The 120,211-nt window shown below is 49.8% G+C and overlaps 33 protein-coding genes across 33 annotated transcripts; 17 read left to right on the forward strand and 16 right to left on the reverse strand.

Annotated features, from left to right (window-relative positions):
* Window positions 1-617: 617 nt before the first annotated feature.
* On the forward strand, window positions 618-3,883 carry PFICI_05665 (uncharacterized protein; the record flags this gene model as incomplete). The annotated part of the gene is made up of 3 exons (XM_007834246.1): window positions 618-725; window positions 794-3,479; window positions 3,543-3,883. The coding sequence occupies 3 exons, from the start codon at window positions 618-620 to the stop codon at window positions 3,881-3,883; spliced, it is 3,135 nt and encodes a 1,044-aa protein (XP_007832437.1).
* An 840-nt stretch (window positions 3,884-4,723) lies between these two features.
* On the forward strand, window positions 4,724-5,511 carry PFICI_05666 (uncharacterized protein; the record flags this gene model as incomplete). The annotated part of the gene is made up of 3 exons (XM_007834247.1): window positions 4,724-4,918; window positions 5,084-5,370; window positions 5,505-5,511. The coding sequence occupies 3 exons, from the start codon at window positions 4,724-4,726 to the stop codon at window positions 5,509-5,511; spliced, it is 489 nt and encodes a 162-aa protein (XP_007832438.1).
* Window positions 5,512-6,016: 505 nt separating this feature from the next.
* PFICI_05667 (uncharacterized protein) lies at window positions 6,017-7,075 on the forward strand (the record flags this gene model as incomplete). Its single annotated transcript, XM_007834248.1, has 1 exon — window positions 6,017-7,075. The coding sequence occupies one exon, from the start codon at window positions 6,017-6,019 to the stop codon at window positions 7,073-7,075; it is 1,059 nt and encodes a 352-aa protein (XP_007832439.1).
* A 677-nt stretch (window positions 7,076-7,752) lies between these two features.
* PFICI_05668 (uncharacterized protein) lies at window positions 7,753-8,775 on the reverse strand (the record flags this gene model as incomplete). The annotated part of the gene is made up of 2 exons (XM_007834249.1): window positions 7,753-8,516; window positions 8,583-8,775. 2 exons carry the CDS (start codon window positions 8,773-8,775, stop codon window positions 7,753-7,755), a joined length of 957 nt encoding a protein of 318 aa, XP_007832440.1.
* Window positions 8,776-11,508: 2,733 nt separating this feature from the next.
* On the forward strand, window positions 11,509-12,570 carry PFICI_05669 (uncharacterized protein; the record flags this gene model as incomplete). Its single annotated transcript, XM_007834250.1, has 1 exon — window positions 11,509-12,570. The coding sequence occupies one exon, from the start codon at window positions 11,509-11,511 to the stop codon at window positions 12,568-12,570; it is 1,062 nt and encodes a 353-aa protein (XP_007832441.1).
* A 644-nt stretch (window positions 12,571-13,214) lies between these two features.
* Window positions 13,215-15,281, reverse strand: PFICI_05670 (uncharacterized protein; the record flags this gene model as incomplete). The annotated part of the gene is made up of 1 exon (XM_007834251.1): window positions 13,215-15,281. One exon carries the CDS (start codon window positions 15,279-15,281, stop codon window positions 13,215-13,217), a length of 2,067 nt encoding a protein of 688 aa, XP_007832442.1.
* A 1,453-nt stretch (window positions 15,282-16,734) lies between these two features.
* Window positions 16,735-18,199, forward strand: PFICI_05671 (uncharacterized protein; the record flags this gene model as incomplete). The annotated part of the gene is made up of 3 exons (XM_007834252.1): window positions 16,735-16,806; window positions 16,881-17,499; window positions 17,562-18,199. The coding sequence occupies 3 exons, from the start codon at window positions 16,735-16,737 to the stop codon at window positions 18,197-18,199; spliced, it is 1,329 nt and encodes a 442-aa protein (XP_007832443.1).
* A 4,055-nt stretch (window positions 18,200-22,254) lies between these two features.
* PFICI_05672 (uncharacterized protein) lies at window positions 22,255-23,951 on the forward strand (the record flags this gene model as incomplete). The annotated part of the gene is made up of 3 exons (XM_007834253.1): window positions 22,255-22,511; window positions 22,564-23,096; window positions 23,158-23,951. 3 exons carry the CDS (start codon window positions 22,255-22,257, stop codon window positions 23,949-23,951), a joined length of 1,584 nt encoding a protein of 527 aa, XP_007832444.1.
* A 1,049-nt stretch (window positions 23,952-25,000) lies between these two features.
* On the reverse strand, window positions 25,001-25,597 carry PFICI_05673 (uncharacterized protein; the record flags this gene model as incomplete). Its single annotated transcript, XM_007834254.1, has 3 exons — window positions 25,001-25,173; window positions 25,291-25,418; window positions 25,551-25,597. The coding sequence occupies 3 exons, from the start codon at window positions 25,595-25,597 to the stop codon at window positions 25,001-25,003; spliced, it is 348 nt and encodes a 115-aa protein (XP_007832445.1).
* Window positions 25,598-29,548: 3,951 nt separating this feature from the next.
* On the forward strand, window positions 29,549-31,234 carry PFICI_05674 (uncharacterized protein; the record flags this gene model as incomplete). The annotated part of the gene is made up of 1 exon (XM_007834255.1): window positions 29,549-31,234. The coding sequence occupies one exon, from the start codon at window positions 29,549-29,551 to the stop codon at window positions 31,232-31,234; it is 1,686 nt and encodes a 561-aa protein (XP_007832446.1).
* A 971-nt stretch (window positions 31,235-32,205) lies between these two features.
* Window positions 32,206-33,361, reverse strand: PFICI_05675 (Serine/threonine-protein phosphatase PP2A catalytic subunit; the record flags this gene model as incomplete). Its single annotated transcript, XM_007834256.1, has 4 exons — window positions 32,206-32,306; window positions 32,344-32,983; window positions 33,058-33,099; window positions 33,203-33,361. 4 exons carry the CDS (start codon window positions 33,359-33,361, stop codon window positions 32,206-32,208), a joined length of 942 nt encoding a protein of 313 aa, XP_007832447.1.
* A 1,754-nt stretch (window positions 33,362-35,115) lies between these two features.
* PFICI_05676 (uncharacterized protein) lies at window positions 35,116-37,094 on the forward strand (the record flags this gene model as incomplete). Its single annotated transcript, XM_007834257.1, has 2 exons — window positions 35,116-35,810; window positions 35,873-37,094. The coding sequence occupies 2 exons, from the start codon at window positions 35,116-35,118 to the stop codon at window positions 37,092-37,094; spliced, it is 1,917 nt and encodes a 638-aa protein (XP_007832448.1).
* A 1,560-nt stretch (window positions 37,095-38,654) lies between these two features.
* On the forward strand, window positions 38,655-39,817 carry PFICI_05677 (uncharacterized protein; the record flags this gene model as incomplete). Its single annotated transcript, XM_007834258.1, has 2 exons — window positions 38,655-39,470; window positions 39,527-39,817. The coding sequence occupies 2 exons, from the start codon at window positions 38,655-38,657 to the stop codon at window positions 39,815-39,817; spliced, it is 1,107 nt and encodes a 368-aa protein (XP_007832449.1).
* A 567-nt stretch (window positions 39,818-40,384) lies between these two features.
* PFICI_05678 (uncharacterized protein) lies at window positions 40,385-42,776 on the forward strand (the record flags this gene model as incomplete). The annotated part of the gene is made up of 2 exons (XM_007834259.1): window positions 40,385-40,436; window positions 40,498-42,776. The coding sequence occupies 2 exons, from the start codon at window positions 40,385-40,387 to the stop codon at window positions 42,774-42,776; spliced, it is 2,331 nt and encodes a 776-aa protein (XP_007832450.1).
* A 510-nt stretch (window positions 42,777-43,286) lies between these two features.
* Window positions 43,287-44,065, reverse strand: PFICI_05679 (Mitochondrial import receptor subunit tom-20; the record flags this gene model as incomplete). The annotated part of the gene is made up of 3 exons (XM_007834260.1): window positions 43,287-43,379; window positions 43,531-43,877; window positions 44,005-44,065. The coding sequence occupies 3 exons, from the start codon at window positions 44,063-44,065 to the stop codon at window positions 43,287-43,289; spliced, it is 501 nt and encodes a 166-aa protein (XP_007832451.1).
* A 753-nt stretch (window positions 44,066-44,818) lies between these two features.
* On the forward strand, window positions 44,819-46,945 carry PFICI_05680 (Exocyst complex component EXO84; the record flags this gene model as incomplete). Its single annotated transcript, XM_007834261.1, has 2 exons — window positions 44,819-46,530; window positions 46,582-46,945. 2 exons carry the CDS (start codon window positions 44,819-44,821, stop codon window positions 46,943-46,945), a joined length of 2,076 nt encoding a protein of 691 aa, XP_007832452.1.
* Window positions 46,946-48,041: 1,096 nt separating this feature from the next.
* Window positions 48,042-48,751, reverse strand: PFICI_05681 (uncharacterized protein; the record flags this gene model as incomplete). Its single annotated transcript, XM_007834262.1, has 2 exons — window positions 48,042-48,465; window positions 48,552-48,751. The coding sequence occupies 2 exons, from the start codon at window positions 48,749-48,751 to the stop codon at window positions 48,042-48,044; spliced, it is 624 nt and encodes a 207-aa protein (XP_007832453.1).
* A 4,166-nt stretch (window positions 48,752-52,917) lies between these two features.
* PFICI_05682 (uncharacterized protein) lies at window positions 52,918-54,320 on the reverse strand (the record flags this gene model as incomplete). Its single annotated transcript, XM_007834263.1, has 2 exons — window positions 52,918-54,187; window positions 54,250-54,320. The coding sequence occupies 2 exons, from the start codon at window positions 54,318-54,320 to the stop codon at window positions 52,918-52,920; spliced, it is 1,341 nt and encodes a 446-aa protein (XP_007832454.1).
* Window positions 54,321-54,782: 462 nt separating this feature from the next.
* Window positions 54,783-55,788, forward strand: PFICI_05683 (uncharacterized protein; the record flags this gene model as incomplete). Its single annotated transcript, XM_007834264.1, has 3 exons — window positions 54,783-54,969; window positions 55,095-55,507; window positions 55,684-55,788. The coding sequence occupies 3 exons, from the start codon at window positions 54,783-54,785 to the stop codon at window positions 55,786-55,788; spliced, it is 705 nt and encodes a 234-aa protein (XP_007832455.1).
* A 3,676-nt stretch (window positions 55,789-59,464) lies between these two features.
* PFICI_05684 (uncharacterized protein) lies at window positions 59,465-61,993 on the forward strand (the record flags this gene model as incomplete). Its single annotated transcript, XM_007834265.1, has 1 exon — window positions 59,465-61,993. The coding sequence occupies one exon, from the start codon at window positions 59,465-59,467 to the stop codon at window positions 61,991-61,993; it is 2,529 nt and encodes an 842-aa protein (XP_007832456.1).
* A 3,343-nt stretch (window positions 61,994-65,336) lies between these two features.
* PFICI_05685 (uncharacterized protein) lies at window positions 65,337-65,996 on the reverse strand (the record flags this gene model as incomplete). Its single annotated transcript, XM_007834266.1, has 1 exon — window positions 65,337-65,996. The coding sequence occupies one exon, from the start codon at window positions 65,994-65,996 to the stop codon at window positions 65,337-65,339; it is 660 nt and encodes a 219-aa protein (XP_007832457.1).
* Window positions 65,997-67,634: 1,638 nt separating this feature from the next.
* On the reverse strand, window positions 67,635-70,460 carry PFICI_05686 (DNA replication licensing factor mcm3; the record flags this gene model as incomplete). Its single annotated transcript, XM_007834267.1, has 3 exons — window positions 67,635-67,668; window positions 67,732-70,300; window positions 70,388-70,460. 3 exons carry the CDS (start codon window positions 70,458-70,460, stop codon window positions 67,635-67,637), a joined length of 2,676 nt encoding a protein of 891 aa, XP_007832458.1.
* A 763-nt stretch (window positions 70,461-71,223) lies between these two features.
* Window positions 71,224-76,431, reverse strand: PFICI_05687 (uncharacterized protein; the record flags this gene model as incomplete). The annotated part of the gene is made up of 8 exons (XM_007834268.1): window positions 71,224-71,475; window positions 71,532-71,914; window positions 71,976-72,082; window positions 72,157-72,551; window positions 72,612-72,954; window positions 73,005-73,294; window positions 73,356-75,877; window positions 75,954-76,431. The coding sequence occupies 8 exons, from the start codon at window positions 76,429-76,431 to the stop codon at window positions 71,224-71,226; spliced, it is 4,770 nt and encodes a 1,589-aa protein (XP_007832459.1).
* A 1,257-nt stretch (window positions 76,432-77,688) lies between these two features.
* Window positions 77,689-79,403, reverse strand: PFICI_05688 (Mannan polymerase II complex ANP1 subunit; the record flags this gene model as incomplete). The annotated part of the gene is made up of 5 exons (XM_007834269.1): window positions 77,689-77,943; window positions 77,999-78,094; window positions 78,147-78,466; window positions 78,523-79,205; window positions 79,291-79,403. The coding sequence occupies 5 exons, from the start codon at window positions 79,401-79,403 to the stop codon at window positions 77,689-77,691; spliced, it is 1,467 nt and encodes a 488-aa protein (XP_007832460.1).
* Window positions 79,404-80,856: 1,453 nt separating this feature from the next.
* On the reverse strand, window positions 80,857-82,811 carry PFICI_05689 (uncharacterized protein; the record flags this gene model as incomplete). The annotated part of the gene is made up of 6 exons (XM_007834270.1): window positions 80,857-81,224; window positions 81,303-82,006; window positions 82,058-82,097; window positions 82,159-82,287; window positions 82,335-82,630; window positions 82,687-82,811. The coding sequence occupies 6 exons, from the start codon at window positions 82,809-82,811 to the stop codon at window positions 80,857-80,859; spliced, it is 1,662 nt and encodes a 553-aa protein (XP_007832461.1).
* Window positions 82,812-88,901: 6,090 nt separating this feature from the next.
* Window positions 88,902-89,424, forward strand: PFICI_05690 (uncharacterized protein; the record flags this gene model as incomplete). The annotated part of the gene is made up of 2 exons (XM_007834271.1): window positions 88,902-88,960; window positions 89,019-89,424. 2 exons carry the CDS (start codon window positions 88,902-88,904, stop codon window positions 89,422-89,424), a joined length of 465 nt encoding a protein of 154 aa, XP_007832462.1.
* A 544-nt stretch (window positions 89,425-89,968) lies between these two features.
* PFICI_05691 (uncharacterized protein) lies at window positions 89,969-90,725 on the reverse strand (the record flags this gene model as incomplete). Its single annotated transcript, XM_007834272.1, has 2 exons — window positions 89,969-90,051; window positions 90,140-90,725. The coding sequence occupies 2 exons, from the start codon at window positions 90,723-90,725 to the stop codon at window positions 89,969-89,971; spliced, it is 669 nt and encodes a 222-aa protein (XP_007832463.1).
* A 347-nt stretch (window positions 90,726-91,072) lies between these two features.
* On the reverse strand, window positions 91,073-92,697 carry PFICI_05692 (uncharacterized protein; the record flags this gene model as incomplete). Its single annotated transcript, XM_007834273.1, has 4 exons — window positions 91,073-91,111; window positions 91,168-91,500; window positions 91,572-92,423; window positions 92,647-92,697. The coding sequence occupies 4 exons, from the start codon at window positions 92,695-92,697 to the stop codon at window positions 91,073-91,075; spliced, it is 1,275 nt and encodes a 424-aa protein (XP_007832464.1).
* A 4,603-nt stretch (window positions 92,698-97,300) lies between these two features.
* On the reverse strand, window positions 97,301-99,697 carry PFICI_05693 (uncharacterized protein; the record flags this gene model as incomplete). The annotated part of the gene is made up of 3 exons (XM_007834274.1): window positions 97,301-99,410; window positions 99,470-99,593; window positions 99,649-99,697. The coding sequence occupies 3 exons, from the start codon at window positions 99,695-99,697 to the stop codon at window positions 97,301-97,303; spliced, it is 2,283 nt and encodes a 760-aa protein (XP_007832465.1).
* Window positions 99,698-106,525: 6,828 nt separating this feature from the next.
* Window positions 106,526-108,351, reverse strand: PFICI_05694 (uncharacterized protein; the record flags this gene model as incomplete). Its single annotated transcript, XM_007834275.1, has 5 exons — window positions 106,526-106,875; window positions 106,932-107,238; window positions 107,294-107,866; window positions 107,919-108,088; window positions 108,159-108,351. 5 exons carry the CDS (start codon window positions 108,349-108,351, stop codon window positions 106,526-106,528), a joined length of 1,593 nt encoding a protein of 530 aa, XP_007832466.1.
* An 881-nt stretch (window positions 108,352-109,232) lies between these two features.
* PFICI_05695 (uncharacterized protein) lies at window positions 109,233-110,298 on the forward strand (the record flags this gene model as incomplete). Its single annotated transcript, XM_007834276.1, has 4 exons — window positions 109,233-109,309; window positions 109,392-109,625; window positions 109,685-109,806; window positions 109,853-110,298. 4 exons carry the CDS (start codon window positions 109,233-109,235, stop codon window positions 110,296-110,298), a joined length of 879 nt encoding a protein of 292 aa, XP_007832467.1.
* Window positions 110,299-111,126: 828 nt separating this feature from the next.
* Window positions 111,127-112,704, forward strand: PFICI_05696 (uncharacterized protein; the record flags this gene model as incomplete). The annotated part of the gene is made up of 1 exon (XM_007834277.1): window positions 111,127-112,704. One exon carries the CDS (start codon window positions 111,127-111,129, stop codon window positions 112,702-112,704), a length of 1,578 nt encoding a protein of 525 aa, XP_007832468.1.
* A 4,887-nt stretch (window positions 112,705-117,591) lies between these two features.
* Window positions 117,592-119,760, forward strand: PFICI_05697 (uncharacterized protein; the record flags this gene model as incomplete). Its single annotated transcript, XM_007834278.1, has 2 exons — window positions 117,592-117,607; window positions 117,689-119,760. The coding sequence occupies 2 exons, from the start codon at window positions 117,592-117,594 to the stop codon at window positions 119,758-119,760; spliced, it is 2,088 nt and encodes a 695-aa protein (XP_007832469.1).
* Window positions 119,761-120,211: the final 451 nt, after the last annotated feature.

Below are 120,211 nucleotides of genomic sequence, written 5' to 3' on the forward strand. Positions count from 1 at the left end.
ATGATTTGCCACAAAACAACGCTGTTCGACCTCAACGTCGAAGCTGTCAACAATGCCGCAAAGACGAGGCGCTTTCTGGGCGAAGATTATAAGTTAGAACCAGGTGCACCAAAACGCTATCGGGATCGGCATTTATGCACCAATCTTTTAGCGAATGAACAACATCAATACAAAGCACTTCGAATACCTACACACCTTAATGTACTCACCCACTTAGACTGCGAATATGTACATTTGAGATGCAGACACCTGATGAGTATTACTATGTACAGGCAGTGCATGCTTGTAGTATCAGTCAACTCGGCCTCAAGCCACGCTACGAATTCCATATCTTCAATCGCATCAGTTGTTCACTAAGCGAAAAGCTGGTGGTATTTTACCCATGTCGAATATCCACTGCTTTCAGAGGAAAACAGGTAGGCGGGAAATTGGTTACATGAGTTGGTCACAGTAACAGAGCTTGGTCACATTTAGGAGGGGCACGGGCGGCGATAAGATAAGCCCCGTTACCCGAAAACTTTCGGTAACTTTTTTTTCGACAAGCTCGCGACAGCACCGGATCAGAACAGGACGAACACACCGAAATCGTGCCTCTTTATTCAAGCCGCCTCCCGAGTATGCCGCACTCCGAGCAAGACGGCCCTCTGGCCAAGCGCCAGAAGCTCGCTGTGTCTCAGAAGCCCTCGGCTCAGAAGCAACAGTCGAGGATATTCGCCCCGTACCGGGTATGTTCAATCTCGCAGAGCATGCGCCAGGAAGAGTGTTGAAGCCCATGCTGATTTCTTGTGCTTAGACGATAGGACTTGTCTCGCCAACGAATGTTCCCTTCACAACTGTTCCTTTGGGAAAGACAACCTTTCAATTGACAACGTCGGTCGGCCGCTCTCTGCAGACCTACGACTTGCGACGCGGTCTCAACCTGGTCTTTATCACCAGGCCACAAACGCCATTTGACATTACCGCCACACACGCTTGGAGGCAGAAGGTCTTTGCTGCTTTCGGAGATGCGCGCAATGGAGAAACACAGGGCCTTTGGGTTCTGCAGAGAGGTAAAAAAATTGCTGAATTAGAGCTTCCGCTGGATCTCGAAGAGCCCGTCAAGCAGATCTTGGTGTCCGGCTCTTGGATCATTGCGGCTTGTCTGACCAGAATCGAGGTGTGGAAGACGGAAACACTTGAGCACTACACAACGCTGTTCACCATGGCCGCAAAAAAGGGCGACAATGAGATCAGCGGTGGCATCTGCACCATGCCAACCTATCTCAACAAAATCTTTGTCGGTCGACGGGACGGATGGGTGGAAATCTGGAACGTTTCGACAGGCAAGCTCATTTACACCATTGTCCCGCCATCTGCAGATTGCGGCGCTGTCACTTGCTTACAACCTTCGCCGGTTCTTTCCCTCATGGGTATCGCATACTCAAGTGGCCCACTCATCGTCCATAACATCTTGACAGACAAGACAGTCCTTCGAGTCAACGCAGGCACAGAAGACGCGCCCGTGACAGCCATCACTTTCCGAACCGATGGTCAGGGTGCAGGACAGGATGGACGAAAGGATGGAGTTATGGCTACCGCAACGTCAGCAAGCGGCGATGTCACTTTCTGGGATCTCAACAAGGGAGGTCGAGTTATGGGTGTCCTTCGAAGTGCGCACAACCCGCCTTCTCGAGATGGACCCGCCGTGCGTGGGGGAGTGAGCAAGATCGAGTTCCTTGCAGGACAGCCCGTCATTGTCACCAGCGGCCGAGACAACTCCCTCAAGACCTGGATCTTTGACGAGACTCCCTTTTCACCGATCCCGCGCATTCTTCACTCCAGAAGTGGGCATGCCGCCCCAGTAACTTCTTTGCAATTCCTGCCGTCCGACTTTGATGGCGCGGATGCTGGGAATAAATGGCTGCTCAGCGCTGGTCAAGACAGGAGTTTGTGGGGCTGGAGTCTTCGCAGAGACGGGCAGAGCACAGAGCTCAGCCAGGGCGCTATTCGCAAGAAGGCCAAGAAGTTTGGTCTCCTGGCTGGAGACGTTCTCAAGAATGGACCTACAACAACGCTTGATGATCTCAAGGCACCAGAGATTACCTGCATTGCCTGCTCCCTCAACCGAGACGGTGGCATGGGTGCCATGCCTGGAAAGCAAGCCATGTGGCAAAAGTCGCAAGATCGCAAGAGCAAGCCCTCGGATGCGGAGCTTAGTGGCATGACTGGATGGGAAAGCGTCGTGACGGCTCACAAGAATGACTCTTATGCTCGCACTTGGTTCTGGGGCCGGAAAAGAGCAGGTCGGTGGGCTTTCCCGACTGGTGATCGGACAGACGTGTCGACTGTAGCCATTAGTCCGTGCGGCACTTTTGCCGTCATTGGATCCATTGGCGGTACCATCGACATGTACAATCTGCAGTCAGGAGTGCATCGCCAGAGATATCCTTCGACCTTGACACCGGCTCAAGCGAGACAGGCCAAGATGCAGCAGCTCAGACAAGCTGATAGTATTATGCAGCTCGATGCAAGGTCGACGACTGGCTTTGCTGCCGGTGTTGGCAAACATACGAAAGCAGTTACTGGCATCATCGTTGATTCCATGAACAACTATATTATTAGCTGTTCTCTTGACGGGAAGATCAAGTTTTGGGAGTTCTTGACTGGAAGGTTGAAGCATGAAATTAGCTGGGCACCCATGACAGCAATCACTGGATGCCGATACCACGCAGCAAATGATCTGATTGCATTCTCGTGCGACGACCAGTCGATAAGAGTGGTAGACATTGAAACGAAGCAGACGATTCGAGAGTTCTGGGGTTGCCAAGGCAAGATCAACGACTTCACATTCTCTAATGATGGACGCTGGATTGTGGCGGCTTCGCAAGATTCCATTATCCGTGTATGGGACCTGCCGACGAGCCATCTGATTGATGCTATCCGTTTGGAACAGCCATGCACTGCTCTGGCCTTCTCTCTGACTGGTGAATATCTGGCTGCTGCGGCTGAAGGCCAACTCGGGGTCAATGTGTGGACTAACAAGACATTGTTCACGCACGTCCCCACTAGACAGATTTCCGAAAAGGAGATTGGTCAGGTTGATGGACCGACAACGTCTGGAGAAGGCGGCCAAGGATTGATTGATGCCGCATTCGAAGAAGCGGCGCCGGCAGACGAAGACACTGTTGCTGCACCATCTCTCGATCAGCTGAGCGCCGAAATGATGACTCTCAGTCTTGTACCACGAAGCAGATGGCAGACGCTCTTGCATCTCGATCTCATCAAGAAGAGAAACAAGCCTCAGGAAGCACCTAAGCAACCCGAGAAGGCACCATTCTTCCTGCCTTCCACCACCAACTCATCTGTGCCCCAGGCCGGTGCTATTGCAGAGGCCGGTGATGCTGCCACAAGTCAATCAAGGATAACAAAGTTTGACCGATCCTCTCGCAGTGAAGAAGCTTTCACAAGTAAGCTGAGGAATGGTGCAGAGAGCGGAAATTGTAAGTCAAGAATCATAGATAAATTCGACGCCGTGGCTGGAACCTTACTGACCCGACCTCTAGACGATGATTTCATTGAGCATCTCAAGTCCCTTTCGCCTTCCAGTGCTGATCTCGAGCTTCGATCTCTATCCGCGAGTGAAGTTGACGAAGACTCAAACGAGCTGCTTCAGTTCATTCGAGCCTTGACCAGCCGGCTCCAGTCCCGCAAAGACTACGAGCTGACGCAAGCGTGGATGACGGTGTTCTTGCGATTGCATTTTGACATGATTATGGAGAGCGATACCCTGATGGCGGCTTTGCAAGACTGGAAGAGGCACCAGGCCGAAGAGTGCGAGAGGCTCAACAACCTCGTGGGTTACTGTAGTGGTGTTGTCAGCTTTTTGAGAAGCCCGCGCACTTGATCAATACACCTTTGATTTGCGGTTTATACATGAAGTGCATCTTGTGAAATGAGAAGAGGGCGACTTGCTGGGTGAATTTACAGCCTCTTATGCTTTTTCCCAAATACCAATTCAATAAAGTACAAGATGCAGTTCCTTTTCGTGCCACTGGCTGAAATCCCCATACTTGGAATCATTGCACATTGCTTATCAGAGAGTGATTAAGCAAAATGTAAGTGTAACCTAATTTGCGGAGTACGGATTGGAGAGTATTTGGTTGGTAAAGCTCTCAGCAAACTCGACATGCCGGATGCTAAATCGTACTACAGAATTCCCGGTTATACTCATAGACTTTGCCTAGACACTTGGAGATGGATCATTGGCTAGGTATGCCTCTCCCATTTGATATGCTGAATCTGACCATGTTGTTTCTTTCTTTCTCTTTAAATTTTCCGTCTCTTCTTCCATTTCTCTTGGGCGACATCCGGTCTGCTAGTCGGCTCGACTATCCGAAAATAGGTGATTCCGCATCCGGGATGGAGAAGGATTGCGCAAGCCACTTCCCCCGTGGCGGTCCCACTCTCACTACCATACGGTATCTATTTTCTTTCCCCCGATGATCGGGTTTCGGTTAATCCTACCTACATTCAGGGTAAGTTTGCTGGGCTCTTCCGAGTGGACGATAGGTAATCAACCGCCCATTCAACTTTTCTCACACTCTTGAATCTATCTTGACCTTTTTTTCAATGAAACAATTGTAGCTTCAGTCCATCGCCTCTGTCGGGAACTCATTTTTTTTTCCCCAGCACTGACTGAGCAGGGGTGCATCTTTTGGGAAAGAACGGCGTTAAAAAAAAAAAGATGGCGGACGTGAAGGGTCAGGAGCAGGCCGCGCCAGCGGAGCACACAACACGACTCTCCGGTTCGGCAGCATCTCCGACAGGCGGCGGCGGCATCGAGGTGCGCGAGGACGTTGAGCAGCAGGGCAGTCCGCTGCAGCGTATCAAGACATCCTTTGGTGAGCGCCCGGCATGTTTCAAGAATACATTCCAAGAGGTACGTGTGTATAATTTCATGAAGAAGGGAAAAGAAGCAAGTTCCATACTCGCCCTTTTGTGTTTCCCTTTGCGGATATGAACCTGTCTCCCCACAACGCATAATACACTTTATGGGTCAAGCACAACAAGAGAAAAAACTGACTCGACGGCGCCACTTCTCAAGGTATCCTTTGTCTTCCAGGCCACCGTGGCCACGGCCACGACGTCGTTCCTCACGGGCGTGGGCATGATCGTGACGGCCAGCATCGGGCGCGACCTGGGCATGACCCAGGGGGAGATTTCTTGGATCACGGCCTCGACGTCGCTCGTCGCCGGCGCCTTTCAGCTCGCCCTGGGCCAGCTCGCCGATCTCCTCGGCCGCAAGGCCATGTTTGTCATTGGCATGGGCTCGTTTAGCGCGTTTGTTTTGTTGTTGGCCTTTGCCCAGAATCCTTTTTGGATGGTCATATTGTAAGATGCTAAAGAGAAAAACCGTGACACGGACCTGTATACCGCAGGGCAATCCCAATATTCTTCCATACTACGATGGAAATCAGAGATGAAGAAGCTAACATGGTCTTTATTGATTAGGTGCGGCGTTCTAGTGAGTAAACTCAGACGGCTGATTTCATTTCAATAAGTACCTGTACTTTTACTTTGGGCCGAACTCTCCACTTGAATATAAGCGCCTCTCACGGAACCTTTCTATTTCTGTCGTTTTGCATAAGGATATAGAAATTCTAACATGTCGACTTTTACTTAGGGGCTTCCATCAGCCATGGTTGTACCTCCAGCCATTGGAATTCTTGGAGCGGCTTATGGTAAGATCATTATATTTTCCCCCTTCACTTCATGGATATTTTCCATGATCCAGTACTAATTTGACGTACAGTAAGTGACTTTAAATGACCCGGGACCTGCTTGCTTTCGGCATCGTGTACCGGAATCGAGTCTCCTCAATCAGCCCTGTTTGAGAGAATATATGAAACCGAGATTTCTGCACAAGAGAACAAGGTACTGATTTCATCGTCATGGTTCACAGGCAGCACCATCGAAAAGAAAAAATCTCGCCTTCTCAGCCTTTAGCGCCGGCAACCCGCTTGGTTTCGTCTTTGGCATGATTGTGTGCGGCATTGCGTCGTCCGTCTCGACCTGGCGAGCCGCCTACATCTTTCTATGCATACTCTGGGCCCTCTTCACCGCCCATGCCGTCTGGGCCGTCCCCAATGTAGAAAACTTTGACCGCGCGCCGCTCAGGGAGCGTCTCGGGGCCCTGCGGCGCTTCGACTATGTCGGCACCGTCCTCACCATCTTTGGTACCGGCATGTTCACGGCCGGGCTCACCCTGGGGCCCGACGACGGCTGGTCTCGGGCGCACGTGGTGGCGCTGCTCGTCGTCGGCGTCGTCCTCCTCGTCGTCTTTGTCTTTTGGGAGCGGGCCTACCCGACGCCGCTGATGCCGCCCGAGATTTGGCGGGACCGCAACTTTAGCCTCGTCATTGTGACCATTTTGTTGGGCATGATGGCTTTTACGGCGTCTGGCTTCTGGGTAGCCTACTACATGCAGAGCGTCCAGCAGCTGCCGACCATTATTGTCGCCGTGCACCTGCTGCCCATGGCCGTCGCGGGTCTCATCTGGAATGTCATCGCCGGGCATATTCTACACAAGGTCAACAACACCTTGATCATGATTGGCGGCTCGCTCTGCTTCTTGGCCGCAAGCTTGCTGCTGTCGTTTATGCGTCAGGACAGCAACTATTTTGCCTTTATCTTCCCTGCGCTCATTCTCAATGTTGCGGGTGCCGATTTCAACTTTAATGTGGCAAACATGTACGTCATGAGCAGTCTTCCACCTCACCAGCAATCCCTCGCCGGCGGTATCTTCAACGTTGTCATCAGACTGTCCAGCACGGCCGTCATGGGCATCACAACTGCCGTGTTCAGTTCCGTCGAACTCACCCCTGCGGGCATGGCCGACCCGATGCTCAAATACACCAGAACCTTTCAGGCATGTGTGGCTCTCGCAGGGGCGAGCGTCCTGTTTGCCCCGTTTATCAGACTGGGAACTCAAGGCAATGCTCCAAAGGGAGTGGTGGCAGGCTCGGAAAAATCCGAACTCGTGGCTGCTGACGACGTCCAAGGTGGGCCTCAGGAAAAGGAGAAGGCATTGAGATAAAATCATCTGACCATGAATCGACCTCGGCAAAGATGATTGGCAAGCCGGGGTTCACGGTGCCACTTGATTCAACCTGGGTTGGCAGAAAATCTTGAATATCTTTTTGTTAACAAAACGTCTCAATCAATGATCTGCACAATGCTGACACGGCACAAGTACCAAGTCTAATGAAAGGATTCAATATTCTAACTAGAATACCCCCCAAATCCTTGCAGATCTCGCGAGAGGATGAGATTTATGCATCGCCAAAAATGAAAACATGGCCCGTCAACGACAGCAAGCGACATGCGATATGAATGCCAATGATCTCAAAATATGCTATAACCTTGATGCAAACGCCTGTAGGTGAGGTATGCCAAAAACGCCCTTGTCGTGCCACCAAAGAGAAAGAAAAATAGCACAAACGAAACTGAAATTAAAGAAAAACAACCTTATCGTCATGAACGCCGTAATTGCCTGTCCTCGCTGTGCCTGATCTTGCGCATTTTGGCAAATGTATCAAGAATGGGTACCTTCCCATTCCAGCAGGAAGACGTCCTTTAAGATGAATACGCTCATGATGTAAAATTTCGAGGGGTCGAAGGGATGCCTGCTCCAGGCTCGTTCGCCTTTTGACCAGTGGGCCTGCTACCACTTGGCTGGTATGGAACCGATAATGTCTGTAGTCGAATACGGTATTAGCAGCATTTGCTACTGTTCTTTCTCTGGACTTGTTGTACGCTCTGCTCGGTTCCATTGTGTGCTGGGTTCTCGACAGTAATAGCGGGCGAAAACCCCGGGGAGAAGAGCCAGCTTCTCCTGTCGCGGCCGACTCTAAAGCTTCCCCTCGGGTTGACGCCGTCAAAGTAGCCCGTGTCAAGGCTGCGGTCGAAAGGTGTGCCGGGTGATGCCACGGCAGCCAGCAATGCCTGCTCCATCTTGCGGTTCTGTTCAACCAGCTTCCTCGTAACGACCCGGAAGACCTCCTCGACACCTTCTCCGCTCTCGGCACTAATCTCGTGGCATGCGTCCCAGCCCACCTCTTGGCCCCAGAACCCGGAGCTCCGTTTACTACTCGGGCTGCGCGGCTCGCCTAGGATGCCACCCACACTGTTCATAAAGCCACCGCTGCCCATCTCGCTCTGCAAAGCGGGTGTCATCATGCCACCTGGAGTCGCGGTCGGGGGCGGGGTATTGCCCTGGCCCGGAGCCAGATTCTCGGCTACGTATGCTATGCAGCGCTCGAAGGGGACCTCGCGGCGGGTCGGATCGCGGGCGACGATGTCAGCCTTTGTGCCTACAACGTGCAAGATGATGTCGGATGGCAGGTTGCGCCTTAGCTCGGTGAGCCATACGCCCATCTCTGCGAATGACTGCGCATCCGTGATGCTATAGCAGAGGATGCATGCATTGGCGCCGCGATAGTAGAGTCGCGATATGGAGCGGAACCGTTCCTGGCCAGCTATAAATAAAGTTTGAGTTAGAATCAAGAAGAGAAATGCTTGGATTAGAAACAAGGTTCACGCACCAGTATCCCATATCTGCAGTCGCACAACGGTATCTGTATCACTATCCACCACGCGCTTTGTCATGAAACTGGCGCCGACTGTCGACGTTGTTTGCGAGGGGTTGAAAGCGCCTTTGCAATAGCGCATGAGCAATGAGGTTTTACCGACGCCCTGCGAACCAAGGACGACGATCTTGGCTTCGAGGGAAGACATGATCTCGAGATGTGGACCGAGGATGTGGCTGTCGAGCGGAGTCGGAGGCCCGTGTAGATGACCAAGTGGAAATGACGTTGTGGACCACAGAGATAGATAGATAGCACGAACCGAGAACGAGGCAGCGAAAGAAGGCGAAGAAGAAGGCGGCGGCGGTGGCGGCGGCGGCGACAAACGCGCAGAGCAAAGAACAACTCAACTAGAAAGGAGAGGCGCCAGGGAAGTTGGCAAAGGGAAGAAAAATAATATTCGGCAAAGGAAGCAGAAGTTCAATGAGCGGCAACCGTCATGGCGGTCGGATCCTCTGGACTTTATTTTTTTAATTGTATTTTATTTGATTATTATTTCCCTGGTCGGAAGTAAGAAAAAAAAAAAGACGGCTGGCTGTGATGATGCTCTTGCTACTACGTACTAGGCGCGGCTGGCGGGTGGGCGAGCGTACTGGTAGTGTCAATGGTAGTGTAGGAATCGGCGTGGGGCCAATAGAGCAATCGCGATCTGAGATCTGTCAGATGCGCATGGGATATGCAGGCTCAAGCTGGCAACAGGAAAGGGAAGACGGGCAAGTATTTCGCCAGTCCATGGGTCAGTTATCAGGGATTCACCAACTAGTCACAAGACCCAACAACCGGCTGGCTGCTGGGCGACTTTATAACGGCTGACATGACTTTTCTACATGGATGACGGCGGCAACTCATGTGGTGCAAATCGCTTAATGGTTACCACACAGAAAAAGAGCAGAAAGAGAACCATTTGTCGACTGTGGATATAATGGTAGGACTTGTCGATACCTACCTACCTCCTTACCTCGACACCTTTTACAGCATGTAGGTTGTGTAAGCACATGGGATTATGCTGGTGGGCAGGTGGGCAGTGTTTGAGTGAGATCATTCCATCTTTCATTTCTCTTTTGGTTACCCCATATTCGTCGATGGGTCCCCCAGTCTAGCCTCCATGTACTGTGTAGTGGTGTACTTGCCTGGCTTCCTCCATGTACTATTCTGTCACGTCGAAGCGGCTTCCCAGCAAAAATGTTGATTTCTCGATACTAACCTGATAAGAATGACACATTCAGAGCGGCCACAAACACGCAGTGCATGGATCTCCTTTGGGCATTGCCAATCCCCATCATTTAGCCATTTATTTTCCGATCATCCAGAGGCTGAAACCATTGGCAGTAGTCACTAGTCTGTTAGTATAACACGATAGTACATTGCTGATGCCTCACCATTTTGGGGCGGACAAGGCAATGGTCAAGTTACTGAATGGCTCGATACATGAGTAGTAGATGATAGATCATGTAACACCCATCACTTGGAGGTATTTGCCAGACTGCCGTGGAACTTACATTCATGGCCAACGAGGCTATCCCAAAAAATCAGCTCGCAAGTCTTCTTTTCTGACATGCTTCACTTATTACTTGGGCGCGCATCACTATCAATGTGCTGATGGGTCCAAGTACTTACACATTAACGGAACAGCCCCATGTGCCAACCTTGGAAGCTAAGTATGTAACCCACATATTTGGTTCCAGTTGCGAAGCGTGAGCTCAAGGCTCGTCACGCAACTACATGAGAATATGACAGGCTAGTTCGCCAAAGGATTCAACACACTTTTAATACTCATAACTCTGAATATCGCACCGAGAAGTAATTGATAAGATGAGCATACATATGACTCCAGAGCACTTTTACATATTACTCAGACAATAAATTTGAATTGCATATAGGAAAGTGCTCGCCCAAGGCCTCCGACGGAATATGATCACAACCACGAAAAATAAACCCGCTGCACGTACCTCTTATTTAGTGGGCGGTCCAAAGTCTCCGGGGTAACATTTGAGCCTAGCGAACGCTTAGATCCTTGCTTTTGATCATCACCCTTTCCTCTTTCCGAGCGGGACAAACAAAAAAACAGGCACCGGGCAGCAGACAGACAGCCTAGCCTAGCCTAGCGACTGGACCTTGGTTAGGTTAGACGACGTACATGGGCCAACCACCGACATGTGGGACCATCAGTAACAATTAAAAGTGGATTGCCCTGCCCACTCCAATGGTGGTGTCGTTTGTCCATCCAGCGTCAGCACAGACAGAGCTTTTGGTTCCCGCGCGTGCACGACCGGCTGGTAGGTTGGTTGGCAAGTTGGTTGCTCGCTGGCTGAATTTCTGTGACGCAAGCGATTGAGAACCTTAAATTTTTCCTTTGCTCGACCTACAAATCATCAGATTAGATTGTGCGTACTAATGGCCGGAGCACACTCAGCCCCGACTTCAAGGTGAGCTGCTCTGCTCTGCTCAGCGTTGCTCAGCTCAACACCCTCCAGCCACCTAGAACCCCGACTGGTGAGCTCCAGAGGCCCAGAGTCCACTTCTTGACTGCGGCGAGCTTGGCAGGTACGCGCCCATTTACGACAAGAGAGGGATTGAGCGAGGGAGGGACCAAAGCTCCATCAGCATTCATTCAGGACCACCGGCGCTTCAATAAACGACAAAAGAAACCTTGATCTCCTGCCGAGACACCCAGTTCCTTTCCAACTTTGTCCCTGTCGCTGCTTTGCGCCAAAGACGATTCGCTTCACATCTACGTTCAAATTGCGACAGGAGACCAATCAGTGGGGGTCGCACAAAATGAGATGACTGCTACAAACAGCAGCAGCAGCAACAACAACACCCACGCATTCGTTTATTTCTACCAGCTAGAGAAAAGACTTTTCATATTAATTCTGGTCCAGCCATGACCGTCCGTGTCGTCCCGCCTTTCGCGAGGCTTGACGAAGACGATGATTTTGTCACGTGGGAGGACATCCCCGAGGAGCCGCCTCGGCAGGGCATGGTTCGCCGTGTCTCCTCACACGGAGCCTTCGAGTCTTGGGTCGACGAGAGACTCATCAAGCGACATCGACGCCCCGCCTGGCTCCTTAAGAAGAGCAATCGTCCCGGCCGTGAGCTGGACTACCTGCGCAGCGCTTCGCCCGTCATTCCCAAGGCCGTCAGCTTTCGGCCGTACGGCGAGGACCCGTACAAGAAATGGCGCCATTTATTACAGACGGCACCGCACTATGCGCCCGAGAACCACCATACCATCAGCTTTGAAGAGCTGGAAGCGCAGCCTCAAGGCTCGCCGATTTACTTGGAGCAGCAGCTCTCGAATGTGGTGTCCAGGCGCCACAATTGGTTCTTTGTAAACCCTCTACCACAACTCATATTTCGACTACTTGTGCTGGGTAGCACCATATCTTCCTTGGCCATTGCCACGACACTGTACCGGACACACTGGTGGTATACCGCTACAAACCAGTGGGAACTGGCTCAGAAGGGCCAGGTAATTCTTGCCATGTCGGTCGACTCGCTCTCGATCCCCTACGTCTTTTACATGACATTTGACGATATATTCGGTGCGCCGCTGGGCCTACGGCGTCCTATAATAAAGGTCTCACTCACACTTTTAGACCTGTTCTTTATTATACTCAAGGCAGCCAGTGCATCTTTGGCGTTTCAGGCATTGGAGACATCGAGCGACGAGTTGAATTTATCCCTCGTCAGAGCTCTGGCAGCTTGCATCCTGACCGGTCTGGTGTTTTGGGTAGCGAACTTTACTATCAGTCTCCTTCGCATCATTGAACGTCTTGGAGGCATGGAAAAGGGATCAAAGATGATGGAAAAGGGCCGACGAAAAATGCAGCTGAGACAGCCCACCGTGAATGGCTCGGCGGCCAACGAAAAAGTTCCTTACACTTCTGCCACGACTAATGGGCGCCGCTTTTCTCGTCCAATATCGATATCGAGAAAGCGATGATTAGAAATGGTTATGTATTCTTGTTGAAATTCAGGCAACTTGGAATGTATCTTTATAATCAGACATAGAAAAGTAAATGTATTTGGTAATGATGAAAACTCTCTTCCATGAACACCTAGTATCTGGACGCATTCTAAACGCCTGGCGCCTCTTGTTCCTGGAAGCAAACATGAACGCGCTCGATGCCTGTGCCTGTGGTGGGCAACTGCCTTGGTCAATCATTTGTGAGTTCACTTCAAGTACCGAAAACTATGAATACGCAGTTTTGCTGCAATGATTTGATTTGGTTTTGTTTTGTACATTTTCACAATTTTTACACCCAGCCTCGCTGGTGAGACAGCATCTTGTCTGGGTATCATCTCGTAACCTCCACCTCTACCGAACTCCATTTTCCAAAGCTCACAAGCAGTATGATTTAGAAGCTGAACAAGATGGGCTCTGTTTGAATGACTTGGTGTTGTCCCCTCCGTATGTTCTGATCCTCGTACCTTCCACCTCTGCGGCATTGGGTTGGACAACAAGTATCCCAGCCTTTCGAGGGTGTCTTGACGTCCTTGACGTAAAATTTCATCCTTCAAAAAGACCATTTCCACGGACAAACTTGATTTGGTGTCGAGCGATTGTCCTTTTAGCCACGCCTCCATTTAATGGCGATGGTAGCTTTCGCCTCGATAGCGATCTAGGCCTCGACTGCCTCGCTCTTCGCGATCTGCTGCTGCTCCACGATAACGGTCACCACCCTTAGGTACACCGTGATGCATGGGCATACCGCCATTGCCTCCACGTCTTCCATTTCTGCGGTTTCGGCCTCCACGACGGCGTTCATCGCGCTCCTGTTCTTGCCGACGCTCGCGCTCACGGTGGGGCGGTCGAATGCCCAGGAATATCTCCGGGCCACGATCAACGAGCTGATGGCCAGTCTCGAAGAAGTAGCGTCGGTATTCCTTATTTCGATCGGTGCGAGGATCATAGTCTCGCGACTTGGCTTGTCTGATGGCGTCAAGACGTCGCTGGGCGAGGTCTTCGGGAACAGGCTGAAAGGCTACCGAAGGGCGTGTCGATGTTGATTTGTATTCGCCGCCACCTCTATCCATTCTTGATCCATAGCTTTGTGGTCGGCTACCTCCTTGGAAACCTCTGGGGCCAGTTGGTGCACCTTCGATGCCCGTCAGGCCGCGGGAAGGACCTGTTGGAATTGACTGCTTCCGCTCTCCGGGAGGGGGAGGCTTGGATGCCGGCGGTGCTGCATCGCTTTGCTCGAGATTGGCAGTAACGTTGCCATCGCGATCATGCTCGTAGACAACCTCGTATCTATTACCGGAGCCACGACCACCACCAGCGGACAGCTCCATCTGGACCCAATCGTGGTAGCGCTCTGCAGGTACGTAATCGATCCAGAGAGGCTTGCGGTTGGTCTCGTCTGGCCAGACACGGTCGTGCAATGCGTTTCTTACGCGCTTGGCAGCAGCAACGGAATTAAAAAGCACAAAAGAATGAGTCCGAATGTTGTCCAGGTAAAACTCTGGGATTGTCTGATCATCAATCTCGACACCCATCGGTGTGGCAAGGTCTAGAAGATGGTCCTTTACAGCCTGTGGACGCAGAGGTCTCATAAAATTCTTTATGTACAAGGCAGTCGTGGCAGGGTGAATGGAGGGTTCCACATCGTGCTCAGGCTCCTCTGCCGGGCGGGAGTCAATAAGAGAGCCACCCATGGCTGTGCTATTCTCCAGTTGCGAGACTTCTTTGACATCATCAACCATTGCAGAACCTGCCCTTTCCGAATCTCCACCCATGTGTTTGTGGGCGTCCGGGGGCTCTGGTCCATTGGCATCCTGTGTGTTGTCCTCTTGGTCTGCGGGGACGCCTGATTGTGCATCCTCCATATGCGTGTCTGTCTGCACGCCAGGCTCGGTTTGCACAACTTCTTTGTTTTCTGTTTCAGATTGCTCTGCGGCCAGCCTAGGCTGCTCGCTATCCAGTCGTGCTCGTTTTGTATTGGTACCGTCGGGGCTCGGGGGCGGACTGGCAGAACGTCGCTTCCTTTTCTGAGAGTCTTGAAGTATATCTGCTGGTCGCATTGGGGTGGCACTCGAAGACGAAGCTAGGATGGAGACCTGCGGCTGAGGCTCTGAAGTGGCAAAGTCTGTTACCACGATAGGCTGCGCAGCTTCTGCGATCAATGCAGACTCAGGCTCCGGTGCCGCTGTGTCTTTCGAGGACATGTTGTCCTGGAATGAGTCCTGCACGCCTGTCATTGGGACCTCTTGCGGGGGTTCCTCGCCAATGGGCTTGGCAACTTGTTCATCTTGTGCTGTTTGGGATGGAATATCCTCTTGAGGCACATCGGATTGACCTTCGGCATCATTTGAAACTTGCTGCTCCTGGCGGGGATGAGCTGCATCTTGGGTAGACGGTGCTTGCTGCACATTTTGTTCGGCTTGGTCAGGGTCTGTGTCGGACAGCGGCGCAGGTAGCTCGGCGGCCTCGGACATGATGTTTTCATTCTCCTCGGGGACTTGTTCATTGACTTCATCGTTTTCGGCAATAGGTAGCGCATCCGCCTCCTGGTCAGTCGCCTCAGTGGCTTCTAGAGTGGCCTCCTCCAAGCGGGCGACCAGCTCAGCCTTGAGGCCATTCTGAGGCAGCCCGAGTCGTTTCAGCTCCGCCTTGAGCTCAGTCACCTTCAATTTGCTGTAATCGGTCGCCATGGCTCTCGATTGGTGGTTACGAGTGATGGCGCATTACTCGTATCAATCTGGTGTCGATGCCTGGGGGTTGTGACGTAGCTCGACGAAATCGGGATCCTTGCTATGAAGCTTGTAAAAGGGCCACCAACACGGTGAACACAGGTTCCAAGGCGTCGCCTTCTGGGAGGCAGAAACGAGATGCAAATGTCCCTCAGAAGTGGAAGAGGGGCGATTGCAAGGAGCGAAGAGGCGCAAGAATGAACAGTGTCGTGTCCCAGAGTTTTGCGTAAATCAAGTGCAAGGAACCTCTAGGGATGCAGCTGGTGGGTGGGTAGGTCGAAACTCTTTAGCTGGGCGCGTCGCGCTTTCGATCAATTGAAACGGAAATTTCCAAAGATGTCCCACTGAAAAGAGCTAAGCTGAAAGGTACGTACATAGCACTGCAGCATTGAGCGGGAGCGCTAGTTGAGGTCTGCAGCGAATAAAAATGGGTCTGTGTAATCCCTGTTATTCCATACTTCCATCAGATAACTCTACCTTCACCACATCAACCCCCCCATATGTGTGCCTTTTGTAAACTGACAAAGCTGTAAATGACCTACAAACATTGAACCAATGTTGGTCGATATTGAGTCTAATTACATTTTTCTTTTGATTTTATATGCTCATGATTAGTTGTATCATGTTGCATGATTCTTGCACGAAAAGATATGCTGCACGCCAGACACTGTACATTGTGCAGGAGACAACATTTAATGCAGGTAATACAAGATTGAGCCATACATGTTCTCATCAAGTCAATGGCAGTCGCTGCATGGGCGGTAAGTCAAACCTGCCATCCCGATAGACCCAATCACTACTATCAATAATGATAACCAATATCTTCAATTAGCAGACACTCGCGGTACATGCCATAATAGATTCGTAAAATGCAGTGTTTCAAAAGAACAATGACGAGTTTTGTTGGCAACAATGCAAATCAGATTTGCGCGTCCGCATCCGGACTCGAAGAATAGTAACGAGGTAAGTGCTTGCCTAGGCCTGTTTCCAGGTACCCAACTGCCAGTTGAATCGACCAACTGACCGACAATCCGAATAATCGAGGCAGCCGGTCGACTCCTACCTACCTCCCTAGGCCCAGGATTGACCTGTAGATGTTCTTTTCCGGCAAATCACCAATCTCCATTGTTCGTCCTTGTCAAAGACGCAGCGTGGCATAACAACTCTACACCTTGCATCCTCCCCAACATCAAAACTTCCTCATCTCATCTCCTTTCAACGCAATTCAGCGCCAACCAACCTGCATTTGGCGACTGGCCCAGCAATCGTGTTTTCATCACCGCCTGCCAATTTTTGTTGTGGTGTGACTTTGACCTCACAGAGCCTCGAATCGTGCACTCCACCTCTTTTCTCTTGTCGTTCGCCTACAAACTAAATATCAAGACGTTAGGGAACAACGCCTTTCCTCGCCAACATGTCAATGCTTGCGCCAATCGACGAACCTCTTGATCTGAGGGATGTGGGTTCCGACGAAGAGATATTTACTGTGAGTTGACACCTCGAATTGCGCCCCATGATGCGAAAAGGCTCCGGAGACTAAGTGGACGAACCCAATAAAAGAAACCGGAGCATCAAACTGCGCCTCCCATACCACCTCGGAACCCCATTGGGCCAACGCGTCCTAAATCTCGTGCTTCTGCCGTAGAGGAATCGGAAGATGACAGCGACGATGAGGGTCTTGGCGATGTACTCGCCGAAGGGGACACCGCTCCTCCTCGTCCAACTCGATTCCCACCCAGGACTCCCAAGGGCAAGAAAAGCCCATCGAAGAAAAAGCGTGCTAGCACCTCCAAAGGCAATAAAAAACGTGCCCGCAGCAGCAGCGTCAGTGGAAGTGAAACCAAGAGGACTCGACAATTTGATAGCTCGGAATCCGATGATAGTTCCTCGGATGAAAAGGACAGCAAAAAAGGTAGCAAAAAGGGTAGCAAAAAAGGCAAAAAGAAGCATTCAACCAGTGGCATAAAGACCCCAAATGCCAGCGCTCTCGATTTGCGCGAGGAGACAAGACAGTTGCATATAATCTCCAGCAACCCAGGAAACATTGCTCTGCTGCCAGATACCTGGGCTGGCCATTTCAGAGGCTTCCCAATTCCGAATGGTCTATTCTACAGAAAGACCAGAGAGGCAAGTAATTGGCCACGAATCTACGAGCACACAGATGGTCAAGACTTTCACGGTATGTACAGGATTTTGTCATGACTCCAGAACTCTTTTCCGATGATCTCATGCGTTCTCTAGGGTCCAAGATTTTCATGAATCTGGTTAAGGTCCAGTCCAGAATCCGAGACATACGTAACGAGTATATTGAGGAGCAGCAAGACGCGGGGAAGGACCATGTCGACAAGGCTGATGATGAACGGAGGTTTCGAGCCAGATATGTCAAAGCTCTGAAGCCAGCTCTCGAAAAGGCCAGCCATTGGGCCTGGGAAGACGGAAAACTTCCACAATTTCCAGTCCCCCAGACTGTCACGGCATTTGCTGTTACCAATCTACGTAATCAGACGGCTGCAGTCGCGGAAATTCGCGAAAATATGCATGAAATGGGAGCCCGATGGCGAGAGGTCATGGAAGATGAGAGGAACGCCGCGGCCAAAGGCAATCCTACAATCCTGGAGAACTACCCAAAGGCCCCGGTCGTCTACGGCTTCGCCATAATGGAGCACAACGTTATTGTCGTTCACTTGGATGCTTCAGATGAGAACGCCGAGCCATTTTTCCAGATGAACCTGGATATGGACACGAATAACCAACGCCAGTGGTTCGCCTTGATGATCATGGTTATCGTCTGTTTTGCCCGTGACAAGGTTATGGCGTTGGTAGGACAGATGGGATTAGAACCGGAATCAGAATCAGAAGAGAGTGACCCGGATGCTTGAGAGGCTCATATCAATGGAAAGAGCGATATTGAAAGCTGATGGATGAAATAGGGGCTTCAAGTGTTTAGGGAATGCCGCATGCGCCACAGAGATCTTAATGGTTTGCGGCACATTACATTAGTTGGTGCCTTTGTTTCATTTGCATTTGTAGTTGCTCGCATATGCTGTATTTTCTGAAGAAGGAGACGACGCCAAGGTATTCTTGAAGAGAACGGAAGGGTATATTTATTGCTCGAAAAGAGAACATGCGATGCTTACTACGAAATCCTCAAAACGTGTATAAACCGTGAAAGATAAGTTGGTGGTGATGATGATGATGTCTTGCTCAAGTATTGTCCTCCTCGATACGTCACTTGCACAAAAGAAATTGATATATCCGCTAGGCGCTAGGCGCGTACTTTGCATTGATAGCCGTGCCGCATTGCTGATCGTTGCCCGAACCAAGACACATTATATCATCACGGTTGGCCGAGACCCAAAAACATGGAGTTGGCAGGACCGGTCTCGGCCGCGGGAAAGCGGCACCCACCGAGGCCTATCCTCGGAGTTTGTGGAGCTCCGTCTGCCTCGGCTGGGTTGCAGAAATTAGGGCCGAGACCAAGTGAGAAAAAATGAAATAAAAAAATAAAAGTGGGTGTTGCGGTCGGTTCTCACATTGATGAATAAGAGAGTTCATTCTAAGAAAAATTCTCCGGATTACACGAGTCAGTTGAGTACGTCTAATGGTTCGGTTCAGCATGTACGTCAGCGGGCCGATGGCTCCGGGGTAGCTACCGGCCATCATGACCTTTGCATATACGTACCTATTGTAAAGAGGAGATGCGTTTTGCAATGATTCGAATTAAAATCGACTTGTACATTCAATCAATCATACGGGCATTTGAGCAAAAGTACCACCGAGTTTGATCTGTCGGGTTGCTTTTCCCCCCCTTGTCCTCTTGTCTCCTCGTCTCCTCAGTTCCATGGTGACTCTCGAGTCTCGGCCGACCGTCGTCAGCTCAAACGCGGGTCATTATTGGGCAGGCCCAAAATTGGCTGATGGGCTTCCAGAAGCGAAGCCCCAGTTTTGATTACAACCGACACGGATCAATCTTATCTCGACCGACCCCAAGGGACCTGCAGCTGATGGCACTGATAAAAAAGCTTGGCGCCTACCACACCATCTCCCAATAGCGTCGCCCATCTTGCGCCGCGTTGCCATGAATGCTACTACAATATGGAAATTGAGTGGTCCGGTACATTTACGCGAGAGAAAAGGGTGTCGTGTAACACGGGTTGGAGATTACAACCCTCTCGCTCGGATGCGACTGATGGGATCTCACACCGACCCAGCCCTACTGCTACATTGGGGGGAGTGCACACGAGCATTTGGTGTTGCGTATATAGTCGTGTATTATACGTGTGTGTGTTATCAATGCCGCTGTCGCCTGAGGAAATTCCATGGTGTCACGACACCAACGACTTCCTCCTCGTCTTCTCAACCACCCATGTCGTACGAGAGAACTCGGCGATAATCATAACACCTGTCGCCCCGCAGGAAACGGGCACTGCGAATCAGATATGGTTGCCGCGACAGGATCGCCGGTAAACAGATCATATTTGACATTATTGCTTGGATGCCAGAACGGCTGTTCCCCCCCAATGGTGTTGCGACGCACCGCCCGCGCCCCCTCCTCCGGAAGCCAGATCCGTACATCCACGGTATGCATGTGGACCAAGATATCTCTATCCATCTTATCCAGTGTGTGTTACCAGGGTGCAACATTGCCGGCAATCACGCGAGAGCTCAGCTCCTCCCCCAAGACCCTGAACTCCTCACGGCCCAACAAATAACAAGATGGGCGGAATCCTAATTGGCAAGGGGAGGGCCTGCTGGATATCTGTTTGTGGTGCATTTCGTACATTATATTGGGTTGGAGGGGGCGCATCGCCGCACAGTCAGCGATTGGAGGGGATCACGTAATATTGCCGGATAGATCGTGAGCGAATGCTCCGCAAAAGTTTCAGGGCGTCGACCCGTCCAGCCAGCCAGTCAGCCAGCCTGTCTCTCCCTCTCTCTCTCTCTCTATCTTGCTTCTTTTTCCGCAGGCAGGTGGGCGGCCCTCTCTGGATTCTTCTCCGGCCGAAGCGCCGAAAGCGAGGGGCAGAGGCTTTTCAACACTACTGTGCATTCGGAATACACTACACTACTACTGCTCCTTATGGCCCAGGTACCCTTGGCCATCGTGGAAAGTGCCATGAACCTTGATCCGGGGACCCGCCCTGCCTGTCTGGCTTTAGTTCTTTGTTCGTTGAACGTTCGCTCATTATCCTGCATCCCTTATGCCTGTCAGTCTCTCCAAGCGGGCTAAAAAGCGACCCAAGGTGGCCCCCTCCACCGCTCTCTAGCGGCCCTGGAAGCGAAAATGCTTCGAAATGACTCTTTTCTGATTGGTCACCTTTGGCCTCCCGGTGGATGCCTTGGGTGACCGAAAGGGAGAACAACGACAGAACAGGGATGATGTTCCCATCTAACGGGAATCTGGGTAATCTGGGATCACGCTCTCTCTGTCTGTCTTGTCTCGCTCGCTCGCCTGCGGAAAATAGAAAAGAGTTGCAGAATCACAAAGAAGAGAGAACGAAGAGAAGAAAAATTTCTTGTGCTTGTTTGGTAATCAGTCTGTGGTTGCTTATATATCGTGTCTAGTCCTGGGGCTTTGTCTTGGGAAATGCATCTGTTGTTCACTTTGTCCCCCCTTACCCCGATCGGCAACCCACTTGGATCAAGCAGTGAGATCAGAGGAAAACCCCAAAGTCAAGTGGTTGTAGATACTTTCCCTTCTCCCCCTCCGGCATCGCGGGTGTGTGTGGTTTTGATTTCATAAAACTCTATGCAGCCATTGGTCTTCCAGGAGCTTGCTTGTCTTGTCACGTTCTGACGTTGACTGCGAAACCACACTTGGCAAAAAAACAGATTGTCCATCTGTCATTGTCCCTTGGGGGGGTTGAAGTAGTGAAATACATGCTTGCCGGTTGCTTGATAATGCAGCAGTGGCGGACTTTGAGAAACTGACTTCCACCGTTTCATTCCCTTTCTCTACCTCTCCCTCCTCTCATACCTTAAACCGTACGATCTGGACCTGATTTGATGCGCCTGCCTAGGTGGCACAAGCCTTTGAGAGCAGAAAAGTAATAAATCCGTCCGTCCGTGCCTGCCTTGCTTACAGTGCATTGTCAATCCTGCTGCTGTTGCTGCTGCTGCTATCAAATCAATCAAATCAAATCAATCTCGGCGATCCGTCTGCTACCTCCGCCAACACCGCGACGGCCATTTTCGTCTGACCGACCCTCGACCACGGTTACTCCCTGTCCCTTCAACCACGCCAACAGGAATCTCCGAGAACTCACAGACCTGAACATCTGACTTCAATAATCCGACGTCCGACCTTGCCCGGCGGCCTGGCCTATCCTACCTTGCTTCGCCCCCTTCGATTTACACAACTTCATCTATTTCGTCGTCTGTCCCAGCGAGTAGTTTGTTGCCTTCTTCGTCACCATACATATCGCAAACCACACACATTGCAAGCCACGTATATATTATACGTATAAACACGGAATCCCGTTTCTGGAACCCACTCTCGTTAGTCAACTGGACTATCGCCAACACGATCGACTGGCGTCCTCGGCACCGACGAGGACGGTGCACCGCCATTGAGCCATCCGCGCTCTGGTCAACGCCCCAATCTCTTGCCTGCCCATTCGCCTTGCAAAAGCTGAGGGCCCATCGGTCACAAGAGCGCCGCTGGATTTTCGTCTCGTTGCTTCAGAGCCGCTTTTCGTTACCGCGAACTGCCGGGTCTCGCTCGAGCGTAGACTGCATGATTCAGGAGACTTGGTCTTTTTCTTTCTAATCTAAGATTTGACGCCATACCACCCGCTTGTCGATCGATCACCTGCGTCCCTCTTATATCCGGATTGCAGGGTCCTTTACTTCACAACTAACCTAAGATATCATGGACGTTGACCTTCCCATACAATCAAAACCACAAATAACGACGACAGCAGAGACCGGAACAATGCGCACTGCACTGCCAACCCGCCCGGTGACATCGATGGGAGAGTCGCAAGGCCCGTCTTCCTCCAACGATGCTGCCTATGCCTCTTCAGCCGGATCGCGGAGTCCGGGCACTGAAAGTTTTACGACCTCTGGGCGGGACATGGCTACATCGCTCAGCCCGTCGCCAGTGCCATATAGCACTCTACACGACGAAAAGACTGCCAGCGCAAAAGCCAGTACAACTCCCTCAACCGGCCAAAGCGGTCAAGTCTGCAGGTAAGGCCTAGACTAATCATCTTGGACACTTTCAGGTCTAATTGAGAAATAGCAATTGCGGCACTACTAGAACGCCGTTATGGAGGCGATCTCCCCAGGGCGCCACTATCTGCAATGCTTGTGGGCTTTATCTAAAGGCAAGGAATTCGCAACGGCCTACGAATCTAAAGCGGCCTCCTACAGTTGTAGCAGCATCGTCCACTTCGCGAAAGTCGCCCGAGCAGACATCACCAAAGCCCTGTAGCCAGACCAATGGCGCAACCTACGTGGCTGCCGATCAGACTCAGTCGGGATCCTGTCCTGGCGGAGGTCGTTGCAATGGCACAGGTGGTGCAGTGGGCTGCAGTGGCTGTCCGGCCTTTAACAATCGGGTAGCCAAGAGTGCACAACTCAATAGTCTGCAGAATCAGGACCCGTCGACCCGTGAAAAGGACGTGGATAGTGGGCCGCAGCCAATCGATGTGGCTGCTGAAGAGGCAAATGGTCAGAATACCACGGTTGTTATTGCCTGTCGGAATTGCGGTACAACCGTGACACCTCTGTGGCGCCGTGATGAGACCGGCCACACGATATGCAATGCTTGCGGTTAGTCATCCCGGATTTACCACGCTCTTCAAGGGTTCTCTCTGATCATTTAATTTTATAGGTCTGTACTACAAACTGCATGGAGTCCACCGACCTGTCACTATGAAGAAGGCCATCATCAAGAGGCGTAAGAGAGTTATCCCCGTGTCGCAAGGCGGCTCGGAGGAGGGGACACCAATGGAATCGGTCGAGCAGACAGTTCAATACTCAAGTTCGGAGGAAAGGGGCAGTACGAATGCAGATGGATCGATAAATCTTGGGTTCCGTCGGCGGAACGAGCACCCCATGACCCTTTTGCCTGAACCAGTGCGTCACAGCCAAACCTCGACGCCTATGCCATCTTCGGATCTGGCAGCCTACCACAATGCAGTCACTCCTCAATCGATGGATGGTCGGGAAGATTCATTGACGGACAACAACCGCCTCGCACCACTAACGTCGATTGCTGCTCTGAGCGAGCGACAATCGTCTTTGTCGCCAGCATCCTTCTTGTCGCCTTCGAGGAAACGTTCCTTTTCTCCAGCTGACTCGGAACCCCCTCAGAGCGAAATAGGACAGAGCGCAAAACGTCTCTCGTCCATCAAATCGATTCTCAACCCTCCAGCATCAGCACACAGTCCCATTTCGAACCCGATGGAGGATGCTGCTGAGTCTTTGAGGCTGTTGAGATCACCAGCAAGCACACTGTATTCTGCACCGAGCCCCATCCCGCAGTCGGCGATCCCAAACTTACCTTCGATAAACGAGAGCGAGCGGGAAAAGGCCGATCGTAGGGCAGCGCTTCGACAGGAAGCCGAGAGAATGAGAGAGATCCTAGCTGCCAAAGAGCGGGAGCTCGCTGCTCTAGGTGACTGAAAACCCAATCTCATTCGACATTGGTCTGACGGACCATCATCATTGCTATGAGGAACACGAGATCAAACCTCATGGCTAAAATAGAAGAGGAAACAAAGATACCTCAATACCTGGCAGCAGGATACCACTTTGACGACGTTATATTTTCTCTTGTCGGCGGCGCTCAATGGAAAATAAATATGGGTAGGCATAACAGTACATGACGAAACGACAATTTTCTGAACTCGAGGGGCGTGGTTTAGATTCGAGGGTTGCTAAAAGCAGGCCGAAAAGCGAACCGAGATGAACCAAAAAAAAAACAGCGAATCCAAAAAATAAAAGGAAAATTGGTTGAGTGGTTCTTATACATGGCGACAAGGGCGGGGAGCAATCAAGGGTTAAACTTTTTGGGGGGAATTGGAAGCATATCTTTACTAGAAGATCATTTATTAATTTACGACGTCAAAGCATCATGGCCAGGAGCACAGGGAACGCCAGTTTTTGCTGAGCTGGTCGAGGGCATTTTTGAGTGCCATATTTTGGTTTATCGAAAATAGTACCAATATAAACAGCGCATTTGTCGCCTATTCAACTGTTGATTGACCCACGTACGTGAACGGATCAAGTGCTATTCCTCCATCAAATCGTGCCATTCATTTACATAGCTGTTCTGTTTATACATGCCTACATAGATTGACAATCAAGCCCAAGACCGCCCGTGCCAAGACCACGGAACCCGCCCTCCATTGGTATACAGTTATACAGTTCTATTCTCCTGAACTCCATCCTCATTTTGTCCCCCAATGTCTTTGAAACCAAATTTCATGACGGCATGCTAGAAAGCCTCGGTGTGTTTCCCCGCCCGCAATCACAGCTATGGTACATGATACTGCGATACATGATTTCTTGTCGTGTGTACCAAAAATAAAAAGAATGCGGGACTGCCCCTTGCCACTTTGTTTTTCCCAATAGGAATCTCAAGTGAGGGAGATTATCCGTTTAATATCTTCTTCTTTTCTTTCTTTTCCCTCAACGACTAGAGAAAGAGGAACAGGCCTCGTTGTGTTGTTTTAGACCTGCTCGGCACCCCAGCCGGCGTCGGCCTCGCGCATGTTGGCCGGGGGCTCAATAGAGGGGATAAACTCGAGGACGGCGTAGCCGACGCCGATGAGGCCGACGAGGGAGCCGGCAATGATGCGGAGGACGCCACCGCCGAGAAGAATGGATCCCATGAAGATGTAGACTGTAGAAGACGTATTTCCCGGGGTCAGCAAAAAGGGAAGAAAGAGACACTTTGCGTGTTTGCGGTTTGAGTGGTAGGGGGGAAGAAAAGGGACAGTCTCGAAGCGAAAATACGTACAGATACCACGGCCAATGAAGGAGAAGAGAAACGAGGCGTATCGCGACACCTGAGGCGGGATCTGGAATTCGAGGAGGCCAATGGCGGCACCAAAGAGGATGACGTAGACACCAATGATGAAGGATTGGCTATATCCCGAGGTCAGCTTTTCTGTCTGCTTAAAACACCCACCCTCCTCTTTGAATATCGCAATACAAGTTCTCTTGTCTCTGTACATTGCGACGACGGGGGCACGAGGGGAGATGGAGAAAAATACGTACAATCCGTTGGCCTCGGTGAAGAATTGCGAGATGCCACCAAGGATCATGATTACACCAACCGCCAAGTTGACGACGCGACTGCAGAAAGAAGAGCCATTGTTAGCAATCTAAATTCGTTGCTTGGGGGCAAGGCGGCGCGACGCGATGCGATGCGCCACATGTCGATGGAAGTATCCATTGGGAAAAACAAGAGTGGCCCTTTAGATGCCAAAAAAAGAGCTTTGGATTTCGACAATTGGGCAGGACCAGCTAAAGCTCGAGGAGCTTATTTTGTCTCTTTTGCTTACAAGATATCGGACAGCTCCATGATTGCTAAGGTGTTTCGGTGGGTGTTGCTTCGGATTTGTTGTCTGTGATGGCTTGGGAAACTCGAGTTGAGTCGCTTGGTCGTCGGGCGATGGTAGGGGGAGGAAAAAGGCTTTTGGTTGTCTCTGTAGGCAGAAGCTTTTCGGGAGGGTGAAGTTGTCTCTTTTTTCGCCAGCAAGCAGACAGATAGCTAGGTTAGTTGGCTAGTAGTTGAAGCTTGGGTTTGGGGGGCCCGCGCTAGGACAGTCGGGAGTCTGTGTTTCGTTGCGTTGCGTCAGGAGGCCCAAGGCGAGCTTGGCAGAGTGAAGGAGACCCACCACCTGCTCTGCTTCTTTCTACTCGCTCACCTATTTTCTTTTTCTTCTTGGTAAGCTAGCAGCTACATAACAACTAAGTAAGATATGTATCCTGGTTTATAGCACGACTGCTTATTGTATATATGGCGCTGCACGAAGTCTACGTGCCAATATGAGGCCTTTTGATTTATTGAATCGAAATTATAATGAGATATATTTTCTCCCCTACTTTTCCCCCCTCTTTCTCATTAGTTCCCCTATTGTGTGATTGATCTTTCACGGCTCGTTCTTTGTCTTGATTGACGCCTTATCAATTGAAAGTTGCAATGAAATATGTTGCAAGTGCTTTATCGTACAGAGGTTTATACACATGGTACATCGAGAAATTATTTGTTATTGAGGCAACTTTTAACAACAGCAACACCACCAATTCATATTACCATAGACTGTAATTGGTCTAGTAAAAAGAATCAAGTCGTTCCATATGTGTTTTGGGCATCACTTTGGCTGCAGATTGTCCAAGTATATATCATGGTGGAACAGTTGCTTTAACCCGCAGATAATTTCAGAAACTATGCATCCCATCCCGTCATATCTCCATGATACAAATGTTTCTTCTTATTTTCCCCCCTCTCTCCCCTCCCCTCCACTATGAACAAAACGCATTTTGGACCACATGAATATCCTTCATGTCAGTCCAAGCTCAGAGCTCAAGGCAAAGTCGAGATCGATGCAATTGTCCACGAACTTGTTGACTGATGCTGTATCCAAGAAAACAAGCAAACGACCTCGTTCAGGATCATGCTCTCTTTCCAAGCAGTTCTTAATGAGAGAAAGATCTCCTGTATTCGCCACAGGCAGAATAAGTTTTGCGAGGCAAGGGCAACATTTAGCCAAAGCTACCAACAGCATTGCCCAGCCATTGACCAAGAAATGTCTCAAAACAAGCCTGCTGCCTCGTGGACTGAGACAAAACATAGCCATGATTTTCATATGTATTTTGCGGGGGCGGAGAAAGGGCGTTGAAAGCCGCATTGCAGGTCATGTCTTGGAACTCCAGGTGCAGCAGTCATGTGTAACTTGGGAACTGGCTGGAGTTGCATGTGTGCTTTGTCTAATGATATTATCTTTGACTAATTGGAACCGATGCAAATCACCGTATTCAGAGACCAATGTTGATGACTTCCGAAGCACCACCCTAGGGACAACATGTGACAACATGAACGGGCAGACCCAAGTGTTGCTTGCTTTCTGTCTGCAGCCAGCTAGTACGACACGATGCCCCGTGTATATGCATCATGGCCAACCTCGAATTGAGATGTATCAGCAATAGCTACTTTCACTAGTCTGTAGCTTGGCGTTCATGTGTTGTATGATTGTCTGATCATAGCAGGGGCTACCCATCGACAACACTAAGCTCTATCGTTGGTCATTCTTAAAGGATATATATTTAATTTGCGATCCTTGTAAATTGATTCGATTCATCTACAAAGCATCATCGACTTCAATTTGAGCACAGAATTGTGAATCTCCAAAGTCCACAGAAAACAGTAAGTTTTGTGCTTAGCTACTATGTTGGTAACAAGAGGAGCAGTTCCTCACACGAGAACGACATTGAGGTGACAGATACCATGGCAGAATCTTTCGTCAGCCGACGTCCTGGTCGGGCCAAAGGTCTATCGCTGGACATTGTGGCCGACCACCGACCGAGTACAAGTAACTTTCCACATACTGCTATGGGGTATTTGAATTTTCCACATATTGCTATGGGGTATTTGAATTTTCATGACGGGTTCCGAGGGCCCATACTGGCTTGACTGGCCAAAAAAAACTAAAAAAAAAACTTTGTGGCCAAGTCCATTGACCTCCAGGCCGCCCGGCCGGCCGGCAATTGAGGCGGAAGGCTAACTTTGGTATAATCCAGCTTCCCACCCATCTAGCGTTAAAGCTACGCGGGAACAATGGAGCCGTTGGGTTGGGTCCTGATGCTTCCGCTATCAATAATCTACCCATTCAAGCCATCCAGTCCCAGTCTGGAAAGCACGAGGAAAGTTTACACTGACCACGGCAGGGCAAGTTGTAAGATCGTGGCGGGATGGCTAAGAAGTACAATGCTTTCCGAGGAGTAGAACTAGCTGGGCAACCTGGTGGTTGGGCCTTTGACACAAGATCTCGAGTATCAAAGCAAACGAGGAGGAGGAGCTGGGACCACCAAGAGACTCGTCAGAGCTATACAAGGTCCCATGTGTATAATCAAGCGGGTGAAACAAAGGCAATAGTCCGAAGATGGTTGATTTGATTCAAACCCCTGCCCCCCCTTCGCACAATTCTTTCGTGTAATCGAGGTCGGTGTTCGTACAAGAACTGGCACCGAGTTGCGCGGCGGTACCACCAATGGCTCGGCACCGATTTTGACTGCCTACTACTCATCATTGCGCCCGCCCCAATGGGATCATGACGAAGTGTACCGATATTTAAGATTTTTCATTTTTGCTAAAAATGTTTAGGTTTCTTCAGATGCGAGCCGTGTAAAGATCTGCCGCTTACCTTGGGTAGGACGTGCTAAGCCATGTTCATCTGAAGACTGAGTTTCTGCTGCTTATTTACGGACTCCCCCCAAGCAGCTTGTTCCCTACTCGTTCTTGCTTTTGAAATTTCTCCTTCTGCCCTTTCCGACTGCCCTTTCCGACTGACCATTATTCATCGTTTACATGTGTATTTGTTGATTTGCATTGTTGCAATATTTCCACTTCCTTTACAATCGAAAAAAGAGAGCTGAAGACGTTTGGGCGTCTGTTCGAGGGGCTTATTGTTGATTGCACGAGTAGAGGGGAACATCCCTATAATCTATATATAACCCGACCCGGTGGGGGAACTCCGGACGACCAGTACCAACACATTACGCGCGGCAACTCAACCCGCACCGATAAATCACAATAATAACGACATCAGCGGCACATTCTTCCATGTGTATGGCAAACGAGTAAAATAGAATCATGGTCGATTGGTTTGCAATATCGCCGCCGAGCGTGGCGGCAACGGCAACTCCTCAGGATCCAGAATTGGTGAATATATTCCTTCATGCTCCATCTTGTGGTATATCCGTTGTGCACAACGTGCTTGCACAAACTGCTGCTGCACATGATTGATATACTCGGCTAACAAAATCCCTTGCTTGCACAGTCACCTTCTGCGAACACAACCTCCCCCGAATCAGCAGCCAGCAATGGACCGCCTTACCTACCAGATACAGCCCAGGTGGGCGGCCAACCCATACCGTCCATTGACGATCCAATTTGTGCCGTGTTGGCCTTCTTTTTCCTGATAGCAACGGCGGCGCACATGGCCATTTTCCAGATCAATAAGAAACATGGTCACCTCTTCGTATTCAGCGCCATGATGTTTGCCTTCAGCCTCATTCGGGCCCTGGCGCTCCTGCTGCGCATTGCCCAGGCAGGCTATCCGACCAATGGACGTCTGGCCATTGCTGCCAGCGTCCTAACCATGGCCGGCACGATTCTCGTCTTCATTATCAACCTCTTCTTTGCCCAGCGGATCCTGCGCGGCTACCACCCCAACTTTGGCTGGAGCAAGCCCGCACGCATCGTGTTCCGCTTCCTCGTCGCCAGCGTCGTCATCTCGCTGCTCATGGTCATCATTTCGACAGTGCAGTCCTTCTTCACTCTCGATGAGGGGACGCGGATGCGCAGTCACAAGGTCCAGCTCTTTGGCGGCACTTACATGGCGGTCCTGGCCTTCTTGCCCATCCCCATTGTGGTGCTGGCCGCCATCCTGCCGCGCAAGTACGTGATTGAAAAGTTTGGCTCCGGTTCCTGGCGCGCCAAGCTCTTCATTGTCCTCTTTGTCGCGGCCATTGAGAGCCTCGGCGCTGGCTTCCGCGCCGGTACCAACTTTGTGCCCCGGCCCATGAACGACCCGGCCTGGTACGACTCTCGCGCGGCCTACTACGTCTTCAACTTTGTCTTTGACCTGATTGTCACCTACCTTTACCTGCTCAGCGGCTTCCACCGGCGCTTTCACGTTCCCAATGGCGCCAACGGACCCGGCTCGTACATGGGAGCGCTGCCTACAGACAGAATGTCCCATGGCAGCCTGCGGCCCATGTCGCATCAGCATCAGCATCCTCACCACCACCATCGCCACGTGGCGCAGCCAGCATCGTTCCAATCGTGCGATACTCTCACAACGCAGCAGGGCCGGGCCCCGTCACCAAAGATGCACAACGGCAAACTGCACGTCGGCTACACCGGGTACCAAAACGCATCAGCCACGTCGCTCAAGAAGGGAGGCGGCAACAGCGTCCTTCTGCAGCAGCAGCAGCAGCGCAAGCAGCGGAACCGCCTCTCAAAATCCAATCCTCGCCCCTTTGGTCGTTCCAACGCCTCACTGGCCTCCCAGGATACGTACGTCGGCTCCATCGCCCCCAGCATTGCCGAGACCCCGAGTAGCATGTACCGGGGCTACTCGCCCATGTTGCGGCAGTTTCCCTCGGACCCCTTTGTGGGCGTAGGCGGTGGCGGCGGTGGCGGCGTCGACACGTCCATGCCGCTCCCGCCCGTGCCTGCGCTCCCCGCTTCCGCAACCGCCGCCGACAGCGGCTTGTACGGTGCGAGCCCCGATGGTACGATCCACGAGGAGCCCGACTACATGGTGGCCGCGGGCGGCGCGGGCATGGTCGATGCCGAGGGACGACCGACGACGGGGTCGAGCGCTAGTGCCGGAGGCGGCGGCAGGGCGCGGCGACCGAGCGACGTCTTGTCCGACATGCTCGACAAGATGGAAAGTGTCCGAGAGAGCGTGGAAATGTACCGCAAGAGGGGATCCGTGGAGAGGACCACCAGTGACGGCCTGCAGGGGTGGCGAGGAGGCCTCGACTTTGAGGATGAAAAGGAGGCGCTGCCGTTGCCGCCCCCGCCGTCAGCAGTTGCAACCAACGGTGTATACAGAGCGGTCCCGACCCATGACGCGACGCCGAGGCCGAGTCTGTCAAGCTCGCGGTATGCTACGGAATTTGATGACCTTGATTCTGATGAGAAAATGGGCGAACTAAGAAAGTCATGAGCGGGCTCCTTTTTTCTTTTTCTTTTTTTCCCCGGTTCACTTCCAAACCCCATCTCCCCACATTAGGTCTTTCGGAAAAAAGCCTTTCAATAATACTACCAGATTTGGGCGGTTTTACACATACAAATATAGCAGCATCATCATCATGGCCTTTTTCTCATTTTTCCTTGTACAATTTCAAGTAGATAGTCTCCTGAATTGACCACGCGGCTGACAATTAGTCACACAACTTTTCCTCTGCAATTGTACAGTGTATAAGCTTGTATTTGGCTTCTAAAGACATCGTATTTCTGTTAGCAAGTAATGGTCGTAAAAACCCTCAGCACTTCGACAATGTCAAGTCTCGAGTCGTGAAAAATAGGTTGCGGTTCATCAGGAGAATCTATCATTATCTCTAGTATTTCCCGGCTTACCATCTTCTAGCGTTTGTTCCAGACATGTACGACGAAAACATTGACTGCTGCAACCGTGGGTTGAACACTGGGAGGGCATAGCCAGGACCCCTCCACTTTCCATACTCTGCGCACATTGACAGTTCTACCTGTATTACCGGGCCGAGTAGTTCCCGTCACGCCGATGCGGGTCCACGAGCTTAGCAATAGAGTTTCGCCGAAGAGTAATCGTACAGTACGCAACATGTTGTGGCCTGTCGCGCTCATCCTGCAGGTCTGCAAGTTTTAAGAGGGATTCTGTCGTATTCGTCATCATAATCTCCCAGGCTACAGACTCTAGCCTAGAGCCTGTTCGAGGCAGTGTCGCAGAACGTGACTACAGGAAGTAATCCGGTGTGCCTGAAGACAGATTAGCACAAAGCCGGGAATGTGACAAGCCATCCCGCCAGAGATACAGAGGGTACTTACGTCTAGAGACCATTGGTTCGCCAGCTCGTGGGCATGGGTCAAACTGGAGGCTACATTGGAAAATCCAGTCAGTTGTGTTTCAACGCGTGTCCAAAGGGTAGTTCTCAAGACTTACAATGTGTACTTGAGATGTTCATCAATCTCCATAATGGCAGCCTGGTTACCGCATCTGTAGCAGTAGTTGGGTGCTGTGTCGAAGTAAGCAAGGAATCCTGACTATTTGTGTGTTGGTGGTATGAATCAACTTACCCGAGAAGATTGTGACCACATTGCGGTCCTGTGACCAGTTGTAGCCCTCCATGACCAGCTGGTGGGCTCTTGCAATGAGGGTCAGCCCGTTGTTGTGGTTAAAGGCCTCGCTGATATCTTGGCCGAATGTATAACCAGCTCCACGGGGTGAGATTCCCCAGCCGCAGCGATCATCGGGGTCAGACCACAGAAGATCGCACATGGGACCCTCGTGAGGCACCTCCTGGATGCGATCGAGTGCGCGAATGTTGTCAAGGGTATCGATGCTGGGGGAAAGACCACCGTGGAGACAGAAGATCTGGTTATCGATGAGGGCGGTCAGGGGCAGGTAATCGAAGAGGTCGGTGAAGAACTTCCAGACGTTGGCATTGCCGTATTTCCGCAGGCACTCATCGTAGAAGCCATAGACCTGAGTGATTTGACGCGACTCGTGGTTGCCTCGCAGAATGGTGATCCTCTCCGGGTATCGAATCTTGAGGGCCACCAGCAGCGTCACCGTTTCGACAGAGTAGTAGCCACGGTCAACGTAATCACCCATGAACAGGTAGTTGGTGTCGGGGTTAGGTCCACCAATCTTGAACAGCTCCATCAAGTCGTGGAACTGGCCGTGAATGTCACCACACACTGTGACTGGGCATTTCTACCGCGGCGAAAGATTAGCAATCCGAAAGGAGGGCAATTGCCAAATGTGGCACAAATCGGGATATCACATACCACTGGCTGAACATTTGACTCGGTTGTAAGGACCTCTCTTGCCTGCAGAGTGTCATGGGGGTCAGTATACGTTTGCCGCCGTGCGATTTCGAGGCACATAGGGGTGTGCGAGAGTTGTGGCGCGGCCGCGTATGCCGGGACATACCTTCTCACAGAGTCTCTGAACATCAGCCTCGGCCAGCTGCTTGCAGGCCATCAGGCTCTCAATCCATCCGTCCAGCGTCGGTATGGTCGCGGGTTCTGAGGTTGGTAGGGGCGGTGCGAGTTCGGCAGGCTGGCTGACGTCCTCCATGTTGGTATCCATGATGGAAATGGGGGACCGGTGTGTGAAATGCGGTGGTTGTGCGGCGTGTGTGTGGCTCGAGGCACGGGGTATCTTATCACAACAGCTTCTGTCGCGGGCTTTGGATTTTCGTCGGCGTCGTGATTGTGGACGTCACAATCTTTGTCGGCGCCGTTTGAGGTGTCGCGTGATGGTCTTATGAGGGCGCCACTGGAGGGGGGGTTTTGGTTTGAAAGAAAGCTGAGATGGTGAAGAGTCGCAAATGACGTTGGGTAGGATGAGCAGGGGGCACCGCACCAGCAGGACCTATTAGCGTAGTTTGAGGACAGAGGGAATGCAAATCATCAACCAGTGCAGTCCGTCCAGCCAAAAAGTCAAGGTCAGGCTGCGCTGCGGGGCACAAGATCGGAGAGGGCTGAGGAATAGGAAGAATTGGGATCGGGGTTTTGGACAACTACGACCAAATCGACAGTCAATCCTCGAGATGAATCGATTGAGACCTCGAATATTCCGGGAGCAAAAAGCAGAAGGCCAATCAGTTGCCCTTGGCGTAGATCTTGTTCAAAGTCTTTGTTGTTGTTGCCGCTAATACCTCTCCAAGGTCGGCTCGTAGCACGCGCGGGGCTGGCTAGCAATTGCTCCCTCTCTTTCTGAGCTGTTACTGCCCCCCAAGAAACCAAAAAGCTACTACCCACTAACCTAACCTAGAGCTGTACTGACTGGTCCGTGACTTGTCCGCCGATTCTTTGCTTTCCTGTCTTTATTTTGACGCAATCAAGAGCCTCAAACCCCAAGAGGTCCGAGCTCGCCCACCACATTCAAGGAGCAAGATAATGTTTATCACAGCCCAGCAAATATGCCTAGGTACTATCAAGCTGCATGAACAAAATCAACAAATAATTGAGATGCGTTTTTCTGCTACATTCAAGACCCATCATGTTCCCCCTCTCTGCCAACTGCAAAAGATGCCACTGCCCCAAGGCACCCGATCGCATACTACTTCAATACGTACTACTTACTACCTGAGAGCTGTGTGGGTAGATGTGAACCTGTCTGAACTCACTTGTTGGCTTGACGCAGATCATTGACATTGACTCCAGACCCGTGGGACGTAACATACTCACAAGCTCCTACTCACAATTCTGTCTCTCTGAGAAATCCTAGAAGGATATGCATCCATCCCCCTTGGCTCTTCTACCTCTAAATCTGGAACGCCAAGCTGATCTTGTTACCCGCCTTGCCAAACTTCGGCGACCCACACTGGCGACATAATGGAAAGGCTTCGGCATACCTTCAAATACTGTTACAGTCCGTAATCTTTGAATACTTTTACACCATGATTATTGTTGCAAATACAGCACAGCACTTTTTCAAGGCCAAAGAAAGTGACGATTCAACAAGCAGCATTAATGGATGGGCCAGATTAGGCGCCATTCCATCGCCGGTCTAGACTCCAGTCCAATTCTTTACCACACACAAGGCATCGATTCTCTGCCTAATCAGACATATAGGGTCATAATCAATTTTTAGGCAGACTCCTATACTGGTCCGTCCTTTTCATGAAACAATGGCCAATAAAGACTTGGGTCAGCACAGCTAGAGGCTCACGTGATGCCGCGTGTTTCCTTTTCCGGAAAACCCCCAATGGGAGTCCTCCAGGCTCCCGTAATATAAAGTTAACCGTGCATGTCGCGTTCTCTTTTTACATGAAAGAAAACCCGACTTTACTTGTGGCGATGATACAAATCTTTTTCTCTCATTAATCGTGAACCATCATGGCGACTAGAAGAAGTACTCGTCTGCAAAACATCCCGACTCAACAGCCGGCCAGTGACAAGCCAGATACCCATCTAGTCCAGGCTGTTGGAAAAGGGGCTCGGCCCAAGTCGGCATCCAAACCGTCAGCTTCGAAGAGAGCTGCAGCATCGGAGCCAGCCAAAGACAAGAATGACCAGCCAATTCGCAAAAAGGCCAAGGGCAATGGCAAAACATCGACTGTCCCGTCGTTGGACGTCAGCACGGTCAGCGCCAACGACAAAATATCGATTCTACCGCCAGAGATCCTCCACATGATTCTCGGCAGTATCAGCGATCAAAAGGACATGAGTGCTCTGGGCCGGACTAGCAAGATGTTCTACTCCGTCATGATGCCTCGACTCTACGGACGCGTGGTTGTTGCGTCAATGTTCCACGCCCACATTGCCAAGCTCATCCGCACACTCGAGCCACTTCTCAGCATTGCTCAGAAGAAGCAATTGAAAAAGGAAGGAAAATACAAAGGCCAACAGGAAAAATATCCCACCGGCCTCAACGAGAAAGCCATACCCGCCTGTGCCGGCTACGCAAAGCAGTTCGTAGTCGGATATTGCAACCCGGGACGTAAACACGACTATATCTGCTACAGATATGTCGAAGAGGCATTAAAGGTCTTGAAGAACTTGGAAGTTTTGGACATCGTAATATTGAACAAGTGAGTTCTTCTAGGCGAGTGTGAATATCTATCAACAGGACTACACTAATGTTTTTTTTCAGGTCCATAGCCAAAGGCATAGCATCGCTGCCGAACCTTAAGGCCCTGCGTTTGTATGTTGACTGCGCGTGCGATGATTTGTTACCGCTGGCGAGTATCAAGCAGCTTAGGCACTTGGAAATAAAAGTGTCTGGGGTGTTTAATGAGCCACGCAATGTCTTTCGAACAATTCTTCAGAATTCCACGACGACACTTGAAAGCTTGGCGATAGTCGGCGACAGTTATGGCTGCCAGATATTTGACGATTGGGCCGAGAAGTCAAAGGGAAAAATTGCGCCCGACTTTGTCGCATTGAAGTCGTTATCTCTCACTGGCCTGGAGATCACGGAGCAACTTCTCAAGGATTTCGACCAAGCCTTTGACTTTACCCAGCTACGTAAACTTCAATGTTCAACTTTGATAGATCCCGGTTGTCTATTATTCCCTTTTCTGACCGGTCGTTTCTCCTCGTTTCATGGTACGACAGATGCCCCTTTGGGGTTGCGCACCTTGAACCTCAACATGGACGAAAGCACCTGGTATCATGATCAGATGCAAATCCAGGCTCTATTCGAGGCTAAATGCAACTTCATCGCGTCCTTCGATACACTTACAACCCTAGAGCTCCCCGGCTATGTATATTCTGCGGATCATGTGCCAGCCAATCCAGGTTTCTCAGACTTGCTCCTGCGAGCGATACTGAAACACAAGAACTTGAGGGTTCTAAAGCTGTTACATTATGGATATTCAGATAGAAACCACTACCCACACCTCGACGCGAATATGATAGCAGCTCTTGTCGACGGCTTGCCCCAGCTACGGGAATTCGAATTTGTACCGATGGAAGAGCGGATGCCCGAAATCAGTCGAGAGCTGTGTCGTGCAAGCAATCTGGAGAAACTCAGTTGTGCTCCATATTCCGATGAAATCAAGTTGATCTCTACAATTGTCGGCGGCTTTCTATCGCATCTTCCTAGTCAAGTCATAGCGAGCGCCCAGAATGGCAATTTCAACTGGGAGGATCATTACAAGCTCAGTCGAATCACATCGAGGAGAAATTGGGAAATTGCATCAAATTTCCGAAAGGTGAAGAGAGGTAGCGAAAAGCCAGAAAAGATCCAAGTCGATGGGCTTGGCTGGGAACATGGTGTCAAGTATCGCTATGTGCCCGACCTTGTCAGAATCCATGTTGGATACGACCCGGATTTTCCTTTCTTGAAGCAGGCAGAAAATTGCCTGTCATAGATTTCAAAATGGAGTCGAAAATAGAACATTCAGTCTTGCCCCATCTCCTTCGTGTTTATGTGCCTGTGATATTACAATCGTCAGGCAACCTTTCACTTTTCTCGATACGATGAATGCTCTCTGTTTCCTATCTCCGTTACCGCAAGATCAATCTTCGCGTAGACAATATGACCGAGCTTGCATTATGTTTTCCACCCTTGGATGACCTCTTTCAACGCAAAAGCGCACAGGTGATTCCCGAATCTGGACCGATACATCACTACCTAGTATATTTAAAATCGGAAAAGGCAACAAGGCTCGACTTAGTATTCTGCTTATGGATAGTGAGCTATTTCGCTTTCTTCATGGCTGCTTTGGTGCGACTAAATTTAACTCTGTCAAATAACATCAAGGCCACTTTCTCTGGGAATTCAGAGACAGTGGGAGCCATAACCTTATTTTCAATGACTATCCTGCATGGTCTGTTTAGGTCCCTTATTTCCAGGGGCCCCCCTCTTATAGATCAAGCACCCTTGGTGGAAATAATTTGTTCGAGTATGAGTCATCAGTCATCAAGCTACGAGGATACAACCTTCTTCTTCTTTTTCTCTCTTTCTTCTTCTATATCAATGATCAAAATATTTACCACGTTCTTTAGCCCTTGCCGCTGTGACTCATTCCTCCAACCACCTCCGACTGGTCTTCTTAAAGAGGTGGCTCACCATCAAGGCAACTGAATACACAAAATCAATGTCTAACATCAATCACCTCGGGAGTGATTTTCGTAATGCCTACCGAATTTCGATTGTCTTATTGACGAGGGATCCACGACTTCATAGCTAGCAAGCAGAAGGAGCAGAGGGATAATGTGTTTTGGATACTTCGTACGCACATCAGCCCAGGCGCGATATTAACAATCATGGTACTCTCCTGGTTCCATGGTAACTTTGTGACTGCTATGTTGAAGAATTGAACCTTATACGCAACATTTTCTCTTGTGATGGTCTTTGCAAGAGTGGCCTTAGAGTGGCCTTCTTCGACTAATTCTCAACGATCAAGTCAACTCGTAGAGATTTGAAATTTGCCAACAAAGATGATATTTTCGATCAATTAAATCATGATCCATCACTCCTGCCTACCTAACCTCGCTCTATTGACCAAGGACGAGTATGTGATCCTTCCTATTTGGGAAGGATACATTGGTACCTGCCACTTTATAGTTCACAAAGGACCGGACGGCTTTGACAATGGACTGAAGCACACCTTGTTGATACTTTTTAGAGGCTACTACTACTTTAATTGGTCTTTCACTTGCCTTGATTCACTTTGTTCCTCTTCTTTCCTCTTTCTCTGATTTACCTTGCCCCGGCTGCAACTTTTGGTCCCCTGGACTATAAACACAGTTCAAAGTCATCTTCTCTAGTAAGCCTCGATCACTCTTCCTATATCACTACTGACTGACTGATCTTCCGATCATCTTGCAACAAATCCAACAAGCAATACAAACACTCCCTTACTTGGCTGAATCATCGAGCTCAAAACACCACCGTTCCTGTCAATCAGACCTTCTTCTTCTTCAAGATGCCGAAAAAGAGCAGCCGTGCCACCAATTGTTCTTACTGCGGCCGCATGGGACATGTCGAGGCCCGCTGCTATCACGCTCACCCCGAACTGGCGCCGCGAGATTGGGTCATCCGAAGACCTGGTCAGGGCCGAGGACAGCGCCGCCAAGGACCGCGAGACGAACGCAAACAGAATAACTTCATCCAACCGCAACCGTCACGTAATCAATGGGTTGGCACATCAACAGCCAATGGCGCTCCTGCCACAAAGACCAACCCAACTACTAACAACCAAAGTGGCAATTTGAATGCTGTTACGCGCGACATGACGAAATTGTCGGTCACCGATCAGGGGCAGGAAAAGACCTTCCGACTCATGGACCTTTCCACCGAATTGGTTCTGGAAGTTCTCGGCCACTGCGATGTTCTTGCCCTGACACGACTCCTGCGAACCAGCAAACTCACGAAGAGTCTAGTCGAATCACTTGAGATTATCGAGGAGATTGCTGGAAACGCCAAGATCCTCGGAAAACTCCATATTGCGGTCCAGAGATCAAAAGAACATCGTAAATGGTCGCTCCCTCTAGATCTTTCAAACTGGAACCCCGCCAGCATCTTGTCCAGTTACAAGTCTGAAATCTGTCCAACCTGCCCCCCTCACGAAGCCGACTTCAATGCTCCAGAGGGGTGGGAGGAACCTGTGCCACATTCATGGATGAAGCTAGTCAATGCCACCGATGGCATGTACACATGTTTCGATTGCTTTATTCACACGCCGGGCTACCGACTTGCCCTCGACATCGAGGAGTTTAAGCAAGCAGAGGAATGGATCCATGTGAGTAACCATATTGTATAATCATGCCATATTGAGCTAATCATAAATGAATACAGTACCGACCCGACGTTGGATTCGCCAAGAATTACCTGGACAACAGAGTTTGTCGTCACGGGGCCAGACTCAGCGGCCTACAACCGATCTTCTTATCACAAGAGGGCGGACCGACCTTTGCTCGGATCTCCAGAAACCTATGGGCAAAGGTTCGGCCTTTCGCGGACAGCCTCGGTTACGACGCCCGTGAAGTTGACCGGTACTATCTAGCTGAAGGATGCGATAAGCATACCCGTCCGGACATGTGCACTGCACCGGACGACATTAGCGACTACGACCCGAATGAAATTTGAGTGAAGCCTCGAGCGAAAAGGCCAAGAGAGATAAGGGGTCAAAATGGAAGACCGAAGAGTGAGGAAGCCGTAAAAAGAAGAAGAAGAAGAAGGGTTGAGATGAAGCAAGCAATGATGATTAGTATATTATACGTAGCCTCTCTCCTCTCCCATTTCATTGTTTCTATTGGTCAAAAACAGACCAGCGAGAGAGAAACGGATACGAAATGACCCAGCACATGAGGTTCCTTTGACAAACGACGGCGACGATAGTACTAATAGATATACCTATCCCAAGACCATCTGAGCACATAGCCTGTGATTGTTCATATGGAACTTGAAGCACTGAGAAATACTGCCAAAATGACTGGACCATAAAACCGAGCTAAGCTGGCCCCGGCCCCACTAGGACACCCCCAGCGTCCACTAATTTATAATGCAAGCTCCAATCCCCTGTCGCCATGCGTCAAACCCCAAAACTTCAAAAAATTGCCCCTCCACCACAGGTCAGTCATTCTTGAAATGTGCGACCTGCTCCGTCACCCGTCAACCTGAGGAACAAGAGATTCTCTGGTAGCGCACGACGAGATGGGCATCAACGAGTGGATGTCTGAGGTCCAGGCCGCAAGACCGGTGGCCTGTAAGTCACATCCTCGAGAGATTAAACCTTTGTGATGCAGTTATGCTGACCAATTCCCTAGACCTCATTGACCTCTGGCATCTTTACCGGACGCCGACCCTGCTGGTGACCCTTGGTGTCTTGGTCTCGGTCTACATCTATCTGCTCCTGACCCAGGATCGGGAATACTCTGTTGCTCTGCGAAAGATATATGATGAGCCGGCCAAGAGCGAACCCGCTCCTGCACCTGTGGTGATTAGTGAAAAGTCGACTGTGCCAGTCATCAAGAACCCTGCTACGAATGGACCCAAGCGCATCAAGGGCGAGCTTCGCAAAGCCGAACCGAAGCCAGCTGAGCCGCAGTCTGATGAGCCATGGCAGGTTCAGCCTCTGATTTTCTTCTCTTCCTTGACTGGCAATACCGAGAGGACTGTCAAGGGCCTGTCCGAGTCGCTGGCCGATGCCCTCAAGCAGGACTCGACCGCAGCCGAGAAAGTTCTTGCGCCCAAGGTCTTGGACCTCACCGAGGTGGACTATGACGAGTACTTCATTACTGCGCCCAAGGCAACGGAAACGAGCGGGGCTGTGAAATATGTGTACTTGTTGCTCATCCCCAGCTACAACATTGATACCATCAACGACAACTTCTTGGAGCATTTGCAGGAAACCCACAATGACTTCAGAATCGATACTGCGCCCCTTTCAGATCTCCTGGGATACTCGGTATTTGGCCTGGGTGATCGCGAAGGATGGCCCAGCGAGGAAGATGGGTTCTGTTTCCAGGCCAAGGATGTTGACAAGTGGATGGCCAAGCTGACAGGTCGGAAGAGGGCCTATCCTCTAGGCATGGCAGACACGAAACATGATCTCAAGGAAAGGCTGGACGAATGGTCTCGAGGTGTCGCCGACGTTATTAGTCTCATTGGCAGCACTGGCAGCTTGGGCGAAGGCGTTCCCGGAAGCGGTGACGCCGTCGAGAGCGGCGACGAATCCGTCTCTGGAGATGACGACGGCGAAGTCCTTTTCGAGGATCAAACGGTCGAGATCAAGCGCCCCAAGAAGAAGCAGACTGGTAATTTGGAGGATCTTGAGGACTTGGGAAAGATCATGAAGTCTTCAGGAGGTGGTCAAAATGGATCTGCGCCGATTGCTGTCGACTTTACCACTTACAGCAAACCGGCCAAGAAGACTGCAACACAAACCGTAAAGGAAATGGTACCGAAAAGCTCGCCTACTTACAACTCTCTCACGAAACAGGGCTACACTATCGTCGGCTCACACTCTGGTGTCAAGATCTGCCGCTGGACAAAATCTGCCCTGCGTGGTCGCGGTTCGTGCTACAAGTATTCATTCTACGGCATTGCGTCCCACCAGTGCATGGAGACCACACCATCTCTTTCTTGCAGCAACAAGTGTGTCTTTTGCTGGCGACACGGCACCAACCCCGTCGGCACAACGTGGCGCTGGGTTGTAGACCCGCCAGAGATGATCTTCAACGGCGTCAAGGAGGGACATTACAAGAAGATCAAGATGATGCGCGGCGTGCCCGGTGTGAGAGCAGAGCGATTCGAGGAGGCCATGCGCATCCGTCACTGTGCCCTCAGTCTCGTCGGCGAACCCATCTTTTACCCTTACATCAACGAATTCCTCGCCATGCTCCACGCCGAGCGCATCTCGTCTTTCCTGGTTTGTAATGCACAACATCCGGACCAGCTTGAGGCCCTTAAGGCGGTGACCCAGCTCTACGTCTCCATTGATGCAAGCAACAAGGAGTCGCTGCGCAAGATTGACCGTCCGCTCCACCGTGACTTTTGGGAGCGCTTCCAGCGATGTCTAGATATCCTGCGCGAAAAGCGCTTCAAGCAGCGTACCGTTTTCCGTCTCACTCTAGTCAAGGGCTTCAACGTCGACGACGAGGTGGAAGGCTATGCCGATCTCGTCGAGCGTGGTCTGCCTTGCTTTGTCGAGATCAAGGGCGTGACATACTGTGGCACCAGCAGCTCGGCGGGCGCCGGGCTCAGCATGGCCAACGTACCCTTCTACGCCGAGGTCCAAGAATTTGTCGAGGCGTTGAACAAGAAGCTCAACGACCGAGGCCTGAAGTACGGGTTGGCTGCTGAACACGCACACAGCTGCTGTGTTCTGATCGCCAGCGAGCGATTCAAGAAGGATGGTAAATGGCACACACGTATCGACTACCAGCGGTTCTTTGAGCTGCTCGAGGAGAGAGGTGCAGACGGAGACTGGAGGCCAGAGGATTACATGGGACTGCCTACGCCCGAATGGGCCACCTGGGGCAATGGTGGATTTGACCCTAGAGATCAGAGAGTCGACAGAAAAGGCAGACCAATTGAGGCCTAAGTATGATATACACAAAAGTTATGCAAATAGGTGAGACTGGGACGGCGTATGCGCAGAAAAGGTATCAACTAAAAGTAGTGTTTACCCTGTACATGTTTGAAAATGAAGAAATACAGAAAGTCGTTCGTCATTTGTCTATGGCCAACCCTGGCTATGAATTTCCGGACGTCCATACATGCATCGTGCTTACAGAGAATATACAGTGATTTCTGGTCCCTCTTCTTCCCCCTGAGGACTCCAGCCGGGCACAGAGACAAGTGCCGTTCCGAGTAGTATTAAAATCTTACAATGAGCTCTCCCCTTATCTTTTTATTTTCTTCCTTCATCGAGCTCATGGAATCAGACGACCGCTTCGATAGAAGACGATGACAAGTGTCGGATTTTTGCTTCTTCTTTTCATTTTTTTCAAAGAGCGGGGGAGTTTCGTCAAATAGAGCTTGAGCTACTCTGTGAATGACACCACACCTCCGATCCAGTTGTTTGACATGATAGCCCATTCGAACGCTGCTGTTAGTCAAGGCCCGGGTGGGGGATACCGCCAGTGCCGTCAATGTCGAGGGCCTTGTCGTAGGCAATCATTTCAGCGAGAACATCCAGAACTCTCTGTTGTAAGTAATCATGGTTAGCAGAGTGCTTCAACAGCGAGGATATCTGAACAAGAGGCGCAAAAACATGGAAACCCCCAGACCGCCTGTGGCCACGGGAATCGTTTCGAGCAACAACAACAACAACAACAACAACAACAGAGACATACCTTGTCAACAGTCTTGTCGTAAATTCCAATCAGGTCTCCAGGCGTAGGGTAGACCTTGAGGGCCTTGTAAAAGGCAAGGGCAGCCTCGAGGGTGTTGGAGGGGTCGGCGGCGAGCTGCTCGCCAATCTGGACGTGCTCCATGAAGTAGCCCTCGCGCTCATTGACACCGGCGGGGAAGCCCTCCTCCTTGGCAGCGTCGACGGCCCGCTGAATGTCCTTGACGCGCTCCTTGCCGGCGGCCGCGGCGTGCTCCTTCTCGTTGCGCACCTGGCGGCGCTCGCTGCGGCGCAGTGAGCGTCGGAACTCGGGGGACTTTCTGCGCTGGCTGTCAAAGTAGATGGCGTAACCTATTGGTGATTTGACATGTCAGAAAACGGCGTTTATTCCGTAGGTGAGGTAGCTTCGAGGAGGAAGATCGTGGTTGAGGAGAGGGCACAGCTGCTGTTTCTCTTCCTGGGATGTATGGTGACGTACCTAGCAGACCTGTTGCTATCGTGGCGACACCTATCGTCGCTATCGTAGAGTTTTGAACCATGCTGTCTGGATGTGTGTGAAAGAGACGACTTGGACGTGAATAGGAAGAGGCCTGGAAGTTGGAATCAAGTGTGTTTGTTGGATGTCGTGGGCGACAAATGTGTCTGAAGCTGAACGTTCGCCTGCGATAAAAAGAAGAATGGAGAAAGGCTAGCTTTTCGCTATGGGTAGAGCTCCGTCAATTGCTTTGGTTGCGCACACGGACGGTGACGGGCTGCCGTAATTTTTTTTCTCTTTAGGCCCGTTCAGCAGCCTGCCGAGCCATTAGCGATCGATGGGTCCCCCGTACCCGGGGGCCTGGGCCACTGTTTGTTTGGTGGTCAGGGATTGGTCGCTTATAACTATTTTCCGCTGCCGACCCTCAATGTCAAGGTCAGGCACTGAATGGCGGGTACCCAGTACGTACTACTGCCCTTAACGCCTGCGACGCTCAGGGTAGAGGTACGTACTCTTATCAACCCCCCCAAGAAGCTCACTGCAACGCCCAATGACCACGGCTACGATGCCGCTGGTAACTCCGACTTGAGCTTCGTTTCAGTCTACCGCAGTGTCCTGCTTCTCACAACAATCCAGTCTGCAATGCGGGACTTGTTCTTTCGTTGCGTATAGCGTTGCATATACTCTATTTTCCATTCTATACTCCATGTTGGCGCATCCTGCGGTTTCTGGTTTCAATTGTAGCTCTGATCTGAAGCGTCAATACGGGTAATCTGGCATCGCGAAGTCCGCTGCGCCCCCACAACCAACGCTCACCATGTCCGACGAGAAGAAAGGAATCTCGCTCCGTAGCGGGAAGAGAAAAACCACCCGTCCGGTTATCAGCGCGCCAAAGCAGATATCAGGTCCCATTCCCAACAATGCCGTCGATATACCGCGTAGCAGCGGCGGTGTCAAGCCACCAGGCCCGGGGCCCATGGCTCCTCCGCAGCCCAGAGAGAGGCCACCGCCGAACAGAGGAAAGACAAGTGACAAGGTGTTGCGCCGATACTCGACTCGATTTAATAATATTCCGGACAACTTTGACGCCTCGGCACCGCCAATGCCATCGCTGCCTACCTTTGACCCTTCCAAGTACGGCGCGCCACCTGCCGAGAGACGGCCACCCCCTTCGAGAGGCGAGGGAGGCCCAGTCGGCGGCACTCGAACAGCTGGCCCCGTCGTCGTTGATATCAAGGCCCTGAGAGATCCGGGACTTGCGCCTGACCAGTATGTCGCCAACATTCTCAGCGAGGCGACAGAGGACGAGATACGAGATTACGAGGAGAGTCTGCGGAAACTCAAGAGCCGAGCCGCAACGGATTTGCAGCAGAATGTCTACCAAAACCGCACGCAGTTTATCAAGATCAGCAAGGAAGCCGAAAAGCTAAAGGGGGAGATGCGCGCTCTGAGAAACTTAATCACAGAGCTTAAGTCAAACACGACGGCGCTCAGAAATGCTTCTGCGAATACCAGCGCAACCCTCAATGGTGAGCTCAGTACTGGACTGAGTAAAAAGGATAGACGAAGTTCCGTCGCGGACCGCACTGCATTATGGAATTCCCAAATGCAGGCTTTGTACAAGAATGTCGAGGGCTCGCAAAAGTTCTTACCCAACTCCTTGGGAAGACATGTCGTGCAAGATGCCGGCTACTGGATCGAGCTCGACAATGCAACCTACAAGTCACGACGTTCGATGCAGATATTTCTTCTCAATGACCACTTGCTCGTTGCCTCGCGCAAGAAGAGAAAGGCAGACCAACCCAATGATGCTCGTGCTCCCATGACCAAAGTAGTCGCCGACCGTTGTTGGCCTCTGCTGGAAATTGAAGTGGTGGATATGGCTAGCACACACGAAAGCTCCAGTAGCAGGAACAAGTTGGCTGATGCCATCATGGTCCGTGGCATGGGTCAGGAGTCTTTTATTTACCGTACAGAGAAACCCGAGGACACCCAAAAGTCTGCTTTGACCCTCAACATCAGAAAGGCCGTGGAAGAGTTGCGAAAAGGATTGCAGTCCGAGATGGAAGCAAATAACAAGGCAAAAGAGACAATCAACTACTTTGCTTCTCGAGACCCCGGTCTTCTCGAAAAGACGGAACTACTCCAGACCTTGTCGGATATCAAAGACATGCTGATCGAGGTGGACGGCAAACAGCAGAATCTGAGATGGGTGGAGGGCCAAATGGATGAGCTAGACATTGATGTCGCGCTTCAACAGTTTGAGACGGCAGTTGCCAAGGTTGAGAAGCTTCGAGATCTTGCGAGGGGGCTAAAGAACAACACTATTGCTCAGGATTTCATCTACTTCAAGGTCCAAGAGCGATCTACGAAGCTGGCCGGGCTGATAACGAGAAATCTGGTCGATAATCATGCTCAATCCCAGAAAGCAAAGCGAAACGTCGGCTGGTTGACGCGTCTTGGATTCGAAGATCGTGCACGAGAAGCATATTTAGAGGCCAGAGGGACCCTGGTTAAGAAGAGGTCCAGGTAAGCAACGCATACCCGGCTGTGCCAGAACACATGACTGACAAAAACTAGACAAATCATCTTCCAAGGTGATCTTCACCTTTACATTTGGCAACTCTCGTTTGCGTATTTCAGTATCATACGCAACACCGTGGCCTGCTTCCAGTCGTGTTTTCCGCAAGCCATGCTCAGCGCATGTGTCAAGTGGGCCAAGGAAGAGGTGGAAAACTTCAACGTTATTCTAGCCCGGCAGCTCAGCAGTGTCGAGAAGGACGGCGAGGTCTGGAAGGAGTGCATGGAGCGCGCCAAGACGCATGCGCAGATGCTCGCCGAGGTCCACCTCGATTTCAGAGAGCTCATTGGCAAGGAGATTGAAGAAGAGCCGGTTGCCAATGGCGACACCAAGCCAGTAGGACTCGGAGTGAGTCAGGGGTAGATTTCAAATATCACATAGGGCCAGTCCCAAATCTTGGTAGGCTTGCCACGTGAGCGAGCCACTCTTGTTTGAAGGTTCGACGCCACCCAGCGCACTGTTTAATCTGGTTATGACCACAACTGCGCAGCGTCTATTGTGGAAGCCAATCGATGAATAATGATTTATACCTACTCCTGCTCTTTGATTGAATAATGCGATGGGCGGCAGCGTTGATTGTAGACATGATGGGGCCAAGCGTGTCTGTGCACGTAAAATCAACAAGATCATGAATGATTCAATCCCAAGAGGGGAGGATCTGCATATATTTTATGATAGACCGGGTCTTTTCTCTTACGGCCTGCTAGCAAATTGATCCTCTTGGAGAAAAGGCAATGAACATTGAAATCCAATATCTGCAATACACAGACAGATAGACCTCGCTGGACGACCCAGCAAAAGAATCAATATGACCGCGCACGGACCATAGCCACGGATACAATAAATCGAGTGCCCAATCCCACATCAAAGAAAACATTTCGTTTACTTTCAGAAATGTCTCCTCTTTATCCTTGATTGGCGCAGCGATAAATCATCACATGGACACACGTAGTCTGAGACAGCAAAGGGCTGTGAGTGATACAAATGGTTTCGATTTAGTGACATTCGAGTTGTCATTCCTGAAGCCAACGTCACCACCTGACGCCAGCGCAAACGAGATACCCTAATATGCAGCAGAAGGACCATAGTCTTCCGTCGTCCTTCACGGATCCAAGCACTGATACCAGCACAAGAAAATGCAGGAAATGAATCAGGAAGTGACAAGAATCGCGAAACCCCGAATGCATTAACCAAGCCCTACGCAATCATCATGCTCATGCCTCATCAGTGTCCAATGCCATGAGCAGCAACCCAAACCAGAAAAAGGAGGTGCCACCTCGGTATCATGAAAAAAGGGGGTCTCTATCGTGAAGGATACAATAGGCATGTCGCACCGCTAACTCCGCGATATGCCAAGAAGAAATGTACAAAGACAACGCCGTGGTGAATGACCAGCAAGCGAAAGGACTGGCGGACAATCTCTCGCGAGCATATTAATATGCCATGTTGCGCGATAAGATTAGATGAGCTCGAAGCCATCGTCCTCAACAACCGACGGTTCCTCGGTCAGGGGGACCGAGCCGCCCTGGCGACGAAGGTTCCGACGAGCCTTTCGGCCCTTCAACGCGTCGCCATTGTTATCCAGTATTTCGTATTCCTTCTCGACGAGCTTTTCCGTCTCCTTGGTATTGGTTTTGACAAAGACCTCGAGCGACAAGGGCCGGCCGGGCGAGTCCTTTCGGTCAAAGCTGTAAAGGAAACCGTCCGTGACCTGGGGTTTGCGACTACTCCGGTTCGGTGACGGCAGAAGCTCAATCAGCGAGCGGGAAATGGCCGGATCCATCAGCTCCTCCATGGCGTCGACCTTTGCGCGGGAGTAGTTTGGCTTTACGTCGTGTACAAACTTGGGCTTTACAATGTTGTGAGAGCGGCCGTGGGAGAAGCTGGCAAAGAGGAAGACGACGTGTCAGTCATCACGGCAACGTATATTAGGGACAGATGCGCAATCCCTTGCGCGTGGTATACTCACCTATTGTCGAATGAGCGCCCCGGCCGCACCTTGGCACGCTGGCTTTCACTTCCACCTACAATTGTCTCGAAATCCATTGTGCTATACTTGCAGCCAGATGATGGGCGAGTGCCGTTGGCCCACTTGGCATACTTTTCCTTTGCTCTCTTTGGGTCCTGGGCAGCACCTCGGATGTCACGAGTTACCTCAAAGGAAGCCATGTTGAAGAATTCGATGATGGATATTGTGGCAAGTTGGATGTTGTAATCGTTGGTAGTAGGTACAACACAAAGCAGCCTTCTCAGGTAATGCTATATGTTGTTACTTTGTGCCGGGTTCCTTTCTGAGAACCTGGAGGGTGTGGACGCAAAGGTGTTTGAACAGAGGCACGGCCGCTGTCCTTGGTAGGTAAAGTGCGTGTAAGCTGATTAAGTATTATGGATCGGTTGGGACAACTAAATTAATAGCTGGCACAGAGGGAAAGATGAAGAGCAGCCTTAGGACCGGAGTCGGAAGAGTGTGTCAGAGGGATTGCAGTCGGGTCTTTTAGAATGAAAGCCAACAGTTGCAAAGAGATGACCGAGTCACACCGTTGTCAGGCGCCGGGGAGTCTTGAGCAAGTATGAGGTAAGAGCTGCCTTGTTTCCTTGCAAACAGCAAGGCTAACCAAGGAGGAGGATTGAAAGATGCGCCTTTGTTCTCTGATAGTCAAGCGATGATTCGTCCGATCGATGCAAGGTCGATACAAGAAAAAAAAAAAGCGTCTTTGTTTTTTCGAATAATTAAAAGAGAAAAAAGTATGATTGACAAAAAGACAAGAAAGGTCGTCAGTGAATCAGTCGGATCTATTGCTTAGACAGACCGAGTGACTCAGATGGAAGGGTCGAGTATGGTAATGTAATGTTAATTCGGTATGTTGGGGGGGGGGGGGGGCGGCCTAAGGTATGCGCAAAGCAAACGGACTAGCGGATGCTTGTTCTCAGGTACAAGCTGCCCGTTATCAGTAGTAGCGATAATGCAAGTGTACTGCTGCTGCTGCTAATACTACTACTGGCGGTTCTTCCAGGGGTGGTGCAGCCAAGACAACGCAGAAAGTCGAACTGATATTCTTTCTCAAAGGACGAGCAAAAGAATAGTCTGATGTAGAATGATTGATAATGTTTGTTTGTTTTTGTTTACGTGATTGGTAAATGTCCAAATCAAAGAAGAAAAAGAGAAAGGGGAAAATGGAAGGGAGGGCGGCGCAAGGTCATATGGGGACGCTGGCTGGCAGACGTTGGGACTTTGGGGGAGGACCCTTATCGTGATCGTGTCAGGCTACTGTAAAGGTAATGTAGGTACATGACATTATTTGCACAAGATCTGGGAGAGAGTGAATCACCGGCCGCCTGCTGGGCATAGCGCGTGGTGATGGCAGAGGTCTGGATTGGGGGTTCGTCACTTGTACAATACATACCTACCTACATTTCATGATAACCTAGGTAATTCTTGTACCCATGTATCTACAACTACTACAAGCCAGCTTCCTTCCAACAAGCCTGGCAGCCATTAATGTCTGATAGGTAAAGGGTGTGTGGACAGACAAAGTGGAACATTGGTACAGTAATGCAATGGGCTGAATGGGCGAGCTATTCAGCTTGACTTGCCCGTGCCATGTACACTACGATAAAGCTCGGGGCGTGTGGGTTCATTCGATTCCCCGGGATGAGGTGATGATGCATTACAGAGAGGCCGTGTGACTAGTGACGTGCTGCTCCTTGGCTGTTCCCGGGTCCTCAAGTTGCCAAGTTGGTCGTTGTTGGTCTCGCTCCTTTTCTCCAAATATCGGTACATTGCATCTGGTGGATCGAGGCTCGCCTGCTGATTGCACTGCCCTCTGATTAATCCATTTGTTGTTGTGATGATGATACGGCTGAGCAAGGCGGCTTGTACACACGGTGCAATTCCTCGCTCCCCAAGCTCCCGTCAGCGCTTGTTAGTGCGTGATGCCATCAGACGATAGCCCGGGGATCCAGCTGCCTCGCCCCTGTTGACAAAGCTACATCATCCTCTTCTATCTTCTCACTCTCATTTCACCCGCTCAACTTGTTGCAACTGGCGTTCCCCGTACCTCAGCTTGTTGTCTGGAGATTCCATATCGACAACATTATTAATACACTATAGAAACAACACAGACCTCTAAACCCCAAAGACCTGAGGAACACAACACAGCCGAAACAGTTGCATCGAGCCAGCGAGTCCAAGCTTCATTTCCCCCACACTTTGTACTATGTATGTGCTAGACTAGTCTATCTCATGCTATACAGTGCTACGTTTTAGGTAACTGGACTGAGCTCTGATTAGTCCCGTCCTTGTTTACGTGTTGACCTGTCCTTTCTCCTGAAAGGCTGCATGCATGCATCTCTCTGGTCCATGGTAGCTCATCGGGAAACATCGGACAAGAGAAATGAGACCTTTATAACGTAAATCGGCTGCTATCTCCCCTTGACGCCAAGACGGCGAAAACAAATGGACGGTCGTGACCAGCAAGTCTGATTCGGCGGTTAGGTGTGTGTAGTATACTTGCCAAATGCTACCCCTCGCACACCCCTCCATCACGTTATCGAGGTCACCCCCCTTCTAACGTCCACGATAAGCCACGGCGTATCACAGCTCCCATGTGCCTCGGGGTCCGGCTTCCAGGCAGCTGAGACACGCGAATTGCACAGTAATCTGCTTGTCACGGTTGGCTTCCACGGCTTCCACGGCTGCCTTGAATGTCTTCGGATGTCCTATTCTGGACTATCCCACATATGGGGTATATATGTGACTCGCCCGGCCGGAGTCATAGAACGTGCATACATGCATTCAAGCTCTTATCACGCAGGATTCGCTAACCGGGCTGAGGGGTGGTCTTGGAGCTCTTGGTCCTTCCTGTTTGTTTCCCGAGGGCAGCAACTCGCCTATGTATTCATAACCGAGCTGGACACCTTGAGCAAGTGACAAACGGCAAACGCTTTCAATTCTACCAAATATGATCCACTCCATCAATCGCACTCTGGTAACTTCTACGAAAGGAGAGGTATAGTCTTGCACCGAAAAGGAAATGTTTCTACTAGTTCCATTGGCCTGGAGGTCGCACAAAAAGGTCGATAACCTGCAGATCCCCATGCAGCTAAAGCTTCGACGGCAACGTCAAATTCACATGGGATTTCGCAGGCACCTGAGTGGCTCAAGGGATACGAATGGTTGACAGTATACCTTTGAGTACAGCACCCACAACTACCATTTGTTCTAATTGAGAGCTTGATCAAGTTGATGGTCCACGATCAAACCTATGGACATGGCAATGATCTCATCATGCTGGACTTTTAGATCCTCCAATCATCATTGTCCAGATCATACCGTGTGTCTCTTCATTCCCCAGGTTGGAGATCTGAGGGGGCGGGCGCCTGATTGTAGTGCCAGTAAGCTACCTGCATTCAGGTACATCGCCCTAAACGTTGGCACCTTACAGTTGCCATGTACCTAAACCTCGGGTACCTTGCCTGAGTGCCACTGGAGGCCCCGATCCGACATCAAATCGTGACTCTGAAGCATTTGCTCACCTATCAGGTTTAGAAACCCGACAAACAAGAAAATGCATCCCTATTCACCAGCTGGAACTGAGTGAGCATTGTCAAGTATGACGAAGCGGAAGTCATCTTTATCCGGTTTCTGCTCCCCAAGACACGGTCCCAGATCCTCGTCTCATGCCGCTACTAGGTACTATCTAGGGTTGAAACTGGGAACCCGTGACTACATACACAGTAGCATATCTCAGCCTCGATTGGGCATACCCTTGACACCATGGACCGTGGATCCATGGGCCCCCCAGAAGCCCGACTACGTCACTCTGTCTATGTTTAGATGAAACCGCTGACTGCAAGGCCAGAAACGGCTTGACCGGACGTTTGCTGCTGGAGATACATGCAAATGAGGCGGCATCACAGCAGCGACCCGAGACAACACGTCCCTGACCTGGATCTTTACCATCTTGCACTAGCCTTGGCACACTGCCGTCGCATGGTGATGCCACGAGTGAGAGGGTTAAGATCAGTCAGGCCCCAACACCATATGCCTGACCAAGGATATCATCACAAGCAAGCTGGAGGCACACGGCGAAAAGTATGGCCATGGTTCTGAAACCTTTAGCAACTATCCGACTTGGGTGACGTGAGCATTCAATCTTTACAGCTGAGCTAAGACAAGCATATACAACAAACAGCCCCATGTTCATTAACCTGACTAACGCCGAGGTTTACAACAAAAGTTTTGGCGGTACAAATTCACAAGCTTCAAGCTGATAATCCAGTGGCATTCCTAGCAGCCATGCCCGCTGCTGCCCAGGCCGTGAGGAGATAACTCATCAGATTTTGGCAGCTCCTCGCGGTTTGGCATCAGCTGGCTTGAAACAGGCTTTCGCCGCCCAGTCGCTCAAGAACAACGGCATCTCCGTCTCCAACAGAAAGACGCTGAAGCCGTCCGTCTGCACTTTTTGTGGCGTGGTAGGTCCGTTTGTCGTCTTTTGAAAGTCCTCCTCGGCCGCGCCATGAGTCGTCATACTCCCGTGCAACCCTGCGACAAATGGTTTGAATTGCTGGTCACCATTTAGAGGGTGCTTAGGGTGCTGGACCGACACAATTGGCGCATAGAATTCGTTCATGGTGTTTCGGTGGAAATAGGGGAGCCACAAGGTGTCTTCCCCAACCATCCAGCGCGGCGGGATGACGGCAAAGTCGACGACATTCACGCCGGGTTCTCTATACGATGGCGCCGTGAGCACCGTAAACAGACTCGGGTCGTGTTCATCAAAGAGTAGGTTGCCCATGGGACAGTAGCGACCGAGATCGTATTTGTACGGGTAGTTTGTTCCGTGCCAGGCAGCGACATCGAAGACGGTATGGTCCTGCTTTGCTTCCCACAGGCGTCCGGCTTGACGCGAGATGATGCTCCATGTCGCATCATTTGCCACCGCTGTCCCTTTCTCGAGTTTGCCATCGAGAAACGCCTTTGGAACCTGAAAATCCCGTATGTTGGCCAGCCCAGTCGAGCCTATGGGACCAAGTTCAGGCAGACGAAAGTGGCCTTGGAAAAGCTCACAAATATAACCTCTCGCCGGCCCAGCCGGCAAAGTGACGCGGTATCGGATGCCCCTTGGGATCACGCATATTTCGTTCTGTCGAACAAGAAGCTTGCCAAGCTCTGTCTGGATATCGAGGGTCCCAGACTGTGGAATGATGAGCACATCGCCATCGAGCGACGAGAAGGCCGTGTTTGGCTTCATGGGCTGTGCCACGGAGAAGACCCAGATGGCAACGCCCGTCTTGGTGGCTGGATCTCCATTCTGTGCCAAAAGTTTCTGCGACAACCAATCTGCCTCTGCATCGACGGGGAATTTCGGCCACAGGTATGAGTTTGGCGAGATGACGCTGGGCTTTTTCGGCACGCCTTCATTCTGGTACGGCACAAATTCTTCGTGCCGAAGCGAGGAGCTCACACGATACATCCATGTCTGTAGGCTATGATCCCGCGGAGCCGTAAAGGAGCTGCCACTGATCCGTTCAGTCCTCAGACCAAAGGGAGGTTTCTGTGGGCTGTTGTTGACGAGCGGGCTTGCACCGGGAATCGCTTCAGACCTGAATCCACCTCTGGATCAGCACTGTCCATTTTAAACGTCAATTGAAGTAGTATAACTCACTGGTGATAGCTTCCAAATCCTTCCAAGTATTCATAAATCTCCTTGACGGCAAAGTCTGTTACTGGCGCCATTCTGGCATTTATTTCTTCCAAGCTTATTTACTTCGACAGCGAGTCGTAGTATTCAATGAGTGCCGTCGAGAAAACATTTCCCGGGCTCAGAAATATGCTTTCTCCTCATGATTCCCGCTAGTATTCCCAGCTCGGCCGAATGCCAATCTCTCAGCCATGGTGACATGTCGCCGCGCCCCTCCCCGCAACTTTACCCCAACTGTCACTTTTCCTCCTGCCTCGGACATCATACCCAGGTAGAGTTCATCCTCGGCACATGCGATCTATTATAAGCTGCAATACATGATATTCTCCGCGTTCTCTGGAGGCGGGGTTCTGCACTACCAAGAACATCTGACTTGGTGGGCAGAGCTCACGTTAATTGTCAATTACCCGACGATGAAGTAATGTACAATCGACTTGGACCCTTTTTTTTTTATCATTAATTCAATTGAAGAAAGTACAACTGACCACTGAAACAATATGGGATCTACAGTGACGCAAATCCACTATCTCACAATCCCCGAGGACAAGCATCTGACTGATGTCAATTCAGACGCCGGCAAGACATGGGCAAAGGCATTGGACGTGCTGGAAGCCCAATCGGGATTCCATCGTCTATACTGGGGTCGCTCACCTGAGGATGAGACAAAGGTGCAACTTCATGTTGGTAAGCATGGCGCAACAGTTTCCAGTATCCATTTCTTCCCAAGATTATTCCATCCTCGTTAAATGTCGAAGTTCCCTAGCATAGGGGACTGGACTTGAGTGAGGGGCTTCTAATGCCGGTGATAGTGAGAGATACACTGGCCCAGCACAAGGGCTTCTTGTCCTCGGCAGATTATTCCAAATTCAAAACTCTCTTGGAGCCTCTGCTGCCGTCCTCGTCAACGACCTCGTCAGATTTTCTAGTCCGGCACGCCCACATCCGGGACTTTACACCCGACCCGCAAGCCCTGGCGCGCGGCGCACCGGTGACGGGCACGGCCATTTACGTATCCACGTCGGCGGCGTGGCACGAGGGCGCGTGGCCGCTGTGGACGCACGTTGTGCGCCACGTCGACGGGTGTCTGGGGTGCACGGGCGGCAGCGTCGAGGAGACGGTCGACGGCCGCGACGGGTGTTATATCGTCTATGTGGGTTGGGAGAGTATTGGTCACCACGACAATTATCACCATACGGAACATTTTGCCAAGAACAGGATCATTGTAAGTTGCAACGTTTGTAATGTTTCTTTCCCCCCAAATATGATTCTCGGGAGTATTCCAGAGTGCCATAGTGCCATGGTGCCTTTGAGAAGCAAGGGGTTATATGAACATGTTCTGATCCGAGTTTTATTCTTTATTAATCACAGGGTAACAAATGCTAACACGTTAATACCCAGTTGAGCAAGGGCAATGAAGGCTGGCGCGAGTACGGCCACGTCCGTTTTGAGGGAAGTAGAGAAGGGCCGAGAAGTCTGCGATCAAGAGGGAAGGAAAAGCTCTGATTTGTAAATTGATTAATAGATACAGCCAGATGAAATGAGAGAGATTTCAATTGGGGGAACACAAAAAACATGGAAACCCTTCATTCGAACGAAAGATCAACTGAGACGTAATTGTCATTGTCACCGAGTCATATTCATAGTTTATACCCTCTGTATCTTGTCGAAATTGCCAAGGCTGGCGACAATGATAGAAGTCCTTAAGTGCACGAATCGAGAAGCAGTCCTTCTCACATGTACTTCCACTTGTAGATGATTCAACCCGATTATATGACTACTATGGCAGGTCAATGTGAGCGAAATTGCCCACGTTAAAAACCATTCGCAGTACCGCTGTCGGATCGTCTTATTTCCTAGTGTCTAAATTGCATTGACTTTAATGTCATGTCGAATATGCCGGCAGATCACACCGAGGCTGGAGTCGTACAGATCTGACAAGGACCGACAAGGCACACTCCTTCGCACGCGACTCGCGCAAAAGCTGCCTGCAAATCCCTACCCTGCGTTTCGTCGCCAAGGGCCGCAATGTCTGCCTCCTCCGTCAGAGCCTGTTCTGCTGATTTTGACTGGCAGAGGTCTTCCTCTGTCGCCAGCCAATCATCACTGCCAAGCAGCCACCAACAGGGGGCACGACGAATGTAGGCTCTAGATACTTGCGTGGGGCTGTGAAATGCAATTGCTGCAAGCTATCATTCTCGGGCACCTTTTGGTCAGATATGGGCCAACATGGGATTACATGTGATGGCATCAAGGCAACGTCTCGCGCGGGAGGATTAAATCGCGGGCCGTTGTCTATACGCCACCCCCATAGTCACAGAGTGTCTACAAAGTAGCATTGTGCCCATGTAGATGCCAACAATTGTTCGTCTTTTGCCATAAGGCTGCTTCTGCACGTCTCTTTATTTAGCTCGATACGTAGGTGGTTTTCTGGGTTTTGGCCCCCGGGCCCCTCCAAAATTTGGCCCCCGATACGGCAAAAACGGGTAGGTAGTCGGCACAGTCAGCATGAGCTGAGAGAATTGGAATGTTGCAGCCATATTTCATTCTTCCATGTCCGTCAATTTAGATCCTCGCGTAATCTTCTTCTCCCCTTTCCGCTTTATTGCAATCAGACTTATCCGGGACCTGGCTGCTGCCCCCGAGGAGAGACCAGACTCATAACTACCGCGCAGCACCATGGACGCCGCTCTCCAAGGGCTTTTCCCGCCCGGAACGGACCTGCGCACCATCCCGGCCGTGCCAGGCCCCGACGGACAAGTACCCAACTTCATAAACCCTCCCACTCTCACCCCGACCATTATTGCTGTTGGCGTCATCTCGTCAATCCTGGCCGTTATCTTTGTATGGGGAAGGCTATATGCGAACCGCAACGCGCTTACACTGGCTGACTGTAAAACTTTTCTTTTCTTTTAAAGTGAAAATTTCCCTAGGTAAAGAGAGTGCAAGTCTGACTGACTATGAGCAGATTTCATGATTTCTTCACTCATGTTTGCTCTAAGCAGTACTGGAGTCACCACTTCACGTAAGCCTAATAATAACACTTGGCTTTTGTCGCTTTAAATACTACTAACTTGGAGTTTTTGCTAATTGCGAGAATGTGTTCCTGCAGATAACCAGTTTAATAGGCACCAATGGGACATACCACTTTGTTGGGTTGATGAGGTATACTTGAAGGTTTGGACTAACGAGTTTTGCCCCGAATACTACCAACTACAATCATGACTAACTAGTGTATAGAAAGTATTTGCCCAAACACTACTCAACGGAGCAGCGCTCTGTTTTTCGAAAGCGTCCATTTTTTTCATGTTTCTCCAAACATTCTCCGTGTCTCCTGCCATGCGCAAGGCCATATATTTCGGCCTGTTTTATACGTTTTCGCTGTACTTTACTTTCCTCCCCCTCTCATGTTATTTCCTAGCTCCGCATCCCGGACACCAATGGGCAGAGTTGTTTACCGACGACGGCTCACAGCGTCTGATTCCTTGGGGCGTAGCTCAGGCTGCCTTGTCCATTTTGTTGCATTTTTACATTTTCATTCTCCCTATCCCCATGATCTCGAGGATTCGACTGCCTTACAAGAAAAGGCTGCAAATAATTGGAATTTTTGCTACGGCGTTGCTGTAAGTATCGTTCAATATTGACTTGTGCATTATATTGACGTTCTTCTGTCTAGAGCGGTTGTAGCCAGTACGGTCGGGCTTGTCTATCGCATCCGAGTCCTAGAGCAACTGCCCAACCTTAGTACATGGGAGGGAGCCATCGTTTGTATTTGCCTGTAAGTTATTATCATCACAGGGACTGGCTCTCAATACTCTCGACCGACGTTGACACATGTTCTTCTGCCCTAGTATCGTCGAATATAACGTCGCCATCATAGTTGGCTGTATGCCTGGCTTTGCGAAATTCTACAATGTTCACGTTTCGCAATCTTGCGTTTTCAAGTGGCTTGGATGGAGCAATGGAATGTCGTCTGCCCATGACGCCGAGCCCAAGCTGCACCATCCACAAATTCTTACATTTGGCTCTCCCAGCCCTAACAATCAAGCACCATACGTCCAAGTGACAGACACTATGCTCCTTGAATCGCAAATATCGTCCTCGGGCACTGTTATTCTTGATGGGGACGGGAACAAGGAAGGTATCTACCGATCCGTTCATATTATGCAGCATGTTTAGCTAGGCGGTCATGACAAGAAATGACAGAGGCCGAGGCGAAGGACGGGAATCAAAGACACAACGGCGGGAGTTCAACAGAGGTCATACCATAGAAGAAAAAACAGCATTTTAGACTAAACTCCGATGCGCTCCCGAATGGCTCATAGCGGTAGCTGTTTGTGTGCAGCCTCCAAATAGGCTACTGGTTGTCCGACAAGGGCTTGAACCACTATCAAGGCTCGGTCGATTTCATCTTGCATACCAGGCTCGGTTAAATAAAGTATCAAAAGCATGAACAGTAATGCAAATCAAGAGAACAATTATTGAAGCATGATGGACTTTTTCAACTGCCTGGGTGGAAAATGACTGTATGAATGCTTGAGGACGCTTATTCGACAAAGGTTAATGTAAAATTTCATTAAAATGATGATAATGATTTTCTTGTAACCACGATCGACCAGATGACATCACATAGAATCAAACAATGCCTGAGCTTCTATAGGTATATTTTTATTGGAAATTCATACCTTACTTGATGGCTGTTTGCTGATTGGCCCTGTCCCCATAACAGTATTCACAAGGTCGGATCAGGCCGAGAGTGGATGTTTACCTAGAGTTGAATACCTTGTGTGTTGATGCCCATAGTCGACTTCGGGACATGAAAAACCTGAAATTGATTTTGAGCAGCCGTTTCTCTACATCTGCACAAACGTTTCGACCTGAAAGTCCTTGATTTCGCGTTGCGAAGCCACAAGCTGCACGCCAGCCTGCAAGGCCGACCGAAGGGCTGAAAGCTGAACAGAACAGCCCGCATTCGGTAAGCGCTGCGGCAGCTCAAGCGAGTCTCTCGATTTGAGGCAGCCGACATGCTCTGGTCAAACCTCGCGAGACGCCGACAGTCCACCAGTGAAACATTCATCGGGACAATAACTGCTAGAGCCTAAACCATCAGAATAGTGGCATCACTTTTATGATTGACACAGTCCAAATACCGCTCGCCTATTTGTGTGTTTGAACATACACCATGTCCTCCTCGGAAGATGATTCTTCTCCTGATACCTGTTCGACCTGTTCTCGATACGCCAGGGAAGGAAGATTGGACTTTTCCAAGTCTGCAGTTGCAGCTTCCGCAGCAGTACATCAGGAATGCTCCGAATGCGATGCTTTTGAAATCGACGAGAGCCAACTCTGCGGCTTCTGCATTCACATTCGCCCTTCCCACTTATTAACGTGTAGATGTGTCCATGACCTGTACAGAACCAAGGTTTCGTCCATCGAAGGAGAATACAATATCGTGATGGGGACTCTATCTGAGCTGAAGTCGAGGCAGAGAGGATGCGCATTTTGTCGATGGTGTGTCGAGGCTATCCAAGCAAATGCTCGACTATTTGAGTATAACGTTGAAGAATACGAGACGATACGAATCGAGAGAGACATCTGGATCGAACTGCGTAATTTGCGCAAAGGTGCTACGATATTAGGCCGAGAAGCACACGCGTATGTGAGCGTCAAGGCCAAGACGTACCGTTCCTACCTTGACTCCGACCAAAGATTCCACATTGGCCACAATAAAGGGTATTGGAAGACGTCTGTCGCAACCGAGAATGTCAAACTGGCCGATTCAAGCCCGCACAGCTTCGGTGACTTTTCCTTGGCATCATCCATTGCTGATTGGGCTACTGTTCGGCAATGGAAATCAGTTTGCGAAAAGGACCACGGCGCCTGCGGTGAGAGAGCGGCGAGTGAACTGCCTGCACACTTTCGACTCATAGATGTTACATCGAGATACATTATCGATATTACCACCAGTCCCCCATCGTTTTTTGCACTCAGCTACGTTTGGGGTGCCGGTTCCGAGGACGAGATGACACTACGTCAAAACAACTTGGTCGACCTGCAAAAACCCGGTAGCCTGCATGAACTTCCGCGGACGATTGTTGATGCCATGCGCGTTTGCGAGCAGTTGGGTCAACGCTACCTGTGGGTCGACAGACTCTGCATCGTGCAAGATGACAAGCAGGACAAATACGGACAGATCAGGTCTCTAGAGGCGATATACTCACGGGCAGAACTTGTAATAATCGCGGCATCCGGAGACGATATGCAATCTGGATTGCCAGGCGTTGATAACACATTTCCGAGACAGCAATATCAATTCGCCACAGACGTTTTTGGATTTACCCTGGTAAACAAACTCCATGATTTCAGCTCAGCCTTGCGGACTGTCTGGAACGATAGAGGTTGGACATACCAGGAGGCCGTCCTTGCTAGGCGCAAGCTCTACTTCACTGCCGCCGAGATCTGGTTTGAATGTGCAGAAGGCATCAAGCGCCAAAATGAATATTCTACAACTTGGCCCAAAGCACGTGGATATCAAGCAAGAAGTTACACCAATGCTGGATCCAGCGGTGATGACTTTGAGGACTACAGATACCATCTGGGGCAGTATTCCAGAAGAATCCTGACATATCCATCTGATGTATACCATGCTTTCCGTGGTATTGAAGCTGCATTCTACCCCGGGAGTGAAATCATCCATGGATTGCCAGCATGCGACTTCAGCCGTGCGTTATTGTGGTCTCCATACAACAGACCAGAACTGCAAGAACGTCAGTGCAGTGACCAAGAAATAGTCCTCCCCTCTTGGTCATGGGCATCATTAATTGGGGCAATCGAAACTTGTGGATTATTTGGTACGAACAAGAAATACTACATGCATGGCTCTTTCTACTGCTCCCTCTGCAAGTGGGAGACTTCGGAAAATCAAGACGACCAGCAGGCTCTTCGCCAAATCAATTCTATTCACGATGAAGACGTCTGGAAAGAGTTGGACAAAATCTTTGCACGAGAGCTAGGCTTTGACAAGCGCCCAAATCATCGACAAGTCCTCGCTCTTGCATGGGCCAAAGGTTGCATCGAAGCAGATGTGCCTAATGATCTGTTTCAGCACGACTTCGATCCACGTCGGCTCCGATCGAGCTCTTCCATATCTGCCAAGGAATTGGCATTGCGCTGGCCGACACTTCAAGACTTCTGGACTGAAGTTCGAAAGAGGAATTATTGCACAGAAGATCCCCCCGGTCCACCGACTCTTGAAAAAGGGCACATCCTCACCCGCACTCAGTCGTCAACTCTGCGCGTCGAATATGAAGGCAAGTCAGCAGAGGACGCTTACTCCACTGAGAAATTTCTAATCCGTCATGCACCCACCGGCGCAGGCAGTGTTGAGATTATCGGATCACTTCTTGGCGCAGGCGAATATAAACTGCGTGGTACAATGCCGCAGGGGCAAGTGGCCAACGTGGATTTCATCGCCCTGGCCTTGGGATATATGCCAGGGACAATAACGATGAAGCTGGACAGGGAGACGCAGAGAGGAAATCGCTTTCATCAGGATCAGTCGAGCTATCTGCTCTTCGAAGACCAGCCGGGTGTCATTGTCATGGCTGTCACATGGACTGGGTCAATCGCTCGTCGATTAGCATTGGGATGGGTCACGTTGCAAGGCTGGGTGGACTCGAAGCCGACGTTTAGAAGAGTGGTATTGGCATGAAGAATGAAGTGCCTGCTATCTCAACAATTTTATACGTAAGTTTTATGGAAGAACTGAGCGTTATTGTTCAGTGAAGGAATGCTTCAAATTTTACTAGAAACAAATGCTCGTGGCCATATCGAGCAATCGAAAATTCAGCGTATTGGCGACATCATGTATGTTAGATTTCCTAGAGAGCTGGCAGTCTAACGGTTCCGAGTACTAGAATCATCAGGCACATCAAGGGTCGCGGAATTGCACTGGTGTTTGAATAATTTCTGTTATTGCACACGTTTGTTGTTGTCAAGAAAAGAAGTGCAAAATGCGCAAGTATGTCCTAACTTTGTGTCACGTCTCCCAGTGGTTCTGAAGAGCTATCAATACAGGCGAGGGTGTTGGACTGTTGTATCTCTGATATGAGACTGATCATTGATGTGATGTAGTAAGCCTTTCTATCTATACATATCTACGTCTCGTCCCATGGCGGTTAGGAATCCTGTGAAATATTCCTCCTTTTCTTCCTCCCGAGTGGCCCCCTCAGCCTCACGGGACCCATCCCATCATTTCACAAGTACATACTATGCCAGAGACATACTTACATGTTCGAGAATCAATCCTCGCGCCATCATCATCATCGTCATCATCATCATCATGTTGAATACTCGCTTATTTTTGTTTCTTTAATTCCGAGGTGCCAATCTCAAATGACGGAATAGTATCCAAATAGGCAATACTATATCCATTAGTTGATCAGCCTCGTGGAACGACGATGATAGCAAAAAAACGCCGCGCGATTGATATCGTTCTGCTACTCTCTTGTCCTTGTTCCCCCCCTGCATCGATCTAGCGGTCACTAGTAATGGTAGTGACAGACTCATCGTCATGACTTGTGTGTGCGCGAAAGGCTTTCTTTCATTTCCGCACACGACACGAGTACACAACAGAATCGCAAGAGGGAAGAAAACACCAAAGTCACAAATGAGGAAAGTGATCAACCAGTGTAAATGCTGGATCGAGCCAACAGAGAACAGGGGAGTCATCCAACGTTGCAATTAAGCAAGGGGGCCCAGAGCCAGACACCTGGGCGCGGCGACGTTTGTTTTTTCTTTGGGCGTTTCTTTTTCCATCGGAACTCGGGGTGGTGACTCCATGTCGGCCCAGGGCTTTTGAGTAATGGTGTCATTCTGTACTTGCCAATTCTGTTCTACGGGGGAAAGGGAAATCGCGTAAAAGATAGGACAAGCCAGGCCAGCAGATAAAAAGCACCGGGCAGGCAGACCGATGGACGCGGAACTCCGTGTATCTGGCCATGGACCAAGACTCTCTGTTGTTCAATTTCCAGGACCACCAGCAACACGACTTTTGGACTGACTGGTGTAGAGTATCCACAGTGGACTCGGTCTCCCCCTACCTAGACTACCCCATAGCGGCAACTGTGCGATCTCGTGGGCTCTGGACCACCTGGGCGTAACCGGGGGGGAAAGAGAAGAGAGGAGAATCGAGAACACGAGGCGAGCGAATGGGACTTTTACTATGTATCCATGATGGACTTACTTCGGATCGGTCAATCATCTCACGGCTACGTCCGAGCAGTTGATCATGTTGATCGATTCTGTTCATTGTCTATCGCGAAATAGATCCTCTGCAACAAAGACGCGTCCAAAGATTTAAAAAATTCTTTTGTCGAGAATATGACGGGAACGCTCATGCAACCCGCGGCTGTAACCTTGTCTCGACCGTACTTTCGGTTTTCTATTCCGAGGGTAGCAATAAGAAAAAAAACAGAGAGGCCAAAAAAAGAGAACAGACGAAAAGAAAGAAACCAAAAACAGGCCCCAGTGACACCCACCAACTCCACAGGTCTGGATTTTGTCCATTCCCTTCCTTTTTCTCTCCCCTTGGCTCTCTCTCTCTCCCCCCTCCACCTTTCTCTGGTACACCCCCAGTCAAGACGCCAGACGCCCGCCGAACGCCCGAGCCGATGCGCCAAGTCGGTTAGCGCCAGGGGAGAAAAGCACAGCGCAACGCCAACCAACGCCCTCATGCAGGTACCAAACGCTGGATCAAGAAAATCCTTCCTTTGTCTTCTGTCAGCGAACCGATTGCATACCTACGATTCGCTGCGAGCTGCATGTGGTGCGACCTTGGGTCCCGAAAGATCCCAGATCTGTCTGTCAAATCTCTTTTCTTTCTTCGCTAACAGTAGCCGCATACTCCAAGTGTGATACTGTGTACAAGATGATTTTAGAGTGCCGCTTTTTTCCCTCTCTCACACGTCACTGAGCTGAGATCCTCTGGGCGCTTCCTCAGTGCTACCCTAATGTATTCCGCGCAGAAGGAAGAGAAGGATTTTCTTTCCCCTTCTTTACCCCTGGCTTACTGCATCGCTGACAGAAGCTCATAATCCTCCACCTGTTTCCTTCTCTCTTTTTCGCCAGTCTCTTTGTTCCAATTCATCTTCCATTTCAAAGAGAGAGAGCAGGACACACACCGAAAAGAGGGGGAAATATTAGACCAAGGCACAAAACAAGAAGAAAAGAAAAGAAGCCGACCGTTAGTGGATTCCCGAAAGCGAGAACCAGAAAACAGCCACCGTGTGGAGCGCTTGCATCCATCCCATCCATACCTTATACCGAACAAGTCTATTTTACCTACCCTAAGTCTTTAGCCTTTGTCGGTGCGTCTGAGCGACTTTTCTTCCTCAGCCCAAAATCCATGACTGTAGTCTAGACTCCATAGTCGGTAATAGTTGGATACCCTTGACAGCGGTCAAAGAGAGTGAGAGAGAGAGAGAGAGAGATGCTCGGAAACAAATGCCCCGTTTAGAATGATTTGGTTTTTTTCTTCTTTCTTCAATGCTGTTGATCTCAAGTTGTACCGTCGGAAATGGCTCGGGCTGGACTCCTTGACCATGGTTCGGCGGCTCATCCGAACTCCATAAGATCGTCTGATTATCGTTGCCCCGGTTGGAATGTGATCGACGGTGTTTTTGTCGCGCGACTATACTACATACTACCCACCATGACTATAGCCGCCAAAGCGACGCACTGGAAGAATAATTGGAAAACTGGTATTGATTGTTGATATACAATGTTGCATTCACATGGCGATAATGGGGATTTGTTGTTTTTGGGTTTTTTAATTATTTATTATAAATGTTTTTTTCCAAGAAGTAAAAATAAATGGCATAAAACATGCACTTGATTCTCCAAACCACCCAGTTCCTAGAAAACCCCCCTAACTCAACACTATTTTCCTTTTATCCACGCTGCGTTACACCATTTGCCCGTTTGTCTTTGTCTATGTGGTATCGTGACATGAGTTCTAAAGTAGAAGAGAAATGTGTCTATTAAACACATCCACTCTACAGAAGAGCAGCAGCAACACCAACGGCGGCGAGCATACCCAGACCGACCTCGGTGCGGCCAGCGGCGGCAGTGGGGACGGCAGAGTAAGAGGTGCCAGTGGGCTTGGAGGGAGTGTAGGTCGTGCCGACCTCGGTCTTGGTGGTGGCAGAGCCGGTGCCGACGGGGTAGGTCTGCTTGGCGGTGCTGAGGGTGGTGGTCGGGTAGACGGGAGTCTCGGTGGGGTAGGCGCCGTTGCTGGTGGTCTCCTTCTTGGTGGAGGAGGAGGCCGGGTAGGTCTCAACGGGGTAGGTGCTGGGCTTGACCTCGGTCTCGGTGACGGGGCACACGGTGGTGGTGACGGCAACGAGCTCGGTGGTGACGTGGGGCTTGCCAGACGAGGCAGGGCAGTTGGTCACGGTGGGAGCGCAGCTGGTGACGGTGTACACGTTGGTGGAGTAGATGGTGCTGGTCGTGTAGGCCGTGGTGGAAGCAGAGCTGGCGCTGTACGAGGAAACCGAGGCCGAGGAAGACGAGGCCGGGTAGCTCTCGGCAGGGTAGCCGGAAGAGCTGGCGGGAGCAGTCGGGTAGACAGCCTCGGAAGAGGTGGTGGGCTCAACCTTGTAAGCGGCGCTGGCGAGGCCGGCGAGGGCAAGGACGGAGACGATGCGGTACTGCATTTTGAATTATGTATTTGGTTTTTTTGGTTTCTTGGAGAAAAACGTTTGTTGTTGATTAGAAATGAGTGTAAGTTGCGTTTGAAAAGTAATTAAGTACTTAGGAAGCGCGAGTTGTATGTAAAGAACGAATGACTTTCACGAGATGTGATGGAACGATCAGAGTTGATGGTTTGGAAGTAAGAATCAAGACGAAACCAGACTTGGAGGGTCGCCATATATATGGTTTCGAGTCGGGCTGAGCGGTCACTAAGCCAATAAGCTTAGTTTAGGAGAGTAGCACTCTGAGTCCCCTTCTCATCCGTCCTTTGCTGGCCTGGCTGGTAATACTGTGTATACTACACACAGTACACTGAACTCCGTACTCGCCGCCGCCGCCGTGCTCATCCTACTGGCCGCCACGGGACAAGGGGGTGCCTTGCTTAGGTCTCTCTACTATTCATGCAGGAGGCGGCCAATGATTAAATGGCTCGTTACATGTCGTATGCGCGCTGTGGTACGCTCATCACACCTTGTGCCTGACTCTTGTCCGGATTGGGACATGCCCCAAATGCACTGCCAAGCCAGACTTCACTGAGTCTTGCCCAGTCCTTGCAATCCATCTGGGGGCCCTTGTTCAAGTATGCATGGAGCAAATGAGGTTGAATGCAGAACACGAGCCTCCGGCCAATACGAGCACCGTCGACCCTGGTCACTGTCTAGTTCCCAGTAGCCAGGGGTGGACCACTTTTGTCCAATTAAGCTTCAGCCGTCTGAACAAGCAGCGAGGGGGGAGAATGGGTCAAAGGTCTGGGACCTGGATTCTCGACTTTGGGACCACTGCCAACATCCGTAGAGGGGCCACCAGATGGCTTGAACACCCCGTAAAAAGAAGTTGAGGCACCGGAACTCCCAGTACACTAACTCTTTGGTAGGTAAACAGGCATTACTCCGTGGAAATGAGACAGCTTATTTCGACGTCTAGGCGCGGTCTTTGCTCTCCTCTGCGCCCCCCCGGCGTCTCCTCTCAACACCTTTGCGCCGTGCCCATTGGCCCAAGGCGAACACCTCTCAGCTTTCGCTACCGTCAATTGAATCCATCCCCCTGGGCTATGCTGACAGGTTCCCCGAGAAGGAGGAACGGGTAAGGAGTACGGAATACAGTAAACCGTACCATTGACGGGTTGACTGATGACGGGACGCGCTCTTTGTCCTCTGCTTGCTCGCTCGGCGCGTTCAACTCATAGTAACCGGATCCATCATGATATGATCCGCTTTCCTCTTGTCCATTTCTTTTCCCGTGTGCCACGAGGTAAATCCCAAGCCATCATTTGCCGTGTGGAGATCATGGTCGTTGCCCCAATCGAGATGTGCTCATAACTGCATATGCTTTGTCGCGATTGCCTCCGAGACTGACTCACTCGTGCGAAAAGCAAAAATACCAGCCCGTTTCGTGTGTGAACAGCTGTTCGTTCGTTGGTTGTATTATCTATGCGACCCCTTCATTTGCGGCCTCTAGGTATCCCAGCTCAAGCTTGGGTTGGGACAGGGACTGATTTTACTGTCAGAAATCCGGACATTAACAACAAACACTATGCCATGCGCCTCTCAATTCCATAGGTATCCTTCTACTCCAGACATGCACTGTCCAATATGCCCTCATCAAATCTTATATACCAAATCTCCATCAGTGTACCTGTTGTTGTGAACACGTTAGCTTCTGTTTAGTGCCCACTATCAAACTCTCGGCTCAACTTACATGATCTGGTTAGCTGCGTCCATCTTCTTGAGCGCCTTGACAGCCTCGTCGCGGCTAAAGGCGCCGCCACTGCCGCGGCCTACCCGACCGTTCACGGCTGAGATGACAGCACTGACGTCTGCCGAATCGTCCTCGAAGAGGTCAGTGTTTAGAAGTTGTCCGAGCGATGTACGGAATGTGGCCAATCTCTCATTACTGATGGGAGCGTCGAGGTTGAGACCAGCAGCACTTGATGCCAGCTCAGCGTCGTCCTGAGATTCGTTTTGCAGTTGCGACGACGGCAATGACGACGCAAATGATGTGGCCTGCGACTGCGACGGCGCAGCTGTGCTTGAGCGACCAGCAGTGGCACGGGTGCGTCGCGGAGTTGCATCGTACAACTCCTCTTCCTCCTCTTCCTCCTCTTCCTCGGCCGCAGCTGATGAGCTCGGGCCCTTGCTGCCGGCAGTACCGTTGGTAGCAGCACGCTGGTCCTTTGCCTGGCCTCGTGCAGAGGCGCGAGCCGAGCGAGCAGCACTGCTGCGTGCCGCGGTACTTCTCAAGGCACCTTCATCGTCATCATCGTCTGAGCTCTCTTCGCTCGACGAATCCGACTCTGCCGCTGCCCTGGTCCGCCTTCGCTTCCTCTTGGACTCATCTTCGAGCACCTCTTTGAATAGAGCAAAGCGGAGGATACCCTCTGCAGCGGTGGTATCGCGCTCTTCCACGCGGTTCGACAAACGTGCCTTTGCGTGGGCGGTTGCAAGACGAATAATGGTTTCGAGGGTACGGACAGTCAGAGGTGAGGTTCTCCGTTGGTTGCCCTCCATCTCGTCATTGCGCAAGCCGACGTAAATGTCGGCAATACGATCCGAAGCTTCCTGGGTAAGAACAGGCTTTATTCTTGACTTGGCGTACTGTATATATTTCTTCATGAAAGGAATGCTCAGCACCTCTTTGCGCTTATTTGCACCACGGCCGGTAGTGATTGTAACACCGGCATGCAACATGGCATCAAATTTCTCGTAAACCTCAGTGGGCCTCTGGGTATCGTTTTGGCTTTGAAGTGCCACGCCCAGAGCTTGTGATGCATTTTCTCGGACAGGAGCGCCTTCATCAGTGCCGGCCTGGCGGTAACGGTGCATACGCAAGACGTGCTCTGATACCTGTCTGTCCCTCATGTCCTCAATGTCATCCGTGACGACAAACAACAAATCGAAACGGGAGAGGAGAGAATCGGGCAAGGCAATGTTCTTGTGCGGGTCCTTGTGAGTGTCGTATTGGCCAAAAATGGGGTTGGCAGCCGCTATCACACTACAGCGGGCATTCAATGAGGTGTGAATACCAGCCTTGGCAATAGTGACGGTCTGTTGTTCCATGACTTCGTGGATAGCAACTCTGTCAATGTCTGACATTTTGTCAAACTCATCAATACACACCACGCCGCGGTCTGCCATGACCATGGCACCAGCCTCGAGCCGCCGCTCGCCAGTTTCCTTGTCAGAGGTAACGGCAGCTGTCAAACCGACACCGGACGAACCTCGACCGGTAGTGGCAATGGCAAGGGGAGCCGTGTTTAGGACGAAACGCAGAAGCTGTGATTTGGCTGTTGACGGGTCACCGACCATCAGAATATTGATATCTCCTCTCAAATGTGTGCCGTTCTCCAAGTTCTTCTCCATACCACCAAGTAGCATAAGCAGAATTGCCTTTTTGATATAGTCATGGCCATAGATACTCGGTGCAAGAGACTGCGACAAGAGTTCAAAAAGGTTCTTCTTCTTGGAGATCTTATTGATGTTTCGGATATCAGTGTCGGTAATAGTTGCAGAAGCCACACCACCACCGGCTTTGGAGGAGAGGAGCACAACATTGTTGGCGAGAACTACCGTCTTGAATAGTGCGCTGTTGTGATTTGTGTTTCTGTTACCGAGCGTTCTGAAGATGCCCACCAGCTGGATTCTGTCACCCGGCTTGACCTTGTCGACCAAGTCATCATCCAGGATGACATCGACACCACGAGGCAGCTGGCCAGCAGGCGCCCGCTCAGGCATCTCCTGAATCGAGATGGTCTGGTGGTCACGATATGTGCAAAAACCGTACTCGGTAATGAGGGGGTTGCCCTCGTCGTCGACCAATGGGTAGACGCTTGATGTCGTTTGGCCGTTGGTCATGGTCTGGTCGCGGTACTCGCGGAAATGGAAAATGTTCTTGTTCTCATTGTAGTGTATGCTCTTGACGACCTTTGGTCTGATGAGCGAGGTTCTCGTGACGATACCCTCGAGAGAGACCATGTGGTTTAAATGGTGGGACGATAGCGTCCGCGGGTTGCAAGCATTGAGGCCGAAGCTTCCCGCCCAGGCGCAGTAGTAGAGGGACTCGGGATCAACATTGGTGCCTGGAATGGTGCCAACGACCTGCTTGAGGGCGTGGTTGAAGGCGAGAGTCCAGTCGAAAGGGTCGAAGAGGAGGCCCTCGGCCATGTCAGGGTTGTGGTCGCGAACATGGTCGATGTTGACTACCAGTCTCCTCTGGTTCTTCTGCACCATCAAGGCAATATCGGCGCGATAGCTTCGTGCATGTTGGTCATCTGGGTCGGGGCACACGCATCAGCATTTGGTCTCGTCTGGTATGCAGTCGTTTGGCAGAGAGAGGGCGGTAAATAATGAAAACTTACGGGGATCGAGAAACTCCTCAGCAAGGCGAATGCGCTCCTTCGCCGCTTCATCGCGCAGCATTAAAGAATCCATCTTGCCTCAATGCTTTTCTCTGGCTCAAAGTATGGTAAGGGAAATGGGCAGAGTGCACAGAGAAGAGGAATGGCGCACTTGGTCTTGTCTTTCAATCTTGCATGAATCTTAGGCGATTTCTCCATCGTCCATAGTGGGGGGAAAGCAACCGACCCTAGCACCAATTTGACGCGTGACACGCGACCGGACGCGTAAAGTGGTTACTTCTTTTGGTAGTCGCGTACCCCTGCCCATTTTACCGTTGGGACACTGTCGATCTTTTGCATATCAAAAGCAAATGACCGACACTTTGGTTCTATCATGTCCGAAACAAGCTCTCTGCACTACACTTCGCGCCTACAATGTTCGTCCTGTTTGATAGGCGACTTGAATGCAATTTTGTTTTCTGGTATCGATGCGATCATGTATCGAGTATTCATGTAGGACACCAGGTTGAAATACTGTGATTAGTCATATGTCATAATCACACGCTTTGACCACAAATGAATTCACCAGGATTGTTTCTACAAGATTAACATATTTCTATTCCTGCAAAATGACTGAACGCGACTTTTATCATTTCATCGCCCGATACTCCAAGCTTTTTTTTATGGTTCACCATGGACAACAAACACACAACATATGTACCATGGGAACATGACCGGTCTACTTGTACCATGGAATCTTCCTCATCTTCTTTGCTCATGCCAGCCATAAAAACTCCTAATTCTACAGTTATGAACGCAAAGTTCGAGCGCCAGCATCAAGCCAAGTCTCGATTACTTCATTCAGCGGAAGCCGGCTGCGGTTCTGGCGTCTTCGCAGTTGGCACTGCTTCCTCAACCTTCTTCTCCTCGACAGGCGTAGGCTCTTCGAGTGCGAGCTCATTTCTCAGGTCGGGCAGGAAGCGATCAATTCGCTTCCACGTCTCTACCCAAAGCTTCTCTTGCGATGGGTCTTTGCTGGGCGGTACAAGATAGCCGCTACTGGACATGAATAACAGAACGTTCTTCAAGTTCTCGGGAACAGCCTCCTCCTGCTCAATTTGTTAGCCGGCAAGCGCGGATCAATCCATTACAACGGACTACTCACCAAACTGTCGCCCTGACCACTATTCATTAGGCGATCCATGATGTCAATAATCTTGAGCCATAGATCTAGCATTCCATCCCACTTCGATAGAAGAACCAAGTATTGGAGGAAGACCTTGCATAGCAACGAGGCAGCCTGCACTCGTGTTTCACTCATGCCGTCGCGGTCCGACGAGTACACCTCGGGCTTCAACAGCTTGTGAATGAGAGGGAAGAGGACTTCACCAAAGATTGCCGTCCACTCCTCGTGGCCGCTGCTGATGAGTTCTGGAGATAGCAGACATCTCTGCAACGAAGAGAATGCCAGGTGACGTATCTCTCGGCAGGGGTTGGTGCACTGTGTCGTAAGCGCCTGGAAGATAGGCAACCAGTAGGCGGACCATGCTGTATTGAAGTGAGCTCCATGAATCCACGTCAACTCTCCACAGGATTGATTGACTCTTACCTTCGCTAGCCTCGAGGTGCGATTGCTTCATGAGATGGGGGATACGCGAGGTCATGTTGTGGATGAGATTTATGGCCTTGACACCTCTGGATACGACAGCATTGTCACTGTTTTTTCAAATTAGTTAGGACGCTTCTTACAAGCAAAAGCTTTCATGTTAATGATCTTGTGTTGTGCATACCTTGGCGTTTCCTTCTTGGGCCGCGAGCTCCTTGCCCGTTTATTGCCTGCATCGCCCTTCTGCTCAGCAACAGCTCCTATCTTGGCAGCAGTTGCAAAGTCATTCAGCAGGGATATGGCAGCTTCATAATTGTCCGCAATGATTGGAGAAGGTGTGCCTGATACTCCACCCTCAAGAATCTCAAAAACGGCGGCAGAAGAGCTGGCATTGCCTGCAAGGTTCCGCAGTAACACCCAGAAATCTGGCGAAGTCATGATCTCACTTCGAAGAGGACCTGGCTCACTGATGCATGATTTCAGCCCCTGCAGTACAAGCTGCGAGGTCTTTCCAAGAATCTCCTTGGGCATGGTAGAAATCGTGTGCAACAGAAGTGGAGCTCGGACAAAGTCGTGTTCCTGGCCAAACCGAATCAGAAATTGCAACTCAGTACACGATATTCGCTGGCTATAACTTACGTAGCTTGCCTTCAGTATATTGAATTGGTAAAAAGCAACTCTCGAAACAAGGATCGAGTGATGTCGGCTTGGTTCGCGGAGGACGGCTTGAAGCGCTTCAGAGACTTGTTTCCCGAGTAGTTCAACCGTTTCGGCGTCTCTGAGTGCAAGAACGGTACAGAACTCGAGAATATAGGTTACGGAAGGATCGTAGTTGCTCTGCTTGCGAGCCGGCTTTGGTCCAGGTGAAGATGGTATATTGTCTGATCTCACAGTGATGGCAGGCACCGTAGAGTTGTCGTCTTCCGGTATCTCATCGAGAAGAGCTTCGACGAGATTCTGTAGATTCTTCGCTGGAAGCTTACTACAACGCTTATTAGTTACCAATCTACTGATAGTTTTAGAAGAACTTACGAAATGTTTTCGAAAACGTCGTCCATATGGCAGGCATTCACGCAGTCGACAGTGGCCAGTGTGCTCTCAAGTTCTTCGGCCGAAGGCTCTGGTGGATCATCGGCTGCATAGCTCGAAATGTACGAAGACAGGGCCGAGAATAGGCCAGTGTCGGCAGCCTTGGCTCCTCTATCAATAACTTGAGAAGGTGGCTGTAAGGGTATCGCTGGTACGGGAAGTCGCTCAGAGTCAGTGGAGAAGGATGGAGAGATGAGTGAGTTGACAAAGAGATTCAACCAGATGCGGACAATCTAGCGGCGATACGTTAGCATGTCTCGTGTATAAGTAGAATGATTCTTGGGCAAGACTCACGTATTGCCAGCCGTCAGCTATGACGGCCTCACTACCCGTGACAACGCGGAACAGGACTAGAGTGGCTAACTGGGCCTTGAAGTTTCTGCCGAGCTTCACAGCTAGCCCGCTGACCATGACCGTCGGGCCATCATCTGAAACCTTCATTTCAGTGTTCAGAGCGGTGTTCGCCAAGCTCTGAGTAGCAAGTGTGGTCATGCAGCTCAGTGAATAGATAATGCGGTCCAGTGCCTCGGTAATGCCATATTGTGAAGCAATCTTTGCACACTGGTCAAAACCAGTGACAACTCTAGCAAAGACAGCATCGTCCGTCGCCGACATGAAAACATACGACAGCGTGGAGACAATTGGCTTCCATGTCTTTTGGAACATGTCCGCATCATAAATGTTTGTGTCGCAAAGAACCAGCGGGCCTGAAGACTCGGTTTTGAGAAGGAGTTCCCTCCAAGCATAATCAAAGGCATGCTTGTTATCGTGCTCGTCGGGCAGAATAATCTCATTAGAACTGATAGCGTCAAAGATGGCCTGAAGATATTCTGGCTCAAAGTCTTTGCCACCATTTGTGCCGCGGAGGTTTCGCGAAAAGTCAAGAATCGTCATGCGCCTCGACTTCATATTTGGATTGTGCTGATCGGTATTGAGCATCACCACAGCGTACGAAAGGACATATACGGCATCCTCATCAGCACAACCGGGGGGGATGTCGCTAGCAATATACGCCTTGGAGAAAGTCACCATGATGCGTTCAATAAGTTGCGACTCGCCGGGAAGACGGAAGCTCTCCAACATCAGACGCAATGCTTCGTCAACACGTTTCCCAGTGAAGTCGAACAGACTGATATATTCTTCGAGCAATTTTTCGTTGCCTTTCTTGGAAACGTATTCTCCAAGGACCGCTTTCGATATCCTCGTAGTGCCCTTGAGAAATCTGGCAACGGAGGCAGGATTAGTGAAATCGTCGATGATGCCTTCAGATTGCAGATAGACAAGACCCTTTTGAGGTTTTTCGTTGAACTTGTTTGCACCTGTGATTATGGTTTTCTTTCGTAGCCTTTGCTCGCGGAGTTTGGCTGCATCGGGATAGCCCTCCAAGACCGGTTCGTCACCTAGTCTGTCGGCGATGAATTGAATATAGCCCAGCAAAGCATCTAGGCAAAGAGGTGGTACACTGGTAGTGCTCCAGGTTGCAGAGTCTGGCAAAGCGCTCCTGGACAAGAGCCCGATCATATCTTCACACATGTCCGTTCGGTCGGTGTCACAGTCGTAGTTCACAAACAGCTCAACCAAAAAGCTTGGCATGCGAGCTAATGCCCCTACACTTTCGACCATTGCCTGCCGGGCGTCAGGTTTTCGTGCGCCTCCTTCCAGACCTAGCTTTTGGCGATCCTGGACCGGTACTGGAGTCGCTCTGCCACTGCCAGCCTGCCCCGGCGGCGGCTTGACCAGCTTCGGTGCTTGCGGTATGCCTTCGTACAGTGAAGGATCGATGCCAGGTTCTCGAGGTATCTCTACCGGTGGATGTAAACATGCGACAAGATACGATAGGAATAACTCTTGCTGCAACTTGAGAACGCCCCTGCAAGTTTCTAGAAGAGTTCCGGCAACAATCAGAGATTCTTGAAGAATGGCCATGTTATCCGACCGTACCAGCTGGAACAGGTATCGACAAAGCTTGTCCTCGGCAACAAAGGCTAGAGCTGGGTGCCGAGCAATGGACGGTCCTGCAACTTCGAGGGCCACATGGATTATACGCAGAGCCATGACACGCATGTTATCACCTTGTGTTCTATCATGCGGGTCTAAAAGATCCACTAGAACTCGGAAGAGCTCCTTCATGGACGGCAAGGAGTATGGCTTGATCTCGAGCTCGGAAGCGTCCTCGTCGATGCTCTCGTCTACTGGCGGTGGAGTTGCCTCGGCCTCGGTTGAGCTAGAAGACTCTCGAGGCTCTCCGGTCACGACGTTTTCAGGGCCGTCGGTGGATGCAATGACGTCGTTTCCATGAGTTGACGGGACCATCTTGACTGCGTCCATATCCCCATTCGTCTGCTGGTCCAATGCTTCCATATCGTCGCCGGCCACATCCTCTAGATGCTTGAGATGCTCGAAAATGATTTGGCACATCCGGACCATAGCAGCCTCAGCAGTTCGTCGCAAGAGCTCCGATAGCCTCGACTGACAGCACATGGTCAAACCAGTCTCCATCATCTCACAGACGCTCTCGTCGCTAAGCAGGGCACCCCCGGGACTGGACAGCATATCCTCCATCAAATTCAAGATCATAAGGAGCACAACCTCGTCTTGTGCTGAATCGCTGGCCTCAAAGCGGCAATGCGTTATTGCTGTGGAAAGAGACTGCATGGCAAGCGCGAATCGGGGAGACTCCGGACTGATGAATCCATAGGCAAGGAATTTGCGGATAGCTTTGAGTGCAAGTATCGTAATGGGTGCCGAGGTAGCGGAAGCTTGTATAACCTGTAGGAATGGGTTCAGGAGGGCGGGGGCATCGAATTCATGGATATCTGTTGTGATACCGTTGTTAGCATGGACTTTCGGTTGTGTGTGTGCGTATCTCCTTCAGGAAGACATTGTACCGACCTTTGCAAGTCGAAAGATCATGTCGAAGGCGACCAAACCCAGCCATCAGGGGATTATCCTGCATGCTCTTGCCCTTCTTTCCTCTCAATCCCCATCTGTTTGCTGGGCCAATGTCTTGTGCTCCGTCCACACTCAAAGTGGTCGTGTTGGAGCTCCTGCTGCCCGGGCGAAGGAGAGGGCTCGGGGGCCCCAGTTGGACCGGGTTGGGGTTGCCGCCGAGTATCGAGGAAACGGAAGATTGCGCCCATCGTGCGTGTTTGCGCATGACCGAGGTCACAGATATGCACTCATTGATCACCAGTGATACGGGGTTCACGGCGACAGACACAGGCCTGCTTCGGAACTGCGCACTTGGCGCTTGATCGGGGTTGGCAGCCATGTTCTCTGGGCCGCTGGATGGAACCGGCAGGGAGGTTTTCTCAGACTCGGTCGCTAGTTGACTGGCGGGGGCGGTATCGCTGTGCGCATCTCGACTCATCCTCGCTCTCGCGACAAACAAAAGTGTCAAGCAATGCTTGTCTTCTCCAGAAGATTGGTTTTTTGGGGCAGTACGAACAACCCCCAATTAGATCTGCAAAGCTCCAACCACCTTGTCTCCTGCCGGCTCGAGTGTACGTACAGCAGACCAACACGGAAAAATAAAAGAAGAAGGAAAGTTGTATCAGAAAAGGGCAAAGGTATCAACCGACTACGCAGGTTTGAAATACCAGAACAATGCTCGTCAGGCAAATAGCAATGCCAAAAGTCTGGACAGTTGTTCAAACCAATTGCGCAGGTTGTCTATGGGGAGCTTCCAGGTGCTTACCTACACATCAAATGCACATGGGGTCCCTAATAGTACTTAGTCCAAGAATATTGGGGATGCTTATTAGGTAGGTTGGCGCAGGCTGGTACCTATTGGAGGGTCCACGGCGGCGGCCGGGGGATGCTTGGATCCGGCGCTCGGTGTTTTTCCGAAGATGCCACATTGACTTCACAGCATACTAGGTGGTATGTAGGTTGCAACTCTGGAGCCTGGATGTTAGATAACGTCCACTATTTCCTATTACTGAAGCTCCAGCACCTAATAATGGGGCTTATTCCCCTTTTAACAGGTGCCAACATATTGTGTGAACACATCAGCATTGGATTTTTAGACATCTCTCTGACTGTGTTCCTTGCTTTTTGTTCTGTTGACAGATCATCTCTCACCTCGATAAATGTGAAGTTTTTATTACCATGGAAATGAGTCGTTTCCAGGTTGTCCCTGAATAATAGTATACTGCATGATGCAACAACTTCGAATTTGGAGATTGTCATAATTTATCGCGTCTCAATGTCTTTCTTTTGATCTAACGGTCAATTGAGTTTTCCCTGTTCCCTGACTCATCTTGCAATGGATACCTTTGAAAGCTGTATATGAATGTTCCATTAATCAAGACGTAACATGCACTTCCTTTAACGCCTGGCGTACCGCTCTATACAAACCAAGGGAATGTCCTTTTGCCCGCAAATATTCCATGGCTCACGGTTCATGCTTCTTTGGCACCAACAAGGCTTCCCTTCGTCTTTGCCTTCTGAGGATAGTGTTGTACATTCGGGAAATCCGACCGTCTTGCAACCAAACCATGCCCTTCAGGTCCGGCCATTGTACGGATGGAATGACATTGACGTTGAATAACACGACCCTTCGTGCTGGGTGGTGCTGACGTGCGTCAAGTAGTAGTAGTAGTCGGTAATGATGCAATTACCGCCATCATGACTCTGCTCCCTTTGGCTTTGTCTTGCCCTCTTTTCCATTGGTGGTGTCTTTGCCGCCATCGTTTTCGGATGATTTCGCCGAGTCCTGAGAGCCCACTACTTTCTCATTTGCTTCTTCATCGAGAGCCATCTGGGCCTTGTCTTTTTCCCATTGGTCGGTACTATCGCTGAAGCTCTCTTTGGCTTTCCTCTCACGTTCTTCCTTTTCCTTCTCTTCTTTCTCCTTTTGTCGTTTCTCCTCTTCCATCTCCTGTAGGCCTAAATTAGCTTCAATATCATTGGGACATGCTATGATTTCGACTAACCTCCATGTGCTTGATATCGTCCACGCTGGGTTCGTACAAGTGCCAAATGGTATAATGCGGCAGTCCAACAACTGAGTATTGCATTCGCTTGGCCATCTGTGGTCACGTTAGTAAGTGAGCCAAAATCAGGTTGTAGTCAAAACCATACCTTTCCGAAACCTTCTGTTTCGGCATGCTTCTCAAAGCTGAAGGCAGGGAAATGGACACCAGATCGGAACACACGAGCCTTGGCCAGAATGCTCACACCACCAACACCATCAATGTCCATTTCCATATCGGGGTCGCCGTACGGGTCTCTGAGGTAAGCCAAGTGAGGTCGCCATGTAGCATACTCGGCATAACCTTCCACGATGACAGCATCTTCGTCCAAGGTATCGGCCAGAGCAAGTGCTGTTTCTGATTCCTGCCACGAGTTGAGATCGTAAGGTTGTTCTCCGCCCAGCCAGTCAGGTAAAGGACGCCAAACATCTTTCAGAAAATATTAGTACCATTCTGCCCCACGAAAACGCACCACGGTTGCTTACTTGGAACAATGACATCCTTGTTGTGGCGCATGAGATCCTCGAGAATAGTAAAAGGTGCGGTCTCGACATCGACGTCGCGCCAGTATACCCATGAATGGTATGGACGGAGGGCGGCGCTTAGAAGCCAGTTACGGGCCTGAGCCATCAACTTTCTTCTACTGGCCTGCGCGGCAAAGCCGTGGCGACTCTCGACATCCTGGTTAACCTTTTGTCCGAAATCCTTTTCAATGATCTGAATCTCGCCGTAAGGCATTTTCTCGTCGTCATCACCCTGCAGATCCTCCAACTTCTCGACAAGCACTTCCAGGGTTCGGTCTTTCGAGTCCGAAACGAGAAAGGCAAGATCGATGAGATGATGAGGGTAGGTGAAGTTACGCAAGTGGGAGAACATCATGTTCAAATGGCTTTCGGCATCTCTGAGTGGTACGCAGAGCAGAATGCGCTCCTCTCTCTCCCAGCCGCGAGCGGTTCCTTGCACGTTAGACAAGTCGTAGTATCGCACTGTATCGAGCAGAATATCTTCGCTACTGCTGATGAGTCCCAACGAGAAGATGGAAATGAAGGTGCCGCTGCCAGGCCACACGAACAAGCCAAACAGGATCGCAACGGAAGCTATTATGCCGAGTCGTACCAATAGTTTCCTTCTCCGACGGGTCGCAGGCGTTGAAGCTCGAGGTTGGAATCTAATGGACAGCCAAGAAGCGTCAGTTCGACCTTTAACACAAACAGATACCACTCTCAGAGCCACATGTGCAAAGGAGGACTCACCTATGTGGAGACATGTCAAAGGTGTTGCCGCGAGGGTAGCCATTGGCATAGGCCCCGGAGTGATGCCGGGGCGTCACTTTGGACGCCCCGGATGATGCATATGAGGGCAACATTTGGCGGGCGCAAGCCCGTGGCCGTCAATTTACTGCTGGTGAATATGACTGAATGAATTGATCTGACCGGACGGCGAGGGATTCTTTTGTACGTGGGCGAGTTAAGGAGTAGTAGCAGTCGCCTGTGATCGATCGCGGGTGACCGGGGGGTTGCTGGAGAAGAGAACACGGCGGCCGGTAGAGGGTTACGGTGTCATTGACAACGTCAGTGTCAGGTGCAGCACATGTAGAGGGAAGCGAAAGCTGCACAGAGGCAGCGAGACGGATTGGCGGGACAGCTATGCTCGATACAAGGGCGGCGTCGCACAGGAGGAGTGGAAAATAAAAGGTGTCGCTTTCAGATGATCCTCTATCGTTAATTTGGTGAGAAGGGAGAGCGCCAAGCTAGAGTGTTACTTAAGCTGACCCTCTAAGCCAGGGTGGTGCTTATTTAGTTAGCGTGCGCAAAGCAGAGCTGCGACCCCTGGGGAGTGGAGCGCAAGCAACTGGCAACTGAAATCAGCAAACTGGTAGACTGGAATGCCGATTACGTAGCAGGGAGTGTAATCTGTAGCGTATCCTGGCTCGTTGGACGATCTATGTAAATGGAATACTGTCTGGCCAATTTGAGATCTGCGAGAAAAAGATGCGACTTGACTTGTGGCTTGGAGGAAACCAAGAGGCTTCTCGCTAATGTCCTACCTTGGTAGGTAGGTAGGTACCTACGGAAACTCGTATGCGACATACGGAAAACAATTTTGCCCCGTCGTCAATACGACCGACCCGACTCTGTTCACGGACCCGGGGTTAATCCTATATTAAAGTTTGCACATCCACTTGGTGACATGTCTCAGAAGGGCATTTATTATTGGGTTTTCGGCGAAGTAGTGGCGCTTTGCTAAATAGGTAGGTTAGGTGGGTGGGCAGCTAAGGTAGGTCGTTATCTTTCTTTCTTCCCGTAGGTAGGTATTTAGTGAGGCTGGAATTCCTACTTGGCTGTCAGTCGGCTTAAACGCCTGAACATAAGGTACTGAGTGAAAGGTGAGCATCGATTTATCAATGATGTGCTTTGCTACCTGTAGCCCTTTTATTAGATTGGCGAAGATCCATCCGTTCAAGGTCCCCGTTCGAGGTCAACAGGGGTGTTTGCAACGTCTACTGTGTGACTTTTCAACCCGTTGTGCAACTCGCACTCACTAAATCGTGAATGTACTCACTCAGCGGGTTCTTCTTGTAATACAGCAATGAACCGCGAGACGTCAATTATAGTCTTTATTTTGTTTATCCCATCGGATCGAAGCAAGTTTAGACGAGCCCGCTCGGCAGGCGGTCGACATGTTTCCAAAAAGAACAAACTCCTCAAACTCCATGCAATGCAGCCATGGTCAAAGTCTATCTGATAGCGATTCTACTTTGCAGTCGTCGTCAGCCTCACCGTCTCACCGTCTCCTCCAAATTTTCAAAAAAGCGCGTCTCACTTTCTGCCACTACTAGCTCTTCTCCTCTCAGCTTCTTCTTTGCGGCGATGCTCTCCGCGCTCTTGCACACTTGGTCGATCTCGGGGGTTTGACCATGCTCCAAAGGCTAGAACGATTGCCGCACAGGCGATGATGGCACCAATGCGCATATCTTTGCTGAATGCGTCTGAGTAGGCATGCCTGACAGCAGTAAGTTGTGCATTTGTCAAAGTACTGGCGGCATTCTCTAGAGAATTGAGCAGTTTAGAGTCTACCACGCCGGCAAGCTGTGCTCTGAGGGTAACCCCCAGGACGGCCGAGGATGCTGCAACACCGAGGGCGCCGCCCAGCACCCGGGTCTGGGCGAGAATACCTTGAGCAGGTGCTATTACTTGGGTCAAAAACCGTTATAGGCAGAGGGGGGGTTGGAGAGCTGCGTATATATCGCGCCGTGGCCACTTACAAAGATCTCGGATAGAGGCTTGTAAGCTTCCGGACATTGTGGTCACGGCAGCGGACAGGCCAAAACCAAGGCCAACAAGCACCAAACATCCCAGAGCCTTTGCTTCGGGTTCCACAAAGTCTGATATTGTAGACTCGAGCCCGCAGCCCAAAGCAACTAGACTGCTTGCCGCAATCATGCTTTCGCAGATTCTGTCCTTGGTCTTATTAATGATTCCACATAAAACGGATCCTGTTGCACTGGCCGCGAGTAACGGCAGCAACATTATACCGGCTAGCAGAGAGCTCTTTCCGTTGACAACTTGCAAGCGAAGCGGGAATGCGTAGAGAAGCATGACAAAGCAGAAGCCAAGCAGCGTGGTGTTTGCAATCGCTGCAGCGAACATGCGATTACGCAAAAGACGCACAGGAAGTGCAGCTGCTAGGTTGTCTCCCCAATGATGTTCGACAAAGAATTCCCACGCCACGAGAGCAACCCAGCAAATGATGCCCATCAGTAGTGGCGCCAAAAACACTGCTGTATCGAACAATGCTTCGCTGCTGGCATTTTGGAAGGGAAAGACGACCAGCACGGCAGCAGCAATGAGCAATCCAGATCCAAGGTAGTCCAGCTCACTCCAGGTCCTTCGCTCAATATCAGGCAGATACTCGGGTTTTGGCCATGTGAAACAAAAAAGGACCATGGAAATGGCACCAAGTGGTCCACTGGGAATATCGTGAGTACAATCCACGAGTTGCCGCCGAGTTCAGACCTACTTTATCCAGAACACCCATCGCCAACTCGCATAGTGAGTTACTATAGGACCAGTATTTAGCTTATTTGTTTGGGACAGAAATTGGCACTGGAGGTTGCTTACAGATACCGCCCAAGACGGGGCCAAGGACGCCGCCAATAGCAATTACGGCGCCAACAATACTTCCAAGGAATGGCTTGGTCTTTTGCGGAGCCGCTTCAATAAGGATAACCATGGTCAAGGAGTATAATCCTACGTCGTTGAGCTTTTCTCACTGCCGGCACAGACAGGGTACTCACCAGAACCGCCAATTCCTTGAAGAGCTCGGCAAGCAATAAGCTGCGTCATGTTTTGAGCGAATCCGCAAGCCAAGGAGAAGGCAAAGAAAATCAAATATGCTCCAGCAAAGGCATTGCGGCGACCAATTATATCTGACAGTCGCGAGACGAAGACGGCAAAGCTGAGGTAGCAGAGTGTATAGGAGAGCGCGACCCAATTGACATTTTCCATTTCCTGGAAATCCGTACCAATGTTCAGCAAGCTGGCAGCAACAATGGAACTGTCCATAAACGACAATAGTAATCCGAGGCAGACGCTACGATGCTCAGTCAGATGGTATCCTGACCGTCAAGTGCAGGTGAGATTGTATACCTCAAAGCAAGAAGCCAGAATCGCGAAGCCGGTAGCTCGGGTCTCGCCTTCAGACTGGAACCTGGAGAGTCATGATCGCTATTTGTTGGTTCCTGTTTCGCTTCTTCCACGTCAGGCATGGCCATGATGATCCACAAAGTACAGCTTTGGTGTATCGCTCAGAGCATCTGAGAGACTTGGTGAGGTCAGTTTGTCGCAGAAAGTAGTGGGATTTCGAGGTGATAAGTCGCGATTTTTAGCAACGGCCAGGTTTATGGCGGGTTCCCAGGCGAAATCTAGGTGATGGGGATTTTATAAAGGATATGCGTGCAGAGGTTCAAGCCATGCTTGTCCAGGGTCCAGCACTAGATGGACATGGCAGCCAACAGGAAAACGACAGGAATTGATCCCAAAGGGTTCAAAAGAGCAAGATGATGGCAAATTCATCCACACGGTGGGTTGTCGACGGTCAAGAGAACCGCACACCACCGGCGGTCGGATCAGACGAGGAGGAGCTTATTGGTTCTTCCTTCCTCCGACGATGCCAACGACGAATCCGGGGCGACTTGGATGAGCACGGATCGTAAGTGCTATGGTCAGCATCCCAGTTTTCCCTCTCTTCGCACTCGCTTTATGGGATGGGTTCGGCGTTGGAGCGCCTATCATAGACGCGCTCGCACTCGCTTTACATACTATTCCCAGTCACTCGGATCGACCCCACACATTTTCGCCAGATTGGCATTGGGGGCACGTCGCCATTGTCTTAAACGGCCGTAAAAACGCATTCAAATTTCCAGCTAGCAAACTAACCATTGATTATTCCTGGTATATGAAACAGCAAAGATCCGGCCGCCGTTGTGGGCTTGCAGCTTTGACCTGCCGCTGTTGAGTCGAGTCATGTCATGTCATGGAAATGTCATGCGTCCGCCAACTCACACATGGCTTGGGCTGGCTGGGTTGGCTGCTAAAAGGCTTTCTCAATAGACCCGCCATCCCTGCTGTCCGCTGAAATCCATATCGAGTATAGCAGCCTGCCCTAAAAGGGATGGATATTCGAACCATGATCGGCGCTGTGATTCAATCAGCTATCCCTTTGAACACCGGAAGTGATACTTTTTTGCCCCATATAATTTCAACCAGTCGGCGTATGAGTTCGACCACCGATCCACGCTATTTTATATATGGTTTAGGTCGTGCATATATAGGCATTATTTATTAACGCGTAGCTTAAAAATTAATTTAATAGCAGACTAAAAATAGTTAATTTAGTATAATTATATAATAAAATAGTGTTTTATAGCCGATCCGTATTAAATTAAACCGGGGAATTAGCCTATTAAGACCTAGTGACAATATTAAACCTATTAATATATAATTTTTTAGTTTATAGCAGGCAAAAGCTTATTTAGTCTAATGCTAGGCGTCTTAATAGTCCTTTTTGCATAATAAGACTCCATTACACTCTAAGCAAGCCACCTTTAAATGGCTAATAAAGCTAATTCGGCGTAGTTTATTAAATGCACGAAACTAATAATAATTATTATATACTTTGCACTTTTACCGATCCGTAAATTTTATCTAATAATATTATTAAAATGGTTTGCCGTTAAAAAACTTTTACGTAATATAACTAATAAATAATTGCCTTTTTATTATTTATAGCTAAATAATTTTAATACCGTATTTTTTAATTAGCCTAATAGCTAATTATTTATATAAGCGTAGCTAATTGCGCCTAGCGTTATATTTAATTTTTCCTATAAATATAATTATATAATTTTGCTAGCGCTAAATAATATATATATTTACGAAAACCATATTTATTTATACCTAAATTAGCAATAAATTAATAATTAGGAATATAGGTTATATTTAATAGAAAATTAAAGCAAAATGCTTATTAGCTATTACGGCAAAATCGCCTTATTTTTAAATTCGCGTTAATTCGCATTTAATCGCTAAAATTAACGGCGCCCATTTTTTTATTATAAGCGTTTTAAAAAGCTTAGATCGGAAGGTTTTTAATTAGGTTAAAATCCTATTTTTTAGCTTTTTTAATAGCGCTAAAATATTATAATAAAGGCTAATTTTAAACGCTTATAATAAAATTTATAAAAGGCTAACGTATTATTTTTGCTTTTAAAAATATGCTGGATAGCAGCTTTCGCGTTATAATTAGTGCTTTTTTATAGCTAATAAAAGCTATAAATAATATTATTACGTTAATATTATTAAAAAAAAGGAATTAACTAATTTTGCCATTTATTATAGGCTTATAATAAACGTTGCCTTATAATAATAAAGTATCCTTTTTTAATATAATAAATTTTTTCGGTAAATTAAAAGTTATTCGTATAATCTTTATAATAGCTATACCCTAATTACGAAAATATTTAAATAAATTAATAATTAAAAAAAGGTTATTTATAAATACGTAATAATAAAGCCTAATTAATAAGACTTTTAATATAATAGCTTTAAGTAGTTTAATTATAATTATTTATATTATAGCTATTTTATTAGGCTAATTAACTAATATAGCTATATTAATAAACATTTTACCCTTATAATACCAGATTTAGTTAAAAAAATAACCGCTTTACGCTATAACTTACGCTTTAAAGCCTTATTTAATAGGTTTATATTTTATTTTAATAATACCTTTTATACGCCTTTTAAATTTAATTATCGCTTTATTAATAATAATTAAAAAATTAAATTAGCGCTAGACCTTTTTAACGGCATCGCGAAAATAATTATTTTAATATTGGATTTTTTTAAAAACGCTATGTTATTTGCGTTTTGGATTAAAAATAACAAAATTGCGAAATAACAGCTTAAATTTAGCACGGCAAATATACCGGCGAATTAAATTATATTATAGCAGATCTAGGGCTATACGCTAATAGTTAGATCTCTTTTTTTCTAAATATACACTTATATAAATAAAAATGCTAAATAATAAGTAAATTTTATTAAAATTCGTATTTAGCTTTATACGGTTTAAAAAATAAAAAAAGAATAAATATATAAATTCCGACTAACGCATAATATATTTAATATTAATAAATAATACAAATAATTTAATAAGCTTTAATAAAAGGAAAAATTTAAATAATTTAATAAAATTTATAATTATAAAATTTTCGTAAAGCTGCTTTTTAAATAAGCCAGCTTTAGCTAATAATAAACGCTAAAAAATAATAATTAAATTATAGCCGGCTAAAAGAGGATAATTTTTAAATATAATAATTAATCCGTTATATAATCTAATTTAATATAGCTATTAATTTATAGCTAATTACGGCATAATATTAAGCCCCCGATTTAATACCGGATTAACGAACGGGCCTAAATTTAACGGAATTATAAAAAGATTAAAAAATTTATTTTTATCTTTTATAATAGGTAATTTTATAGCATTTAGCTATAAATCGGATAGCCGCTAATTTTTTTAATTTTAGCTATTTTTAATAGCCTAGGCGTGGATATTATCGGCTTTATTAAAATCGGAATTTAAATTATATTCGTGCTCGGATTTTAATAATAGCAAATTAATTAGCTAAATAGCTATAATAACATAAATAATTAACCTAAAATAATAATAAAATAGCCAGATTAGCATTTATTTTCGTTATTATAATTTCCGTTATTTTTTATAAAATCCTAATATTATATTATAGCGCTAACAATCGAATTTTATCGTATAACTATAAGGCGATATACGGGGAATTATTATATAAAGGCTAAATTAAACTATGCGTTATAATTAACGATTTAATAATTATTAAAGATAAAGTCTACTTACGCGTAAAAACGCGTAAAAAGTACTCCTTAGTATAGCTAAGAATAAATAATACGTGGTCTGCAGCTATAGCCCGGGGTATCGTAGCCAATAATCCGGTGTGGTTGTATATGGGGCAAAAAAGTATCACTTCCGGTGTTCAAAGGGATACTAATGGATTTTGCTAAAAAGCCATGGATGCGCAAAAGCAGGAAACAACTTTGTGCTAGACAAACAGTCATGCCATTTGCCTTGATCAATTGCCCTTGAGCACATCGGCCCTCAAAGCAAGACGGGAAGCTGATGGTCCGGGCCGCAATGCCCTTGCAATACAATACAAGACCCGACAGGTGTGTTCTGAGACAAGGCACTCGACAACCTTGACCAAGGTTCAACGGCATACCTTAATACTGCTGGCCCAGTCCCTGCGACGACAACCCTTTTTATCTGGCTTCCCATCATTTATCTCATGATGGTTCCCATAATCAATTGCAACTTTTACTTTACAGACGAGGACGATGCGTACTCGCTGCATACGCCAAGCCGCCAATAAGTGGTTCTCACTTCAGCTGAGCTGCGTGGCCCCAAAAGAAGACACAGCGGTGGCTGTTCTAGGAACGGAAGTTCCACCTCGGCAATGAATAGATTTCAGGTGTCAACAATCCCTCTTTTATTTTATTTTTCCCTTTCCGCTCCTTGATTTCTCCTGGTGAGTTTCCAATAGTTATGAAATCTATATGCTTTGACCAGTTGTATACTGCTTCTTGGGATATCTTGAGTATCCACCCAAATTGTTTTTACAAATAGCAACAAGTTACGCGTAGTTAATCACTGACGCGTCGCACAGAGATCAGTCCACTCGAAATGCCAATCTGCCAGTGATGTAGAACAGCTGCAATTCATATTGCCCGTTCATGTCAATGGCATCCACCACGGAGATCTTGACCGGGGAAAACCATCTTGCAGATATGCATGGGCGGCCTCCCCGATTGTGTTGTATAAAACAACTGTGCCCAGGACGACCACGGCAGATTTGCTCGAGAATAGCATCCACCAGCACCATCGTTATGGTGGGTTAAAAAAAAAACCGCCTTGGTCATAGGCTACTTGGTGGCTTGCAGCTGCATCCAGGGGTGTGGCATGCTGCTGGCCAATGGCTGCAGTTTCGTGCGAAGAATTTTTTTTTCTTCTAGAACACACACATGTGTGTGCCAGTGCACTAAAATTCGAGTTGTAACGGCCTTTCTCAGTCGGCACTCGGTGATCGTGGAAGAGAAACACCATTCATCGGTCTTGAGCGCCTTGATCACGACTTTTCTCGGTGGCAGACAGAGCACAACGGGAAAAGATCTCGTAAAGAGGAGCGAATCGCACCTTTGTACACTCAGAAATACATAAACACGGGAGAAAAATACCGACTGCTTCTCCGTGTGTCCCCGGGGGAGGGGTGCCCATCACGCACTCTGACGCGGTTCTCTCCAAGGGTCGGTTGACTGCCAGCCTGCTTCTGAGAGCCTGCTTTGTCGAATGTTCCATGCAGATGTTCCATGCAGCTTCTTCTGCAGGCGAGAGCTGGGGTCTCATCAATGGTACGGCTGAGGCCATAATATCATCGTCTTTCAACGCCAGCTCTCCGGTATGGCATGACGAATTTGGAACGTGTTGAAGCTTTCGGGAGCGGTCAGATGCTGTTAGCGTTTCTTGAAATACGATCCTTCACCTTGCTTTACAGCCAAGATAGGGAAAAATGCTGACGCAATGTCCTATCAAGATCTGCAGATCTAACCTCCCTGTTCCCATGTGCTGACCGCCCGACAGACATTACACACGCGAACCTCCAAAATCCCCAGGCACAGCACTACACCGAGGCGCGCCGAAAGAGATTACTAGGTGGGAATGCAGACGCAAGAACGCAATAGCGTGTTTCGTGGGAGCGGAACAAGCCTGCAGAACTCGCAATCATGATGCCAATGACGCAGCCTTACCACTGCCAGAAAGATAGCTCTCCTCGCGCACATATATTGTGGTTGGTCGCTCTAGTTGTCTATGGTGAAATGGCCTCTTTGGCACAACACTCCTTTCCCTTTCTACGCAGACGTCTCCCACGGCACTCCTTTGGAGTTGTGCGTATCCTTCATTTCTATTGAGTTGTTACAGTACTTGACGTACCACCTCTACACCATTAGTTGTCTAGCAAGCTCTAGACGACGCTCAGGTATTCTCCATACACAGCTTGGAGTTATTCTAATCGAGACACAAACGAAGCCCTTCCTTCAGCGAAGCTGTCTGAATCCGTCAGACTTGAACCAGTATTGAATGAAACTTGTGCTAGTCACAACATTCATACACCCATCTCTATCGTCACAGCACGTACCGTCTGACTGTCCATCTATTCGTCCAACTCGATCACACACAAACACCTTCAGCCTCTGCGAGGTCACGACTAATCAACATGAGTTCTCTGCACTCCTCCCCAAATGACTGGTCCATGGCCGGGAGCTATCAATCCGAGTCAGTGCTTTCCTTTGGCCCTTTCTGCTTTGGTCATGGCATTCTGACAAGTCAATAGGTACCAATCTTTCAACCTCGGGTCTGCCTCAGGATCAGAGGAAAGTTCATACCTTCAGATTTCTTCAAACCAACCCGACTCCGATCAGTCGTCTGAAGTTACTGGCCGTCGCCCTCCTCCTACCACCACAGGTGGTGGTAGTGATGACATTCATTGCACTCATAGCTTGGGTGTAGAGCACTGCCTCTTACACTCTCACAGCGATCAGGACTTTGACAGTTCCTCTTCGGTTCAAAGGGAGGATACTTCTGCGAGTGATCACACCCAGGAACCAGACAACTCAGAGTCGCCCTTGGCCCAGGGGACTCCCGAGTACCACTACGCTGCGTCGCAGGCGATGGAGAGATACCTTGATGATGACTCGAGGCATGAGAGAATTGCTCTCGGATACAGCAGTGTTGTATGAATACGGGCGGGGCTGGGAACGGCGCCTTTGCTGGTCAAAAAGCCGCACTCATCGGGTTTTTAGCAGAGTTACAAAATCATTCGCAAGTGCTGGGCACTGGAATTATTCATAATTTGTACAATAGTTTTTCCAAGGGTAATCATGTACAAGGATAGTCATGTAGAGGGCTGGCTGGGCACGGATTTCAAAAGGCATAATATTGTTTAGCAGATAAGGGTCATCACCCGACTTCGGGCGGCGCTGCAGTAGGCCTTGTTCGAGGTTGCAAGCACTGTGCCATCTTGGGTGGTTTTTGACCGATGAGTTTGGGAAGGACAATTGGTGCTGTAGTGTTTACATCTCGAAATTGCAATTTTACAACACTTTTATACGCTTTTGTTTCTAAAAGTTCTTGCATAAATTTCTTTCGTTTTCAAAACATTATTTCATTTTTTTACGTTTCTGAGCAGATTATGTTCAATTACATTTAATTACATCTAGCCTATATACTCTTGCCGTTACTCTCTCCTCCCCAGCCCCCGTCTTGAAGCAGAAGAGGTCCATGTTATAGCCCCATGAACCTCTTCTGCTTCTCGATGGGCCCCACTAACAGCCGTCCGCTGATGGGGTGGTGGACTTGAACTTCATCTGGTGAGGGAATGTGTGTTAGCTTTTTCTATGATTTCTTCTAGTATTTTCTTTCTATCTGTCTCTTGTAATAAACTCGAGCACTTACACAAGTCAACCAGACTGGCCCCAGCCAACCCTTCCTTGGCCACGACCCAGGGGGACATGGCGGCAATCACGTCGGCCTCGCCGGCCTGGCCGTCCTTGAGGACCTCGTAAAAGTTGGCATTGAGCGCCATGAACTCGTCCGAGGCGTGGCCCTCGGCGCCCTCGGGCTCGCGCGCGAGCTGGATCAGCACGTAGGCCGTGTCCTTGTGGCGGCCGTAGACGACGTCGGCCACGCCGTCCTCGCCGTACATTTTGCGCGCCACGGCCAGGATGTTGGGCCGCAGCAGCCGGAACAGCGTCACGCTGCCCTTGTTGGCTTGCCGCCGGTAGCCGTTCCAGATGCGGTCCATGAGGGCGTGGGCATAGAGGCTTCGGGAGGTGGGTCTCTTGTTCTGGTGTGGCTCTGCGCTGTTGTTGATGTTGGAGGATGCTTTGGGACTCGGATATCGAATGGACTTTGATGATGCCTGGTGATGATCGGGCTGGATGGGCGATTGCTGTGTACTGTCTACCAGGAGCAGTCGTTTCAGTCTCGGGTCGTTGAACGATCGGCTCGATTTGCCCGTGAGCTTTGGAGGCCTGTACATCGTTGCTCGTTGTTCTATCGAGTGTATCCCTTTCGAGTGTCTTTGTTGGTCTATTTCCGTCGTTTCTGTGCACAAAGAAAAACACGCGGGTGAGACTTGACTGGCGTCTTGAATTCGGCAGTGCTCTCTTGACTGGGAGCTTTCAAAGAAAATTGGAATGATGCGTGTGATTTCGTTCTCCGTATCGTGAAAGAGGCAGAATTACATGGTTCAATACGGCAAGCTGGTTATGCGGGCTTGTTGAAGCGAACAAACACATAAAACAAGCACACAGAGCAAAGACTAGGGAGAAAATTGTTTGCTGTTCACATTATTCTTCTAGCTACAGAATAAAAGTAAACAAACGTCTAAAGCTTCGGTCCTTTGTTGACCATGTATTTGCGAGCCTGCGAGTCACATTAGTATGTATCGTCCGGGCGATTGGTAGCTGCGCGCATCTTACCTCGTTTATAGCATCATAGTCCTGGGCCCACTTCAAAAAGGCAGAACTGTTCATATCGGCATTCATGTCTGGCTGCGTATTCTTTAGTGATATGATCTGCCACTTGTCGGCGTGTTTTGTGCCCGTAGGTGGCTGGCTTATAAAGGCCTCGCTGTTGGCTTTTGCCCACTGCTTGATCCTTTCGACCCGCGGCCGCCTGATGCTTTCCCAGTCCGAGGTGATGTTGGCCAAGTTGGCTGTCGCGTTCTCATCCTGTGAAATGAGGTATTCCAGCACCCCTATGTCTTCGACAATCTGAGAGAATCCATGAGCAGCATTCGGCATCATCGCATGCTACAATAATTATAGTCAGTAAACACACAGAGATTCATAAGACCGATCCAATTAAAAGAGGAATCACGCACCGCTGAGTCACCCAATAAGACAACTCTACCATTTCGGCTCGTCCAGCGAGGGAGGTTGGGCATCTCGGCCAACCTCCATCTATCGCAACTATGGGTAATCTCGAGGACCTTGCACAACTCGGGACACGACCCGGCAAAGAACTTTCGCACATACTCAATATCACCCTTTTCATCCCAGAGCCCCTTTTGATCAGTCTCCCCCTTGATACCAAAGAGACAGCTCTGGCGGCCAAGCTTGCTGTTATGTCTGCACACGACGAAAGCCTGGTGGCCCATGTAGACATTGATGAAGGCATTTTCCATGAGCGGTTCCAGCTCTGGAATGCCACGCATCTGATCATCATCAAGGACCATGCCGTACAGAGTGACGTCGCTCAGAAGCGGATCCATCGGGACGGAGAGATCGGCCAGGACCTGGCTCCTGGTACGAGACCGGATGCCATCAGCAGCCAGCACAAGATCTGCCGTGGCCTCGGTACCGTTGCGCTGGACCACGACGACTCTTGACCCGTCTTCATCACGGACCTCGGTCACACTTGCGTCAAAGACGAGGCGGGCACCGGCGTCCCGTGCCCGCCGCTCCAGCAGCTCGATCAAGTTCTCGCGGTGCGTGCCCCAGTCTGGGTGATCGGCAATGTCAGCGGCGACCGTCTTGGTGGCCACGGCGCCGGTCTGCAGGCTTCGGAAGCAATTGGCCGGCGTGTCGTCGCTGATGCTCTCGAGGTCCTCCTGCAGGCCCCAGGTGTGCATGATGCGCGATGCGCTGGAGCGAATGTTGAGCCCGCTGCCGGCCCGCGAGACTCGGCCGTGTTGCTCTAGGACCTCGACCTCATGGCCTTTGCGCGCAAAGCACTACAATTATTTCCAATATCTTAGCTAGCAAATTCTCAATATCATGTGGGATATAGGTACTGTCAAAGAGTCTATTGAGATACTCGCGTTTCTACTCTCGTGTCCCCCGCTCCTTGACTGTGCCATCAATCATATGATGGATGATCTAGGTATGCAAATCCCGCCAACGCAGAGTGACTCCAAGTAGTAAAACATGCGGAGGCTATAGAGGTCGGACACTTACAATGGCTGCACTTAGCCCGCCAAGGCCAGCGCCGATGATGATGATCTTCATATTTGCAAGTATGGCGTCGTCTTGAGCAAAACGTCGGCAAATAATGACGCCTCCTCACGAGCATTTCACGTAGCCGACATGATGAAACGTTGTCATTCAATGGAGACTAGTGCTGATGACAGGGTCCTACTCTCGGCGAAAGACCCCCGGAGGAGTGGGTTTACCGAAGCGTTTAGTGGTCAAAGACTTTTGGAGCCGGCCAGTCATTATGTGCGATTGCAAGCAAGCAAGCAAGCAAAGAAACAAAACTTGTCCGAATGTCCATAACGATTCTCCATGTTGGGCTTCACAGTCACAATTGAGCTGGTCCGAAAGAGGAATCAAAGGGGTTACAAAGGAGGAAGGTAGTCAAGAGAAAACAGCAGCCGTCTTGCGGGATATGGAGTCCATCTCCGATGCCGACCCAACCTGCGCCGCGATGCCCTAATGTGGTTTGGCCACCGCCCAAGCCGGGGGTTGAATGACGGCTTCCCAGCTCCCGGGTTGGGTTGCGAGATACGGATAGATCCCGATCTCTCAAATATAACCCCGAGAATACGAGACCTTCTCATATTGATGTTTTTGAATTGGAATCACTCCGGTTGGTCGATATTACAATGGATGCTCAATTCTTGCATACACTCTATACTTGTTAATCTGTTGCGGCGAATAGTCTATACTATATCGCGGTGTGCTAGTTCATCTCATCTTTACTGAGCAGTCATTTCACAAGACCTTGAACATGAGTGATACTCACACTCAATCGTGTCATATTGCAAAATATGGAGCTGTTACACGATGAATGAGAGGACAAAAAACAAAAAAAAAGTCGACTCGTATGATGCAAAACGGCCATGATTCCTTGACCGAACAAGAACCGACAAGTCCTTTAACTCGCTGACAGCAACATGGCCACATCTCCATCAGCGATGCGAACCTTGATGGCGAGTAAAAGAGAAGGTTACAAGCTGTTCAACCGCCACAATTGTAGACGAGCGAGGGTTACACCAACAGCCGCACCGCCAAGGACGTACAAGAAAGAAGGCTTGGGGGATCACGTCAGCTCTGACCAAGCCTCGTGCGCAAAGCGTTTTGGGACTGAAATTTTAGAGCAGGCAACGCGAACCGGCTTCACCATGGTTTTGCTTTCAGCTACAAGTACCGTCACGCAAAGTCAAAGACATGAATATTGAATAGAAGAGAGAAAGAAAAAAGTCAGAGCAGGTATAAGCGACCCAGGGGAGAAAAAAAGTGGCTTGACTAGGAACAGAGCAGCCAGGTCTCGATCATGCACCAGAGCCAACCTATCCTGCCCCTCAATGTTCCGACAGAAAGAAAAAATTAAAAAAAGAACTTTTGCAATCAAATTCGCGTGTCATGACCCCTTTCACATCACATATATTTGGCGTGCTTGTGTTTCCATTCCGGCGGTTTCGTGCAAAGAGGGAACCATATCCCCTCCTTCGCCCATGCGCCAATGAATTATTTTTGGCTTCTGGTGTTGGAAAAGAGGGGAGAGCAAAAGATTTGATCCAAGATTGTTCGTGCTTTTACCGGATGGGGGTTCTCGGTTGGCTAAATGCGCCTCTGTTGAGTCATTGAACAGGACAGAAAATGGAATACTCGAACTATTCTTTCTTTAGGTATGGGGCAAAGAGGAACACTGGGGAATAGAGAACCGGCAGTAGTGAGTGGATATGGGGAGACAGTGTTACCAAACTCTCGCAACCTCCGGTACATTGTCAATGCGATTCGTGACATGACCTGACGATGTCTATTGCCTTGCCCCAAGCCTTTTTTTGGATGACTGCATCTCCACAGGACACAGACCTGCATAGCCAGCGGAATGCCATCCGACGAGCCTGATCGATGATGACGATGATGATGATGTGATTGCGAACGCGGACGCCGCTTGCGTGGAAATGATGAGGAGGGGGTGGATTAAGCTTCACTGTCGGAAAGGGACGTTCAGTCGAAAAGGATCGAGACTGCAAGAAAAGGAAAACCGTCAAACGTGGGTTGGGCTATATTCCACATCATCGATCCGGCTATATGTTGTATCGCTCAGTAACAAGAAGTTGTCTCTGACACACTCACACACATATATACAGAGTTTACATGGAGTCGTAGACATTAGAGGGAAAAGGGAGCGCAGCAAAAGTATATTAAAAAGGAATGTTTTTCGTGCTACAATGACGACGCGGATGCTCGATGCGGCCAGTGGGTGGTGAGTGGCATTTCGGTTCCCACGCGACGGGTCACTGCATTTCACATGGCGGGAAAAGAAAAAAAGAAAAGAAAAGAGGAAGAGTAAAAGGGTATAGGTGTGACAGGCGCTTACCCGAGACCTGGTCTCGGGTGATGGCGGCAGCTGTCAAATTTGCCGTAAAGCTCCGAGAAAAAAGAAAACAACAAGGTAGAGGTAAAGTATGATAAGGGAAAAAGATGGGCGAGACGAATGGTCTCGAACGCGGCTGATGTGCTCTCTCTCTCGGTCGCCGCGTGTGCGTTGGGTGGCACGACAGGAGAAAGGGGAGATGAGAGAAAAAACAAAGAGAGCCAGGAGATAGAATTCGTTCTCGAAACTGTGGATTGGGTGGAATGAGACGGCAATAGCTTCACAGATAGACTAGAAAGCCATGTAGACATTTCTTCTTTTCCCCTGTTTTTTCCAACTCCCTTGGAGCACATGCTAACTGCCTCTAATGGGGGGTTTTCCTCCCCAAAGTCCGCCCGGCTCGCGATTTTGCCCTTCTTCAGCATCTTCGTCGCAATGTCGTCCCCCTTTTGCGCCTGAACTGCTCAAACTCATCGCCGACCAGAGCCGATCACCGCCAAATGGTTTCCCCCCACAAGCGAGCCTATCGTGGAATGCGGTGTGTGTTCTCATGACCAGCCAAAAAAAAAATCGTGGAGCTTTTGCTACTATGTGCATAAGACTGGTCTTTTTTTCCCTACGCTATCAAGGGGGTTAAGTCATGGACAAAGGCTCGTAATCGGTTTCCCCGCGCTGGTCTTCCCCGCACATGAGGAAAACCCCAAGGGGAATGCGACCAGGGCAGACGGCTAGAGGAGGGGGTGAGAAGGAAAGAGACTCCTTTGGTGTTGACTCTCTTGATACCTACGCAGTCTTATCCGGCTAGGACCTAGGTACCACAACGGCTTGTGACCCAGGGGCAGCTCGATGCATATTACATAGCAGATGGTAGTACACACATACATAGCAAGGGGTCAGCCGAATCTTGACCCTTGCTGGAAATCGCAGCGGCGGCTACCTTTTGACGTGGGTGACATCGTGGCACAGAGAAGGGGGCCCCCCCGGACGATGAGTAGGTACATACATAGTATATTATGAATGAGTCAGTAGATAATGTAGTATAGCCTTGGCTCGCGACCGGGGGGGTCCCTTGCTTAGACGCTTGATGGTCTCTCGCTGCGGCCCGACAGTCCATATTGCTGCGCTCTTTCTATTGGTCGTGGGCTCTAGAGTTATACCCGCCCAATCGCAATGCGTCCTTTTTTCTTTTCCATTTCACCTACCATAATACAGACTACAGTAAAAGGTGTGCCAACCCTCCCCTAATATGTATCGCCTTGTGTGCCTATTAGCGAATGAATCAAGAAGCATCTCCATGCGAGACATTATGATCGACTGCCATTACCCTTGTTCCCTAGGTAGGCTGCCGACATTCATCAGCAACTAACTTGTTTCGTCTATGTACATACATAGTATACAAGTTTTGTGAATCTGGGGCTAAACTTCTCGGCCGGAAAAATTAATGCTTCCACACGCTCTCGAGACACGTTCTTCATGGTCCTAGAGTGTACGTATGTATATCGTACATGCATACATTAGCACTCAAATCACCAGTCTCTCTAGTCTTCTTCCTTCATAGCCGCCCCCCATCGTTAGCTTTGCGTAAGTAGTAGCTGCAACTTCGCCTCCACACCCTCAGTCAGGACTTATAGCCGAGGCGCAATGCTCAATTGGGCAAGTTACATAGAGACGCCAAGTATGACCGACGGCTATGGTAGAGCAGGCGTAGCCCATTCTGTCCTGTCTTACCGTTTTCAATGGACCCCAATCCTTCCATTTGGGGAGGCGACCATGCCGAGTTGAGAGATCGTCAGCAATCTCCTGCCAGCGTGGCATGGGTGTCGAGCTGCACCCCGGATTTCACGTCGGCCTTTCGGGGTCCCCACCAACTTTCCCCTAACCCTTGGCGAGCATCATTCACCATCATGCCCTCGTGGGATTATGCACTGATGTGGAGTGTGGAGGCTTCATCTGATTGCTGCAATTCTCTTCTGCTCATATCAAGTGACAGGCTATGTACATATCTTGAGACAACAGGCCCCGTTTCGCACACGTCATGCTCTCATCAATCCTCATTCGCTGCTTGGCTTTTTTTGCATTCTCCATTTCCCTCCAGAGCAGCGCAAAGTGCCCCGACAATGTCCATATTGGCTTGGCTTTCCCCCATATGTAGACACCACCACCCCCCAAAAAAGACGCAAAGAGGTATCTCGTTTTCCAGAACGATGCCGAAAGTAACCTTAAAATCAAGTTGAATGCAACATACCCCAGACTGGCCTTGCCCTAGCCAATGTCCATATGAGGCTTTTACTGAACGAAAGAGTAAGCCGCGCCGCCTATGCCGCCGGCTCCATGGTGAGGTTCCAGCATGCCGTAGTCCATCTGCATCATACCGTCGTGAACATTGCCGAATTGTGCATATTCCATCTCTTCCTGGTTACCCCATAGCATACCGTCCAGGTCCCAGAGACCCTGCGGATCTAGCGCACCCATCAGCCCGAAACCCTCGGGCTCCAACCCAATGGGCGACATGTGCAAGTCCGATCCGTCGCCCATGAGCATACCATGATCCGTCACCAGCCTCTGCAGGGGGCTGTGGGCCCGCATCGCCGGCTCTAGCTGCCGCGAAGCTTCGTACATGCGCCAGACAACCTCGCGACTTCTGCGCGCTGCCAGGGACCAGTCTTCCATGGCTTCGAGCAGCTCCAAGACAGTGTCAAGTTGCTTTTGCCAGTCCGGCACACGTGGGCTGTCCCATTGCCAGAAAATGCTGACCAATGGTATCATTGCCGCTTGGTACAGAAACCAAACTGCATTCCAGCCAGACATCTGGTTGCGAGTCCACTCGCGAGATATATCCTCGATCGTAGCCTTGGCGAGATCTCGGCACGCCTCAATAGCTGCGATGTCATGCTCAGCTGCGTGTGACGCACCACTGCTCGCCAGGTTGAGAAGAACGGGCCGGTGAAGAAGCATGCGTAGGTTCTGGTATCTCCACTTCATGATGCAGCGGACAATATACAGAGGCTCTGCGCAGGGGTCGGTCGTTCTTAGCAACCAAGGCAGATTACTGTACCAGTTGACGAGCTGTCCATCGAGGTGGCAGCGATCTTCCGCTCGTAGCAACGGAGAAATTGCAAGCATGTCTTGAACTCCCGTGGCAATTTTGCAAAACTTGATGTTCTCAATGAGTGGAAGGATGCCGGCATGTTGTGCAGAGTCGCGCCCAGAGCTGATGCCAGGCTCTGGTACTCGAATATTGATGGCCGGGCCCCATCGACCAAAGGACGGCCGGCCCATTGTAGTTGTGGCCCAGGTATCGAGGCAGAATAGACTCCACCAAGTCCGGCGTCGTGTCTCGGCAGCTACAGCTTCGTTGCTGCTGCCAGATGGAGAACTGACGAGGCTCTCCCTGTGCAGCCCGAGAGCACTGGCCATGCGAACTGCAGCGCCAAGCACAGCGTTTGCCATGTTGGGGCGGTTGATGTAGTGCAAGTAGTAACCACCGATCAAAGCGAGTGCCTGGACAGTTTCAATGTGACTGCTTCCAAATGCGTCTAACGGGAGATGCTCCATGGCCCGATTGTAGTAGTTGAGGTGGTTGTAGTCGTCCGATTTCATGGCAGCGATGCTGCCCATGGCGAATACCATGTTGAGAATGGCGAGCCAGGGCGCATCGCATCTTTGGCCTTCCAGGTAATCGGCCCGGAATGATGCTTCATCGAGCATTGGGATGAAGACATGTACTCTCTTAAAGTATGCATCAATGAGTGTCTGGCCCTTCCAGGACCATGGCACCCGTTGCGGCTCCTTCATATTTGTCGTCTTCTGTTTCATGGTTGGCAGGTTGTGTGTCATTTCAACACTGTTCAGAGGCGTAGTAAGTGAGTTTCGAAGACCAGGTTGGACTCTGAGCATGACCATTAGGGCAGCCTTGATGGATGAAGCCCCAAGGTAGGAAGCTTGTCGATCGACCGACAGTGATAGAGCGTTCACATCATCCGCTTCGACCGGGATCGGGTCCCTTCCTCGTCGCTCCTCGTCCCATTCCGAGTCTCGTGTTGGCACCTGCTCCAGGGCAGTAAGGCCCTGTTCTGTGGCGGACAAGGGCGGTGATTGTAGTCCAGCCTCAATCGGTGAGCTGTGGATCGGTGGTGATGGCATACCAGTTGTTGGATCTGTGCCTGGCCGGTCCAAGACATTGAGCAACTCCTGACGTGATAGAGGCAACAGTGATTGGACATCGTGGTTTGGATAGAGGCGTTTGAGTATTGCCCGACATTCCTCAAGAGATTGTGATAGTGCTTCCAGGGTTTTCCTCGAAGGGATGACGCGCTGCCGGTGCTTGTCGTAGAAACAACGCTTTGGTGCTCGGCTTGAGAGGCATTGCCCACACGGTTGTTGGCCGTCACACCGTCTTTGATTGTGTCAGTTGATCTCGCTTTGATTCCAGCTTGAAACAGAAAATATACTTACATTTTCCGACGCTTGCATTCAGCACATGCATGTGGTGTAGTGATACGCTTTGCAGCACTGCTCGAGCTCGTCTTGGAGCCCTCTGAAGAGTCTACGGACTGTTTTCGGGGAGTAACTCCTTGAACTAGCGAGTGTTAGAAGACCTGCCATCGAGTCCTTGGCCACCCAATGGTACTCACAGGTGTGGAACATCCCACCCTGAGTTGGGATGGGAATCGACGGTGCCATGACTTCTGTTGGTGGTGGTGATGATGATGATAAAGATGATGCTATAAACAGATCAAGTTGGGGTTTGTAGTATGAAATAGTTTAGTGTTGCTTCCTTTTGGAACTTGTTTAGGAATATAGTGAAGCGATCAGCAACATTGCCTTGCCATGAACCAATACGACGGCTAAGCGAACGGTGGCAGGTGTTGAAGATTTATATAGAAAGATGCATGCTCGTCGGAGCCGCGCAGTATGGGTATGCGGAGAACGAAATTGTGGTAGAAAAGATGATCTTCTTGTGGGGTAAGTTCCCGCCCCCCTGGACAGGCCTGGACAAGACACACCCATCTGCTCAGGTACAGTCAGTCGATCGATACTCGAATTGTATATACCCCCATACTATGGGATCGGCGGGTCTCTCGAGGTACGTACATATAGACACTGCACAACAACTGGACTAGTGCTGGACCCTGATCGTAGTTGGCAAGGTTGGGTCTCTCCAGGCAAGAAAGTCAAGGTACCCGAAAGAGAGCGGGTGACAACGTGCAGGTGGAGATCAATGCCGTGTCGAGTCGAATCAAGATGACACTGCCGGATACTCCATAGAAGATGGCTCATTCATCCATTCATTCATACTAGGTATGTGACGGATGGGTGCTCGCAGTCAGCCAACCAGCCAGCGAGGTCAACCAGCAGCAGGGCCGGCCGAGGCAAGGCAAGGCGGGTGACGTCTTGAGCGTAGTGTGGGCATCATTCGCCAGACAAGCGAGGAGGCGAGCCTGAGATAACCAAGGTACAGTACTGTATGTAAGGAGGAGATGATAATAATAATGATAATATGCCTTTTCTGATATGACGGTGTTGTATGTATTGTTGTTTATTATCACACAGACCAAGGGATGACGGCGGGAGTCTGCTTTAGTGGCGTTGGTTTCACACAAAGCTATACAACCTGGCCGGCTGAGGCTGTGAACAAAAGGGCAAATCGTACTGTCCGGACGAACGGTACATTGTTTAGTCCTGACGGCTAACGGCGAGATGGGCGAGCCCAAATGTTACCTTGGGAGACAAGAGGGCGAATTTTGGACAAGATTTTGAGTTTAAGCCGAGTTAAGATGAAGTTGCGAAGGAAGAAAGCCGGGCATGGGTCTGAACTGTCTGTCTGTCTACCCAAGGTGTGTACTTGTTGGTCGATTCGCTCCTTTCTGCACCAAAACGCCGCATGATTTTCTTTATTTTTATTTTTTATTTTATTTTTTTTCCCAGATGTCCCCTCCTTCCTTCTTATTAGGTGCGAATACATAGTCCCCGAGTGGGACTAGTGTTACAGTTGGTGCAATGCCGGCGCTAGTGGTGAATGGGCAAGTCCCGCCTAAATAGTGTGCCTTCAAGGGCACTACAGAGGGGTATCAATGGCTCTGTGTATTATGACCCATGCCTGTATTAAAATGGCTCAGAAGAAATGACAATGGCACGACGATTGGGCGAATAGACTGACATATCAATTTTATCACCTTCTAGGTAGTAATCATTCGGCTTGACTCGTACTCGGTCCTAGACTCGACTCGACTTACCTCTGTATCCGCCGGGCACTGAATACCATGTAGCAGCAGCTGAAATCCACTTTCATAGTCTAGGTACAATGGAGACCCGCTTGGGGAGGGCCAAAAAAAAAAACCGTTTGATTGACCCAAAGACCACAGCTTAATAGTTACCCAGTAAGACAATCTCTTTCCTGTCGAGATCCGAGAAACATGAGATGCTTCCACCTGCCTCCACATTTCCCGCGGGGCAAAGCTGCCGGTGGCCTTGTCCACTCACTGTATGTGAACTCTGAATTCTACATCACAAGGCACCACGCTACCTATCTGTACCTGTCTGTTCAATATTAGGCTGCTCCCTGGAGCTCACTGTAATGTGCCTAGGTGGATAGCCTGTACTACTTTGTACACTACCTACAAATCACGCTGTGGGAGAGGCAAGGCCAGAGGGGAAAAGTGGGAAAGCAAACAAGTGAGCCAAGTCATCAATCATCCTGGATGGGCCGAAGGGGTTGCAGTGCGCCGTGCCAGAGATTTCTGGAACAACCAACCATGTCGCCGGATTTGCGGATTTGACCTTGTCTGCTGTGTATAAAATAAAGACTAGGTAGAATAGCAAGCAGCAAGCTAGCAGGGCAGCATGTGGTGGACATTGGGGATGAACATTGAATGATGGGGAGAGCGTGGCCCGCCGCACCCCCCCTAAACCCTCAACCCATGCAGGTGTAACGGGAACTGAAGATCCAGATGCCGGTGGAAATTCCCCACATGACCGTGGTTTTTAATATACTAGACGCACCACAAGTCAGGCCAGCGCGACGCGCGATGCCAGGCACACACGTATACTCCATGCACCCCATACTTGTCACATTCACATCGGGCGAGCCGCGCACCAAACATCATGTACCGCCTTCATAGGCAAGGTATATGAGTGAGGTAAGGTAGGAATGGGGGAAAAAAAAAAAAAAAAAAAAAAAAAAAAGCTGGAGGAGATGTCCGGGCTATGGCCGACAATGACTGTACGCCACACAGCTAGGTTAGGTTTCTTGGGTATGGGATTTTTTCCGCCTTTTCTTTTTCCGCCCTTCTTTCCTTCTTCTTGCAGGCCGACAATCGGTCACTTTTTTTTTTCAGTACTTTTCTGCCATCACTGCGACTGTGATCTGGCTTCCCAAACTTTACTTGGTTAAGCAAGATTAGGTGCCACGAAATACTCTCTTGCTTGAAATCCCCTTTGTTTGGGAGGAGAGAAGAAAGCAAAAAGTGACACGTCGACTGGTCTAGATTAGGTACTGCAGGATATTTGATCGTGCCGGCACCGAGTGGGATTAAGGGATCGTGGGAAATGGGCGCTACTACGGGAACCGTTCCGAAGAGACGGGGCCCCAAACTTGCATTGAAGCAAGTCACCTTCCACTATGTAGGTAGTAGGTAAGTAGTATGTATCGCTCTATGCTGCTGCCGCTGCCGCTGCCGCCTACCGTCTTGGTGCGTGTGAGTTTGTCAGGATTTCTACGTCAGTCAAACGAGGTATAGTGCGCCGAGTCGGGACAAGGCCATCAGACATGACATAACTAAGCACTTGGTCATCCAAGTGGAAGGAGTTTTCTACTGAACCCGCAGTCGCGTGCCAGTCACATTTTGAACTATCGTCGGCTTTCGGTACCACATCCGCCTCAAGACTTGACTAAACTACAAAATAGACCCATATTTATTCAGGTTAAAAAAAAAAGACTACATACAGCATAAAAAAGAAGTAGGTAGTACCTTTGTTCGGCGTCTCGCCCAGAGTTTCCCTCCGATCCGATGCGAGAAAGTCAATATGAGAAGGCTTGCAAGAAAAAATGACATCAGCTGGGTTTCCTGCAACTCTGCAACAGCAACACATCAGCCACGGCGGCGGAAACATGATTTCCTATTATAATAGATAACGCGTACGCTCAACCGATTGACCGAGCGACGTTACAGTATTATAGCTTGTGGCTTGAAGGACTGCGACAACTCTACATAAATTTAATGTATTTAACTCTCTTGTAAGTTTGTTCTCCACGAGGAAGAAAGAAAAAGAAAAAAACGACACACGGGGCGAGCCCAGCGCTTTGGATTGGCGCATAAAGCCTGAAACTTGGTATCCGCTGAATAGAAAATACAGTAGGCACGTAACTCGGTTTTTAGAGTTAAGGCTTTTGACTTTCTGTGTATCCCAAAGAGCCGCAGACCCATGTCATGGCATGCTTCGTCCCTTTCTCAGCTCCGTCCCAATTTGCCTGTATCCAGATTGAGCGTCCATTGGACGTTTTGGCCGGCCCAACTTCCTATTCCGGCCATCCCGCGCCCTTTCTTGTATGGGTGCCAATGCTGGTTAACCCCATCTACCCCACAAGTCGTTCCTTTTTCTCTTTCTTGTCCTCTACGATTTTTTTTTTTACTATGTCTTACCTACTACCCACCATTCACACGTACGTTGTCCCTCCCCAAAAGCGGCTTCTGCTCGCCAGCTCGGCTGAGGGGTGGGAGCCACGTTGTGTGGAGTGCATCTTATCTCCTCTGTTATATAGGTGACAGCCGGACTGAGCCACGATGCGCCTTCGCCAAATCCTGCATTGCATACGTAGGTAAAAAGAAGCAGCAGAGGGGAAAGATAGAAGAGGCTCATGATCTTGCCGGACCCTCCTTCCACCCACCCCTGTTCTGCCCAACCATACAGTAAGATAGGTAGTTGTATACACACTAATCCACAAAGCCTGACATTGTGTGGATTACTCTCTCTCTCTCTCTTGCTTATTTTTTTTTTTTGCCCGCTGCTACCTAACTACCTACTACACAATAGGACCCTCGAGCCGGCAGTAATTACTTTACACCCCTCTAATGTCATTTCTCTCAGCCTATGTGAATCCTGGCCCGTCTCCCCACATTCCAAGACACCTGTGTTTTTGGTACCTATGATCGCGTTACATACATGGCCAGCTTTTTGTTTAAGAAATCTGGGCATAGTTACACAAATGCCATGACTCTTCGAAAAATAGAAACAAGAGTAAAAACTTGTATTCGGGCAGACCTCTGGCCATTGCCTTGGAAGAAAAAGGCACCGACAGGAAGAAAGAAAGAAAAAACACCCACAAGCGCAGGATTTCAACAATTAGACTGAAGCAACCGTCATTTTATGCAGAGTCTTTTGTTTGGCCCGTTTCGCCGGCATGGCATTAAAGCCACCTATAGGTGACGAGATCTTGGGACCAAGTGTTGGAACGACCCCCATGCTACCTTGTATGGATACCTTGTGTGTACTTTGTACTCTGACTGCGTGTCGGGGGCCGCGTCTTTTGCAATCCAGTACTTATCTTACAGCATGGCGAGCAGGCAGGCGACTTGGTTGCCCAAAAACTTCTTGGTCTTTCTGCCTCTCTTGTGTCTTGTCTTCTCTTGCCTCATTCTCGCTCACGAGGAAAGAGTCGTCTGCCTCTCTTGCATATTCCCCCACCATCATCTTTTTTACAACTTCAGTGGCCAAAAAGCCACATCATCGTCATCCTTGGTGACTTGACAGCCGCATATATTAAATGACACACCCACACCCCAACAAGAGGATCATCGTGTACCCTGCCGTCAAAAGGCCGCCCAGATCGACTTTGTTTTCTTCTTTTCTCAGTAACTACCCCCCCTTCTCCCTCCTCCTTGTCTGCTGCCAAACAGGCGGGCGTCACGCCCTGCTGCCGGGTGCGGACGCAAGACCCAGAGCCAAACAAGAGGGAGATCATCCCAGTTGAAAAGATGGTTCGAGGATTGGGCAATCATTTCCTACAGGCTGGGTGAATGTAATTCTTTCTTTTCTTTCCCTTCCTTGCATGTCCCTGGTCATATTTGCTCTCCTTAAACTCCGACAACCACAGTCTGGGTTCGTCCATGTCCAGTAATAAAAAGTTCATGGCCAGATAACATTTTCTTGCTTCTTTTTCACTGTCGGTAGCGCTCGGTGCGCCTCGAATTATATTCCCATGTGCGCTCCTACATGCTGTGACAATGTATGAAGGCAACTGGCGAGATTAGACTGCTGCTCGCTACAGCTGTGCGGCATATAACGTTCATCTAAGTTGGATCCAAAGATAGCCCCCAAGGGCCGCGTGTGTTTGTCTGAGCACAATTCATTCCATCTACTTCGATAGATCGCCGACCTAGAGCAGGAAAGGGCGGGTAACACTTCTTTTATTGCCGGTGGATTGCATAATCCTCGAGACAATCATATAGATTCTTCTATTCTAGCATCCAGGGGCATAAGATCTCAAAGAAGTATCTAGTCCCCCTCCCCTGAAGGTCTCATGTCTCATATGACCCATGCACAAAGTAAGCATAAGATGCAAAACACTAGCCTGCTCAAGAACCCCATGAGTAAAGTGAATTTCCATCCAATCTGAAGCCTTGTCCAGGATCTGAGAGAGGGCCGATCATCCATCCCCACTAGTCAGCCGATCAAGCTATCCACGTACGTACCTAAACTAGCATACATGGCAAAGCAGCTGTTGGGGTCAACTTGGGGAAGAGGACATACATACGCATGTACCGAATTCGGCTTCTAGATCGTATGGTATGTGCAAGTTTTCATGATCTTAATAGAGATCTTATGAAGAGAGACACCGCAAGCCTGCGCGTCTCTGTGTCACTGTTCCGGTAACAGCATTTCATTGCACTCAGAAGAACAACTTCTCTTGTCCAACGCGATACTGGCACAGCACCGAGCCGAGTAAGCCTTGGACCGATTCCGTCCACATGGACAAAGTTCTAAAACGCCTCAGACGTAGACGACTTTCTTCGCTTCACGAGTATATGCCCGCAAACAGCATGTTCCCCGTGAAATATAGCAAGTTGGCGCTTTCATTTCAAAGAATCAGTCAGGTAATTGCCCGATGTATTGCCTCGACAAGCTTATTTGCCTCTTGGTAACAACTTAATTGTCCAGCCTACTAAATAATACCTGAGTCAAGGTACATATCCTGCCAGTCCAATTTTGATAGTCACCCATGGCCCCGCGCCTAGTCATCTTTCGACTGGCTGCAAGGGCTCACAACGCAAGGTTACTGCAAGGGCCAAGGGCCTACGATCCGAGTATGTCTCATATCTTGGCTGCCACACGGCAGAGAAGGGTGGCTTATGTAGCATCCTGCACTCCCGCCGAGCTTCCAGGCTTTTAAGTTGTATCCACACAGCTCCAGCTTCCTCAAGCTAATCCCGGATCTTGCAAGGCGAATGCCGGGTATCTATCCTATGATATCGTTCATCTCTCTATTCATGCTGCCTCTAAGTGACTCCACTTCTATAAGCGAAGGACCTGGCACCGGCTGCTGATGCCGTCGAATATGCATGTGTTATCAATGGGAATGTATTGCTTTGTGATGATCTTGATTGCCTCCTGTGCAACCATGCCGCCCACGACAGCGGATAGGTCGTGAAGTTCGCCGCCGGCAGCACGAGCCACTTCTTGAGCTGCTTGCTTAACGCGCATATTGTCGGCTGCACTTGGGATCTTGCCGTAGACATCGGCCAGGATTTCGTCAGCAGAAGCAGTAGGGTTGTGACTTGTTGCCGACAGCGCGAGGTAGATGGGCAATGACGAGAGAGGCATCATCATATCCTCGGCCAGCTTGTCGTTCTCCATCTCCGACTCTGTGTAGGTATCGTCAGCGGAATGATCTAAACTTGCAGGATAATATGGGAATTACCGTAAATACTCATCAGCTGTCGCCCCTTTGTCGTTGCATTCACTAGCTTCACAAAGGATGCATTCTTGCAGAACATTTCGACTTCCACTGGATCGACGTCCTTGCCACCGTGGAGAGACTTGGCGATCTCCAGCACCTCTTGCGCGTCCTTGCGTGCCTTCGTCTTGTAGATACCCTGCAGTTTGACGTACACCTTGGATTGAGCCTTCATATCCGGCAGACTGCCAGGGAGTGGCAAATACCCATGCTTTTCATAGAACTTCTTGACGGCACTTGCAATTACCCAGAATGACGAGTGTAATTCGGCCTAAGAGGCATGCAAGTTAGCCGAAATGTCAGGAAAGAGTGGTCATGTATCATACCTCGCTTGTCAGTTGGTGCTCGAAAACTTCTCGCAGGGTAGACTCGAGTTGGGGCTTCTTGATGTTTCGATTCACTGCTGCAACAGCCTCTGCGAAATTCTCCTCGCCACCCTCTGGGTTGTTTGTTCTGGCAGCGGCAGCCACCATTTTGCGGAATTCAATCTTTGCCTTGTACTCTGTAGGATATTCTCCGTTGTGTGTGGCTTTCCACTCCTCAAGGTAGTGGAGCAGAATGACAACGTAGGGCAGATGACCATGGTCGTGATCATCCAACTTGTCAATTTCTTGTGTCATCTCCTTTGCGAAGTCGACGAGCTCAGGCCACGGTTGAGTGAGACGGAGGTCCACGGTCTTCTCTATGTCGGGGTGTGTGTCGACGATGGGGAAGGCACCAGGTAGGCTGATCCTGAAATACGAATAGAAACCAGCGCTATGGATGGCAATGAGCGGGGTGCTGTGTTGTCGGCCATATTCTTCGATGGCAGCCATGTCCTCTTGCTTGATAGGCATTGTGTACATGATGAGAGTGTACGTGGATGAGCTGGCAAGGAGTTGCTTGACATCAACACTTTCCTATTCACCTTGTTAGTCTTCTCCAGCAACGTCTGGAAGCCCTTCTACATACCTTCTGCTTAGGAAACCAGTCGCTCTGAACCTCTGGGTTCAGCTCCTGCAAGAGTTCGGCGCAGCATTGTGCCCGTGGCTTCCCCAGAGAGTCTTCATCTACGAAGAAGTTGACGCCAAGATCCGACTCGTCAACGACCTTTTCATCCAGTATAGTGTAACGGCCAATGCCTGCGCTGAAGTCAGTATGCTGCAAGCTAAGAAGAGGTCCGATGAGTGGAATGGCGAGATTTGTCCATACCTGGAAGCACGAGGTTCTTCAAAGTCTCGATACCAACTGTGCCTGCGCCGGTATTGAGCAGTAGGATGTGAGCAGACTCGAGAGCAGCCTGGCCACTTGCCGCCCACAAACGGAGCTGCCGGTCATATTTCTTCTCCTTGTCGGAGGGACCATGCAGGATGGGGGGTGTTTGACTCGTCACGATCTCGGTCATGATGGAGTGTGACCAATGATTAGCAGGACGAACGGTGAGTTTCCTGGAATGATGTGATCACGTCTGAGGCTCGCCGAAAATACAGGGACACTCCTAACTCATAGTCAGTTGTGCCAAAGTGAGAAAATCAAAGGCTGCAAAGAGAGTGATTCTGGCAATAAACAAGGTTCCTCGTCGGCACAAACGCTTCCTACCATAGGTGAAGCTTATTAACCTAGACAAACGCGGCCATACTTAGCAGGCAATGACGTTGGGAGCTGGAGGTGCTCTTATCTAATCAGCAATGGAGGGGAGGTGGGGCGGCTGTCGAGACTTGAATGCCAGCCGGCGCCAGTAAGGACAGGTGGAGCTCGTCTGCCTGTAAGCCTTAAGGCAACCGCAAAGGAGTCAAGAGCAAGCTTCGAGCTTATGCCATGAAATCTGCGACCAAATTTGAAAAAGACAGAGATTTCGCACATATCACCACTTGACAATATCTCATTTAAATGTTGGTCAAAACTTCATTGACTCGATTTATCAGATAGCAAATTTGGTAGATAAAGGCATGGGTATCATGAACTTATACCATACTTCACAAGCCACTCACAAAGAACATGAGACGTCCCTTCCTTGTACACCAAGGCATGAAGCGTCGCAAGTCAAACGTCGCTGCCTACTATCTTTATTCAAAACTCATAGAAAAACTCATTGTAACTCCAGATCGAGGAAAATGCTGCAAAACGTGTCTGTCAATCAAGACATGTGCACCACTGTCATTCCAACCAAGGCCACAAGGGTAATACTTTGAAATCATCCATCGTCTTGACGACTGAAGCAAGCACTTCAATTCAAGTCTCTTTCCTCTTTTACTACGTACTGCCCATTTTGAATCGATTCCTGCCATGGAGCACACACTGCGATGCAATGCCCTCAAATGCCGAAGAGAGTTGACCGATAAAGCTCTGGTCACCACATGCAGGTATGCATCGATGTATCTGCAGCGGGCACATGAATATCATGATGTGGCATGATACTCGGAAGCTTACATGGGTTCGACGCAGCCATATATTCTGTACGGAATGCGCAAATAGGCTTGGCCTCACGGATTCGAGCGCAAGGCATTCATGTCCAGCATGCAATGTTCCTCTGACAAATCCTGACGATGCAGTCATTACCAATCTTAAACCAACAGAGGACTACAAGACAAGCGTTCTAAGTGGCCTCAGCCCAAACATCATCGTTGAATGTGCTAGTCGAGCGCTCAATTTCTGGGCATATCAGACAATACAACAGATGTGAGTAATTTCGAGCACAAAGTATATTAGTGGCTATTCTTATGCTAATCATCTCGTAGTATATACCAAGAACACGTCAGCAAGGCATTGGCAGACAAGTACACAACCTTGACCGTTGACCTTGATAAGGTGATTTCTGAAGCCAATGCCCAGATAACGACACTCAACAATAAGGTTTCTAGTATGTACAACCCGTCTCTACTTCTTGCTGAGTATAATTCTGATAGGAACCCAAGACATGGATCTTGATCAACAAGCGCTTCGCCGCAAAAACGAGGAACTTGCTCTTGCACTCAAGGAGAAGAATAAAAAGCTCATGCAGACCCAAGAGCTATATGATAAATTAAAGAGAAGAGCCATGATGGGCCAGATGCAGCACGCAGCTGAGGATGCCGTCGACTCGAATTTGCCATCTCTCGATGCGCGCGATGGTGGAGGCCAGGGGTCAACTCGAGGAGGAGACGGTACGGTTCTTGGGCTACATGAAGGAGGCATGGGCCCAATTTTTCCAGAGTCTCGAAATGTTCGAATCCACAATAACACTCATGACAACATGAACCATGCTCGATCGTTCAATCATCGGAAGACTAGCCTATACCCTTGGGGTCAGGTAGCTAGTGGCCCTGGCGGTAAGTGTCATTTTCTCATCAACAGTATCACTTGCTCATATTAGTCACAGAAGTGCCCCTAACCCCCTCAACACACCGGCAACGCATCGGACTATCTTCTGGTGTTGGAATGACTTCAGTGCCTGGGATCCCCGCTTCTACGCGTTCCCCTCGTCAATTTAGTACGAGTAGAGCGGCGATAGTGGATCTGCCCGGTAATTTTCGCAATACCAGTAGATTGCCTGGAGTAGGTCTCAGTTCAGGCTTGAAGGCCAGTCATAATGGAAGTGGCTTGAATGAATTTTCCGTGCCTACATTGAGGCCACAAGGTACGAGTGCACTCACGGAATGACGAAGCCAGGCTGATATACTAGAAGCCATTCAACGGCCTGCCCAAGGCCCATCCGCGCTGGGCCAAGGATACCGACCGGAGTCTGTACTAGGCAACCCCCATGGCTTCACGTCTCGCTAGCCATTGGACAAATTTTCAAATGCGTGTCGCGCGAGCATAGTATATTTTTGCTCCTTGAAATTAGGTCTTGAAGAATTTTAATACCATTTGGTTCTTACATGGCTCTTATGTAAGCCAGTTCTTCTGACAAAAAAAGAAACGAGGCTTTATTCAGGTGCATACTGTTGCTTTGTTCCTTTTTTTTTTTTCCACAAGCACCCATGCCAATCTTTCAAGCGCGACAACAGGAACCTGAACAATAGTGACTATTTACAAAGCGAGTTCAACTATGCGTTGAACTTTGCCTTTATCTCTTCATGACATAAGAACCGCATGTATATAATCCCCCCCGGCCACCGAGAATTATTCCCAAGTGATCAATCAGATTTACTCAACAACCTAATCAAAACTCTTAAGCAAACTTTTCAGTACATACATCAACATGTTCCCCCAGAGAAGACAGGCTCCGCAGAAGGCTGGCCCCGCGGATCTGAGGCTCGCGGCTGTACCCGGGGATGCAGTTCAACATTCTCTCCGCACTATCCCTCGGAAGCCTGTTTCTCAGCGGTATGATCATGTTCATGCGGATTTACCTCACGAGTCGAAGTTTGAAGCCCCGTCCTGGGTTTCACACGATTTCGTGCCTCGAGCAATGCCTAAAGCGCCGGCTCAGGCGCCAGAGTTACGAGAGAGGGGCAAGGAAGCTGGGCAGTTGAGGTCACTTTTTTCCAGCGTTTACAACCGTAACAAGAAGGGCAAGTCGAAGCTTGACAAGGCATCGATATCTGCGCCAATCAATATTTACGCCCCTCCTCGCGTATCAAACTTTCGAGCTCCGACGGGCACTATGCCGAGAAGACCGGGCCGGACAGATGGATTTACATCCGTCCCTACCAGCAGTCGGGCGCAAGCAAACCCAGTGTCAGAAGCGAAACCTCTTCCACCAGTGCCCTCTGAGTGGAAAACCTCGAACCCAGTTCGCCTGTCGCCAGCTCCACGTGAGGATGCTGATATGGAAGATCAAGCCTATGCTCGCTGGAGCATAGGCAACTGGTCTCTGGTGGCAGACGACGGGGACCAAGAGCCTAGAGTTGCGGATTGGTCTTCAGATGAGGAGGGGGAGGAAGAGGAGTATGTCGATGACTTGGATTCAGCGTGTGGCGATGATGAACTGCGCCGAGCTTCCACTGAAGTTGTAGTCGACGGCGATGCAATCGAGAATTGGCAACTATCCAGAGGCAATGTTTACCTATCCTTCCCTGAGCCTGGCTTTGAGGAAAAGGAGGAGGGTAACTCGACAAAGCAGCAGCGCCGGCGGGGAATTATCTTCTCATCAAGTGAGACGGTTCAACTGCCTGACGAGGCTTATGTTGATGACGAGGTGAAGGAAGAAGAGGATGACGACCTTGAGGGCCCTGCTTCCAGCGAAGAGCCCTCGGTCTTTGACGCTTCTTTCCAGTCGCCTGAGCAGGAGCACTCTGTTGATAATGAGGACTCTAGCTCGGCACCTCACCTGCAGCTTGTTGAGATTAAAGTTACACCGCCGACACCTACTCGCGGACGGGCTGACAGCCTTGTACACAACGAATACCTTACCCCGGCCGATGCCTACAAGCGCATTGCCGAGAAATATCGAAAAGAAGCCAAGCGCTCCCGGGAGGAGGCGGATCTTGTGCTTTACCACTGTAAGCCTTTGATGCAAGCCTTTGAGATTATCAAAAATGACCCCGAGTTCTCCCACCTGGACAGTTGGGAAGGCGCATTCGAGGTGTTGGAGATGATACTGCAAGAGCGCAAGTACAACAAAATTGCTCGCGAGCAGGCTCGCAGCTCAGCGATCTGGTTTCGCGAGTTGTACGAGAAGATGTTGAGCGAGCAGGTTCGTCTCGTATCCATTTACGGAACAAGCGAAGATTTCGTGTTCACGACTCTGTCATCAAGCGCTTCATCAGAAGGGCATGCAGAGAGGAGTGTGGAGCGGGAGCATACAAGGGGAGGTGAGTATTGGCATTTCGACTAATCCTTTGTGACCATTCTTCTCCTTCATTTTCACCGGGAACCTATGTACAGACCCTCTGGCAGGGCTGTAACAAAGAGCATTCAGTCCGAAGCTGGGCGAGCCCAGGTTGGCACCCAGCACAAGTCCCATTGTCAGTCCTCCCACCTGACTCTCACGCACACCTTCAAGGCCACATTTCTCTGGTCAGAGATGTTTGTCTTGCCGTATTCAAGAGTGAATTAAATATCGAGAGCCCGGTTATCCTTACGTAACGCTGCAGAGTTACGGATAGCCGGCGAGTAACTCTCAGCTTCAGTAATGTATGGTTCGGGTTAGAGATTCTTCTGATCAAAGAATCACCCATCCTAACCATTTCTAAGCCATCGCTATAAAGGCAAAAGATTAGAGATTTAAAGTAGAGCATCTCGAATCTCTCCGTCTTCAGCGAGTTTAAAGGCCATAAAGGGCCTGGCATAGGGGGAATGTCGATAAACGACATAAGTCAGCGGCAAACCCTCATCTTGCTCAAGGCTGCGGTGTAAGCAATGTCTCCAGCTGGGATATCGCCCCGCGGCCTGGCATTATACTACTTTTTGAATTGCTGAGCACCTGACCATTTCTTCCATGTAGGTAAGGTATACATAATACATGGGAGATTTGGCAGCAAAAGTGACCATGCACAAAGCTCAATTATAGGCACAACTGCCAGGAAGTGTAAAGTCATAGGAGTTTGATGCTGCAGTATAGCTACAGATTCAGATCAGAGTTGTTGCATAATTTGGCGTTATCGGGTATCTTCTCAAGCAGTTCAATGAGCAATTTCCATTTCAGGGTATCTATGTATTGTTCGAAGAATGTCTCGTATTACGTGTGGAAGTATGTGTCACTTGTATGACGGGATCGTATCTAACTGTGAGTGCGATCGGTGAGCTTGTTGCCATAAGACCTTTGAATTATAATTTTCTCTCTCTTCAATGTAGTAATTTTCTCGTTTGTGACCCTATGTCCATGCATCTGATGTTCACGATGATTGTGGGGATGTTTTAGGCTGTCGGTCAGGTATCATCCAGCCTCTTTTATTTCCACGTCGCAGACTTTCACGGCCCACCGGCGACTCAGCAACATGTCGATCACTTGGTATACCGAGTAAAGATATTGCCTCATTGCGCGACAAAGATTGAAACACTACTAGACCTTGATCGAGTTGTACGGTGCCAGTTGCTCTGGATACTACTACGGAGCACCGAGTTGAACCAGCCAACCAGCTTAGATCAGACTCGTATAACTTGCTGACAAGCGAGAGATATGACCGGACTACCGGACCAGGGGAGAAGGATCTTCTTGAATAGGGTTGATTGATTGATCTTGTGCATATCTCAACGTTGTGACGGATATCCAAATTGACAATATACCGCGAATCATTCCCAAGAACAGCTTCTGATAAGAAAAACAAACATTCATCCTATGACCCAGCTTGTACTTGGCAACTTGGATCATGAAGAACCACTTTTGTCTGTCTTTCTCTCTTGTCCATTGGGCGTTCAGGCCTGCCGCAGCAGTGGGCGCCTTTGTCACGAATCGCGAACCAAAGATTCAAGAAGTCAACCAAGCCAGCATCTCTCCTTGGGCGACCCCATAAAAAAACATGCACCACTCAACCACCTGCACTTTGTACGGCAGCTTACGAAGTCCGATGCAGCCGACCAAAGATGGGGTTGCAGCTATGCAGCTATGGGGCAGCAGCCAACGGGAGTGGAACCGATGACATCGCTGCTCGCAGCGATCACACCTTTTTTTTTTTTTTCTCTCTTTGCAAGGGAAGACAGAATCCACAGTTGTACTTTGCACACATAGTATTCTCCCAATTGTCAGTACATCCCCGTGAACATTGCCAATGTCGTGGAGCACTTATGGTCGCAAAACGTCCCCCGTCGAAACACCAGATGGCCCCGCTCCGTGAAGACCGAGAGCAAGACTGGGAGCAACCGCAAAAAGAACAAAAAAGAGTTTCATTTTATGTTTCTTTGTGCTTGCGCCGTAGACGCGGTTAGCGTGGTAGAACCCGTTCGGCTTATCTGCACACGGGAAGTTATGTCTTCTAGTCAGCATGGTTTAGCCGCGATATCTTTTGTGGTGAAAGCTCGTGTTTGGTGAAAGTCTGGTCACTTTTTCTAGACGGGGTTGACAGCAGATAGAGCTGAACCACTAAAATATTTCGAATGCTTCATGCATGTCTAGTCTATCCGAGGAGGGTCTTTTGGTGGCATGCACGTTTTTCTTCTCTACCTACATAGCACCACCAATGAGGTGCTAGGGTCGATTTGAGGCGATCTGTTGTGGCTGCTGCCGCCGCCGCGGCCGCCTGCTGCTGGGCAACTAGGGGCGATCAACCTAGGTACACTGTAAGTGAATGGGTGTTGGGGCGTTCAAAGTGAGACAAAATCCCACATGCGCCAGGCAGTGAGGCAATTGGTGGGGGGTTTTCGGGTTTTCTTAGACAGCATGCGCAAGACAATCTGTTTGATACAGATGAGGGGCAAGACAAGAGGCGCAACGGGAAGGCCAGGACAGGTGTACGGATGACCACACACGGGCCAAGACTTGCATACCCGTGGCAATGGGGAAGCAAGGAGGATGATCCGCTATACACACGAGTATTCCGCAGGATGTATGTAGATCCTCCCATCTGTCTGTATGCGTACGTAGCTATTACGAAGCGTAAAACAGGCAGCCAGTCAAGCGTCAGAGGTGGTTTTGTCCTTTGGTTCCCAATGCGACAAGGGAGAATTGATGGGGATTACGTATGTGCCGTGTCTGTGTGCCATGGTGTACGATTGGGTAGGTACCCAAGGTATGTGCCGGCGAACAGACAGTTAATCACGATCAGATGGAACGACTCGAGCAACGACTCGCACTCCCGCCAACTCCGGCCCGTTTTTAACGTTTGTGGTGTAGACTGTTTCTCATGGTCTGACGGGGCGGACGCGAGAGAGATTCGAGTCAATTCACTACAGCCGAGTCCAGAATGGCACTGCAGTAGGCCAATGGATAAATCACTTCACTACCGGTACTTGGTTTATCTTTGTCGCTTCTGCATCGCGGCTTGCTAAGGTAGGTAGGTAGATTAACAGATATGTAGCAAGTATATAGTAGAGCCAAGGTCGCTAGAGCCCTCAGGCAGGTGCTTGGATTATACATTCGCACATGGGTAAGACCACACCCAGCCGTTGTCAGCAGGAAGAAAAGGCTGAACCAAACCTTGAAGGGAAAAGTTGCAAAGATCAGTCCAATTTAGGTCTACTTGAGGCTTATCAGGGAAGCGGGTTTCCTTTTTTCTTCTTCTTCTTTATCTTTGACAAGCGGGTTGGCAGATATCGAGACTTTGCATCTCGGATGTGCTTGGCTTCATGCAAGTCTATCTCGTCCATCTATCTATGTAGTGTAGTTCATCTACTAGTCCGCCTGGCCTCTAAGCTCCCTGCTCAGCCGTCAAGCTTGCAGTGGTGAGTCGAGTGCAGCAGTCTGTGATACCCGACAAGTGTATTGTTTCTCCCCATTTCCCCTTGTCTGGTTGGTCACTTGACACCTTGTCCGACCCGGGACCTGGCCACTGTGCGACTGATGCTGCTCGAGCAACCCCAAGCTGCAAAACACGATGGCACGACTCTGCGTCTCGTCTCTGTGTATTGTACCGTATTGCGTTGGGTAGTGGCTTTGGCTGACTGACCACTCAAGTACTCGTATTCGTTGCTCTCGACAGTTTTGAAAAATGAACGACACCAACATTAGTCACTCACTTGCCCTCTGGCCAGTGAATGGAAGCCAGAAGCTGGAGCTTACCTACACTACGGCAGAGATCGCCTAATAAGAGGTGCACTAAAAATCCGATGCTAACGAGTACCGACCAAAAAAAGAATTTCCAAGCTTTGGTGCCAAAATCTCTCATCCCGCAAAAGGCGACTTTGGGCGGGATCCACCCGCCCTCCATGGCCCTGTTTTGCCCTCTCCAGGTTCTAAGTGCAGTAAAAGCTGGGCAAGTCAAGCGTCACCTAGCCAGGGAGTCTGGCTGTGTCTCGGCCAAACCCACAGATAGCGTCAGCTTAGTTGATGCTAATGGGTAAAGGTACTTCCACGATCTACAGATCCACCACCCATCGTCAGGTACCGCATCGCCCTCCCCTAACTCCTAGAGCTGCCCACCACCACGTTACGTATTCCCATCTTCCCAAGCAGGTCCCCCAATAAGGTACTGCGAGCAGTAGCAGGTATTTCCTGCCTGCTTCGCCATCCCATCCTGGCTGACCAAATTCCTGCGATCCAGTTTCCCCTTCATCCCCAGAAAAACCCAAAACCTCAATCTTGGACGCTTTGGCAATTCCCAAGTTCTCTTCCTCCACCTTCGTTTTTATTATTCTACTTTTTCAACTCCACCCCCTGTTCATTGACCCATTTGTCCGTTATCGTGGCCTCGTCTAGGCCCTGGCCCTTGTTTTATTGTTTTTTTCTTCTCGCCGTTCGCTATCTGCAATCGAGCTCTCCTAGTAGCCCCCTTTTAATGAGCGAATCGCAGCACAGACCCGACGCGCAATCTCCGAACCTTGAACTCATTCAACTTTGAGAACGCACCCAAAAAACGAACACCAGCCAATTTGCGCTTCTCCGTCTTGATCCGCCGACCTCTTGTCCCATCTTACCTTCTGGCAGCTACCCAATTTTACCCCAGGGAAAGAGAAAGACAGAGACAGGACAGACAGAGACAGAGACACACGGCACGCGCGGGCTGAGATGCGATAGACTTTGTATACTTGTCATATTGACACACTCCGCCGTCATCGCGTTAAGCATTCGAGCCGATTCAGGACGACCCTTCTTTTGCATCTTTAACGCAAAGCCCATACCTCTCTTCCGATGGGCAAATCGAAATGTATGCTGATCTCCGCAGCTCTCAAAAACCCACACCCACTCTGGCAATACGAGCTTTGCTGACCTGGATCCTAATTTACAGGGCGATGGGGCGTCATCTTTGACGCAGGCTCCTCGGGCACGCGACTGCACATTTATCGGTGGAAGGACCCCGCGAGAGCAATTCACGATGCAGATGATGAAGACTTGGTGCGCCTGCCAAAGGTCAAGACGGACAAGAAATGGACCGAGAAGATCAAGCCCGGCATCTCGACATTTGGCGACAACCCAGAAGATGTCGGCGAATATATGAAGGCACTCGTTGAGAAGGCCGTCGCAATCATTCCCGAGGAAAAACATGCCGACACGCCCATTTTCCTCATGGCCACTGCGGGCATGCGTCTCTTGTCGCCACTCCAACAAAGAGCCGTCTTGTCCGAGGTTTGCACGTACTTCCGCCAAAATACACAATTCTCCCTTCCCGACTGCGACAGGCATATTCAGGTCATTCCAGGCGAAACGGAAGGCTTGTACGGTTGGATAGCCGCCAATTACTTGCTGGGCGGGTTCGATAACCCAAAGGGACACGAGCACGGCAATGGTCACCACACCTACGGATTCCTTGATATGGGCGGCGCATCGGCCCAGATTGCATTTGCGCCCAACAGCACCGAGGCCGAAAAGCACGCAAATGACCTAAAGCTTCTCAGATTACGGACAATGAATGGCGCCCCATCCGAGTACAAGGTCTTTACTACCACATGGCTGGGATATGGTGTGCATCAGGCTCGGCAACGATATGTTGAGAAACTTGTCGAAACGTATCTGATCGAAGATGAGCACGAGGTACCAGACCCCTGCATGCCCAGAGGCCTGCGGACGACCGAGAACGGCGAGCAAATCAAGGGAGTGTCCAAGAAACTGGAGCTGGTAGGCACGGGCGACTTCCAGGGCTGCTTGAAAATGACAAGGCCGCTGCTTGGAAAAGATGTACCATGCGAGGATGAGCCGTGTCTGCTGAATGGCCAGCATGTCCCAGGAATCGACTTTGATGTAAATCACTTTGTGGGCGTCTCCGAGTACTGGCACACCACGCATGGGGTTTTCGTAGAGAAGGGCGAGAAAGCATACGACTACAATACATATCAAAAGAAGGTAGACGAGTTCTGCAGTCAGAGTTGGAGCGATATCGAGGCTACAACCACCCGAAAGAAGGACCATTCCAAAGAGGCGCAGGAGGCGTGCTTCAAGGCCTCATGGCTGATCAATGTACTTCATGAAGGAATCGGCGTCCCACGCGTTGGTATTGAGGAGACGCCCAACCCCGATATCAACGTCACAAAGAATATCGGAGAGGCAGCACAGGAGAAAGGTTTCCTCGACGCATTCCAAGCAGTAGACAAGATCGACGACATTGAAGTGAGCTGGACGCTGGGACCAATGGTGCTCTACGCAGCTGGTCAGGTACCGCCCTCGGACGGGACCGACAAGCATCCCGTTGGATTCGGCAGCAACGTCAAGGGCATCCCCAAGGACTTTCAGTACGCCGGTTCGAATTGGACGGCGCTTCCCTTGCAAAGCAGCGGAGACGAAGACTGGGATGATCTTGCCGACGAGTTGGTCGACCACGTAAAAACCAGATCTGGCTCCGGATTCCTGTTCTTTATCCTGATCGCTCTCTTCATTGGTTACCTCTTCCGCCGCAAGGACCGCAGAATGCGCGTATATGGCAAAGTCAATTCTTTGTTACGGCGCCACCAAAGACGACCTGGAAGCCCACGTAGCAAGCCGAACCGCGGCCTGGCGGCTTTTACAAACAAGATCTTTGGCAGGAATTCGCATACCTACGAGCGCGTTTTGGAGGACGGTGATGCGGCCCAATTTGAGCTGGGCGATGTCGACTCCGACGAGGGTGAGAACTCGGACGGCAGCGGAGCCACTCGCCAGGGACGGACGTCTGGTTTGGCCACACCCAAGCTCAATGTCATGGGATCCTTTGACGATCTGACCAAGTCGGCACACCCTGGGAGTGCCCTGGACCGGACCGGACTGGTCGTGCGAACCGAAAGCCGCGAAAGGCTTACCCCTCAATTGCTACATGCCGGCAGACGGAGTCGAGCGGGCAGTCCCACGAGGATAAAGAGCCCGTTGATGGGTCCGCTCAATGAAGACTAAAAGGCCACTTCTTATTCACCATTTATATTTTTGCATTTCACTATTACCCCTGTTCAAACACACATTGGTGGAGATTAAAGCGTTTGGATTGCATGCTCATAAGAGCGCACGGGATCGGAGTTACACGGGGTCAACTGACGACGCGCGACATGTGTGCTTGTCCATTGCATTTGGATTTTCCGGCGTCTTGTGGTGCTACGAGACTTGGATAATAAAATCCAAGTATTATTAGAGACTATGATGCTGATAATTACGGCGTGCTACGAGCTGTCACCGACAATGAAGAACGGTTGACGATTAGTTTATAACGAAGACTACGGCCAACGAGGCTCAAGAATCATAAACTTTTGAAACATGGTCGAGTGCACTGAAGTTGAATCGATTGCAAATGCGTGTGACTGCTTTCGCCAACACCATCGATAGAAAGAGAGAGACAGAGACAGAGAGAGAG

Source organism: Pestalotiopsis fici, assembly GCF_000516985.1.
Source record: "Pestalotiopsis fici W106-1 unplaced genomic scaffold PFICI_Scf_3, whole genome shotgun sequence".
NCBI classification, from domain to species: domain Eukaryota; kingdom Fungi; phylum Ascomycota; class Sordariomycetes; order Amphisphaeriales; family Sporocadaceae; genus Pestalotiopsis; species Pestalotiopsis fici.